Source organism: Cyprinodon tularosa, unplaced genomic scaffold (assembly GCF_016077235.1).
Source record: "Cyprinodon tularosa strain WSP-4 unplaced genomic scaffold, ASM1607723v1 ctg128, whole genome shotgun sequence".
Taxonomy (NCBI): domain Eukaryota; kingdom Metazoa; phylum Chordata; class Actinopteri; order Cyprinodontiformes; family Cyprinodontidae; genus Cyprinodon; species Cyprinodon tularosa.
In genome coordinates, this window is record NW_024038092.1 from 1,334,300 (window position 1) to 1,478,478 (window position 144,179).

The 144,179-nt window shown below is 39.3% G+C and overlaps 4 protein-coding genes across 11 annotated transcripts in view; 2 read left to right on the top strand and 2 right to left on the bottom strand.

Annotated features, from left to right (window-relative positions):
* Window positions 1-34,087, top strand: part of LOC119777832 (teneurin-3-like) — a 488,332-nt gene extending 454,245 nt beyond the window's left edge. For 5 of the 8 annotated variants that reach the window (XM_038276831.1, XM_038276836.1, XM_038276834.1 and 2 more), the window contains 16 exons: window positions 1,462-1,640; window positions 8,394-8,498; window positions 8,576-8,706; window positions 13,207-13,376; window positions 13,464-13,590; window positions 16,083-16,280; window positions 17,654-17,713; window positions 19,672-20,016; window positions 21,881-22,125; window positions 22,202-22,383; window positions 23,125-23,327; window positions 27,182-27,292; window positions 27,371-27,513; window positions 27,650-27,774; window positions 28,000-28,130; window positions 31,721-32,476. In XM_038276831.1, the coding sequence (XP_038132759.1) occupies window positions 1,462-1,640; window positions 8,394-8,498; window positions 8,576-8,706; window positions 13,207-13,376; window positions 13,464-13,590; window positions 16,083-16,280; window positions 17,654-17,713; window positions 19,672-20,016; window positions 21,881-22,125; window positions 22,202-22,383; window positions 23,125-23,327; window positions 27,182-27,292; window positions 27,371-27,513; window positions 27,650-27,774; window positions 28,000-28,130; window positions 31,721-32,476 (3,211 nt within the window). Of the gene's footprint in view, window positions 1-1,461; window positions 1,641-8,393; window positions 8,499-8,575; window positions 8,707-13,206; window positions 13,377-13,463; window positions 13,591-16,082; window positions 16,281-17,653; window positions 17,714-19,671; window positions 20,017-21,880; window positions 22,126-22,201; window positions 22,384-23,124; window positions 23,328-27,181; window positions 27,293-27,370; window positions 27,514-27,649; window positions 27,775-27,999; window positions 28,131-31,720 lie in introns of all 8 variants that reach the window. The other 3 variants (XM_038276833.1, XM_038276835.1, XM_038276832.1) reach the window with 1 other exon arrangement.
* Window positions 34,088-39,529: 5,442 nt separating this feature from the next.
* dctd (dCMP deaminase) lies at window positions 39,530-45,573 on the bottom strand. The gene is made up of 6 exons (XM_038276841.1): window positions 45,417-45,573; window positions 44,170-44,269; window positions 41,916-42,051; window positions 41,638-41,754; window positions 41,463-41,559; window positions 39,530-39,994 (listed from the first exon to the last, which is right to left on the bottom strand). The coding sequence occupies exons 1-6, from the start codon at window positions 45,449-45,451 to the stop codon at window positions 39,880-39,882; spliced, it is 600 nt and encodes a 199-aa protein (XP_038132769.1). The 5' UTR covers window positions 45,452-45,573; the 3' UTR covers window positions 39,530-39,879.
* A 2,427-nt stretch (window positions 45,574-48,000) lies between these two features.
* cep44 (centrosomal protein 44) lies at window positions 48,001-103,739 on the bottom strand. The gene is made up of 13 exons (XM_038276843.1): window positions 103,600-103,739; window positions 103,442-103,500; window positions 93,262-93,413; window positions 57,475-57,572; window positions 55,403-55,550; window positions 55,104-55,241; window positions 53,825-53,900; window positions 52,745-52,896; window positions 52,472-52,600; window positions 51,366-51,470; window positions 51,184-51,231; window positions 48,328-48,365; window positions 48,001-48,099 (listed from the first exon to the last, which is right to left on the bottom strand). Exons 2-13 carry the CDS (start codon window positions 103,482-103,484, stop codon window positions 48,030-48,032), a joined length of 1,197 nt encoding a protein of 398 aa, XP_038132771.1. The 5' UTR covers window positions 103,485-103,500; window positions 103,600-103,739; the 3' UTR covers window positions 48,001-48,029.
* Window positions 63,038-78,150, top strand: fbxo8 (F-box protein 8). The gene is made up of 8 exons (XM_038276839.1): window positions 63,038-63,259; window positions 66,661-66,763; window positions 69,117-69,200; window positions 71,749-71,893; window positions 71,982-72,108; window positions 73,984-74,102; window positions 74,237-74,433; window positions 76,488-78,150. Exons 2-8 carry the CDS (start codon window positions 66,661-66,663, stop codon window positions 76,673-76,675), a joined length of 963 nt encoding a protein of 320 aa, XP_038132767.1. The 5' UTR covers window positions 63,038-63,259; the 3' UTR covers window positions 76,676-78,150.
* Window positions 103,740-144,179: the final 40,440 nt, after the last annotated feature.

A 144,179-nucleotide genomic window follows, 5' to 3' on the forward strand; every position in this document is an offset into this window, starting at 1 on the left:
GGAGGACTGGCCTTGTTAGCGTTTGTGGTCTCATTCACTGCAAAAACTATCTAGAAATAAGTAAAATTGTCTTAAATTAAGTATATTTACCCTTAATTTCAGTAGGTAAATGAGATAGTTTGTCAATGGAATGAGTATTTTTACTCTTAAAATAAGATGATTAAATAAAATGCACTTGAAATAAGACAATGCTATTGTGTTTTCTTATTTTAAATGTAAATTGTCTTGTTCTTTAGGCAAAATGTCTCTTTTACCTCCTCAATCCAAGAACAAATGCTCTTATTTTATCTAGATTTAGATTTTTTTCCAGTGTAGAGCTCCTTTACGGTTCTGTGGACTCTTAACCACTGCAGGTCTCCCATTACACTTCATATTGTTTCTAAGATCCTTTTCCACCCATTTATTCTTTGTTTCAGAGGGATTGTTTGTGGCTAAATCTAATCCCAGCAGGCTGTAACAAACGCTACGCCGTTATGTTTTTGATGGAGGGTTGCTATGGTGACCCCAAGCTGCAGTTCTTTAATGACGAGCTTTGGAGATTTTTCCTGTCTTTATCAGGGGATGGGGTGGAAAGTCCACGCCCAGCCTCATTCCTCACTGATGTTTGAGATTTTACCTCATAGTATATCATGGATTTTCAATAAACATCTTCCTCAGTGGGATGGTAAAGGGGCCTCTGTGCCGTGGCATATTTATTTAATCAGGGGTTCCTAATTAAAGGTTCAAAGACAGACAGACTGAGAAAGGTAAGGTGTCGGTTTAAAGATGATTCTCTTACATCTATTTTCTAGGATCCTTTGGGGCTGCCAAGATGATTTTGTTTCTTAATACATCATCCTCATATAAAAGAATAATCGTTTTTATGGTGTTTTTGGACATCTGTGTGTTCTGGACTGCAAAAACAATCTAGAAATAAGTTTATTTAAGTGTATTTAACCTTCATTTGTGTAGATAAATACAATGATTCCAATAGAATTATTATTTTTACTCTTAAAATAAGACAATTAGATAATATGCACATGAAAGAAGACAATCCAAATGTGTTTTCTTGTTTTAAATGAAAATTACCTCCTCTTACTTACCTCCTCAATTCAAGACTAAATGCACTTATTTTAAGAAAAAAAAATACTTGTTTAGATTTTTCAGTGTGGTCATCTTCTGTCACTGGAAAAATGTTTTGATTAAGTGTCTTTATCATTAATTTGAGTAGGTAAATGAGATAGTTTGCCAATGGAATGAGTACTTTTACTCATAGAATAATATAATTAGATAATATGCACAGGAAAAAAAACAATGCAATTGTGTTTTCTTATTTTAAATGTAAATTGTGTTGTTCTAGTGGCAAGATGTCTCTTTTACCTCCTCAATTCATGAAGAAATTTTAAGAAAAAATGGTTTGTGTTTCTGTTAAAGTCACAGCGACTGATGTCCCGTTTCTCCTGCCTCTTTTTGTCCTTGTAGCTACGACAGCGAGGGTCGCCTGACTAATGTGACCTTCCCCACGGGAGTGGTCACCAATCTCCACGGCGACATGTCTTCAGGAGCCGTGGCGGTGGACATAGAGACATCGGGGAGGGATGAGGATGTTTCCATAACAACCAACCTGTCATCCATAGACTCCTTTTACACATTGGTGCAGGGTAAGGTCCCGGCATGCGTTCAGCTTCCAACAACAAAGAAGAGTGTGACTCATTTCCAAAGATGTAGGAGTAAAGAAAGCTAAACGACCACAGTGGGAAATAGAGATTAGTCAACCCCAAAGAAATCCAGCTGTCTGTCTGAGCTGCTGGCAGGATGCCGCTCATCATCCTGGGTACGACTGTACATTTGCTGTTCCTCTCAGATTGGATCATTTTTCCCTGATGTCTTCATCGCAGCGTATGTTGTCACTCATCACTACAATTATTCACAATTACCATGTAGAAATGAGAAAGAAGCTAAATATGTTATGTTTGCAAACCCATCTGCTAGACTCAGCTTCTCCCGAGTTAAACAATAAACAGAAACACGACGGCCTGCTGATGTACTCACACTGTTTTCCTGATGGGAATGTGACAGCCATCACCAATGACAGGAAGGTTCAGTTTATTTGCAGCCTCTTCTTCTTCCAAGGTTTTAAGAGATTTTAACCGACATGGATGCTTCCTGCTGCCCAGACATGTGGACGATCCACATGCATTTAATGGAAATTTCTTCAGTTATGCTCAGAGAGTAAGGACCCAGAATTCAGCCAGAACAAACAGGTGATGTTTAAAGACAATTTATTAAGGGGTAAACTGCAGCAGGTTTGTTGTTAGCATCTCTGGCAGGAACCTCTTGAAGCAGCCCGGGGTCTGGTGGGAACAGTGAGCGCTGGTTGAAAGGAACCCTAACGATCCCCACTCTCATCAGGACCCTGATATGGGCTCTAGCTGGTACTCGGTGGTCAGGGGACAGACGGGATCAGAACCGTGAAGACGATGACTGGCAAGAGGTCCATGGGGAATTTCCAGATTCCGTTGTCAGAGATGTCCAGGGTCAGAGCCGGATGATCCGATGTCAAGAGAGAAACCAGAGGGAAACCCAAGCCAGAGTAAGGGTATAGATCCGGGTCCAGTAACAGGCAGGCTTACAGATAACAACAGGGGTAAGACTGGTTCAGATAAAGGGGAGACAGAACAGGCAAGCAGGCAGTCAGGAAGAAAGGAAGTCAGGAACAGAACGCTGGAATAAACCTCTCCAATGGCTGTAAATAATCTGGCACTGATGGCTGGTCTGAGGGCTGGTTATATACTGATATGTGCAGGTGAATCAGATGAGGGAACCCCAGTCGGCCTTGGCAGATTTTCCTCTCCACTGTCGCTACAAGCATGCTTGGTGTGAGGGATTGCCTTAGAGTCAATGAGTCGATGCAATCAACTGGTTTTTCCTTAGATAGAAAACTTGACTTGAGAAATAAACTGAATAGAACTTGAGTGTTAATGAAAACAGGGCGGAGCTGAGCAGGTGTGTTGTTTGAAATCAGACCAGCATCATGACACCTGTAGGTTCTTTAGTGTTTAGACTGGACCCCCCATTAAAAGGCCCAGTCTCCTCCTCTCAGGGGTTTTGGAGAAAGCCAGAGCAACTGATGGAAACCAGCTAAAGTGATGGAGCAGATCCTGGAGGAAAGCCTGGATATTAATGCCACACTTTTCACATCTTTTTCCTATGAAAGCTTTTAGCAAGTATTTCTTTTCTCTTAGCTTTCACACTCAGATGCTTTGTGTTTTGGTACAGCGTGTGTTTATCACCTGACAGAGGCAGGAAAGGCTGAGAGGGTTTGCTTCTGTGTTTTTTTTTTATTATTATTGTTTGATTTATTTTCTTTTTATTCAGAGCTGCTGTAACCCAAATGAAAAAAACTGAATGAAATCTGTTTTTCATAAATCTCTATCTGGGAGCAGCAAATGAAAAATGAACAGTGGTGTATTTCAGCAGTGCTTGTATCAAAGATTCCCTGTAAATGATGTTATAGCTGCTGATATCATTACAGCAGGGATGTTTCTGTAGAAACTGAACCACATTTCCTTTAATCATCTCAGTAGAACAGAAGCCAGCTTTAGCTACATCCCAGCAGCCCCAGCAAAGGTTTATGTTTTTTCTTCAATCCGTCTTTTTTCCATCGTTCTTGTGACTTTTAATCCTGGTTTAAAGATGAGCTTGAGTCCAGACACACGGCCAGCCATAAAAAGCCATTCCTCTGCTCGGCCGTTCAGAGTCGCAGAGAGCTGAAACGTTGCTTTCATCCGTCCGCGTTCCTCCCATCATCTCATCTGCATGCGTAGGTAGGAGACACCCCATTAGGTGCAGGTGCAGGCCAGAGATGGTAAACAAGCTAATTTAGCCGCTGTACTTAGTCATATTAATGATGCTATTAACTGCTTGAGGAAGCAGAATGTGTGGAAAGGAGAGGTCAAAAGGTCATTGACAGACATTTACAGTACGCTGCCGTTTCCTCTGAATCACCATGTATGATAATGTGCTGGGAGGTTAATGAAAACATAACCCTCCCCCCAAACACCCACCGTAATGTTCTGTAAGATCTCTAACAGAAATGATCCATTTTAATCATCGCTCATAAAAAATATTTATTTAAATTTTTATTTATTTTTTGATGGGGGAGGGTATAAAGCATGAAGGTTCAGGAGGCTCCGCCTACATCAGGTTACTCAGCCGTTACAACAGGCATAAAACAGAGAAATATCAGAGCAGAAGTCATTTTTAATGCTACATTATTTAAATAATCTGTTTTCCATAGAAAAAGAACAAATAGCCTTGTTGATCTATTAGTCAGTTTTAGTTTAGAGCTAACCGACCTTCTATTTATGTTGTTTGGAAATAAAGGAAAATATAAAAAATATGGTAAGATTTTTGTCTATATAATGTTATCAGGTGTCAAAAGTATTAATGTTTTTTAATCAAGTAGAAGTAGAAATCTTATAAAGAACACTTTTATAGAAGTTAGAGGATCACCTTAAGCTTTTTACTCCACTAAAAGTGTAAAAGTACTATTTTTAAAACTATTTAAAGTATAAAAGTAATGCGGGGAAAATGTGAAGGACAGAAGCTTTACTGCACTACCTTATTAAAGTAACATTTTTCTATAATTCTGGATGGTGAATTCCTTAGACTTCATTTTCTTGGTTTTATAACTAATGGTAACAGTTTCATATTTAACTTTGCATCATTTTGAAAAGCTATTTATTGTGGTATGTAGTGAACAACAAGTTGGGGCAGCACCGAGTCCAACCACAAAGAAATTGCTTGTCTAGATGAAACTAATTATTTTGATGGATTTTATCTTTTTTTAAATACAAACAGGCCATAATGTAAATTAGCTTAAATGAAACAAAACTAACGAGTTAATTTTCTAATGTAAGGAGTACAAAATGGAGATAATCCCAAAAAACTGTAAGGAGTAGAAGTAAAAAGTTCTTAAATCAAGAAAATAATTACTTCAGTAAAGTGTCTCCTTGAACCCCAGTCAGCCTCAGCAGATGGCCGCTCACTCTGAGGCCCCGTCCACACGAAGTCAAAACGAACACGAAACGCTAATATTTTCCAGAACGTTTGTCGTAAAGACGGAGACGTAAAATAAATGTGATCGTCCACACGAATGCATGAAAACGCTGCAAAATGTATGCCAGGCCTGTAAGTGGCGCTGTGGTGCCAAAGCAAAAATAGGCAACGAAATGTTGGGCATGCGCACTAATATTTATACATGGTTGCCCTGCGGGTCCATTTTCGTGGTTCAGTCAGATTCAGGTGCTGAACTATGTCGTAGATATTGCTCTGTTCTTCCTGGAGATATTCCAGAAGAAGAAGATTCTGTTGTAAGCCCGACAGCAGGGTGAGTAGCATGAGCAGCAACCATTCAACACAGTACGGCGCCATTGTTGTTGTGATTCTGTGTCGCGCATGCGTGTTTAGAGGCGACGCTATGACGCATGCGTGTAAAAAAAAAAATGCGGTTTGAGCTTAAAGATGGAAACGCGAAAACGGCGTTTCAAAATCTTGCCACTCTGAAGGCTGAATAAAAAAAAGATCGTTTACAGACCCCCGAAACGCCGGCTTCGTATGGATGAGAGGCTGCTTTGGTGAAAAATTTGTGCGTTTAGGCCAGGGTTTGACTTCGTGTGGACGGGGCCTTAGACTGGTACTGCTGGAGGTTTCTTCCTGTTAAAATAGAATTTTTCCTCTCTACTGTCACTACAAGCATGCTTAGTGTGAGGGATTGCTGAAGAGTCAATGAGTCCATGCAATCAGCTGGTTTTCCTTAGATAGAAAACTTTGAATCAATCTGACTGGATGATCTGGTGAACTGGAAAGTGCCTTGAGATGACGTGTGTTGTGAATTGGTGCTATAGAAATAAACTGAATTAAATTGAATACATAGCTGAAATTTCTACTTCAGTAACGTAACAAAGTATTTGTACGTCGTTACTGACTCCTCTGAATGTAACCTAATAAACTGCTGCTAGAAAGAGAAGCTTATAGAAGCTGCTCTAACCTGAATGCATAAATCTGATGAAGCTGCCTTTGATCAGTTTCAGTTTTGGTGGGAATCAGTCAGCATCTTGTCTTGGTAATATTCGACCTCTCAACATATGTCCTGGCTTCTGTCTCAGTTATTTCATAACTCTAATTTTCTTCTCACATTTAATGCCATTGCCTCCATCTGGTTGCATAAACAAGCCGTCTGATTGGATCGTAGCGCCTGTTGGTTTTACACATTAGTAGTAATATATTTTATTTTTCTGTGTTTACCATAACATCAGAATGAGTGAACGAGGATGTTGTGGAGTCAAGCATGTCAGGAGGTCTGGTTGTGAAAAGATAGAGGAAATGTCCAAGATCAGGTGTGAAAAGCTCAAAAATATCAGATACCAACATCCATAATGCAGCACAAACATTGGAGTTCCCCTTTAATGTTGATAGATGTGTGAGTACCGCCGTCTGCAGGACCCACCTGCTGTCTAATCCAGACCCAACCTGATTTAGAACATTTATAAAATGCCGCATGTTGTCTGACGACAGTGTCCAACTTCATTTGCGCCGCTTCTCCTGTAAATACGGTAAAGCCCTCTGGCACCAGGCTGCACGTGATGCATATTAGCCAGTCAGCTGCTGTCAGTCTGGGTTGCTGCAGCTGGTAGCTACACAGATGGGAAAGAAGGAGAAGACGAGGAGAAAAAGAGAGCAGAGAAAGTGTGGACTGCTGGAAGAACTTTGGTGAACTGGTGAAAGAAAAGTGAAATGGCGTACTCAAAGATGACGCTACACATTTAGAGGATGTTTGGCTCAACCTTTTCTTTATTCAGACCTTTTTTTATCGGTGACCCCTGCTCTATAAGGACGAAGTAAACAGCAGAAGGACAGATGTGTACTGGATAATGTTTACTATAACATCAACATCTGGTTATGAATGTTTGTCTTATGGGTGGGGAACCATTTATCCCCTCAACCAAGAATCCCACATCATAATGCTACCAACATCGTGTTTGGGGTTTTTCCCTTGGATTCTCCTTCATCCGGGCTGCTCAGTGGTGCAGTGGGTAGTTTGATTCTTTCTGCATGGAGTCTGCATGTTCTCCCTGAGCATACGTGGGTTCTCTCCGGGTACTCTGGCTTCCCACAGTCCAAAAACCTGACTGTTAGGTTAATTGGCTTCTCTAAATTCTCTTTAGATTTGAGTGGTTGTTTGTCTCTGTGTTGCCCTGGCGATCTGTCCAGGGTGTACCCCGCCTCTCACCTGTGACAGCTGAAGATGGGAACCAGCACCCCTGAACCCACTTGGGATAAGCGTGATGGAAAATGGATGGTTGGATGTTCCTTCATCCCTCATCTTTTAATCCATTTTTCCTCCTGTAACTGTTAATAAGGTGCAGTAAGGAAGAAATAAAACCTTTAAGGCAATTAGATGTTAAAAAAGGCAAACCAAGAGAATTTAAGGCAGCATTTCCAGGTTATTCTCTGCTTCCACTTCAGGAATGAAATCAGAAATAATCCAGTCAACGTTAATGGCTGTGAGCTGAGTTAATTTACGGGACAGAGATTATTAAACACGCTCTACACTGACTAATTTCATCCTTATATCAAATTGTCTTATCGTCATCATTGTAAAACCATAGATCAGATCCACTGTAGACGATTTTCAGAAATCGCCTTAAAGCGACATGTTAACATTTATCGTTCAGCTTTTCCACTTTAGTTCAGTTATTATAAAGAGAAAACTAAGGAACAAAAACCTTCCATATTCATTGTGGAAGGAAGGAAGGAAGGAAGGAAGGAAGGAAGGAAGGAAGGAAGGAAGGAAGGAAGGAAGGAAGGAAGGAAGGAAGGAAGGAAGGAAGGAAGGAAGGAAGGAAGGAAGGAAGGAAGGAAGGGAGGGAGGGAGGGAGGGAGGGAGGGAGGGAGGGAGGGAGGGAGGGAGGGAGGGAGGGAGGGAGGGAGGGAGGGAGGGAGGGAGGGAGGGAGGGAGGGAGGGAGGGAAAAGCCAACATTTGCTTTCCTGCATTGTGGCGTGGATCCAGCAGAGAGTATATTCAGTGAAAGATGAAGCGTGCGCTCGGCCACCATGTTGCACAGACAGCCATTAGTCCTGTGGGAGGCTGAGAGGAACGTAATTGAAAAAGACTGAAGGATGTTAAACCTGCTCTCTGCTCCATTAGCAGGTTCAAACACGGCGCTCAGAGATGAACGCTTTCTAACCTCACTTTGTCTCCTCGCTGTCTCTTCTCCACTCTAACACGTCTTTTCCCTCCTCTATCCTCATTTCTGCTCACAATCGATCATACGTTCCTCACTAAACGCTCTGAATGCTGTAAAGCCATGAGGTAACCATAACGGCTCCTCTGCTCTGTTTCATGCAGACCAGCTTCGTAACAGCTACCAGGTGGGTAACGACCATTCCCTCAGGGTCATCTATGCCAATGGGATGGACACGCATTACCAGACAGAGCCACATATACTGGCAGGTATGCAGTGAGAACTTCATCCTCATAGCCCTCACCGTGTTTCTGTAAACCTCAGACTTCCTCTGTTATCCTCCTAGGAGCTGCCAATCCCACGATCGCCCGGCGTAACATGACGCTGCCGGGAGAGAATGGACAGAATCTGGTTGAATGGAGGTTCAGGAAGGAGCAGAACCGAGGGAAGGTCATCGTGTTCGGGAGGAAGCTGAGGGTGAGTGCTCTGCTCCTATAGGTGGGATCTTAGAGTAGATCTCATCGATGAGAGGTCTGGAAAGTTAAAGAAACATATCTCTGCAAAAAATTAAACAAGTGTTTGTTTGTTTGTTAAGATCATTTACATTTCAAATAAGAAAAAAAAACAATTATCTCATCTTATTTCCAGTGTATAATATCTTATTGTCTTATTTTAAGGGAAAATTTGTCTCTATAAGGGTAACCCCATGATGGCAGCTGACCTCAACAAAATGTATATATCAACCATCTCTGGTTATTTTCTCCAATTAGTTTTGGAGAATTACATCATTTTCGCAAAAAAATGAAATCTCATAAAGTCAATTTTTCTAAAGATAAATAAATGTTTTCTTAAATTAGGGAGGAAAGTGAGACACTTTGCCAATGAAACAAGACACTTAACATTTATAATAATAAAAAACAATTGTATTGTCTTATTTCAAGTGCATAATAGTAAAAATCCTCATTCCATTGGCAGGTCATATTATTTACATTTTCAAATTAAGGATAAACACACTTAATTTAAGAGATTTTTACTCATTACTAGATTGTTTTTGCAGTGTGTGCTGCTGCCTCGTGCACAGAGATCGGAAGGTGGTTTAATGGATGGTTGAAGGAAGGAGATGAATGTTACTGTATGGTAAAATCTTCTCTTCTTCATTTTATTACAGATGTCTTGATTTATTCTCACATAGAGACATCATTAGCACATGCTTCTATAAATATGGGCAATAGATTAGACCATGCATCTATTATTTATCCTAAATACCTGCAGGCTCTACAAGGGGCTCCCAAGAGCTGCAGCCCACAGGATTGGAGGATGGGTTGACAGGGTCATTTCTATGCCCACAGGCAATTTACTGGTTCACACTTTCATGTTTTTACACTGTTGGAGGGAGAGAGAGCGTACCACGGCTCTGCTCACAGGAGGACCCCTGCTGTCTGTGAGGAGAAACATCTAGAGCCAGCTTAGCTCTTCTTCTCGTTTAGTCATCATCTGTGGGCAGAGTTCACCGATCTGAAGCATTCAGCACCCCCGGTAATGGGACACTCCCCCGCATCAGCTTAGCTCTGGGAGGTGTTGGGCTGCGTTTGGCCTCCATGGCTCCAACCCTCAGTTAAAGGAACAGGAAACTGATTGCAGGTCATTTGGATCCCCTGGTGGGTCTGTCTGGAAAAGAAACGGAAAGATGTCCTAACGTCAGCATTGACAAACTAGACGATCACTGGGAGAAAAATGATGGCCAGAGAGAAATAACGAGACAAGCAGAGAGAAATAACGAAAAGGCATCGAGGAGTAAAGGAAACCGTTGAGAGCTGCTGGTCGGCGGAGAAAACATGTCCACAGGTGTCTCTCGAAAATGAAATAATAAAATCGAAAGTTTCATGATAATAATAGAACTCTATTGATCTCACATTGGAGAAATTGACTTTCTGCATTTAACCCATCCTCTTGGGGAGCAGAGGGCTGCCACTGTGTGGCGCCCAGGGAGCAGTGTGAGGTTAAGGGTCTTTGCTCAGTAAACCAGAGTGCAGGCTGTGGGGATCGAACCGGGTACTGGCAACCTTCTCAGAGCAAAAGCAAAGCAGTGGTCAGGGCGCACTTCTCTAACCACTAGGCCAACACTACAATGGAAAAACGATCTAGAAATAGTAAATATTTCTTAAATTAAGTGTATTTGCGCTTAATTTGAGAAGGTAAATGAGATAGTTTGCCAATGGAATGAGTATTTTTACTCTTAAAATAATATAATTAGATAATATGCACTTGAAATAAGACAATGCAATGTAGTTATTTTAAGAAAAAATGACTTATCTAGATTTAAATTTTTTCAATGTATGAAGTGCAACCGGTCCTTTTAAAGAAGTCATGATGCTAAGTTGTCTGAGTTAAAGGAATAAGAGGATCAGACATGGAGACAGTTCAGTCTGAAGACAGAAGCAGCATCTGCCTCACACTGGAAAAACTACCTAGAAATAAGTCGAATTTCTTGAATTAAGTGTATTCACCCTTAATTCAGGTAGGTAAATGAGATGACTTGCCAAGGCAATGAGGATTTTTACTCTTAAAATAAAGAAATTAGATAATATACTCTTGTTCCATTGGCAAAGTGTCTCTTTTACCTCGTTAATCCAAGAACAAATGCACTTATTTTAAGAAAAATTACTTATCTAGATTTCAATTTTTTCCAGTGTGTATTTGTATTTTTGCATTTTCATTTTTATTTTTTGAAAAGTGACCTTGAGTGTCTGGAAAGGCGCTGTTAAATAAAATGTATTATTATAAATATTATTGCGCCGCTGCTGGGTTCTCGCCTCTTTGCGCCGCTGGATTCTTGTCTCTTTGCGGTGCCGCTGGAGTCTCATGCCTTTGCGGCGCTGGATTCTCGTCCCTTTGTGGCGCTGGATTCTTGTCCCTTTGCGCCACTGGAGTCTCATGCCTTTGCGGTGCCGCTGGAGTCTCATGCCTTTGCGGCGCCGCTGGAGTCTCATGCCTTTGCGGCGCTGGATTCTCGTCCCTTTGTGGCGCTGGATTCTTGTCCCTTTGCGCCACTGGAGTCTCATGCCTTTGCGGCGCCGCTGGAGTCTCATGCCTTTGCGGCGCTGGATTCTCGTCCCTTTGCGGCGCTGGATTCTCGTCCCTTTGCGGCACTGGATTCTCGTCCCTTTGCGGCGCTGGATTCTCGTCCCTTTGCGGCACTGGATTCTCGTCCCCTTGCGCCACTGGATTCTCGTCCCTTTGCGGCGCCGCTGGATTCTTGTCTCGTTGCGGCGCCGCTGCTGGATTCTCCTCTCTTTGCGGCGCTGCTGGCTCAGTCTTTATGGATCTGCTCTTTGCTTCATCCAACTGGCTGCTGACCAGAGTCTCCCTCATCTCCCTTTAATGCACCTCTCTGAATTTAACTGGTGCTAATTCACCAATGAAAGAGTGGCTCGAATGAAGAGGTGAGAGAATGGACCCTTGGACATGTCCCAGCCAGACTCTCTGTTTAATGAAAGACGTCTGTACTGCGGTGATTTGCTGCTTCGTAATGTTTGTCATTGCTTCAAGGATCTATAAGGTGAGGCCAGCAGCAGCTCTGTCTTCATAAATCGGATTTTAACAGCACATCGTTTGGACGCTGGTTCAGCCTGGCTTGGTGGTTCAGAGGATGTTTCTGTGTTTTATGGCTCCTGGATCAGAGGTTTATTTTATTTCACAGACATTCAGATGTTTTAAGGGCATTATTAGTTAAATTCATTAGCTTCCTCACACATATATCTTTCTAAAATCTAAACAGGGATTTGGTTTGTTTTTCTTTTAACTATTGATCCATTTGGTCTGCAGAACAAAAAGAAAATATGACTTCATAACAGCTGCCTTAATTAAAATCTGACCTCTCGCCTTGTGTGTTAATTATCTTCACCAAGAAGGTTAGCTGCTTTTCTGCTAGCAGGATTACATTAAAATGTGTTGGTACCTGTCACACAAGGCCAGGTTGATTTTATACTGTTTTTCCTCCTTTAATGGGAAATTACACTCAGTAAATTTCAATATTTAATGTTATATTTAGTAATGTATTAATGATATATTTCAGGGGTGTAAATCACACCCATCATGGCGATTCGATTCAGTATCGATTTCCTGACCCAACTATATATATGCACATAATATATATGCACGTAATATATATATATATATATATATATATATATATATATATATATATATATATATATATATATATTCGATACTTTCGATACTCAAGAATGCATCATCTTGCCTACCTCTTTTTTCACCTCCTCTATCTCCGCCATGTCTGTCTTGCTTACTGTGTGTGTGCATGTGGAAAGAGGGTAGTGGCTAAAGGAAGCGTGGTAGGAAAAAAAAACACAGAGGAAGTAAAACAACACATTAATCGATACTCTTGCACTGTTGATATATTGGATCATCGACAGAGATCGATGCATTGAACAAAACGATTATTATTTACACCCCTGGTATATTTGGTGCTCTATAGGGATATTTAATGTTACATTTATTATTTCTGATCAGGAACCTGTAGCCACTGCTGATTGGTTGAGTAGAAGGTCACATGACACAGGTTTAGCTACATGCTGCATCAGTATGAAAAGCATTTTTAAAAGGATTGATTGCCTTTTCTCTGCTTCTTTTTCTTTGTCTGCTTCTGTCTCCTTGAACCCCAGTCAGTCTCAGCAGATGGCCGCTCACACTGAGCCTGGTTCTCCTGGAGGTTTCTTCCTGTTCAAAGGGAGTTTTTCCTCTCCACTGTCGCTACAAGCATGCTTAGTGTGAGGGATTGCTGAAGAGTCAATGAGTCGATTCAATCAACTAGTTTTCCTTAGATAGAAAACTTTGAATCAATTTTACTGTTTGATCTGGTGAACTGTAAAGTGCCTTGAGATGACATGTGTTGTGAATTGGCGCTATAGAAATAAACTGAATTGAATTTGTTCTTTCATCTCCTCTGACTTTCAGGTAAATGGAAGGAACTTGCTGTCTGTGGACTACGATCGCACTCTGCGGACGGAGAAGGTTTATGACGACCACAGAAAGTTCCTGTTAAAGATCATCTATGACACCCAGGGTCATCCCACGCTGTGGGTTCCCAGCAGCAAGCTGCTCTCTGTTAACCTGACATACTCCAGGTAAGAGCTGCTGGAGGGGTTACAGGGCGAGTTCCACCGTCCATCAAATGATAACCTGGATTCATGCTATGCGTGCGTGTTTTTCAGCATGGGGAAGGTGACAGGGCTCCAGAGGGGTCCAACCACAGAGAGGTGGGAGTACGACAATCAAGGAAGAATCATTTCTCGAGTCTTTGCTGATGGGAAGATATGGAGCTACACTTACCTGGATAAGGTAACCCTTTCTAGGCCACTCAGTGAAATACTTTGAAAATCAAAACTTCAAGCCTTTAGTGTTATTGGAATCCAGGACAAAACCTTATTACCTTTGGAACATTAAAAAATATGGATATTATGATGCCAAAAATTTAAGTCATTGTAATAACAAGAAATGCCAACTTGCCCTAAATATGACTAAATATAACTAAAGTGCTTCTATAAGAAATATATAAAAAACTCACAGAGTGAAAGACTCACATTTTATTTGTTACAGCATAACCTTAGAAACAATAATTATGATACAGGCACATTTTTTTTGTGTGCATATTTTCAACCTAACTTATTAACTTTTTAACTTTTCAATTAGATTTTTACATTTTTGTTTAATTTGTTAACTTTTTTCAACTTAATTTACAGTAGGTAATAAATCAAGGGCTCATCTAATTGGTCAAATGTCAAAATAACACAGCCTTGTAGCAGCATCTTTGCTGAATGGCTGGATATAGATGTTCTGCTTCTAGACGTCACTGAGGGATGGAGGAAGCTCTATTTGTAAGGGGTATGCAAGTGATCAAAACGGTAACTTGCCCTATAAAGACAAGTTCTCCTCCATACAGTAGTAGCCATTCAAAGTTTCCCCACTGTCGATGGTCCTTAGCTGGTCCTTGGCTGGTCCTTAGTTGGTCCTTTACTTGTCCTTAGCTGGTCCTTGGCTGGTCCTTAGTTGGTCCTTGACTTGTCCTTAGCTGGTCCTTAGCTGGTCCTTGGCTGGTCCTTAGTTGGTCCTTTACTTGTCCTTAGCTGGTCCTTGGCTGGTCCTTAGTTGGTCCTTGACTTGTCCTTAGCTGGTCCTTGGCTGGTCATTGGCTGGTCCCCTACAATTCCTTTTTAAACGTCAATCTTTGTACTAAAATTTTCTTTATGTCATGATTTGTGGAGATTAAGATCTAAAGAGAAGCGTCATCTCCTGGTCAGACCCTGTAATTCAGTGAAAGGTTGGAGTCAGAGTAAAAAAATATGCACGCCCAGGAGAAGGCCAGTGGCTGGAAGTTGGAAGGGATTCTGCTGCCATTCGGCCGTCTTTCACTTGGTAGGGCTGTTTTGAATGGCTGCTACTGTACCACCCAGTATCGTTCAACACAGAAATAAGACCAGTTGGATCACCTGCAGGAAACCGGGCTGGTTTCCTGCCACAGATCTGCCTTTTAACCACAAAGGCAGATCTCAACTCCATTTAAAACCAAATGTAATGTTCAAGTTTCTTCCTAATCTTTTTAAAAATTCCCAGCTGGGTCCAAAATTCCAATTTAATATAAACTTAAAGTACTTTGAGGGAGTCATCCTTTCCAGAGAAGCTCTGAATCAGCCCCTCAGCATGATTCTCACCCTTCCATGTTTAATAGTTGATCTAATGGTGATAGGTTTGAAGGCATTGACATTTCTAAATATCTTTATGTCTTAGTTGGTAAATGATTGAGCATCTCTTCATCTGACCATGAAGATTTTTACCAGAAGATGTTAAACTGGTTCCATCAGACAGCTGTGGCTGAGTGGTTCCAGTGCTTAGAACAACCTCTATTAGAACTGCTGCTATATATATATATATGTGTGTGTGTGTGTGTTGTGTATATATTCTCCTAGAGACTAGTTGATTTTTTAATGTCATAATTATTCAACCATCTATCTGAGTTCATTTTAATGCAAATAAATAAATAAAAAAAGCTGAATGATGACAGAGACGTAGGATGGTTTACCGTGGACCGTTTAAGAAGGTGCTGTATAATTCTGGGTCTGCTAACGTGTTCCAGGCAATCTGTGGACTTCCAAAAGATGGCAAAAGGCATTAAAAAGGCAGTTTTTGGAAAGGCAGAGGGTGAAGTAAAGGAAACGAGCGCCAAGAAAGTATGCTGTCCTCAAATGAAAGCAGCTATTGATGTCAGGAAGGCAGGGCTGACAGAGAGGAGAGAGTAAAAGAAGAGACCATTAAAAGTGAGTGGCTTTGAAAAACATCTCTAAGGTGGCTTAGGATGGAGCTGAAAAAAAACAAAATCAAAAAACAAACAGTGTGAGGAGGAAGGGGGGGGGTTGAATCCAACAGTTCTGCTGTGTGAGCCTAGGAAGGGCCGGACACTGAACGGCACCTGGCCTTGTTTGTGAGGACATACAGAGGGGAATGATTGAGAGCCATGGAGGGACAGGCAGGCAGACAGAGGTACGCCTATGAGACAAGACTCAGGGGAAACGAGGAGCTTAGTTAGGATGTCAGACAGAGGGAGAGATGAGTGGAGAAAGAACAACAGAGCAGAAATTAGAATCACAGATGGGCAAAAAAGGCAGCAGTGCATGAAATCGGTCGTCTGCAGGGAGATAGTCTGGATAAGAAAACAGCTCCCAGTGTTTATTCTACACTGGATGATTGGCCATCACTTTCTTTTTTATTAAAGTAACAAATTTGTCCACTGTCCCTTTGTCTGTCCTGTCTTTGATCGGCTGTCCTGTCTCTGACAGTCCATGGTGCTGCTGCTGCACAGCCAGCATCAGTACATCTTCGACTACGACTCTGGGAGCCGCCTGTCTGCAGTCACCATGCCCAGCGTGGCCCGCCACACCATGCAGACCATCAGATCCGTGGGATACTACCGAAACATCTACACCCCCCCAGAGAGCAACGCCTCTGTTACTGTGGACTACTCTGAGGAAGGCCAGGTGGGTAGCTCTCTGTCCCTCTGCTGCAATTAGGAAATACGTCCTGTTTTTTTATAAAGGGTTTGACTCTACCTACTGGCTTTGGTAAAGTATTCATACACCTTATACTTTTCCACATTTTACGTGACAGTCATAAAGTGTAGGATATTTTTCAGGTATTTTCAGGATTGGATGTCATCTAAACAAAGTGGTGCATATATGGAAAGTTTTGAACATTTTCAGAGTTGTCAAAAGTATTAATGTTTATTATTGTTTCAGTAGAAGTATCAATCCTGCTGTTTAAAAACACTTTTGTAGAAATTAGGGAATCATCTTAAGCTTTTTACTTAAGTAAAAGTGTAAAATACCATTTTTAAAGCTACTTAAAGTATAAAAGTGAAATTAATGCAGGAAAAAACGTTAAGGACGGAAGCTTTACTGCTCTACCCTATTAAAGGACCATGTTTTTACAATTCTGGATAAACACTTCCTTAGACTTAATTTTCTTAGTTTCATAACTAATGGTAACTTTGCATCATCTTGAAAAACTATTTATTTTGGTTTGTGGAGAACAACAAGTTGGGGCAGCACTGAGTCCAACCACAAAGAAGAATTGTCTGGATTTCTGGGGGGGGGGGGTTAAATACTAACAGGACATAATGAAAATGAGCTTTAATGAAAAAAACTAACAAGTCTACTTTTAAAATGTTAGGAGTAGAAAGTCAAAGGCTGATCTCCAACATCTAGAAACAAAGGTGTTGATGGCAGCAGCACAGCTGATATTTCTCTCCAGGATGGAGTCACAGCCAAACAGGAACAGACCAGATGAAGCTACTATGAGAAAAAGCAGAGAGAGCAGAACGTTAGAGATTGAACTAACAGATTCTGGAGAGTGGGAGAATAGAGATAGAATGAAGCAGAATGATGAAAAAGGGGTCCCTATGTCCTCCAGCAGTCTAAGCCTATAGCAGCATAACTATAGAGATAGCTCAGGATAACCTGAGCCACTCTAACTATAAGCTTTATCAAAAAGGAAAGTTTTAAGCCAAGCCTTAAAATTAGACAGGGTGTCTGCCTCACGGACTAAAACTGGTAGTTGGTTCCACAGGAGAGGAGCCTGATAACTAAAAGATCTGCCTCCCATTCTACTTTTAGAAATTCTAGGAACCACTAGTAAACCTGCAACAACAACAAAAAAATACACAGAAAGGACTTTTTTTAGAGTCTTCTTGTTCCAAATGTGTCCAGACATTTCTCGTCCGCCTCTTAGCTCTGCACCACTTAGTGTTGGTCTATCTCAGGAAATACCACATTAAACACATTAAAGCCAGCAGATCTTTCAAGTAGAAGACATGTCTGATCAGATCTCTGTCCACGTCTTTCTGTGTCTCCAGCTCCTTAGAGTCGCTCATCTTGGAACCGGCCGACGGATTCTTTACAAGTATCGCAGACAGGTAAGTGGTTCCATAACACTAGGACTCCCAGAATTCTGCTACTATCGGAAAACCCACTGGCTGTCAATTTGACGGGTGACATTTTTCCCAATGGAAAAAAAAAACAGAATACTATCTAATCATTTGATCTGAGAACATCCACACCAACCTGTGTGTGATTATAGTAGACTACGGGCTCTGGTTTGGCTTTGGGCTGCTGAGCGTGCCGGATGAGCTGTGGCTAGTGCTATCCAAAACTTGGAGAAGTTTCACTATCGTCTGATGGGTTACTGCGATTAGCCGGGGGTGGACGATCATCATCGGACTCGCTGTCAGAATCTGAGCTGCTTCCTCCTCATTGGTCTCTCCCCCTCCACCCGAATCCCAAATCAATATTTTGAAGAATTTGTATAGCCTGTTTCTCTGTTAGATTTCTTCTGAAAGCCATTTTTCCATTTTAGCCAAACAGTTCTAGGTAGAATGTTGTTTGTTAAGCAACAGCAACGACCATCAATCATCCACAGGAAAAACTTGCAACTTAACTAATAGAGCTGTCAAAATGCTGGCTGTGGGAGATCAAGGTAAAATTAATCATATTTATGTTTTTGTTTTAATTAAAAAAACTATGTGAAAATGAAGGAAATATAGAAAGGGTAAAAGTCACTAACTACTCAATTCACAAGAGCGCTAGTACGGAATTGTGTTCTCGCCAAGTAAACTCTGGGAGAACGGGAGCACGCAGCATGGATATGGGCCAATCGGAACTGAAGCGTACTGATGACATCACCACACACTGGGCTCGTCTGGAGCTGCATTTCACCTCCTGTTATTAATAGTCTCTAGATCAGGGGTGTCAAAGTCATTCCAGAAAGGGCCGTGTGGCTGCTGGTTTTCTTTCCACCCAAGCAGTAGCACACCAGACTCCATTCATCCCATCAAGTCATCAGGTTAAGACTAGACTCACCTTGATGAGATGAGTGGAGTCTGGTGTGCTACTGCTTGGGTGGAAAGAAAACCAGCAGCCACACGGCCCTTTTTGGAACGACTCTGACACCTGTGCTCTAGATAATAATAAATTCTGACTTTTTTCATTTATTGGGGGAATAATGTTAATATAGTCAGATAAACACAAATCAACGGGGTAACATTAGCCCTGGCTGCTGAAGACGGGCTAACGTTAGCGCTGGCCGCTACAGACGGGCTAACGTTAGCGCTGGCTGCTGAAGACGGGCTAACGTTAGCCCTGGCTGCCGTTACCCTTGGAGGTCCGCTGGTTGCCGCGGTCCTCTCAACTTCGGAAATCTTTTTATAAATTACACATTAAATCAGTAGATGGGCCATATAGTGACTCTTAAATGTATAATATTCTCGCCTCAAATTATCTTAAAACGTACTGTTATCGAATAACAACAGAAAAGAGAACTTTTAACTTAATACTCTGAGCTGTGTGAGCGCTCCATTGGAAGCTGCTGCTGCCGCAGTGCATGCTGGGATAGCTTTCAATCTGGAGAATGGAAAAGTCTGCTCTGATGCATGCTGGGTAAAGAAGGAGGGGCGAGAACAACATCCGGGGAGTTTGTCTGTTCTCTCTCTTCTTGTTCTTGTGACCTGGAACAGTACTAGGGCCGAGGCAGACATTTCACTACTACACACGGACATGAGAACGCACCAGTACACATATTGAGAAACGGCCAACATGACCACCCTTTCTTTCCCTTTAAAATCCCAGAACCGTCAAAATGACAGCCTTGGGAGTTCTAGTGTTAATTATAAGACATTTAAATATTTTACAGTGTTCGTTTTAGTGTTTATTATGTAGAAACCATTCATTTCTGTCACCTAACCAATGTTATGGTAATGTCATGGTAATGTCTCCTATATATCTGTCTGCATAATGACCAGAGATAATGAGCACAGACTTCATGCAGCATTAGTCCTCTGACTCTGGCTGAACATCATGGCTGTATTTGTCTCCTCAGAATAAGTTGGCAGAGATCCTCTATGACTCTGCACGGGTCAGCTTCACCTACGACGAGACCGCCGGCGTGTTGAAAACCGTCAACCTGCAAAGCGAAGGCTTCATCTGCTCCATCCGCTACCGCCAAATCGGCCCGCTGGTCGATCGGCAGATATTCCGCTTCAGCGAGGACGGGATGGTGAACGCGCGCTTCGATTACACCTACGACAACAGCTTCAGGGTCACCAGCATGCAGGCTGTGATCAATGAGACGCCGCTCCCTATAGATCTCTACCAGTTCGACGACATCTCTGGGAAGGTGGAGCAGTTTGGGAAGTTTGGAGTGATTTACTACGACATCAATCAGGTGAGGGAGGAGGGCTGCTTCTTATTTAGACAGACCTGACCTATAGATCAGTGATGTTCTGCAGGGGTAACTGCAGGTTGAAGTGAGGGATCCAAACATGTGAAGCGTTTTATTCTAGGCTGAACCCGTTGAATCATCGAAAAGCGCTTCCATGGCCACAGGCTCAGGCATCAGAGGAACGGAGCAGGAGGGGCAGTTGCTCTCCCACTTTAAGAGCTCCTTTATTATCCAGTCAAACCAGATATGACAGACGACAGTAGAGTAGATTTTACGACGTGGAGTTTTTAATGATATAGTCGATTTTTATAGTTACCATGAAATCACTTTGTTCCCCTGTGATCTCTTCAGTCAGAGATTTTACAACAGAAGAGAGAAAGAAAATACTCAGAATGCCAATCAGCTTTTTATGCTGAATTACTCTTTTCACAAAGCGGATGAAATACAGATGTAATAGCGAACCACATGCAAACTGATCGTTATATTCAGAGAGTGTGGGGGTGGTGCATGGTTTACGTGTGTGATCCACGTACAGAGGCCCTGGTCCGTTACAGGTCTGATGCCAACTTTTGTTGTCCAACTTCATCTCTGCCTACTTTCAAACAATGAAAATAATCTAAAAAAGCAACTTTGTTCCATACTGTTGGAGACTTAAGCAACCAACACATGGAAGCACCGATGCTCTGGAGTCTCTGTCTTCATTGCACGCAGCATGCTTTAAGCCCCTCCCACTCCCAAAGCACAGACAGCTGGTTAGTCTGACAGCAGCCTGCTGGAGCAGCAAACCATGCCTGCAGTCAGAACTTCCCTCTACTTCCCATTAGGAATGAGTCACGACTGCAGAAAGCTGGATGAAGAACAATAAGATGTTTATATAGTATCATCTAAATAAATACAATAACATTATTGTATGTTATATTGCGTCCTCTTCCACAACATCTTCGTCCCGCTTTCCTCCTCTAAATAAAAAATGGATGACGGAGGAGACTCATCCACGACCTCCGACACTAAACTCTCCTCCTCTTGCATGTTTCCTCTGTCCATAGCGTTCCTTGACAGTGTCGTTTCTAAGTCACCAATTTAGTGCTACTTGGTCCCAATGGAATTTCCCATTGGGAACCTACTAGCGCTAAGTTGCTAACTGGTTACAAAGATGCTTCGAACCAGATTTGCTTGCGAACCTTCCACCACAACAATCCAAAGACCCTCCCCTCCAGAGCACCGAGGCAAGCACCAAGCGACCTAAAACCCTAAATGAAAAGTTCAATTCACTGAACTCCAGGGTCGGATGCCCTAACGCCAGAACGCGCGGCTGGACCATTTGACACCGTCCCCATAAACATTGCATGTAAATCAGACACTTTGACGCAGAAAAACGCGCCCTGCGTGAACGCAGCATTAGACTTAGAAAGCATGTGTTATTAACTAAAAATAGACTTTCAATGGGGAGACGTTTTCGTGGACTTCTGGACTGATCAAAGTCCTATAAACACGCTCCAGAACTTTGTTCTTCACAATATCTGGAAGGTTTTTAGGAGTTTCAGCTGCAGAGAATAAGACAGCATCATAAACTATGCTATGCCAGTCTTTCACTCATTCAGAGTACCGATGATGATTTGAACGGCAGAGCAACATCGATTTCTTAATGACTGATGGTCTTATTCAAAGAGTCTTCAAAGAAAGATGTTTATTTATTGCAGTGTAAGGTTTCAGCTGATGGGTTTTCAGATGATACCAATTGAGCTATTTAACTAAAAATACAACTTGTAATAAATCTGTAAACGATGTAGCGTGATGCTCCTTTAAATATTGGGTAAAGTTTGAGTCTGAAGGCTTCTGGTCACTGAAGGTCTCATTCCTGTTTCAGATCATCTCCACAGCGGTCATGACCTACACCAAGCATTTTGACCAACATGGCCGCATCAAGGAGATCCAGTATGAGATCTTCAGGTCCCTCATGTACTGGATCACCATTCAGTATGACAACATGGGCCGGGTCACAAAGCGGGAGATCAAGATTGGACCATTTGCCAACACAACCAAATATGGTTACGAGTATGATGTGGATGGGCAGCTGCAGACGGTTTCCCTCAATGAGAAGTTAATGTGGAGGTGAGCTTTATTTCATGACGGGAATAATCCGCTGACTTGATGTGACTTCTTAACACTTTTGTTGCTGGTTCTGCAGGTATAACTATGACCTGAATGGAAACCTGCACTTACTGAACCCAGGGAACAGCGGGCGACTGACTCCGCTACGCTACGATCTGAGGGACAGGATCACTCGTCTGGGAGACGTTCAGTACAGAATGGATGAAGATGGATTCCTGAGACAGAGAGGAACTGAAATATTTGAGTATAACTCCAAAGGTGAGAATTATAATCCATCCATCTATTCATTTTCTTCCGCTTTATCCGGGGCCAGGTACTGGAGACAGCAGTCTAAGCAGAGATGCCCAGACTTCCCAATCGACACTCACCTCCTTCAATACAGACACTAGGCCAGCTCAGAGGCATAGTCCCTCCAGTGTGTCCTGGGCCTCCCACGAGACCTTCCCCCAATGGATCATGCCTGGAACACCTCCTGAGGGAGGCGACTAGGCGGCATCCAAAAACAGATGCCCGAGCCACATCAGCTGGCTCTTTTCGACGTGTAGGAGCAACGACCCTACTCCGAGCTCCTCCCGGGTAACTGAGCTCCTCAGTAACTGAGCTGATGTGGAGAGTCCTTGTCTCAAATGGAGGAGTCCCTCACTTGTGAACAAGACAAGTGTCTTGTTCACAAGTGAGGGACAGATGGAGCGTGAGATTGACAGACAGATCGGTACGGCATCGGCAGTGATGCGGTTGCTGTATCGGACTGTCGTGGTGAAGAGGGAGCTGAGTCGTTGGGCAAAGCTCTCGATTTACCGATTCTACGTTTCCACCCTCACCTATGGTCATGAGACCTCGGTAGTGACTGAAAGAACAAGATCAGCAATATTCTTATCCATTTTTACTGAATATGACGGACCAGAGTACAGTACAGCACATTGTTAGCAATGTCGGGGGATGATTTTCTCTTACAACTTAGCATTAGTTTTCAACATTTGTGCTTCTGTGTATTTGCAGGTCTTTTACTTCGTGTGTACAGTAAAGCAGCCAGCTGGACTATTCAGTACCGGTATGATGGTTTGGGTCGGCGTGTGGCATCTCGGAACAGTCTGGGCCAGCATCTGCAGTTTTTCTACGCAGACTTAAACTACCCAACAAGAATCACCCATGTCTACAACCACTCCAGCTCCGAGATCACATCTTTCTACTACGATCTGCAGGTAGCTGACACTCGCTGTGTTGTGTTTGGTGAAACACAAGAGGAGTTCAATATCGTCACACTTTTTTTTGCTTTTGATGATTTGCGCTGAAGTTTTGAATGTTTTTCTCTCATGAATGAAACCTATTTGCAGATCTCTTGTTCCATTGAGGAGCTACTACCTCCTTACTGTTAACTACAGCCATAAATGAGAAGGGTATTATAATAATTATAATAATTTAACTTTATTGATGAACCCCAGGCAGCCTCAGTAGATGGCCGCTCACACTGAGCCTGGTTCTGCTGGAGGTTTCTTCCTGTTAAAAGGGAGTTTTTCCTCTCCACTGTCGCTACAAGCATGCTTAGTGTGAGGGGTTTCTGAAGAGACAATGAGTCGATGCAATCAACTGGTTTTCCTTAGATAGAAAACTTTGAATCAATCTGACTGGATGATCTGGTGAACTGTAAAGTGCCTTGAGATGACATGTTGTGAATTGGAGCTATAGAAATGAACTGAGTTGAATGGATCTCACATTGTAGAAATTAACCTCTGCATTTAGCCCATCACCTTAGGGAGCATGGGGCTGCCATTGTACGGCCCCCGGGGAGCAATCAGGGATTAAGAGTCTTGCTCAGAGACAAAGAGTGTGAATCTGTGTGAGAACTTCTAGATTACAAGCTCTATGCCCTAACTACTAGGCCAACAATCCCCACGTTTAATTAGAAGTTTATTACTCCTAAAATTGTCTGATTTTTGTAAGAAGTATAACTTTAGGCTGCTATTCTCTGCTCTCTTTGCTGGAGTCATGCTGGAAGCTGAGAAGAAGCGCACACATCCCAAAATTGCGCCTGTTTCAGAATAAAGGAAGTTGGGAGGCAAAGTGAGGAGCAAGCAATGATACTATAATCAGTTGAAATAATTTTAAATCCATTTATTTCTATTGCGCCAATTCACAATCCGTCATCTCAAGGCTTTTTACGGAAACAATTCATGCAGATTATCAGACATATTGGTTTAACATCTTCTACCTAAGCTGATTGCTGTATTTTTCAGAGTTCACTCCTGCTCCTTTGAGCATGTGGTGACAGGAGGCATTAACTGCCATGGTGTTGTTTTAACTGCTTCTGCTGTACATCTGAAACTGCTGTGGTCGTTTCCAAAAAAAGTGAAAAAACAATCCACTGGACTTTGTTTCCAAGTCTGAAGACGTTTCCCTTCCCATCCTGGAACATTCAAAATGTCAGAAACAGCAATGACTTTGAGGTTTTATAGATTGGACCAAAAACAAAGCCTTGTTTTTGTTTAGAAAACATGCAACTTTTCACCCCTTAGGAATGGGGGTCAGTTAAGTTCTTCGTTAGCCTGTAATACCAGATACCTGTCTATGTCTCTGAATTGGGGTCGTTAGATGGAATTGTTGGCCTGGCTGAAACAGGCGAGGTGTTTTGGTCCCCTCTATGGTCCCCCTCTGATGCCTGTCCATCCAAGCATCAATTGAGATATAAGTCTCCAGCTTATCCTGCAGGATGGCAGGTCAGAAGGCAAATACAGCTCCTCCGGCAGGTCCTGGTCCCTCAGCCTCCTCTCAGAGGGTTTGAATGTGGGAAGTATTAGCATCCACTGACTCCTTACAATGCAGAGGAGCAAACCTGGATCCTGGTGGTCAGGCTGGTTCTCCTGGGGTTTGGTAGGGTGTAAATGGACGAGGCAACTGTGGATGGAAGGAGAGGTCAGAGGTGGAGGGAGGGGGTGGTCGTGCTGATCTCCTGGGTCATAATCTGGCAAGTGGGATGCAGGATTTACCAGCGGCATGCAAATCAGGTAATCCTGCATCTATCTAGCTGCTCCAAATAAACTTCCTATGAGATGCTGACTTTTCCTGGTTTTTAGATTTTTATTTATGAAACAAGGATAAAATCTGAAGTTAGAAATCTGATTAGAGCGTGATTCAATTCAATTCAATTCAGTTTATTTATATAGCGCCAAATTCACAACACATGTCATCTCAAGGCACTTTACAGTTCAACCAGATCATACAGTCAAATTGATACAAAGTTTTCTATCTAAGGAAAACCAGTTGATTGCATTGACTCATTGACTCAAATACAATCCCCCACACTAAGCATGCTTGTAGCGACAGTGGAGAGGAAAAACTCCCTTTTAACAGGAAGAAACCTCCAGCAGAACCAGGCTCAGTGTGAGCGGCCATCTGCCGAGGCCGACTGGATGTTGTGAGGTAGTTTGGTCAAGGATCAGCAAGGTGAACAAAAAACAGCATCAGCCACCGGTTCCAGATTCCTCCGATGTTTTTTTATTTATCCCTTTTCACTCAACAAAAATTTCATTGAGCTTCTCAGAACTCACCGTTTGTGTCTCCAATTGGCAGCACACCTGCACCTGAGTGGACCGAGCCCCAATTAAACAGATAGAAAAAATATAAAAAAAGGCTTAAAATAGAAACAGGAATCAAATTATTAATCTAATTTACAAATGACAATTTACACAATGAAAGAGACTGCAAAATAAACAATGTGATACAAGATCACTCAAAAGTTCCTTAAAGGAAAAACAAACAAAGCATTTTTCCAAAGAATTCCCTATTGAAATCATGCATGAATATCCTTACATTGTTTCTTTATTTTATTTTTTTATTTTTTTATTTATTCATTCATTAATTTCATTGAATACCCAAAAAAACAGCCTATCAAATTTTTGATATACTAAAAAATAAAAATACACCTCCATCCATACATACCTACATATCCATCTGTATACATTACATACATATATACACACACAGACATACTACATAAGTATTTCAAAATTTTAAAACGAAATGAAAGGCAGCAGAAAGAAGAAAAAAATCTTATAATATCTAAAAAATCTTATATCTGTTATTTATTCGTACAATTTGCAAATAAATAGAAAATTGTACAATTTATTTGCAAATAAATACATTTTTATTTATTTGCAAATAAATAGTACAGTTTGCAATTGTACAAATTGTACAACCAATAATATGTATTTATTATTGGTTGAACTATTTTGTTTCAAAATAAACAAGTTCAACCAATAATCCAGAAGTAGCAGCTTTAACCTAAACATATAAATAGATTGAAACTGCAACATAATGCAGACACAAACAAACCTGGATAGTAGATGTACTGGAAAAAATCTAAATCTAGATAAATCATTTTTTTCTTAAAATAAGTGCATTTGTTCCTGAATCGAGGAGGTAAATAGAGACATTTTGCCAATGAAACAAGACAATTTACATTTAAAATAAGAAAACACAATTGAATTGTCTTATTTCAAGCACATATATTCTCATTTACCTACTCAAATTAATTAATTTAAGACTTATTTCTAGATGTTTTTTTTTGCAGTGTGAAGCAAAGTTGCAAACTAATGTTTAAATGTAAGCATTATAATTTAAAAATAAAAATAAGGGACAAGTGGTGAACACAAACTGAACCACCTTGTCACATCGTTTTAGACTCTGTGGTGGTTCACTAGCGGCTCCTAGAGGAAAAGCTTGTGAACGACATGCTGGTCAGAATGGGGAAAAAATAAACAACATTATTTCTGTTTCTCCTCATTTCCAGCTGCCTCCATCCATCATGTTTGTAATCTAATCCCAGGTTTTCTGCTTCCCAAACACTCTGCTTTCCCACTCATTTTTTTTTACAGGTGAATGATCTTTGAAGAGCGCAGCTCCAGTGAGGATTAGGTACATTTGGGAGGTTTCAGCAGAACAAACTAATGATGATGGTTGTGTTAAGCTCCTCTTGTACGTTATGAGGAGCAGCTCCGCTGTGGGGATAGAAATGCTCCTGATAAATCCCCTCACAGCCTTAATGAATGTGTGTTTGCAGGGTCATGTGTTTGCCATGGAAATCAGCAGCGGGGATGAGTTTTATATCGCGTGCGATAACACCGGGACTCCGCTGGCTGTCTTCAGTAACAATGGACTGCTCCTTAAACAGGTACCAGTGTTTCCTCCCAAACAGAAAGAGAGCAGCCAAGCGTGCAATCTGTCCAGCTGATTATATGTGTGTGTCTAGGTTCAGTACACGGCATACGGCGAGGTTTACTTTGACTCCAACCCTGACTTTGTCCTGGTGATTGGTTTCCACGGCGGCCTGTATGATCCTCTGACACGACTGCTGCATTTTGGAGACAGAGATTACGACATCCCTGCTGGGAGGTAAACCGTCCGTCTCTTATTTGCTCATGTCTAGTCCAAGCATGGCGCGTGATTGCATGGAAGTGCCTGCTGTGTGCTTTGTTAGCGTCACACCTGATCACAGTGTCTGGCTTTTCCTCCTCTCCTCCTTCTGCAGATGGACCACTCCTGACATCAGCACGTGGACGCGTGTGGGGAAAGATCCGCAGCCCTTTAACTTGTATATGTTCCGTGGCAACAACCCTGTCAGCAAGATCCATCAGGTCAAAGAGTATGTCACAGGTAATGAGTTCAGGAAATTCAGGATTCAGCTGCATGGATCAGAGAAACACAGGATTGGAAATAAACTGGATGTTTGATACTAAAGAACGCAGAGGGAGACACTCCATCTGCTTCGGTTTACCGTTAAATGAAATCCTTACAGAAGTCCTGAGCTAAAGCTTTCATTTTGGGATGCTTTAACTCTGCCTGTCCTTCAACTATTTATTTTTTTCTATTTTACTGCAGATGTCAACATCTGGTTGGTCACGTTTGGCTTTCACCTCCATAACGCCATCCCAGGATTCCCCATTCCCAAATTTGACCTAACAGAGCCTTCCCTGGAGATGAAGAAGAGTCAGCTCTGGGATGACCTGCCTGTGTGTATTCTCTTTCATTACAACCACAGCTCCCTAAACCTCAGGGTTTAAAAGGTCACAGCTCACAATCTGTTCTCACACTGTGCAACCAGATGCTCTGATGCGATCTACCTGCTCACACTGTACGTCTAAAAACCAGGTGGGACTCAGCTTTGCAGTGAGGTGGTGCTACTCGGACTCGTCTATCAGGAAGCCAAACGAGTAGAAGAGGAATATGAAGCTCATTAGAGTGAAATGCGCTGCCTTGGCATTTTGTGCAATTTTGTTTTAAAAGCCCTAAAAAGAAAAGGCGATGACGTATTTAGACAAAGACATGGCTGAGCAAACGTGGCTACTACAGTCTGTCAGTTTGACAGAAAGAACTCCATTGCACCCATTTTACCCCCGCCATGCTTCTGTTTTTACATCAGAGAGGAAGAAGAAGAATCCTTGTTTGCGCACTGAGCGACCACCTTACAACGGCCGACTGAATTTCAAACATGTTTGATTTTCTCCCAAACTCGAAAAAATTTAAATCTAGATAAGTAATTTTTTCTTAAAATAAGTGCATGTGTTCTTGGATTGAGGAGATAAAAGAAACACTTTGCCAATGGAACAAAACAATTTACTTTTAAAATAAGAAAACACAATTGCATTGTCTTATTTTAAGTGCATATTGTCTAATTATCTAATTTTAAGAGTAAAAATACTCATTCCATTAGCAAACTATCTCATTAACCTACTCAGATTATTACACTTAATTTAAGACATTCTTACTTATTTCTAGACCGTTTTTCCAGTGTGGGGAGCTGGTCCTGTTAGTCTTATCTCCCCTCGTTAGCCCCTGTTCACTACACGACGCAGGATCAGGCTGAAAGTCGATCCGATTGAAAAATTCTCGCACGACTTGAGAATCGGCCCGAAAAGGACAAAAACTCATACAGTGTTATGCGTATTTTTCAATGAGCTGGTGTTACATCCTCTGATTACTGCAGTGTGTTTTGTGTTTCATTAAGGCTCAGGGTTCAGTTACTTCTGTTCAGGTCAGAAAAAATTCAGATCTGTTGGAACAAATGCAGAAATATTGACTTTTTTTTTTTGGACCTTGATGATGGCGAGCAGCAATAGTTTTAGTTAATTCTTACCTCAGGTGGTGGACTCATCATGTTTAGTGATTACTTTTTTCTCACTCTGAGACGTGTTTTGCTTTAAACTGTCCTGTTTAAATTTATGGATCTGAGCTCACAGCTTTATTAACAGGCCAAAAAAACAGGCGAGAAGAAAACCCTTCACTGAATATAAATATATGTCTTTATTTATTGAATATTGAATCTAATAACTCTCAGGCTGTCAGACGTTGTTCTGTGTGTCATGACAACAGGTTCATTGAAGTGTGAATCAAGCTCAAATCAAGGTCAAACCGTTAACTCTGCACACAAATGGAATATATCCACATATCTATTCAAAATATAAGAATTTATTAACAAAAATCATTCAGCTCCAAGTCAAACATATTCAGGTTCAGAACTCTTAACTAAACTAGTAAAACTATACGATCCTGGTATCAGTATAGATGCAACACTAATTTTAATTCACCCCATTTTGCAACATATTGACTTAATATGAAATAATTTCCTGCTCTGTAATGTTTTGACACCAAACTACTATAAAATTACGACTACAGTTCTTGTTGAATAGTGGGTCGTTTGGCATGTTTGCTTTAATCGCTAATGTTTTCTAATGACACTGTAGTCTGACAGTTCTCTCGTGTCATAACTTTGATTCAATATTATTGTCTGCATAAAGATTCATTTAAAATCTGCTGATTTTAGTGAATTAATTCAGAACCACATTGTCAACACCAACAGCTAGCCTTTATTCCTCTCTGATGCCTGGCCACAGTTAGGATACGCATCTGATTCCTTATAAACCTAAAACAGGATCTACTGAGAAATGTTGCATGGTGATAAGATTATGGGATAGAGGAAAATTACCAAGACGAAGCTGTGGGAACAATGACAGTCACCTTTCTCTCTTCTCCTTCACTTACTCTGTTACTGGGGTAATTATATTGGACAGACTATCAAAGGGTCACACTTCAGCTCAAACAGCCAAAGAAGTCTTTGAATCAAGCCAGTCACAAATAATAAGGGAAGGGCAGGGAGAAGATCAGAGAAGGTGATGAAGGGAGTCAGAAAGGCTCAGAGCAATTTAAAGTGTTATCTGAAGTGAGGAATCATTTTTGTTTCTCCGAGGCATCCAGTATCTGCAATAGTGTTATACCACTGACACAGAGAGTGGAGGCCATCTGTTCTGTTTATTAGCTCGGAGTAGTCCTTTAATCCAGTCCTGACCAGGAGGAACCTTTAGAGGTAGATACAAATGAAAGTTACATTTTAAGAAATGCACCAGAAAAACAGTTAAGTTAATAATAAAACAGCTGTTTATATGAAACCTACTAAACCATGATCACTCATCAATCTGTTGTTTGGTGGCTACAGTGAGTTTTGACCACTCGGTGTGAGCGGCATTCTGTAGAGGCCGACTGGGGGTTTAAGGAAAGGGAGACAGGCACACCAAAGGAACATAGAAACACTGATCAGTAGATACCTTCTATTTAAGAGAAGGAAGCTAGTTCCATTGGTACCTCTGACTGGGAAAGAAACAGTTTTGAGTCAGCTTTCATGTCAAAAGGGAGGAAAGAGAGCGTGTACAGCTTAGTCACAGTAAAAGGTGAGCCGATAGCTAATGTCCAGGAGAGAAACAGGGCAAAACCCTGAAAAACCAGCCTGATTCTATCATGGAGATTGTTAACGCCAGAAGCTCCATTGATGCTTAGATCCAGGATGGTCTTACATCCAAACAGAACCAGATTAGATGAAACTACTATGATGAGAAAGAAACACGGAGAACATAAAGTTAGTGGTTAAACTAACAAATACTGCAGAACTGTTGAAAAGAGATAGAATGATGAAAAGGAATCTGCATGTCTTCCAGCAGCTGAAGGATATAGTCGCATAACTATAGAGATAGCTCAGGATAATTTGGACCTCTCTAATTCTAACCTTTTTTTAAAGGGTCAACATGTTGCCACACTCTCATCCAGTAGCAAAGGCTTGAAAACCAAAAGATCTGCCTCCCATTCTACTTCTAGAAATTCTTGGAGCCACTAGTGGCTTAGATCCAGGATGGCGTCACAGCCACACAAAACCAGATTAGATAAAGCTGCTATGAAAAAAAAACAGAGACAAATAAAGTTAATGGTTAAACTAAATAAATACTGCTGAATTGCTGAATAGCGATAGAATGAAGCAGAACTATGAAAACTGATCCCCATGTCCTCCAACAGCTGAAGCCTATAGCAGCATAACCAAAGAGATAGATCAGGATAACCTGAACCACTTTAACATTTTTAAAAAGGGTCAAAAAGAGTCGACATGTTGACACTTTCTATTCCAAGAGGAAATGCTTGAAAACAAAGAGTTCTGCCTCACATTCTACTTCTTGAAAATCTTGGAGCCACTAGTATACGATACTAGGACACTGCATGAGCTGTGGTGTTTTAATGCAGCGAACATGTTGTGATGTCTCATGGTTTCTTCTCTCCACAGTCTATCTCAGGTGTGCAGCAGGAAGTGACTCGTCAGTCATCAGCCTTCCTGTCCTTCGAGCGTATGCCAGAAATTGAGCCCAGCAGACGACATTCTGACCACACCAAGCCTTGGTTATGGTTCGCCACTGTCAAGTCCCTCATTGGAAAGGGTGTCATGTTTGCTGTGGTGCAGGGGCGAGTGGTGACAAATGCTCTAAACATCGCCAGCGAGGACTGCATCAAAGTGTCCGGAGTCCTGAACAATGCCTTCTACTTGGAGAACTTACATTTCACAGTGGAGGGGAAAGACACTCACTACTTCATCAAGACCAGCCTCCCTGAGAACGACCTGAGTGCGCTGCGGCTCACCTCGGGCAAGAAGTCCCTGGAAAATGGGGTGAATGTCACAGTGTCTCAGTCTACGACTGTGATGAACGGGAGAACCCGGCGATTTGCTGACGTAGAACTACAGTACGGCGCTCTGGTGCTCCATGTGCGCTACGGAACAACGCTGGACGAAGAGAAAACGCGAATCTTGGAGCAGGCACGGCAGAGGGCGCTGTCCAGTGCCTGGGCCCGTGAACAACAGCGAGTGAGAGATGGGGAGGAAGGTGTGAGGCTTTGGACAGAGGGAGAGAAAAGGCAGCTGCTGAGCAGCGGCAAGGTTCAGGGCTACGATGGCTACTACGTCCTTTCCATTGAGCAGTACCCTGAACTGGCCGACAGCGCCAACAACATCCAGTTCCTCCGGCAAAGCGAGATAGGGAGGAGGTAACACGGCATGAACATGCCTAGATGGTACCACCTCTGACTGTCAAAACTAACACTAAAAGTTCTCTTTTAACACTAAATGGACGTCACAGCTTGAACTGTCTAAGACTCCAAAACCTGCCCACCGACCCTCCTTAGATTTTGTCTCTTCAGGTGGTTAAAGTTGACTGCGAAGACTTTTTGATGAACACCGTTTCAATCTAACCGACCGGAAACTACAGCTGGGACTGTCGTGGTGAACCGGGGGAAGGTTCTTCAATGCCCGACTTTTTCTGTTCCCTCTTGTGCTTTTAGACAGGCTGCACGCATGCCCCTCCATTCCCCTCCGATAGGCCCGGCTAATCTGACTGCCATGTTTGTGAGCTATGTACCTGTTAAACAGAGACTTTGGATTAATAGAGGGAACGATAGAGACTGGTTCCGATAGTCAGCCTGGCATGCAAGCAGCTGTCAGGCGCATATCAGCAGCTCCAGACTGTGCATCCCTAACAGATGTTGCAGGTATCGTGTGTCTGAGGGTCCAGATGGGACCCATCACTTAGGTTTGAGCCTCGTCTATAGGATTTATTATTCCATGGCTGAAGCCATTGACTGGAACTGTTGTGGACTCTCTCTAAGAGAGACAGGCACAAAAAAAGGACTGAAATTTGTACAAGTCAAAAAAAGAGAAAGACAAAATAAGAATTTTTGTTGTTTGTTTGTAATTTTTTGGTTTTGATTTTCTATATAAACTTGCATTTGCTTCGACAAAAAAAGGGATATTAAAATCAACTGAAAAGCGTTTACATACTATTACCTACATGTATCGCACTATTACTACTTTACCCCACACCCCCACCACCACAACAGACCATGAGACGAACTTAACAAAAGCCAAATGTTGCATTGTAATTTTAGTTTTTTCTCCTACTGATGAGGCGTGATCTGTTTGGTCATTTCTACAAGCACTCCTCCTCCTCCTCCTCATCCCTTGTGCTAGGAGACAGAGCTCTGTGAAGGGCTGGCGTGTGCAGAGGGAGGGGATCACAGTTCACAGTCTGCGTAGACCAGGAAGACCCAGGAGAGTCCTTTTCTTCTACAAATTGTGACTCTGCATCATAATGCATAGACCTTGTGATTTTGTCAGTCAAAGGTAGTAGTGCTGCTCGCGGTAGAAACTTGTCGTCATGGCTTGGTTGGGCGGGGGGGCAGTTGGGTTGCTGTAATTAGCAACAGGCTGTTGCTTCTCTCGTTAATGTTGCTCGTTTTTTCTTAAAGGGACAGCGCATCTTCATGAATGACACATAAGTAACAGTAATAGATCAGAAATCGATGTGGATGTTTCTCATTGATTGTAGGTCTCTGCTCTCTTAGAGATTTTTTCTGTGTACATGTCTGTACAAATGGTTGGAAGGCAACTTTAAACATGTCCGAAGGGAAACAGAAGTAACATCGTATGCTAGGAAGCATTCTGTTTTTATTTTGTTTTTCCAGAGACAAGTCGACAGTGTTTTGTTGATTTAACTTTATGTTGAAGGTTGAGGAAATCCATTTATCCGTACATCGATATTAGTCTCAGAGAAAGTAATTTATGTACAGTGTTTCTACGGTAAAGAATAAAAATTATTAAAACTCCTGTTGTTTGGGTGTGTCCTTCTCTTTTCACCGGCTGCAAATTCTGCCTGTAATTACACATGTAAATTAAAGCAAGTAAAGCTCCAAAACTATAAATTGGAAATACAACTGTTTGTATTTATATAACAGAAAGACATTGAGGAATAGTTTTCAGGTGGAACCATTATTTTAAATGTCACTACGTCTGATTTATAGGTGATTGAACAAATAAAAAATGAAAAATATTTAGCCTCACCAATTTTATTCCCAATATAAACGCCGCAAAACACCATGAAAGCCCATTTCAAACTGGATGAACCCTCAGACTTTATAGATCCACATCATGACTATAACTCAAGATAATTTGCACTGAATAAGTTGAAGCATGTTTGTTCTACAAAGGTTGCTATGAAATGTGATTTAAACACAATGCCAAAAATGTGTTTTTCCACTCATTAAAAGGGAATCAGGTCAGACAAATATGCTGACTTACATTATTGGAGACCTTTGCTCCTCAGATTTAGCTGCTGTTTCATTGAAATTTACCAATAATATCACAAAACTGGATAGAAAATAAGAATAACAGAGGAAGCTAATGTAACGCATCACCTGAAATAGTAACACAATGACCTCTGACCCCTCCTTGGAAAGGTCTGAGCCTCCAGTTTCGAATGATGGTGGCCATTAGGGGGCGGGGCTAAAAATAAATACCTGCTGTTGCATTTCTCCCGCAGAGTCACACGTCTGGTGGAATTTTAAATCTCATTTTATTTGTTTACAAGCTGTAAAACAAAAAGCACTTGTGAAAAAATGTTTTAGAAATCTATAAGCTCCATTTGTAAGGCGTGTGGATAAAACATCATGTGACTGTTTTAGCCATTTCCAGTAATAAATAAACATGAGCAGGTGTCAGTTGGGTCCTGTTGGGCCCGCCGGACTCAAGGGGTTGAACAGTTGTTCCTTAGTTTAAATGTAGGGCAAACACGCTATATGGATGTTAGAAATATTAACAGTCAAGGTAACAGAAATATGTTCTATAGAAGTTTTTGAACGGAAGATGAAGATACATGGTATCACTACCAAGCGTTCATCCAGGTAAACATCCTGCCTCTGGCGCATCAAGGTGGAAGTCTTAATGGTTTCTCTGGTCTGGAAATGACTGCTGTTTACCTGAGCGGTCACTGACGGAGGGAACATCAGCCCTGATGATCCTCCCTGCAGATGATCGTTGCAGTTTGGACCCTTCCTGTCCGAAGTCTGACTGAATACTGGAGGCATTGGACCTTCTTCTGAACACTTGCCCTTCAGAAGGACCATGGCTTGATCCGAATACCTCAAATCAGTAAGGACACTTGAGTCACAGAGGGATTTTGTCTGCAGTAGCCATAATAAGTGGCATCCTAATAGTGCTGGTAGTTAGACAGGATGCTATCTGGTGCCAATGCAGTTAGCATAGAGACATCCTGACATCACTAGCTGCTGCTAGGAGTAATACCAGTAGTGTCACTACTTTACCTTTTCTTTACTCAAGTAAAAGTGGAAAATAGTAATTCAAGGAGTTACTGAAGAGTTAGAAACTAATCAGTCAAATGTTTGTTGAAGCACTGAGTGGGTCATAATATCTGATTTAATGTTTGGTTAGCTGCAATTCAAGGTAGAAAATAAAGTAAAAAAATACATTTGTTCATAAGAAATTTTTTTTTTACCACAACTTCCCAATCTTTACCGTATGTTAGCAATGAATTAAGATCTTATTTTGACTCTATTTTTACCTGATCTGTGAACTGCTCATGTTTCTCATGGCCAGTGGTAGAAAGTAACAAAGTGTATTTACTTGATTACTGTATGAAGCTGGTAAAGATTCTCAGTTTGTCTGGTTCAGTTTGCATGTTTTCTAAGCAAAAAGAAGGTTCACCAGATCATCCAGTCAGAGTGATACAAAGTTTTCTATCTAAGGAAAACCAGCTGATTGCATCGACTCATTGACTCTTCAGCAATCCCTCACACTAAGCATGCTTGTAGCGACAGTGGAGAGGAAAAACTCCCTTTTAACAGGAAGAAACCTCCAGCAGAACCAGGCTCAGTGAGAGCGGCCATCTGCTGAGGCCCACTGGGGTTCTGTCTCCTTGAACCCCAGTCGGCCTCAGCAGATGGCCGCTCACACTGAGCCTTTGAGGCAATGCAATCAACTGGTTTTTCTTAGATAGAAAACATTGAATCAATCTGACTGGAGGATGTAGTAAACTTTAAAGTGCCTTAAGATGGCTTTTGTTGTGAATTAGCGCTATAGAAATAAACTGAATTGAATTTAGTTGCCCATAATCCTTTTGGGGACAGAGCATATAGGTGCAGCCCACCTCACACAGTTTAACCAAAACATACCTTATGACATATACATTGTGCAACACATGCTAATCTATACATGTTTATATGTTAGAGTTTTGTATTGGAAAGCTTCAGCTGTTCTCTACATTTGTGTAACTTTTGAAGTTAAAGTATAGTTCTATTCTTTGTGCTGCTTTTTATCCAGGAAACATCCTAAAATCCATAAAGAATCTCTTTCTTCCTTTAAGGTGCTTTAAAGGTCAGTTGGAAATGTGATAATCATGATGGCTGATGGGATGGATCCATCCATGTTGCATCCCTAAAGAGAATGTTTTTAAGTAAAGCAATGATTGTTTTGTTATAGGCTCAGCTTCCTGAGTCTCCAGCTGATCATCATCATCAGCAGCAGCAGCAGCAGCAGAGCCCTATTTGAGGCCCCCTGACAACTGATCTCTATTCATTCACTGGATCGCTGATACTACAGGTGCAGTGAAGCCACCAGCCGCCATGTTGGTACTCCCTAGTTAGACCGGTCAGAATGTACACATGTATGCTACAGCAATGAACAATGATGATGTTCTCGTTTTCAGGGAGGCTTGAGACTTTTAAAATAAAGAGAAATTGATCACTTTGACAAACTGGCTGTTTCATAGCATCAGAAGATTACTGTAATTTATGATAAACAGGCAGATCTCATCGCAAAGTCATTATGAAGTCAATGAAGTCTATAAATCATGTTATATGACATTTTATACAAATCCATCACAAGATAATTAATGTTTTATTGGAGCATAACAGCGTTCGTCAACTCAACATGCGATATATTTCAGCACATGACTTTTTCAAAAGAGAAATACAACAAACAGTACAGGAATGACAGCATCATCCACTTAATAATGAATAACTACATTGACATTTCACAGTGAATTACTTTTTATTTACTCGTTTCTATTTTCTTATGTTAGACAGAATGTCAGTGGCTAACTCAGTGATAGAGTTAGCCAGACTAATGTTACGCTGCAGACTATTGTTAATAATAGGCTCTGTGTCCGCACCTTCAAGCTCTATCTAGCCAGTTCTTTTTCCTGAAAAGAGATCAATCGGGAAAAACTCTTTAAATAACAGTTCATAACTTATAATCATGATTCCTGGTTATGTCAAATGTTTGTTGAAGCACTGTTGAAGCACTGGGTAACAGATTCTGACAGAAATTGTAATCTTACTCAGATCAGAGAAGTTTCTCAGAAGTTACAGAAAGCAGCTGCTCACCTCTGGGCTCACCTCTCAAGAAGTGGCCCTGATTAACAGTTAAAAAGGCATTTTATACATCTCCAGTCTGCCACATCATCATATCATACATGTCAGCAGATGAGGTAGCATCCATGGCTCCAGCCTTATCAAAATATTACACTGTGTTCTCAGCTGAAGGACGCCGCTCTCGTTCCATTCCCAAATCTTTGCCCCATGCAGAATGAAGATTATAACTGTATATCCAAACTGGCTTAATTAGATAAACTATTGTGGAAAACATCAGTTCTGACACCAACAGGCAGCTAATATTAGGGTGTAACAAACTCACACATCATCAATGATAAGCATCTTAACACTATACTATGAGATACATCGTATGTGTGGATATTCTGGGTTAGTTCATCCACTGACTGTGAAATTACCTGTGGATCGTCTTCCTACAGCCATTAAACTGCTTGTTTTTGCAGCCAAATGCTGCACATGCAGGCATTTTTACGGCTTGTCTCCATAGGAGTGGGGAGTACCAAAATGGCAGCAGGTGGCTTTATTTTTTTTCGGGATATCAGCAATCCAGTGAATAAGGATCAGTGCTTCTGACTGGCACAGACCCTTCACTTGGGGAGGCTTTAATGCCCTCTGTTTACTACTTTGGACAGACTGTTTGCAGAGCTGCCTTTCATTTCAGATCAATAATGATTTATGTCATCGTTAGGGAGGTTGGTTATTTGGAGGTTTATGTATTTGCTTAAGTGTAACTTTTCTTTCAGTTTGTTTTTGTCGTTGACCTTAAATCTCCTAGAGGGTAAATACTAGTACTTACAACAGGAAGTTTAAAATATGGCTTAAACAAACATCTTTAATGGAAGTCCATTCACCATGGGGTGGCGCTGTGGTTCCTGATTAATAGTGATGGGTCCATTAACCCCAATGCTTGGGTGCATGCATGGAGCCCATAGAGCTAAACACTGCTCTAGAAAGTCCGACCCAGGACTTATTCTGACTGACTGACTCAATAAACTGTGTTTAAAAACGTTTCTGCCAATATGATGCATCTGCTAAAAAAGAAATCTCATCTTTTGTGGTTTACCTTTAAAATGATCCAGAATTCTGCAGAAGCCTAAAAGGAATAGGAACGTTTCAGCCATTGAGTTTTATTTAAATTTTCTTGTTCTGTCATCCTTTTCTTCTCAGTTATCCCTCAGCTTATCTGAATTAAAGTTAATTTTAAATTGGCTCTTAGTTTATTTACTGTTTTTACCGTACTTATTGTTTTAAAAATTATGATTTAAATCCTAGTCCATAAGCATCCTCATCCTCATTTTCCCCTAAATTTCATGTTATACGTTTACATAATTTATTGGCTGCATCTAAAAATATCAAAGATGTTTTCAATTTAAACATAGATATGAATTAATACAATATAACCTACAATAACTTATTATAATCATACTTAATGATATCATTGTAATTGGTCATCAAATCAATTCAGTTTAGTTCGTTAAATAAGCTGCCTGTAGTGCCTTCAAATGTCCAGCAGGTGTCAGTATTCTGTCAGACAGTATCAACGCAGAATCAATAGTTTGGGTCCCAGATGCCTCGTTAACCATCACTACTGATTAAAGCATATTAAGGGTCAGAATGGCCCAGTCAAAGTCATGGTCTAACCCCTCTGAGGCTCTATTAGGAGTATTACGGTAGTGTAAGCTGTGAGAAACGAGGAGAGGATGAAAGAAGCAGAGTGAGTATAGATGTAGAGATATAGAATTGGCACCAAATGGATGATAGAAGAACTGTGCTGTGTTGATGCAGAGGAGAGTCGCTGGTTCCTGCTTCCAGGTCAGTGGTTGGAGCAGGAACAGGTGAACAATAAAACCAGCAGTCATTCAGCTTCTTTCATCCCACTTTTATTACAGAGGCAGTAATGGCTGACATCCAGCACATCTGCTTTAAGCATCATTCATAAAAGCACAGATTCAGCAGAGTGGAGCCGTTTGACCAAAGTAACATTGCCCCCCCACAGTAACAAGAATACTCAGCTTATTTACAACCGATAAAAACACTGACTGTGGACCAAGAATAAAAGTTTGATAAAGTTTCTGCCTCTGCAGAGCGGGAGCCTCATTCACAGAGACATCCAGGGAAAAAGTCCCAGAGTGAAAAGTTTGAAAGGACCCGACCTAGCAGCGACCCCAGAGCTCAGACCCAGATGAAACGGTGCCACAGCCAGCGGTGACGTGTTCAGGCGTCCAGCGTGGACGCGCCGTCCTGCTGGGTCCTCGCCGCTCCGGCGCTCCCTCTGTGGTTAATGGAGTTAAAATCTATCACGATCTCAGACCTCTTGGGTTTGAACTGCCTGCAGAAAAACGGAGGAAAAAGCGAAGGTCAACACATGGCGAGGAGTTGATGACAGCAACAGCAGAGAACCAGGGGTTAAAGGTCAACCCTTCCAGTTAGATTCCCCGTCATACGATGGGAAGCGGCTTTAGAGAGAGTCAGACATTTTGGATTTCTGGTCTATTGATGGGCAGATATTTTAAATCAGGTTCAAAGGAAAATAAATAAATAAATAACCATTTTCAGTTTTATTAGTAAATCCAAGATGTACACCACAGGTATTGTGCTCAAGACTAGCACTACTTTATGTGTTACTCAAGTAAAAGTAAAAAAGTATTTGGTAAAAAGGCTACCTGAGCGCTGGGTAATTAATGGTTAATAAATTTAAAGGTATAGAGGTCGATCTTTTATTTCCGGGTGGATCATCTCAATCAATGGTCCTCCTAACTGTCAATCATTCTGGTGATATGTTTACGTAAGGCCGTCCTACGTGCTCATCCCGTTAGCTATCTTTTTCTGCGCACCTTCAGGCGTATATCTGTGGTGAGCTACGATTTCAGACAGTCACTGAAGCTCACCTTTCTCAGTAATGTATATTACCCAGTTTACACAGTAGAACTGGGTAATATACACAGGCGGCTACCCCCTACCCCTTCTATTCATTCTAGCTAATCTGAATCACTTAATTCCATTTCTAGAGCGAGATCATCTGTGGTAGCAGCACTAGACATCTTCCAGGCATGTGAGGAAAACTAGCAGCAGTTCAGCGGACAGGATGAATGAACGGTAGCCGGCGCACGCTGATGATGTCATACACGCGCCGCTTTGTTTTTAAAAGATATAAATATAAAAAATATAACCGTGGATGTCTGGGGGACAGTGATTCACCTACATGTTCTGAATGCTGGCGTACCATAAATGATCAATGATGAACAGTTTAGTTTGTGCCTTCAAGTCGTTGCCCATAGGAAGACTTTACTGGATATAACCTAACGGAATATATTCAGAGCAGCTCCTAATGACACAAAACTTGTATAGGTGAGTAGAACATGATGGAATAACGTAAAATCAAGGGACCAATGAAAAAAAAAAAAACGGCGTTGCCTTTTAAATTAAGAAGTAAGGAAGAGTAAAAATGTATTTATTTCAAATTGTTACTCCAGCAACTGTAACTAGTTACGACCCACCTCTGATGTACACATATTAAAAGTTGCCAGTGGTTTTACAACCATGTACCCTGACAGACAGGCAGGGAAAAAGAGCTTCTTCTCTGCTTTTAGCCTTCCTGTTATCTGCTCAATATCTTACCCTCTCTGAGTCTGAATGCAAAGCAAACAGTTTCCTTTCAAACCGTCTCCAAAGTTGTTCTGCCGATGCTGAAACTCTTTCATTCCAACATCTTGTTGGTTTGTACCCCTCCCTGATCGGATTGTCTTGTCCAGGACAGCCACACAATAAAGTAGAGATGCTTAAAGCAGGAAGGGTACCTGTACTGAACTCCCGCCATGTCGAGCAGCCGCCTGGAAGCCACCATCTCCGGCGTGTCGTGGTACTTGTCAGAGAGATACACCACCTCCTTCAGACCTGGGCGGGAAAGGAAGGACAGCCGTGAAATAGAGATGCACTCTGAATCTGGGGGAGTTGTTGGCTCAGGTCACCCACCTGCCTGGATGATCAGCTTGGCGCACTCATTGCAGGGGAACAGAGCCACATACATGGTGCATCCTTTGACATCGGCGCTGTTCTTGTTCATGATGGCGTTCAGCTCTGCATGACACACTGTGGGAACCAACAGAGAGAGACCACACACTGTTTCTACGACAACGCAAAGCAGGTTGCTTTAGCCATGCTGCATCACACCTAGCAATGGAGCAGTTGGCTGAGGGACAGGAGCTTAACGCCAGCTAATGCGTGAGGTGCTGCTGCACAGGTGTCCCTACCGTACGGGTATTTGGTGTTGAGCCGATCATCAGCGGAGCGCGACCATGGCAACAGGTCGTCGTTGCAGCCATTAGGCATGCCGTTGTAGCCGATGCCGACAATCTTGTTCTCCTGGTTCACTATGCATGCACCCACCTGCAGGGAGGGAGGAGCACAAAGCATCTGATCACCACACGCTCTGTACCGGAATAAGCAGCGGTGGCTGGCCAATAGAGGGCGCCGCCCCACACCCAATGACGCTGATTAACACATAAAAAATATATAATTTTTTAATAATTTAACTTTAATCTATATATATCTTTTTTAGATGTGCAAGATAAATATTTTATCTTTAATGACTAGTAAAGCGGAATTTTTTGAAGGATTGGTGACGTATTTCCTATAACAATACATTTGATTGGTTTTTTGGTATATGTTTATTTTTAATTTATAGCGCCCCCTGGAGGAAACTCCAGCCGCCTCTGTTTATAAGGTGACTAAATCTCTACGGCTCTCCTAAACCTACAGCGCTGCCCCAAACCTTCACCATAACATTTTTTGCAGCTGAATTTTCACCAGATAAAAATTCAGACTAAGGAATTTAATGTATGCAGGGTTCCTACAGCATAAGGCAAGTTACATTCAAGACTTTTTAATGCCACTTGAAATAAAAATTTAAGACCAAATTCACAAGAAACACAAGAAAAACCTGCTTGCGACAACTTAACCCAAAGGTTTATTTTAACATAAACCACTGCACTAATGTTTCAAATGTTGAAAAGCTTCCCATACAGGAAGAAAGCTAAAAACACACAAATGACAGATAAATTTGAACAATTATTTAACTGAATTCACAAACTTTGTTTTAGCAGGGAACAAAACAAATCAGTTTTAAAGCCACAACATAACCAGTGCTAAGTCTTTTTTGCAGCTATTTTTCTTTGTAAGGTTTTCTTAGTATGTTTGATTTGGTGATAAGTGGAGGCGTTGCAGAGACAAGGGTGGAACAAAACTGAGAAATACCGGCTGTTTCTCTGTAACTCCATTTTGACGCTTTGTGTTTCGCGCTTCGCATGTGCGACTCCACTGCCTTAATTCCCATCGTTCTGAGCTTGAATGACTTCTTGCATAAAATCCACTGAGCCTCATGTATGTTCCCTGGTTTTAGCCATGGAGGAAACTCTTGGCTGGAGACAATTATCGTTACATTTACACTTGCTCATATTTTCCAGACAAAAAGTTAATGGTGCATCTCCCAAATGTCCCGGCCGCAACAACACTTTGGTTCCGCTATCGGGACGGAACCTATGATGGCAAGCCGTTATCTTTTTTAAATAAAAAAAAGAAATTGTCAATTTTAATGTTTTATTTAGATTAAAAAATAAATCGTAATAAAAATTATCCTATTTATGATGTTTTAAAAATTGGGACCTTTGAAAACTGATTTAAGACATTTTAATACCAATTAAGGCCTTAGTTTTATTTTGAAGAATTTAATGCCTTTTAAGGCCCCGTCCACACGAAGTCAAACCTTGGCCTAAACGCACAACTTTTTCACCAAACCAGCCTCTCATCCACACGAAGCCGGCGTTTCGGGGGTCTGTAAATGATCTTTTTTTTATTCAGCCTTCAGAATATTCACGTTCATAGTTTTTTTTTTTTTTTTTTTTTTTTTTTTTTTTTACACGCATGCGTCATAGCGTCGCCTCTAAACACGCATGCGCGACCAGTATCACAACAACAATGGCGCCGTTGCTGCTAATGCTACTCACCCTGCTGTCGGGCTGGTCGGGCTTACAACAGAATCTTCTTCTTCTGGAATATCTCCAGGAAGAACAGAGCAATATCGACCACATAGTTCAGCACCTGAATTTGACTGAACCACGAAAATGGGCCCGCAGGGCAAACATGTATAAATATTAGTGCGCATGCCCAACATTTCGTCGCTTATTTTTGCTTTGGCACCACAGCGCCACTTACAGGCCTGGCATACATTTTGCAGCGTTTTCATGCATTCGTGTGGTCGATCACATTTATTTTACGTCTCCGTCTTTACGGCAAACCTTTTGGAAAATATCAGCGTTTCGTGTTCGTTTTGACTTTGTGTGGACGGGGCCTAAGACTTTTTAAGAACCCACCGGAACCCTGGTATAAAAAAAAATCTGGTGTTTAAAATTCGGTGTACAAAAAAGGCAGATTTCAATGAGACTACATTTCCAGCTAAAACATATAAAAAACAGCTTGATTAGGATGGATGTTTAAGCGGGGGCCCACCTGAGAGCTGGGGTCTTTGCTCCTCTGTGCTGACAGAAAGGCCACAGCCATGAAGTACTCCGGCCACTCCAGGTAGTCCTCCCTTTTGCGCGTGGTGCCTCTGCAGAAACACAAAGACAGATTCAGTTCAGTTTATTTCTATAGTGCCAATTCACAACACGTCAGCTCACTTCACACTTTACAGATTAAATTCAACTAGATTATAGTCAGATTATCATGTGATCAAACATGGAGGACAAATGCTGCTTTTTGATTGAATGAATGATAGAAGAATAAATTTGACTTTTGAAAATCCAATACCAAAAACAGCCAGCTGATGGAAGAAGTGCATCTATATCTACCACCTGCATGAACATTTCTAATTTTCACATAGGTCTACATTATTTATTCGAGATCGGCCTGTTTTTCAGTGTAGTCCTGTTTCTCTGACTGTGACTAACTGGATGTGCTCTCTTCATCCTCTGACATGGGAGCTGGCTCAGAGCTCGTCTGCCTGGCTGTGTGTTTCCTGGAGCTGGTTGACAGTTTCCTTTTGTATCTCTGCTTCTTTTTCTATGTCTGCTTCTGTCTCCTTGAACCCCAGTCGGCCTCAACAGATGGCCGCTCACACTGAGCCTGGTTCTGCTGGAGGTTTCTTCCTGTTCAAAGGGAGTTTTTCCTCTCCACTGTCGCTACAAGCATGCTTAGTGTGAGGGATTGCTGAAGAGTCAATGAGTCGATGCAATCAACTGGTTTTCCTTAGATAGCAAACTGAACCAATCTGACTGGATGATCTGGTGAACTGGAAAGGGCCTTGAGATGACGTGTTGTGAATTGGAGCTATAGAAATAAACTGAATTGGCTGCATCAAAAAATATCAAAAATATTTTCAATTTAAACATACATATGAAATATTAAAATATAACCTGAAATAACTTAAATCATATTATTTTACTAGGTCTTCAAATCCATTCAGTTTAGTCCAATCAGCTGCCTGTAGTACCTTTAAATGTCTAGCAAGTGTCAGTATTCTGCCGGACAGTATCAACGCAGAATCAATACAGTTTGGCAATAAATGCTTTAAGAAGCTTCATTAACCATCACTAGCTCTAACTTTGAAGACAAATAAAGTGCATGCAGCGTGCAGGTGACCCCTTCAAACAGGAAGCATGAACTTTTCTTTCTAACATGTTTCATTTTTCCTCCATCTTCTCTGGAAGTGAATCAAAGCAAGCTGCTCAGTCTGTTGAATAGAAACCAGGTTTTACCCATTTAACAGGTCCGGCATCGCCTTTCCTTCCATGATGAGGTGTACAGGAAGACTTCCGTGGATTGCAGCACGCAGAACCCACGGAGCGAGGCAGAAATCTCCCGCGTTACTGCGGGTGAACCAAGCCCGGAGCGTTGTCTGACAGGCTGAGCAGTAACTTCAGTTCTTCCATCAGAACTGTCCTGAATGATGATGGAAGGAGAAGACAGATCAGGATGCACTCACTAATGGATGCTTCTAGTAAACCGGTTCCTCACTTCTAGGAACTGTTTGGACCAGCCTGGAAGACCTGCTCAGGGGATGCAAAAACACCAACACCAACCGTTTCCCTCTACCGCCCCCTGCTGGACACAATCCACAAACACTCCACAGTTTCCCTAAAACAGTCAGCGCTGCAGGGTTTGGAGGTTTCCTGCTTGAGCAGTGGCGCCACCGGGGGGTGACCAGGGGTGTCCCCAGTCACCCTGTGCAATGCCCTGCCCACCCCACTGCCCAACCCACCCACCAGGGTAAAGTGTAGTAGCATCAGTTTAGCATTTCATCCCTTTATGCACAGCCACCAGTGGTGTCAAAAGTTCACACATTTGTTACTTAAGTAGAAGTATAGATGCTGCAGTATAAAAACACTCTGGTAAAATTTGAAGTATCAACTTGACCTCTTTACTCAAGTAAAAGTGAAAAAGTATGTTCTCCAAATACTACTTAAAGTATAAAAGTATAAAGTAACCTTTAAAAAAACAGCCAGATGCCACTATATGAACTGAAAGCTCAATTTTTGACTATTTCTATAAATTCTCTGAGATAGTTCCAAGGATGAGGGAGGTCTTGTTGGTCTCCGTCTCCCGATACGCTCTCGCCTGTGTCCGACCTTTCAGACATTTCAACATCTTTTTCTGAATCCCACATTGTAGCATGGCATAGACAATTCACGTTAGCAGTTTGAAGAACACCTGCTTGCTTCTGATGGTTTCCTTTAGCTAACCAATGAGTGTTTGCGTTCTATGACTCATCCAATCACACTAGTTTTCACTAGATATGGATGGAGCCAATGATCTGCATTGGATGGAGCACATGACAGGAAATAAATATTTATAAACATTAAACCGAAGCCAAGAGTAACGAGTAACGTTTGTTTTAAAAATGTAAGGAATAGAAAGTACAGATACTTGTGTGGAAATGTGATGAGTAGAAGTCAGAAGTAGGAGGAAAAATAAATAATAGAGTAAAGTATAGATACCTAAAAATGGTACATAAGTACAGTAACGAAGTATCTGTACTTTGCTACTTGACACCTCTGACAGCCAGCGATGAAACATTAAAAATCACATAATAAACCAAGATCTGAGCAGCTGTTTACTTCTTGGTTCTACCGGCAGGTTTACCACAATAGTAGATTCAAACCCTGAAATTATGGCTTTTAGTTTCAGCGTGCCACCCATTGGCGGTTCTAGATAGGGGCCAACGGGGGCCAGTGCCCCTGTAGATTCTGTTATGGTCCCTATACTGAAGACATAATACTCAAAGCAGTTCTAATGATGATCTGCGCCGGAACAGACATGGTTACTGATATGTACTTTGGATCTATTTCCATTTTTTTTTCTTTTCAAATTCTGTTTTATTTTATTTTTTTTTAAACAATAAGGTGATAGCTTCAGTGGTGTTGAGATAGGATCCCAGTTTTCATCTGCTAAATGTTCTTTTTCAACACAAATAAAAAAAAAAATGCTCCAATTTTTACAGATAAATTCATGTTTTTCTTGAGTTATAATTCAGATTTTATAAAATAACACAGTAATTTTGACTAACAGTAAGTCAAAAATATGTAAAATTTCGAAATGATGAATGTATATTGACCTGTATAGGAAATATGATTTTAATTAAACCTAATTGAATTGAAATTTCACTTTATGCGGCTCTCTTAATATATTTGAAACCCTCACCCTGTTTTTTAATTCATGCTTTTCTGTGCCTCCATGAAAACACGCTGGCCCCCTCCTGGCTCTCTGGTACATTAGGTCTAGATCCGCCACTGGCCCCCCATGAAACATTTCTGGAGGCGCTGCAGTACAGCTGATTTCCATTGATAGCTGATTAAGAGGCTTTTGTTGAACTGCAATCATCAGAATTCTGATAAACCTCTAAAACCTGCAGGACAGCGGCCCTCGAGGCAGTGGAACCTCCAGAAATGTTCCATGGGGGGGGGCCAGATGGGGCCACTAAAAGTCTTGGGGTGGCCACTGAAACTAAAAGCCATAATTTCAGGATCTACTATTGTTGTGACCCCTGCACTACATCATCACAGGTTCCTTTCTGTGTATCATATCTATAAACACTGGTGACTAGGAGACACCAGCACTGAGGATTAGGCAGGTGTGGAAAATGAATTTATTTAGTCTGACAGAATAATCCAACAAAGACTCAAATCTACATGATGTGTGGAACAGAAATATAATCACACAATAATACAGACTTCAAACCAAATGACTGAATCTGATTCTCTGTTCATTCCAAGGAACGCTGAGACTCTTCTCCAGTTTCAGTCTAAATAAAGACGATCATAAACACACCAATATCATCTGAATAAGACAGAAAGTTGTTCTGGAATCATTTATTACGACAAAAGGCTACAATCTGGATCCACTGCAGGTTTGTTCTTCAGCAGACTGGAAGTATTCTTCATCCTAGAAAGAAAGACACAGAACAAAAAACACCAACAGCAAAGTTAACAGATAGAGATAAAATCATTTTACTAATAAAACTACAAAGAAATGAAAGGTGTGAGGGTTTAAACATGGCTGATTTTCTGCTGGTGATCCAAACAGAGACTGAACTTGTGCAGAACTAATGCAGAACGGAAAACTAAAATGTGGATTAGAAGAGAACCTTCCTGCTGTTGAAGGGAAACGTACTTGTCAGCGATCCTCTGCAGGCTTTCCTTCAGATCGTCCTGAACAGAAGAGAAACCATCAGGTTGAACTGATCACTAACTGAAGGTACAGAGAGACAGACATCTCTATGTTTGCTCTGACAGCTATCCTCCCCAAGAACACCAAATCATGATGATGTCTCCCTCTGGTGGCCAGCTGAAGTAATACATTGATACAATCTGAACTAAATCTGTACAATGGATGTCATGATGACCATGATCAATAACTAAACAAAGATGTCTGCTTTCCTATAACCACTAATTATCAAACATCATTAGCTGGATCTAAAGTAACTCTACTCCTGGCAGATTAAGGTTTAAAGCAGCTTTTTCATTTTGCTGGCATATTTCTACACAGCAGCAGCAGCATGTGAGCGACTTGGAGAGGCTTAGTCAGATCTTCAACCTAAATCTGGTAGCAGGGGTGGATTTAGGGAATTTGGGGCCCTAGGCAAATACAGGCAAGGGGCCCTCTGAATTGAGTTGACAACACATAAAACAGACCCATTATACAGATATGGATACAGGTATTTATTCTAGGTTGTGTCCCTCTCTTCTTGTCCCTTTTCTTCTTGTTTTCCTCTCTATGTTTTGTACTCAGCTGACTTTTCATGCTGTCTCTAAAGGAATGAAAGATTTTTTCCAAGCACTAAGCTCACTTAGCTGATTGCTCCTTCCTGTGTTTCCAAAAAGGCCAAAGTAAATAACCCAGTCCTTCTTTTCACTGTAGACAAGCCATGATCTGCTTCTCTGTTCTCCATTTTTCATTTGGATGAAATAATAGCTGCATGAATCATGACAGCAGACAAGATAGAGGAGAGCAGGAGGCGGGGTTACCAATCTACTTGCTCTGGAGAGCAGAGTTCGCTGTTTTTAGATGTTGTCTCCAAAGTCTCCAGTAGCAGAAAAAAGTCTCTAGATTTGGCGCTAGGAGCTTTATTGAAATCAAAGTGCTAAAAGGGTCTGAAAAGTCACTAACTATAGCGACTAAAGCGCCAAGTTAGCAACACTGCTCTTTGCATCGTTTGTTTTCAAATGGTTTGCTGCTGTCTGTTTGGACCTTTCTGAACATGTGCAGCAAATGGACTGATCCAATATGGTGGACACTGAAGGGGGGGGGGGGGGGGGGGGGGCTGAGACACACTTAATATTATCAGCGTTCTGATGGCATTTTAGTGAAAGGAATCAATCAAAAACATAATTAATGTGCAGAAATAAGGAATAGTTGTATTAACCATACATGGAAACAGTTTTAATGGGGCCCCCAGGAACTTGTGGCCCTATAATGAATGGGGTAACCCCCCCTGTCGGGTAGAGAGGCTGTGGAAGGCGTTAGACATGAGGGAGATGGCACAGAGGCCCTCCAACCAGCAGCCAGTTGGTCTAGATTCCTGCACTGATTGTTCAGACATTCATTCATATTTTCAGTTTAATGTAAGTCTGTATTTTTCAAACTAATTCAGTATTTGATCTTTTAGAGATTCCCCTTTAACATCATAAACACATTTCTTAGTTAAAGAAAGGCAGCGTTTTAAATCCCCATTATGAAAGCGGTTTGAATTATTGTTTATATATATATTATTTACTATTATATTATTTATAGTCAACTGCATGAATGTTATTAAACGTAAGAAATCATCTAGTAGTTAGGAGGATGAATGCATCCATAATTAAGAATATATAAGTAACTAAATAATTTAAAGCATTACTGGGCCATAAAAAATAGCTCAATATTCACTTCAGTTAGAGTGTCATATACAATAAAAATAATAAAAGCAGAAAATTCTTTCCTAATTAAATAGAAATTTAAATTGCCATTTTATTTTGTAGCTGCTGAAATTTATTTATGTACTTTTGCACTCATTTTTATTTTAAAAAAATCAACTAATCTGTTATTTCATTTGAATGCTGTATTTATCCTTTATTATTATATTACAAATACATTTTACCTATTTCTATTAAAGCTACAGTGTGTAATTTTCAGCGACATCTAGCGGCCAGACTGCAGACCGCAGCAACATGAACATCTGCCCCCCACCGCTTCTCCCCCCCAACAGTACGGCGAGCGTTACGGGACAAAATGTCTTCCACGACGTCCACATCACCTACCTTCTCAAGTGATGAGGTTTGTTTACATAGATAATTTTACAGATAGTATTTCATTAGTCTGTGTAGGGTATAGATTTCATGTAGACTTTAGATAATGAATATACCCGTTATTTTTTCTACACCGTTGTGACATTTTGGCGATCTCGCAATCGCTAGTTTGTTGGCTCTGCGCTGCCGTAGCGCAAAGATGTCTGCCTCCATGGCTGCGAGACCCGCTCCTATGTAATTATAAATAACGAATTCTAAGGCAACGCAAATGTTAAGGTTAAGAGGCTGAGCTCCTAGATGATGATAAATAACACAGTTATGCATAATATATTACATTTCTGACTGTATATCCCTGTAATTATTACACACTGTAGCTTTAACTTATTACCACCTACTGAAAACATGTTTTATGCCTAAAAAAAATAAAATACTTTTTATTTCCTAAATAGCCTATTTATTGTCATTTAATGCATCCTGTCTAAACACATTTCCTTTAAATGGATATAAATATAGAAATAAATAGAAATGTATTTAGATCTAGTTAAATGATCAACTGAATAAACATTACATTTTTATTTGTTTTATTTAATCTTACACAACTTTAAATGTTGTGCTTTTTCGCTCATTGATTACTTTAAAGAGTCCTAATTATATGTTTATAATCAGTTATCCAGTTATCCAGAGGTACTTGCTGTGTCCATCAGCTAACGTGACTGATGGACACAGAAGACATTGTCCTCACCTGTGAGACATCCATCGCTGGAAGGGAGGACTGGAGGGGGACGAGAGGCTGAAATGAAGGAAAAAATAAAGTGAGAACATTATTCCTATCATTTAAAAAGACTATTTTTGTTCACATCTTGACACCGAAATGAGAAGAGAAAAAACGAAGATAAGTGAATCCAGTTTGCTGTCTGGTCCAACCTGTGCATTCCTTAGTTCCAGTTTAGCTTCCAGTAACACCACCCTACTGGTCAGGTCTTCCCAGCTTTCTCTGGACACCAGAAGGACGTCTCCTTCATTCTGAAACTGATCAGACAGAGCGGCTCACTGTCGTTTTGTTTGAAGCTTTTGGAAAGGAAGCAGTGACTTCATGGAAGGATGGAACAATATAAATCCATTAAAATGTGACTTTGATAAGGCAGATAGAATCAATATTTGGTCTTTTAAGGCTTAAAACTTTCCTTTTTGATAAAGCTTCTAGTTAGAGTGGCTCAGGTTATCCTGAGCTATCGCTATAGTTATGCTGCTATAGGCTTAGATTGCTGGAGGACATAGGGACCCCTTTTTCATCATTCTGCTTCATTCTATCTCTATTCTCCCACTCTGCAGAATCTGTTAGTTCAATCTCTAACGTTCTGCTCTCTCTGCTTTTTCTCATAGTAGCTTCATCTGGTCTGTTCCTGTTTGGCTGTGACTCCATCCTGGAGAGAAATATCAGCTGTGCTGCTGCCATCAACACCTTTGTTTCTAGATACTGGAGATCGGCCTGTTTTTCAGAGTAGTCCTGTTTCTCTGACTGTGACTAACTGGATGTTTTCTCTTCATCCTCACACTGAGCCTGGTTCTGCTGGAGGTTTCTTCCTGTTCAAAGGGAGTTTTTCCTCTCCACTGTCGCTACAAGCATGCTTAGTGTGAGGGATTGTTGAAGAGTCAATGAGTCGATGCAATCAACTGGTTTTCCTTAGATAGAAAACTTTGAATTAATCTGACTGGATGATCTGGTGAACTGGAAAGTGCCTTGAGATGACATGTGTTGTGAATTGGTGCTATAGAAATAAACTGAATTGTTAAATTTAAGGATAATAGAGAACTGAAATGTAGCTAGCACTCAGAGGAGATTTTCCACTCCGCAGTAAAGTCCTGCGATCAGAGAGCATCAAGGCCGGGAATGAAACCCAAACAGGAACATGGTTAGCAGAGAGGAAAACAGCAATATGGTCAAAAATCTGGTTCATTTTTACTAAAACTGCTTAACCGCATTAAAAGAGAGTGAGGGATCTTTAAAAGAGTTGGAAGATGTTTTGAACCTTATCTGTGTTTTTACACTTCTCCAGTTCCTCCAGCCGTTTCTCCAGAACATCCAGCTTGTTGATTGCAGACATGAGAGTGTCTACGTTAGCCTCCAGTGCTGAGAGCCGTTCTTCTACCTCTGCTACCTGAAGACAGAAGGAAACCGTTTAAACCAAATGCTGTGTCCAGCAGGGAAAGATCTGGTTCTTACTGTTCTCCAAAGGGGGAAGCAGCAGCAGGGATTAGAGTTGGGAATGAAGGTGGGCAGACTCTGTTTTGATCAGACTCACAGTGAAAAGGCCCTCCTTTGACTCGTCCTCTTCTGGTGATGTTGGGGTTTCAGATGAATCAGAGGAGCCGACAGCTCCGGAGTGGAAAGCTCCCCCGGGGGAGGGCTCCCCCACAAACTGCTCTTTGGACATCTTAAAACACAACAGAGCAGCTAACAGAGGTGGGACAAATCTAGTTACATTTACTTCAGAGGAGATGTACTTTACCAAACATTTTACTTTTCTTCAGTAACATTTTTATGTCATTTAAATCCCATATCAAAGAGGTTTCTAGAATTTCCTTCTTTCATCTGAGGAATATTGCAAAAATTAGAATGATGCTGAGAAACTAGTCCATGCATTTGTTACTTCAAGGCTGGACTATTGTAATTCTTTACTATCAGGAAGTCCACAAACTGTAGTTAAAAGCCTTCAGCTGATCCAAAATGCTGCAGCCAGAGTTCTGATTAAAATGAAAAAGAGAGATCATATCTCTCCTATCCTGGCTTCTCTAGAATGGGAGGCAGATCTTTTAGTTATCAGGCTCCTCTCCTGTGGAACCAACTACCAGTTTTAGTCCGTGAGGCAGACACCCTGTCTACTTTTAAGGCTAGGCTTAAAACTTTCCTTTTTGATAAAGCTTCTAGTTAGAGTGGTTCAGGTTATCCTGAGCTATCTCTGTAGTTATGCTGCTATAGGCTTAGACTGCTGGAGGACATAGGGACCCCTTTTTCATCATTCTGCTTCATTCTATCTCTATTCTCCTACTCTGCAGAATCTGTTAGTTCAATCTCTAACGTTCTGCTCTCTCTGCTTTTTCTCATAGTAGCTTCATCTGGTCTGTTCCTGTTTGGCTGTGATGCCATCCTGGAAAGATCAGTTCTATTCTGTTTGGATCAGTTCTATTCTGTTTAGATCAGTTCTATTCTGTTTAGATCAGTTCTATTGTGTTTAGATCAGTTCTATTCTGTTTAGATCAGTTCTATTCTGTTTAGATCAGTTCTATTCTGTTTAGATCAGTTCTATTGTGTTTAGATCAGTTCCATTCTGTTTAGATCACTTCTATTCTATTTAGATGTGGAACCAGTCTCTGTATCAGACTTACAGCATCAGCATCAGTGGCAGTCAGATGAGCTTCCTTTCTGGTCCTGTGTGGAGCAGGACACCTCAGTCTGGGCTACAAAACACACACAGACACATTTCTTTAGCTTTGTGGGGACTTTCCATTGACTTCCATTCATTTCTACAGCCTAACAGTGAGCCTTACCCTAAACCTAACCTAAACTCAATTCACACTTTAGTCCTAAGCCCAACATGTAACCTTAAAACAGCATTGGTGTCCATAGAGACCAGACAATGGTCCCTACTACAGCAGCCAGACCCAATGACCCAATGTGCTAATATTTATGGAAAACAGACCCCATGAAGTAAGAAACACCCTCCCCCACACACGCTGATGATCTGCTCCTCAGCGCTTCATGGTTCATTCTGTATTCTGTCACAGAGTATTAGGGCTTGGCTGGAGATTTTATTAAATACCAGAATAAAGTCAAAAGATTATGAGAACAAAGTCATAATATTATCAGAATAAAGTCATAATACAATTAGAATAAAGTTGCAACATTATCAGAATAAAGTCATAATATCATGAGAATAAAGTCTTAACATTACGAGAATAAAGTTGAAAAATGATGAGATGAAGTCATCATACAACACATTTCAGAGAGAAAGCTTCGCGCTCCGTCCAGCAGATGGCGGCCATCCAGCTCCACCAATCAGCAACCTGAGTCTACTTTGACTCAGACAAAACTGATAATAACTTGATGCTAAAAGACTTCATATTTCCTTATTTATCAAACCGATGCCAAAGTATAACTTTAGAAGATGCTCAACATTCCTCATTTTAGGGAAGACAGTACTTCTGGTAACAGTTGTCATAAATTACAACTTTATTCTCATAATGTTACAATAATATTATAACTTTATTCTCACGTTACAACTTTACTCTCATAATACTATGAGGTTATTCTAATAGAAATCTCTAGCCTGGCCCTAATTCTCTGCCATATTATTCTTACTGTGAGCTGAGCTGAATTCACTGCATCAGGAGTTAGTTCTCTCTCTGCACTGATCTCAGGTCTGCGTCTGTTTCTCTGGTTCTGGTTCACTTTCTATTCTCCTTGTTCGCCTGAGTCCAGCTTTCACTACACTCTACCCCACAGATGATCTTCAAGTGATCCAAATTGTCACCTCTGTCCTTATTCAGCTTCAGCTGAGTTCCCATCAAAGATTTATGTCCATTTTACATGAAAGCATGAAGGTCTGTCCCTCTGAGAGACCAGCTCTTCCTCCTCCTCCTCTTCCTCTCAGTGTGGGTTACCTTGTTGAGCTGCTTGTGTCTCTGCAGGACCAGATTAATGACGTCGCAGACGAAGGAGATCTTCCTCTGAGAGAAGCCCCACTGGAGGAACTGCTGTTTGCTCAGGACAGGTTTATAGTGGAAGATGTCTCTTAGAACCTGGAGACAACAAATCTCTGTGAATCTGTATGCTGATAAAAACAAACAGCATCTTTCTAAAGCAGTGAGAGGTTGATGCTTTTCATTGGTCAGCAGATGTAAATGTGACGGTGCTGGGACTCAGCTTGTCTCTTCCTGCTCCCTGCAGGACACCATGTTACCTTATAGAGCGCGTCGGTGAACCTGAGGTCCGTTTTTCCCGTCATTTCCAGGCCAGCTGCCACCAGCTGCTCCGCAAACACTGGAGAGAAGGAGGTGAGGGTGAAGCTGAGTATGGGCAGAAAGGTGGAGGGGTCTCCTTTGGAAAGCCTGATGCAGAAACAAAAAACATCTTCAATAACCCCGCCCCATCTGAATCAATTCAATACAATTTCTATAGCGCCAATTTACAATATTTATAATTCAACCAGATCATCCAGTCAAACTAAATATTAATATTATTAATATTAAGGACATGAAGCAGAAAGAAGTCGTTTTCAAATTATTCCCGATAATAATTTACCATTTGATGTATTTTTCTTCCTCAGTGGGAACTAGTTCCAGATAATCAGCCTTAGGTCAGCTATGGCATGCAATTTGAATTTAACCTGCTCTTCTACGGAAACAACTAAACAGATAATATGGATGAATTCCAATATCCTGAAAGATGGAACGTCTTTCTTTTTGAAAAGCATGTTTTAAAGAGGAGTTATCTTTGTTAATGACATTATTAATGAGAACGGTAAAATGATGGAGTATGAGGAATTTAGAATTATATATGGTGATGCTTGTTCAAACTGTTCCTTTAACCAACTCACTGGAGGAACTGGAAATAAATGGGAACAATGGAAATACTACACTATATGTTTGTAAACCTCCAATAAGAAACTCTAATTGGCAAAAGGGAATAAAAAAAAATTGAAAAAAATATATACATTTTATTTAAAAAAAAAAAAAAAAATCACTGAAGGTTGCCCCATTTAACACATATGGAAAATGGGATGACTACTTTGACTGCCTGCTGCCGTGGGATAAAATATTGAAATTAATCTATAAAACTACTTTTGATGTGCAAAATCTTTATTTTCAAATTAAAATCATAATAAAATGTTAAAGCTATGGAATATGACAGAGTTGGATGGAAGTTAAAATTGTGTTTTAAGGATCGGTCTGTGAAGCTTGATGTGGTTTCTGTTTTACTGGGAGAGTTTATCCACAGTCCCCACTTAGTTAATTTAATTATTGCACTCGGTAAAAGGTTTATCTTTAAAACCAAAAACATATTTTCACTTAGTATTAATTTCTTTCAAACATTTATTCAGCATTTTTTAACTTTAGAAAGTTATATGGTTAAAACCGATGATGAAGCCAGAAAATATAAAAACCGATGGAAAGTTTATTCTGTTTATTCTGAAAATGTAATTTGTGGACAAATGAATGGGTGAATGGATGTGAATGAGTGTGAGGAGGAGAGGGGAGGGGGGCTTATGTGTTGGTATATTATTTCTGTAAATGTATTCAGTGTTGTCATTTATATTGATTTCATAAAAAGAAAAAAAAAACTGTTCAATATATTCAGGATTTTCCTTAAATTCATGTTTATATTAAGGCTGCAGCTCTGCTTCCATTTAGAAACTATTCATTTGGCTATTTTATTAGTTATAATCATCAATACAGACTTTTTGGGGACATTTGAATATATTTTTAAAAAGACAAACATAAAAGAAACTACCGTATTTATTTTCATTAGTGTCCCGTGGATGAGATCTAGATAGAGAATATTTACAGAATAATATGGTTTTTATCAATAGTAAACTCTATGACCTGAATTCCTTCTCATTTTTACCTTGAAGCCCATTTCTACATTTTTTATTAATACATTGATGGCAGATTGTTCCACAGTTTTAGGCTCAGCAAGAAATATAAACAGAAACTTTGGAAGAAAGGAAGGAAATGGAAGAAGGGAGTAACAAAATAAGAGAATAAATTAGAGAAACGGGGAAGGAAATGAGAAAAGGGAGAGGAAAACAAAAAAGGAAGCAGAGAAGGTTGGAAAGATGCAAATAAAAAGACCAGCAGGGACAACAGGAAGTAGATAATATGATAATGAATAAAGTCTGAAAAACAAAGAATATATATTTCCATATTCTATGGAGCTTTTTTAAACCTATGCTCCTGTACCTATAGTCCATTCTATAGTCCCTTCAGGTCTCTATGAAAAATATTCCACAGATAACGATCCTAACAGGCTTACCCGCTGTAGTCAACATCTCCTGGGTACTTAATCGCTCGCAGCAGAGTTTCCAGCTTCCTGAGGCAGCTCTGAACATCTCCTGCAGAAAGCATTGTATCCTACAGGAAACAGGATGGAAACAAGGTTAACCAGATAAAATACGTCACCTACAGTACTCAGAAAAGCAGGATACATTAGAAAACATGCATGACTGAGACACAACAGACGGCTCCATTTGTCTGAGATCCTGGCTTCTCTTCATTGGCTTCCTGTTAAATCCAGAATAGAATAAAATCCTCCTTCTCACATATAAAACCTTAAATGGCCAAGCTCCATCTGATATCAGAGATCTGATTGTTCCTTATGTTCCTAACAGAGCACTTTGCTCCCTGTCTACTTTTAAGGCTAGGCTTAAAACTTTCCTTTTTGATAAAGCTTCTAGTTAGAGTGGCTCAGGTTATCCTGAGCTATCTCTATAGTTATGCTGCTATAGGTTCAGACTGCTGGAGGACATAGGGACCCCTTTTCAACATTCTGCTTCATTCTATCTCTATTCTCCCACTCTGAAGAATCTGTTCTCTAACGTTCTGCTCTCTCTGCTTTTTCTCATAGTAGCTTCATCTGGTCTGTTCCTGTTTGGCTGTGACTCCATCCTGGAGAGAAATATCAGCTGTGCTGCTGCCATCAACACCTTTGTTTATAGATGTTGGAGATTGGCCTGTTTTTTCAGTGTATAGTCCTGTTTCTCTGACTTTTCTTCCTTTGGCACATTCATCTTCTTCTTTAACAATTTGAGCCAATGTAACTAGTAAATTTCTCCGCTGTGAGATCAATAAAGTCAATCAATCGATTTTCATTTTAATCAAGGATTTGTTTGAGTCTGTCTAAAAGTGTCAGATCTAATTGAATCTGAAACACAAACTTGAATAAAACAGATTTACTTTGCACCAACTATTATTGTTATAGCTGTTTCTATTTCTTTTTATATTTTTCAATGTAAAATTCTTACTGTTGTTTTTTTAGGTAGACAATTTTAAGATCTGTCAAGAAACAACAGATGAAAATTAGCCTGTCGGCTAATTCTGGTGCAGGAATGCTTATTAATGCACACTGTCACTGTCAAATAAATTAATAATGTTTATCCTTCTTCATTAATGAACCACTTCTTTTATCAAAGGAAGTGTTTAATGAAACTTTACTATAAAATACAAAGAAAAGTCATGAATTGTTTTAACAAACTAAACTAAGGTTTCATCACTCACTGTTTTCTAATACTGAGTTTAGATTTGAGTTGTTAGATGTTTTGGGACAGCCTTTAGTCTGCTCCTTAATCCAGCATCCTAATCAAAGTTTGTTTATTAACAGTCATAAAAAGTCCACCTTGTTTCCCCCCAATAGTATAAAGTGATGTAACAACTTACCCTAGAAGGCGGATGTTAAAGGAAAAAACTAACAACTTAACTTGTTAGGAAGTTGTTTTTTTCTGTCGCTTGTTCTTCTTCTTCTTATGGGATTTTATGGCGGTTGGCAGACTTGTGAATTGTGCATTACCGCCACCAACTGATATGGAGTAAAGCAAGAAAACAGGAAACGATTCACCCCCCCAAAAAAAAAAAAAAAAAAAAAAAAAACAAAAAAAAAAAAAAAAAAAAACCTGTGTAACTTAAACCAACATAATACTAAATCACATTTGCCCATATAATTTTAATTTACTCTAGGTCATCTTAACTCTGCCAGTTTCTGATGGTCCCATCGGTCCTCCCATCATACTTCCAACCATCTCCCAGTTCAAATCTTTAATGTCCAGATATTTTTCTGCAGCCTTCACTATTATTTTGATTTTTTCCGTTTTTTTTGTTGTCTGTGCAGTACAATTAATAACTTCTACCATGAAAAGAACAAAATTTGTCTTTTTAACAATAAGTGAGTCTTCATCAATTTTTAGAGATTTCTCTAGAGGTTTGGAATTTGCTGTGTGTTGAACTGTAGGTTTGGGTTTTTCTGACTGAGATGGGATCCTTTTTGCAGCTTCAGCGTAGGTTATTCCGAGCTCAAATTTCATTTTTTTAATTTCCTCAGACCTTTTGCTTGCTTCACAGCCGCGATAGGCAGCAGTATGTTCTCCACCACAATTACAGCATTTTATTTTAGCTTCTTTTCCACATTTTCCGTACTCATGTTCTCCTGCACACCTTCCACACCTCTGTTTCCCTTTACAAACTGCTGCAATGTGACCGAATTTTTGGCATTTGAAACATCTCAATGGTGGAGGATTGTAGATTTTGACATTATAGCTTATGTAACCGATGAATACTTTGCTTGGTAATTGCTCTTCTTCGAATTTAATTAGCACAGATAAACTGTCAGATCTTTCTCCGTTTCTTGTTGTTTTTAACCGTTTTACTTCTTTTACTTTTGCACCTCTTATGTTTTCCAGAATCTCTTTTTCAGAAATTTTTAGAGGAACTCCTCCAATGACTCCCCTGCTGAACTTTTTGTTCTCCATTAAGCTGCACTGAACTCTTATCCCGTCAATTTTGTTGATCCGTATTGCTTTGCCTTGCTGGGCGCTGTCTCTGCAAATAATTAGCAGGTCTCCACTGTACAGAATTCTGGCACCTCTGACTTCTCCGACAAGTTTATTGATGGTTTTTGTTAAGTGAACCGGATTCCAATTTGTAAAAGAGTCTGCCTGATTAACGACTTTGAATATGACTTTGAATTCATTTTGTTGTGCTGTGGAATGTATGGAATGATCATCACTGGATTGTTCTGAACTAGATTCCCCTTGAACTGATCTCTGTTTTTTCCGCTTTTTCTCATTTTTTGATGTTGCTATCTTCCAACCTTCATTGTCACTATTTCCCTCTTCCATCCCACAAGAATCGCTTCCTGTTTCCTCACTACTCACGGCCCAAGACATTTCTCCATAAGCAGCTTCAAAACACGCGCCATGCACCTTCTGTCGCTTGTATTTTCGTTTCCGCCTTTTGCTAGCTTTGTTTTTACCGCGTGCTCAACGGCGCGACGCGGGATTGGCTGCTCCACGCTTACGTCACTTCCACGTCCATTCAGGCGTTTATTTCTACGGCAGACAATTTTAACATTTATTTGCTTGACTGAATGCGTAGTTTTCAGACGTCTCAAATATATTCATTTGTAGTCAGAATAAATCTATTAATTAAACCAGTAAATAAACACATATTTTTATACATCTGTTGTAAATTATCTTTTAGCTTTGAGTTATTTTCCTGAAAAGAATGTCCACTGTACTTTTAGCAACATTTGTTCTGCGTAGTAGTAATATTTACATATACTGATACTGAGTTCCAGGCTTTATAGAGTGGACCAAAAAATAAAGCCTTCAGCTTTCAAAAACCTACAATGCAGCAAGAGAGTTGATTTCTTCCCGCTATCATTGAAACCCCCACCCCCATACAGGGGACCAGGATATCTCACCTCTTCAGCTAGGCCAACAATTCCCTTTCAGAGACATAGACCAGTATCAGATATTGCGGGCTAACAAAGAACTATAAGTATATAAGTATACTTATACCATTAGTACAAGTGAGAAGAGTGGTAAGAACAGCAGAGAGGATCATGGGGGCTCCTCTTCCCTCCATTAAATACATTTCATCCCAGAGCTGCGTGTCCCGAGCCCATGACATCATCTGTGAACCCTCACCCCCCACCATGGACTGTTCTCCCTGCTGCCCTCTGGGAAGAGGCTTCACAGCATTCAATGCAGGACCAGAAGATTCTGCAACATAGAATAAGTTATAAAGAAAAAAAAACCTGAATGTTGAAACTATAACTATACAGTCATATGTTTACATAACTTTTTCTTCACCACCGTGTTTTTTTTCATCACAATGTTTTTATCACTGCTGCTTACCTTTATCAAGGTTGTACTTTAAAAGATGAACAAGTCTAGAGAGCTGTACTTAACAAAATGTCTATTTGTACACACATTGTGTGTCTGCGTCAACTGCGACACACACACAGACGACCTGGTTTCTGAGCCTAAACCAGCCTTAAGTACGCACCAATGGCAACAATCTGCATGGCCTCAAGAAGTCGTTTCCCCAGCCAGTCACAGTCAGAGAAACAGGACTACACTGAAAAACAGGCTGATCTCCAACACCTATAACCAAAGGTGTTGATGGCAGCAGCACAGCTGATATTTCTCTCCAGGATGGAGTCACAGCCAAACAGGAACAGACCAGATGAAGCTACTATGAGAAAAAGCAGAGAGAGCAGAACGTTAGAGATTGAACTAACAGATTCTGCAGAGTGGGAGAATAGAGATAGAATGAAGCAGAATGATGAAATGGGGGTCCCTATGTCCTCCAGCAGTCTAAGCCTATAGCAGCATAACTATAGAGATAGCTCAGGATAACCTGAGCCACTCTAACTATAAGCTTTATCAAAAAGGAAAGTTTTAAGCCTAGCCTTAAAAGTAGACAGGGTGTCTGCCTCACGGACTAAAACTGGTAGTTGGTTCCACAGGAGAGGAGCCTGATAACTAAAAGATCTGCCTCCCATTCTACTTTTAGAAATTCTAGGAACCACTAGTAAACCTGCAGATTGAGAGCGAAGTGCTCTGTTAGGAACATAAGGAACAATCAGATCTCTGATATCAGATGGAGCTTGGCCATTTAAGGCTTTATATGTGAGAAGGAGGATTTTAAATTCTATTCTGGATTTAACAGGAAGCCAATGAAGAGAAGCCAGGATAGGAGAGATATGATCTCTCTTTTTCATTTTCATCAGAACTCTGGCTGCAGCATTTTGGATTATACAGTAGGGCTACCTCTCTGGACAAGACTCTGCGGTACATCTACACCTTATGGACAAAGGACCAGAATGTTCACATTTTGGATAAAGAAAATAGGTGGTTTGAGAGGGGCGTGAAGGAAGCCATCTGTGTTAAGAAAGAAAAAACAACCTTAAACAGAGGAGGTGGACTCAGATTTCAGCTTTCAAAAACTTACAATGCAGTAATTGCGTTTATTCCTTCCTGTTATCATCGCAGCAGCAAGTCCTGTACAGGATAGTCTATTCAGCTAGTCCAAGAATCCCCTTTAATGACCACCCTTTCAGAGACATAGACAGGTTTGGAGCACTGCAGTGTAACAAAAGAAGCCAAATGACCCCCATTCCAAAGGGGTGGACCCGTTTGCCTGTTCCAAATTTGCACGTTTTCAAAACAAAAGCAAGGCTTTGTTGGGCTACTGTATAAAACCTGGAACTCAACGCTATTTCTGACATTTTTAATTGAAAAAGCTTCCTGGATGGAAGAGAAACATCTTCAAACTTGGAAACAAAGTCCAGTGGATTTTTTTTGGGGGGGAATTATTGATTAATTGAATTTTATTTTTTACATCCATAAATTTTGTTTCTGCTGTCAAAAATGTAATTTAGAAAATCTATAAATCACAGTTGTGATTAGTAGGAATCTAATTTTGACCAATAAGAGCCCTACTTTAGTGAAGGAAAAACAGAGAGGAGAGCGCTTTAATAAATGACACAATGGCCTGCCATAGTTAAGCTGCTGGGGAAAATACCAAGGATGATGAAGAAGATGATGACGTTGTCAGAGCTGACAGCGGAGGAAGAGGAGGGGCAGCGGTGATAGGTGTGAGATAATAGCAAAGCGGTATGGAAGCAGCTGCGTGAATCAGAGCAGCTGATGTGGATGTTCAGGTGACTGCGGGCTGCTCCTCACTGCCTGTCCGGCTGGACCCCAGCTGCTCCACTTGCCCCAGAGAGCAGGTCAGGCTGTCACAGGGATCCATAAACTCAGGTAGGCTGCGATAGTTTTTACACTGCTGTCTCCAAATAATCGTGTAACATTATCAATCAAGACGCGAATCCTTTAACAAGCTACTGCTAAAAAGCGTAGACATTTTATATTCTCAAGTTGAGCTAGCCTGATAAGCTAGCAGGGGGATTTTGGTCAGCTTTTGAGCGAAAGTAAAACCAACCAATCAGAGTTCTTCCTCACAGCTGCTGTCAGATATTCGACCAATGAGGGCGATGGGAAGGCGGGGCTTCGGGTCACACTAACGTGCTTACTGAAAGTTCCATCGGTGCTGTTTACAACAGTGCAGCGGATTTGTTTATGCAACTCAGCTGATAGAAGGAAAGCAGGACAGCCAGCTGCCATGTTAGCCTCATTCAGGACGGCTTCTCACCGCTATTTAGACAATAATAACAATAACTGCACTCCAAAAGTCTTTATTGTTGACACATTAACCGATTTAATGTTAGCTGGGACCAGCCTCCAGACGAAGGATTAGCGAACGAAACAAAAAACCGAACTAAATTCTCCTTATAAAGCAGATAAAGCAAGTGGTCCTGTAGTAAAAACATGGCGGAATGTTCTGGGCTGGTTTTTCTGCTCTTTCCTCCAGTGACCCAAATACTGTTGACCCAAAGACGCCCACACTGACCATGTTTTATGGCTTCAGCATTTTTTTATCGTTACGTCATGTTTTACAGTTCAGCCCCAGTGCTTTCCACCTTTCAATCAACGACTTCGATCTACACAGAATCAGTGGAGAGAGCAGGTGATAAGGCTGATGGGAAGGAGCCCCTTTAGATGAACAGGGAAACATGCTTGTTTACATCTGTTTGTCTGAAAAATGCAAAGTATCTGACAGCTGCAAGCCTAACAAAGGCTTTTTTCGTTAGTATTGAGAAGAAGCTAAATATAACTTGTATAATTTATGATTTGTTGGAATTTTTCTGCTTGAGGTTTCTTCCTGTTCAAAGCGAGTTTTTCCTCTCCACTGTCGCTACAAGCATGCTTAGTGTGAGGGATTGCTGAAGAGTCAATGAGTCGATGCAATCAACTGGTTTTCCTTAGATAGAAATCTGACTGGATGATCTGGTGAACCTTGAGATGACGTGTTGTGATGAATTGGCACTATATAAATAAACTGAACTGAATTGAATTATAAATGAATAATTTGTTTTAACTGGTTTATCAGCAGTAATAAAGAACAGATAGTTCAGAAGGTGCAAAGACATCAGATGTGCTTCATGCACAGTTGATTCACTTTCAAAATGCATTTAGTGTCCATTTTTTTTTTTTTATTAAATGTATTTATTTTCTTTAATCCCCTTTTCTACAAAGTAAATTTGTTATGTGACTGATAAGATTTCAGCAGCTCAATAAATGTTTGGCTTACATCAATAGAGCTGCAACTAATGATTAATTAGCAAATCGATTAATCTGTTGATATTTTTTTTGGATAATTCGATTAATAATCAGCAAAAGGTTCCTTAAAGAGGATTTTTTACTAAATTAAACCAGGTGAAACTAAAACTTTTCCCATTGAGGAGTTCTGGATAGAGCAGATTGACAGATGAAAAATGTTTATGTATTTTTAGTACAATCCTGGTATAATTCCTGCTCTAAGTGGGTCCCTCTGTCAGCTAAAGGCCTGTTTTACTGTCTCTCTACTCCAGTTATTGATTAATTAATTATTAAATTAGTTAATTATTTCAATAAATGATTAATCTGATTAATTGTTTCAGCCCTAATAAGAAGTTATCATATTTTTATTAGACAGTGCCTTCTGCTTTGCATCAGAACATAAACTGATCAAAGACTCTTATTTGGGTTAAGTTCCTATCATGGGTCTAAGTCTTAACAATCGCTGCCTGTGAGTGGCTTTGATTTTACTCTTGCCTCGTGGCATCATCTCCATCTTACGGAAAAATACACAGATCATCACCAGGTATTGAATACACTACAGAAATAAGTTGGTTTGACTCAAAGACAGACAGGACTCTGAGTCACCTTCAGATAAAGGATTTTCCAGATGTTTCTTTAGAGAAATGAGCCCAATAGAACTGCTCTGGCATAGAACTTTCATCTTTTGCAGGATGTTTTTTTTTTGGGCAGGCTGGTTTCTTTGCTGCTTATTTTGTCACATTGGCTGCTCTCCAAACTCTCCTTCTTCATGCAGGCCTGCTCACTCTTGCCTGCTGCCTTCACCGATCAAGCTCTGCACTGGTGGCTCTCACTTCTGTAGTGGATCCTTCAGGCCAAGACATTCCTAAAGCCAGCTTGATATTCTTGAAAACTCCTAAATGCTGAAGTTCTTGAGCTTTCAGGGTTGCATCAGCTTTCTTCCCAGTAGATGGAAATAAAACGACGGCTGCTTATTTTCTCTGTGTTAAACGATGCTGCATCATTTCAGCTCTTCTGTCTCCAAGTTCAACTCTTTAATTAGACCTAGACTGACATAGACTTGGGCTATGTTCACACAGCAGCCTGAAGTGACCCAAATCCAATTTTTTTTTTTTTTTTTTTTGCACACATGCGACCTCGATCTAATCTTTTCATGACAGTCTGAACAACACAGATCCGATACGAATCTGATCTTTTCAAATCCGACCTGTGTCTGTATGGCCAGATCGCATTCATCCGAACTGAACACCATTAATACCCGACAAAGGGCACTATTCTGTGTCTTGCTACGCAGAAGCTGCAAGCAAAACAACAACCATTGCAGATGATGATGCAGAGAGCAGTATTTATGTTTAATCCTCTTGAAAAGATTGAGTTTTTACGGTTGGGAAAGATCGCTAGATGTTCTCCAGCACTACCATCCATGTTTACTTCCCTAAACACAGAGCATGCTCGCTATATGTGACGTCATTGCGTCCTCTACTGCGCATGCGGGACACTTGGATTGTTTGACTTCACACAGAAGATCACATACAAGTCGCATATATTTGGAAATGTGAACGGCAACGCAAAGAAAAAAAATCAGATTTCACAACAAAATCAGAATTGAGCATCAAGGCCTGCTGTGTGGACGTAGCCTTTGTCTAAGTCTAAGTAAGTCTAGACTTAATTAGGTTGATAAAGTGGTTTTAGCTGGACCCCAATTACCCAGAGTGCTGAATGAATGGAACAAAATTATTTGTTTTTATTGAAGCTTTCAGAACAATTTTGCATATAAAGAAAAAAACAAAACAAAACCATCATGATGATCATGTCAAGAACTGAGGGAAGATTAATAAAGTCATCTAAATACTCTTCTAAACTCCCTGATTATGTCCAGTGATTGTGGTGCTCAGTTAACTGTGGCTGAGTGACAAAGAAAAGTTAATTTCCTGTCCTTATTAACTACGTCCCCCAGGTTGTTTGTGTGCTGATCCCTTTAATAGTATGTGTCCTGCCTGCAGATGGGTCAGGCACTGTGGAGGCTTCCTCCCAAACAACAGCAGCAGCTTCAGGAAGAGCTGGCCGACCGCCTGACGGAGAGCGGAGGAGGAAAACAAGACCAAGGTATTTCTAGCGCCTTCCTTCTACAACCTACAGTTATCCTGAATCCTTTGAGGGGGAAAAAGAAGCTAAATCTGAGATTTTAAACATGAAAGAAGAGATGGAAGATATAGATACCTCTATATGATTTATTACCTGATGTTTTCACTGCTGACCGGAGAAATGTCTGACCTGTTTTACTGATAATAGACTTAAAAAATCATCACTGCAGGCAGAAAGTTGCAGATATTTATAATGGAAACATTGACTGCATCCTTACAGATGGAAATGGAAACCTTTCACCTGAGATAGAAAATGGATAAAGAATATATCGGTCTATAAAATAAAGAAACTAGACATATGATTCTTTTTTTTTACATTTAACTTGATGAATTGTTGTTTTAACACATAAATAAGGAAGAAAAGTAAAAAGTAGGAAGGAAACATACATGATGGAGAATGTTCTATTTCCGGGTGGATCATCTCAATAAACGATCCTCCTGATTATCAATCGTTCTGGAGAAATGTTTACATAAGACTGTCCAACGTGCTTGTCCCCATTTTCAACTAATCCTATGCTTAGAATTACCTCCCTTCTCCACACATATGAGAAAACTGATTGAAATATGAACGAAAAGGGAACTTTAAAACATATTCTTGATGTTTTCATATTTCTTAAAGTCGTAGGGAAGCAGCTGTTTGAAACCATTGCATTTCTGAATTCTGTTGCCTGACTTTACACGAGTGAATAAAGTGAATGTGATTGGTTGATTATCAAGGGGATTGTTGTGGTGGAAGATTCGTAAGCAAGTTTAATTGTGGCCGGTTTGTCTGAAGCATCTTGCTAACCAGTTAGCAACTTAGTGCTAGCAGGTTCCCAATGGGAAATTCCATTTGGACCAAGTAGCACTAAATTGGTGACTTAGAAACGACGCTGTCAAGGAACGCTATGGACAGAGGAAACATGCAAGAGGAGGAGAGTTTAGTGTCAGAGGTCGTGGATGAGTCTCCTCCGTTATCCATTTTTTATTTAGAGGAGGAAAGCGGTGACGAAGATGTTGTGGAAGAGGACGCCAGGGCGGCAGAAGCTTGGTTTGGTGTAGAAGGCTTCCAGCCGTACATGTTTGAGCCCTTGCCTCGCAACGCTGCCAGTTCTGTTAGCTCTACGCCTGCTGAAGACACAGACGTCCATCCCCGTGAACACTGGAACGCAACTCAATGGGAAAGGAAAGGATTCTGATTTCAACCGTTACATATATTAGCTGCGACATGTATATAAAGATGCTATGACTGAAAAAATTTGATTGACAGATGACCATTGATATATGGTTGGCCGAATTAAGGTGTTCAGGCTGACGTAGAACTAACTGGCCTGCATAAGATAACAAAAAAAAACAGATTTTAAGACAGGATTTTTTTTTTCTTTTTTATAGAAATATTATACATTTTGGGACAATATGGTCTGATAAAGAGTAGATTTATATACATGTTTAAGCCAGAATGAGTTGACATTTAAATATGACTTCCCTACGACTTAAAGCATGGATGCCCTAAATTGAGAGCTTTGGTGGACAGATTTTTATTTTTTATATAGAAACGTTTTAGTCGATGCTCTGCAGTCAGTGTCCGATTAATATATTCTCTGCTCAGTGGATGGCATTTCCCGCTTTTTCTATCAACATCATTCTATATCATTTCTGACAAAACATTAAGAATATATTTAAAGTTTCCTTTTCATTCATATTTCAATCTGTTTTCTCATCAGTTTGCGAGAGGAGAGGTAATTCTCAGCATCACACGTGTTCAGTCTGACATAGTGGAAAAATTGCAAATCTTCTTTTGCAGTTTAAGTAAACTGCGTGCAAAAGGAGAAATGGGCGTTTAACAGGTGTTCTCTCTCAGGAGTGGGTGCAAATGCACCCACTCCTGCACTATACCTTTAAAGGGATGTTTATATAAACCTTCATCTTGTTTTGACCAGTTGTACCTCAGCTGGAGGCGCGCCTCCTAGTGGTTGTGCAGTATAATTGCATGTGCATGTTAGAAATTATTAATCAATGACCCATTTTGAGATGTTTTATTTAATGATAGCAGTGTTGGATTCTGTTAAGTAAAATAAAAGGCTAAATGTGAAATAATAGATTGAAGTGGCCTGAAAACTATGAAGAGGAGCTTAACGAAGAAAGTTTGGAAACCACTGCTCTAAACTATTTCATCATTTTATCATGATTTGTATCAAGACACTTTGTTTTGTTGAAAAGGTTAAAGTTGATGAAAAAGGATCAAATCTTTGCCTTCATTTTCTAAAGCTATTGAAGCCGTCCGTCTGCAGCCATTTAAACTATTTCTTCAATGTTTTCCTTTTTTTTTCCATTAGGGAGAAATGGGGGCGGCGGCCAGAGAAGAAATCCACAGCACTGTTACAGCCCAGACATCTATCATCTGCTAAAGACGCGCAGAGGTAAAAAAAAAAAAATCAAGCACACAACTGCCTCTAAACTCTTGATTCACACGGCGAGATGGAGAACTTTTTAAAACCTAAGGGAGAGACCATGAACCTGATGATGAGAGAGAAATCTGAGATCAGACGGATTTAGGCCTGCAGCGTGTGACCATAACACATCACCTATGAACAGAGTATATGCAGGGGTCAGACCAGAAATCTCACCACATATCTGGAGATCAAACATCTGAGTAAATAAACATGGCCCACGATGAAGAAGCAAAGGCGATTTCTTTTTTTTTTAGGTTTTATTTTGATGGAGAAAAAGATTATATTAAAGGGAAAGTCTGGTCAGCAAGGAATAATAAATGGATCATTATTTGTACCTAAAACTAATACGTCCACGGAGATCTAATGAATTTAGAGTTGATGAGTAAAAAAATAAAAACTATTTTCATCGCGATCACTGAGTCCGGGAGCGGCCATTTTTGCCTAAATATAGTAACCCCTCCCTCCTGCCATCTTCCAGCAGTGACGTCACGGTGCGGTAAGCCTAGCGCCATTCTCCCCGCTTTACAAGCTAAATCAATGGGAACTACTAGACACATCTGCAATCAACAACAATTATTGAAGATTTCCAGAGGACTTCACCATTGAAATTCACCAGAGCTATAGTGAAACTGACAATGCCCACGTGCATGGCAGCTGGATGCTGGAATACATCGGGTAAAAGTGAAAAAAAGAGTTATTCCACCTTTCTGATTCCTGATCCTCCACGGACGGGTTGGTCGTTGAATCGCCAACTTGAAGAGGGAGGATTTGCCATCGAACTTCTGGCCAGAGAAAAAACCCGTAATATGTAGCCAACATTTGGAAGAAGAATGTTTTCAAGATGACTTGGATAACAGCGCGTTGAGACAAACACCAGATACAGCACTGGGACTTGATCAACAGCCGATACCGCACCGTGACGTCACAAACCAGTAGGTGGCAGTAGTGTTCTTTGACAAACATGGATGCCTCCAGTAAAGCACATTCACATGAAAATTAGTCTGAATTAAAAACACAGATCATTTATTGAACAGGATGTTATAATTTTTTATTTAAAGTGCTCTCAGAAGTTTGAATTCTGAATATGAGCGACTTTTCCTTTGAGAAAAGAGGAGGGGAGTCGGAGCGAACAGGCGAGTTGTTTATTTCTGATTGGCTAAACGTCACATTCAACAGGCTGCACCCTTATCTACGCCAGAGCAGACCTGATCGCTCTGTCACAGCAGGATGTTTCATTAAATGTATCTTCAGAGCCGTCCAGTTGTCCTGCTGTGTCAGACAGAGATTTCACACAGTGAGAAACGAGGCGATTATTGATGGTCATGAAAAAGCCAGAATAAGAACAAAGGTCATCTTCAACTATTTAAACCCAACACGGACCTCAGGTCTCCTTGTCCGTAGCAGACGTCACACCTGCAGAAGGAATCCCAGCATTAGCAGCAGGGCAGAGGGGCAGAGAGCACGCTGAATCCAGCAACAGGCAGGGAGGGGCAGTATTTCTAATACAAGTATTTGAAATGCGTATTTCAAATTCGTCAGGGTTTCCACAGGTCATTAAAAATCATTAAAAGTCATTAGATTATTATTTTTTTTAATTAAGGCCTCAATTGGCATTAAATTTCATTAAATATGATTATTGTGGCATAAAAAAAAAAACGTTTGTACAAACAATTTCCTCAGATATGTCAGATATAACTTTTTCCGCGTGTTTGTGCAGAACTGCTTCCTGTTGATCGTAAAGCCATATGTTCGGAAAATAAGCTCGGGGCAGAGAAGAAGCTAGAGAATAAGAAAATGCAAATTTAAACAAAAGGGGCACGAAAACCTGGTTGGCTGCTCCCCTTCACTGCAAAAAATTATCTAGAAATAAGTAAAAACAAATCTTATATTAAGTGTATTTACCTTTAATTTGAGCAGGTAAATAAGATGATTTTCCAATGGAATGAGTATTTTTTATTCTTAAAGTAAGATAATTAGAGAATAGACATTTGAAATATGTACCCTTTTTTTATTTCTTATTTTAAATGTAAATTGTCTTGTTTCATTGGCAAAGCGTCTCACTCTCCTACTTAATTCAAGAAAAAAAAAATCACTTTTTTTTAAGTAAAATTTACTTATTTAGATTACCTTTTTTGCAGTGTGTTTTAATTTTTTTCAGTGTTCCCAGTTTTGACCAGCACCCTGGACACTGACTGGGTCAAATATCTAAATTGCTATAAAGAAAAACCCTAAAATAATCCTGAATTCCTTTACAGCAGTAGTCGCTTGACTGCCTGCACACCTGCCTGGCTGCCACTAGGGGGAGTGCCAACATTGTTCCCTGCTGACCCAGAGGAATCATTTCATTGGATGTTTTTAATAAAGTTCTGTTATTTTTCCCTCTACTATGCATCTGTTTAACAGGATCAATACAAAAATGAAGCAGTCTCCCCCTAAAACTCACAGCAATCCCTCCTGGTTGATGATATGAAGGCATATTTTTTTAATGTCTCCATACGTGTTTTATTGTCTGTAGGTAAAGAGCAGCGCGGGTTCATAGACCTGGAAATGCTCCCTCCTGAGCTGGGCATCACCATCCTCTCCTACCTGAATGCTACTGATCTGTGTCTGGCTGGTTGTGTGTGGCAGGACCTGGGACATGATGAATATCTGTGGCAGGGGTACGCAGCCTGTTCCTAATCAGGTTACGCTTTTTATCCTGAACTTATGTCGTGTTTTTCATGTCTTTTTGTTTTATAATCCCGTCAGGCTGTGTAAGTCCACATGGGGACACTGCTCTATCTACAACAAGAGGCTACCTGCTGGCTTCTCATATCGAAGACTCTACCTGCAGCTGGACGAGGGCAGCCTGACATTCAACGCTAACCCACAGGAGGTCAGCCTGCCCTTACACTCACTGTCACCAACTCCACAGCAAGGAAAGTCGCTATTGGCTGTCCTATCAGGCGCTAGATGACGTCATCACCTAATTTGCATAACTCATGTAATCCGGCTAAAGATTCTGAATCCCTACAATAGTTGGGCAGCACAGAGAGATAGGATAGCTGGGAGGAAGAAACACAGAGTTTCATAGAGAGTTTTACAAAAACAAGGAAAGAAAAATGCATATAATTCAGCCATTTAGTTCACACTATATGACAATTGGTGATATAAACGAACCCTTAGTTGTTGCATCCATCAAAAAAAAAAAAAAAAACACAAAGAAGAAAAAAGTAGCAGCAGTGCAATGGAGACGGAGGAGCAGAAGAGGACAGAATAAAGGCTGATTTATGCTCAGAAACCAGGTGCGTGTGTCGCACTTAACGCAGATATGACCCCGCCCCTTCTGCAGACACTCTGCTGCACCTCTCCCAAATAGTAGGTGACCGCAGACAGGAGGCCTCTGATTGGTCAGTTCTACATCCACTCTACACTATGCGTATTTCCTGTTTGTCATGTCATTGGAGCCATTCTGTTTATCTGAACAAAACATCAGGATGGGTTTGATGCATTTACAATCTATTTCAATGATACACAAATTTTAAAAGGCCTTCTTTATCCTTTAACCTCTTTAGAGTATTGTGATATTAAAAGCCTGTGTTAAAGTGGCTGCAATGCACCTCTTATGCTACGTTCACGCCTAAAGCTGCAGAGGCAGCAGGAGCAGCTAGTTTACATGCAAAGTTGACGCGCATCACGGCGTCTAGAGCAGCTGAAGCAGCATGTCATGAGCTTCATCATCAGCAGCTGCTGGAGTTGGAAAAATTTAACTTAAGCTGCTGGATGTGCCGCATCAACCAATCAGAGAAGCTGATCTGGGAGCTGGCAGGGAGTCAGACACAGCACTGCTGATGCAGAGCGCTATGATCACTCCTCTGAAACAGTTTATTAATGCCTAAATTAACTTAAAATGTGGAAACCTGCTGGAAAAACATGTTCACTTTTATTATCCTGGTTTCTGCAGTTTGGGTTAAATATGGGAAAAAGGCATAAATAAAAAATATCTGCGTCATACATTCAACAAGCTAACTATGACACACTGCTACGGGAGGATAACCGGCCCTTTAGGTTGTGGGTCCAAACTGCAGTTATTCTATGTGAGAAAACACTGTCAGTTAAAAATATTTTCACCATTCAATGTTGCAATCTAGAACGGGATTAGGTGCAGCTTTGCACATTTCATTTGCAATCTGGATTCAAAGAGGAAAGATTTACTCTCTCTGCTGCAGCGCAGGCAGCCTGCTCTATATGATGACAGCAGAGAGGAAGGCAGGCTTATGATCGGCTCGCACAGGAGGACAGAGTTCAGTGCTTTTATGTTGCCAAAGTCCCCATTAACACAGAAAAAAGTCTCTAGATTTGGAGACTTTTTTTGGAAAATAAAATTTTAGGTAAGCCTTTCTTAAAATAAGTGCATGTTTTCTTGAATTGAGAAGGTAAAAGAGACATTTTGGCAATGGAACGAGCTAATTTACATTTAAAATAAGAAAACACAATTGCATTGTCTTATTTCAAGTTTATTTTATCTAAATAACTTTTTTAAGAGTAAAAATACTCATTACACTTGCAAATAATCTCATTTAGCTACTCAAATTAAGGGTAAATGCACTTAATTTAGATATTTTTACTTATTTCTATATAATTTTTCCAGCGTAGATGCTTTCTTGAAGTAAACGTGCTACATTAGCAGCAGAAGCGCTAGGTTGGCAACACTGCCTACACCCTGTGAGGCTCCAGCCTCATGCTCCCTCCTCCCTGTGTCTCCTTCTAGGGCATCAGCTACTTCATGTCTAAAGGAATCCTGGTGGATCACCCTACAGAGTTGGCCAAGTTCATCTTCTACACCAGAAGGCTCAACTGGAAGATGCTGCGGATTTACCTGGATGAGAGGTGAACACATAATAAGACTGGAAACATTCCCTTCCTCTGTGCTTCTGAAGAGAGGAAACCATGGAACCTGCAGGACATCCATGAGAAACCTGAACCTGTTTAGATCAATCTCATGAGAGCTGCTTTGTCTGCAGGCGGGACGTCTTGGACGAGTTGGTGACGCTCCATAACTTCAGCAACCAGTTCCTCCCGAATGCTCTGAGGGAGTTTTTCCGCCACATCCACGCCCCCGAGGAGAGGGGGGAGTATCTGGAAACGCTCATCACCAAGTTCAGCCACAGGTTTTGTGCCTGTAACCCTGGCCTGGTCCGTGACCTCGGCCTTAGCCCTGGTAGGAACCTAAGCCGCATACTGAACATATTTAGGGAATTCCTTTTTCGTGATCCATCAATAATTGATCAGATTTTGCTTCCAGGAATCTAAAAACTTCTGTAATTGTTAATAAACTACAAGCTTAGTTTAGGTTGTAGTTGATACAGACTGCAGGACCAGCCGTAGGAGGGTTTACCTGACATGTAAGACTGTCAGAGACTTTCTCTCTAACCATAGATGGCAGCTGTTAAAAACATCTCAGATGCAGAAACAGACCAGCCACACTTACTGCCTAAGCTGTCAGAGCTGGAAGTACAGAAACTAGACCATGGATTTTAGTCCTCAGCCCCATCCTCCACCTCTTTGCTCTGTTCTTTCCAACTAATAGCATCTCTGCATGCATTACACCTGGGACCGCTCTGCTGGATTCTTCAGCTTCAGGCTGCTGGTCTAGTTCTGGTGCAGAAATCAGAGCCACGCTGAGAAAATTCAGCCCTTTAGTTGAAGCAGCTCCTACTGGTTAACAGGATGTACTGCAGCCAGAGGGACCTTTGGTTTGCTTGTCTGGTCACTTTGAGATAATTCAAACAGAATAAACAGTCAGATTGATTCAAAGTTTTCTGTCTAAGGAAAACCATTTGATCGCATCGACTCATTGACTCATCAGCAATCTCTCACACCAAGCATGCTTGTAGCGACAGTGGAGAGGAAAAACTCCCTTTAAACAGGAAGAAACCTCCAGCAGAACCAGGCTCAGTGTGAGCGGCCATCTGCTGAGGCTGACTGGGGTTCAAGGAGACAGAAGCAGACATAGAAAAAGAAGCATAGATGGTAAAAGCAACTGTAAAAGGCGGCCCCGTCCACGAAACAAACAGCCAGACAGACGAGCTCCGAGCCAGCTCCCATGTCAGAGGATGAAGAGAGCACATCCAGTTAGTCACAGTCAGAGAAACAGGACTACACTAAAAAACAAGCCAAGCTCCAACATCTAGAAACAAAGGTGTTGATGGCAGCAGCACAGCTGATGTTTCTCTCCAGGATGACGTCACAGCCAAACAGGAACAGACCAGATGAAGCTACTATGAGAAAAAGCAGAGAGAGCAGAACGTTAGAGATTGAACTAACAGATTCTGCAGAGTAGGAGAATAGAGATAGAATGAAGCAGAATGATGAAATGGGGGTCCCTATGTCCTCCAGCAGTCTAAGCCTATAGCAGCATAACTATAGAGATAGTTCAGGATAACCTGAGCCACTCTAACTATAAGCTTTATCAAAAAGGAAAGTTTTAAGCCAAGCCTTAAAAGTAGACAGGGTGTCTGCCTCATGGACTAAAACTGGTAGTTGGTTCCACAGGAGAGGAGCCTGATAACTAAAAGATCTGCCTCCCATTCTATTTTTAGAAATTCTAGGAACCACTAGTAAACTAGATTGTTGCTCTGAATTTTATATAGAGGTATCAGATCAGGAGAGAAGAATAGAAACTTCTAACATCATTTATTTAAAGAAAAGGTCCTCTGAAGTACTTTTCTTCAACTCCAGCTTCTTGCTCTGCTTTCTATTCTCTGACATTAAACCTGATTAAACATAATTTCCCTGATTATTTTATGCAGCAATTACTTTCTCTCTTCCTTTGCAAAGCCTCAGACTTCATGCCCAAAACTCTCAGGGGGATTTAGACACTAAAACATAAGACAGGATAAAGATTAAAGAATCAGCAGGACAGAAGGATTAAACTTTGGGACAAACTAACGATAGTCTACTGCTTTTTATGTTCAGCTCAGATTGGCCAGTCTGGAAAGGAGGGTTTGCCTCCATAATCCCAGGCTTCAGTCCTGTCAGCCAGGCGTGACGTTTCCCACTTGAGAGAAGCTGATCCCTCATTTGGTTCTCCTTAAGTCTTTGGGCCTGCTTCTAGTAGCAGGATTAGTATAAAGGCCTTACTCATAGGATTGGAACAGATGAGATTATTTACATTTTCCTGCAGACAAAAAGAGACACTGAACCATTAAAGATGTCTGAAGTAAAGTCATTCCTGCTGGGTTATGACCGTAGCTGTGTGCTTCCTCCCTGCAGACGCCGTCTACGTGCTGTGCTACAGTCTGATCCTACTGTCCATCGACCTCACCAGCCCACACGTGAAAAACAAAATGTCAAAGAGGGAGTTCATCAGGAACACTCGGCGAGCCGCTCACAACGTCTCTGAGGACTTCGTAGGCCACCTGTACGATAACATCTACCTGATCGGCCATGTGGCCGCGTAGCAACGGGTCGTCTTCCTGATCCAGGAGGGACTCCCACACCGTATCGCTGCTACAGCTTTAACAGAAAGGTTGTCATACCGGTAACATTTGGAAGAGAAGAGACTTTTTGCTACCAAATATCAGTAGTTTGTAGTTTTTAATCAAAGGTGAAGGTGAAGGTTGTGGAGTTTGCCTCAAACCACAAACTCTAAAAACTGGGTTTTTACAGAAGTTCTGATTTTTGCACTGAAACACGAGGCGGAGGAAGAATGAAGATGAGAGAGAAGGCACTGCCCCCAGTCTGCTCCAGCTGCCAGGACACAGCTGCTGGCGTCCCACTATGACCCGATCTAAAGACCGATCTATACCGGCTCTACGGCCCGATCTGTGACCGGATCTAAAGCCTGATCTACCGTTCGCTCTATGAACAGCTCCCAGCCTCATCATAACCCTGATCACCCAGAAAGCTGAAACCTTTCTCTACCACTGCTCACATGGTGACCTAGAAACACCGTATAAGGTCTGTTTGGGCTCGACAGATTGTGAAGATGTTAATGAAACCTGTTTGGTTCCAAAATGAAGACGACCTGCTGGGTTTCATGTATCACCGTCTTCCTAAATATCTGACTGTTTGGACGGGAGGTGCTAAGCTAAGCTAACATAAAGCTCTGTGAACATGGAGGCTAACGCATCATTAGCTGTTGATGCAGAAGGAGCAGCTTCCTCCAGAAGGGAAAGCACAGAGATGAAACCTGGTGGTTGTTGGATGGAATTGGATCAAAATGTAAATGATCTGTTCTGATATTTATTGAATGGACTGATGCAGCAGGATTACTCACAGTTTTCATCAACAGGTGCTATCAAAATAAGCTGATCTGGGGGTTAAAAACACTACGGTTAGCGAACGTCAGCATTCATGATAACAGCAGGCAGACCGAAGGTTTTCTTTTCCTGTTTAACTTCCTCCAACAGCCCTGAAAGAGTCCAGATCCGCTCTGAGCACCATAAGCAGGAGGAAGACCGCTGTGCTTCTAGAAGGAACCTTTGTTCTGCTGGTTGTTTCCATAAGCTCTGCTGTCTGTAGTGATAAATTATAAATCCCATCATTTTAATCCCAAAATCTACAAACCATCTTTTTGCTCCGTTCTCTGTCCTCCTGGATCTTACAGTTGGAGAGACACACATCGACTCTTTTTCTCTATTATGTTGATTTACAGCTAATTCCTGCCGTAATCCCATAATAACCCACACTACTGCTTCAGCTGAATCCAGAGAGAGGATGACAGAGGACGCCTTTATGCTGATTTTATTTATTTATATAGACGTGTTTATCCTGATATGTGGATGATCTGAAGTGATGGATTACATGGTCCGTGTTTTTGGCTTCTTTTTAATGGAGGATGGAAAGTATGGAAGCCTGTTAGCCTGAAGCCGAGCAGCTGGCGGAGGCTGGAGAAATGTATCTAAACCAATAAAATGACAAGTGGCTTGGTAGAGTTGGTCTTCATTCCTTTAAGTCTGTGAAATCCCAGCAGCTGATTGGAGCAGATGGGTCACTAATATGGTGGCCCTCAGGAACCACCTGTCCTGCTTCTGAAACTTTATTTAATCCCAGTTGTTCTTTATTCCTCACATTTGACTTTAGATTGATGGAAAATAAAATAAAAAGACATAAAACAGTAAAAAATAAGTTAATTAATTAAAGTGACCTCAGGCCCAAAGGTCAGTACAGGTTCCACAAGGTTGGTAAAACCCTGGATCTGAGAGACTTGAAGCCCAGTGAGTGTAACCATAGCAACAAATACGATGGCACTATAGGATGTATTCAGATTCAGAAAACTTTATTGGTCCCAAAAGGCTATTAATTGGTAGCAAACCACGTAACAGAAGATTACAGTCAGTGGCTGTGTTTCAGTCCCAAAACTTTAGACAGGAGTAGATGATCAAAGAGCAATGGTCCATAACCATGAAAATAGGTCACATTTCAAAAAGGTCTAACTTACTATTTAACACACTCCCATCAGAATTCAAGTGTTCAGTGACAGAGAATATGAAAGAGTTGAATAAACCATTAGTTTTCCTAAAAGATACGTAAAAGTGACGTGCTAATGGCATGAGCGAAACCTTTAGCCTTCTTTAGCTCCGCCCACAGAGACAGCAACTCTGTTTGTTTAAAGGAAAAGTTTGCTCATATTCAGAGTTTAAACTTCTGAAAGTACTTTAGATATGAAATTTATTCCATACTGTTCAAAAAATGATCAGTGTTACTGGTTTGTGACGTCACGGTGCGGTATCGGCTGTTGATCAAGTCCCAGTGCTGTATCTGGTGTTTGTCACAACGCGCTATTATCCAAGTCATCTTGAAAACATTCTTCTTCCAAATGTTGGCTACATATTACGTGTTTTTTCTCTGGCCAGAAGTTCGATGGCAAATCCTCCCTCTTCAAGTTGGCGATCCAACGACCAACCCGTCCGTGGAGGATCAGGAATCAGAAAGGCTGAATAACTCTTTTATTTTCACTTTTACCCGATGTATTCCAGCATCCAGCTGCCATGCACTTGGGCATTGTTAGTTTCACTATAGCTCTGGTGAATTTCAATGGTGAAGTCCTCTGGAAATCTTCAATAATTGTTGTTGATTGCAGATGTGTCTAGTAGTTCCCATTGATTTAGCTTGTAAAGCGGGGAGAATGGCGCTAGGCTTACCGCACCGTGACGTCACTGCTGGAAGATGGCAGGAGGGAGGGGTTACTATATTTGGCCTTAGAAAATGGCCGCTTCCAGACTTGGTGACTGCGATGAAAGTTATTGTTTTTATTTTCTTTTTGATTAACACTAAATTAATTAAAGCACCACAAACGTATTTGTTTTAGGTATAAATAATTATCCATTGATTGTTCCTCGCTGACTGGACTTTTCCTTTAACGCGAATGATTTTAGTGCAGATTTTGACAATTTTTTTTCAGTTAATTTTTATCTTTCACAGACAAACCCTCAAACCAGCAAACAAAATGAAAGAGGCTCTCTATAAGACGACAATAAAAGTTGCAGAGAATCCTTTTATTTAGATTAGTGAGTCCAGTTTTCTTAAAGGCACATCGCAGACTTTGTGACCTAAAGAGTTATACTGTATTTGTGTAGAACTGGAATTTGTCGTCAAACCATGAACTGAGATATTTGCACTCCTCTGCCACTTCAACCACTTTGCCATGAATGACACTACTTTGTATGAATATAGTCGATCCAATTATTCTAATGGATTGATTAAATGGTAGATCAGCCTAGCCAGCTCCAGGTTTTTGGGGCACAGATTCCTGAGTTTCTGTCCCAATTAGCAGGACGGTGTCAGAGCAGCAACAGATTATCACTGAATCCCACCCCTCAAAATCCCTAAGTTTGGAGATCTGGGGAGGCTGGGATACTTTGTTGAACTCTAAGGTCATGGTTATGTAATGCTGTGGGCCGCAGAGATCTTCTGAAACATCTGGTAACACAAATTCTTTAAATTATCGGGAGATTCGATATAAAAATCAACTAACTTGGAGAAATGGTTGAGCAGTCTCAACCCAGCCTTTACCAAACTGGGCCAACCTGCAGAAGTTTTAAAGAGATGTTGATGTTCTGAAAGGCAGAACTCTGGATGGTATATGATCAGATGTTGGACCAACAAACCAATTAAACTCCAGGGATCTTTATGAGGCAGAAGTTTAACATTTTTCAGCCTAAAGGAATAATATACAAACATTCTAGATCTTATCCATCCATCCATCCATCCATCCATCCATCCATCCATCCATCCATCCATCCATCCATGCCGCTTGTATCCACGATCTCCTTCTTTCAGTCATGACCCAAAGCTCATGACCATAGATGAGGGTAGGAACATAGATCAACCAGTAGAGCTTTGCTTTTTGGCTCAGCTCTCTTTTCACCACAACAGACTGGTACAATGCACGCTTTACAGCAGACGCCGCACCAATCCGCCTATCGATCTCCCACTCAATCTTCCCCTTATTCGTGAACAAGACCCCAAGATACTTCAATTCCTCCACTAGGGGCAGTACATCCTCCCCAACCTGGAGAAGGCACTCTACCCTTTTCAAATTTAGGTACCAGATCTGCTCGGGACCCTGACTTATGATGTCATCATATGGCAACTCCACTCATACAAACTGTATTGGACCCGTTGCTTAGGAATCAAAACTCTTTTGGACTCACAACTGATTATTACCTATATTTGCTATTATTTTACATTTCATGCAATCTAAAATAACTGAAAGTAGAAAACAATCATTCTCTTTAAGGAAAGTACTGCGTTCTAAGACCGACTGAGCTCTGCTATTTAAAGTTGTAGGGAAGTCATATGTGAATTTCAAATAATTCTGGCTTAAACATGTATATAAATGTGCTCTTTATCATATTGTCCCAAAATTTAGAAAATCCCTATTTAAAAAAACCCTCAAAATCCTGTCTTAAAAATCTTTGTTTTTTTTCTCGTTATCTTCTGCAGGCCAGTTAGTTCTACGTCACCCTGAACACCTAAATTCGGCCAACCATATATCAACGGTCATCTGTCAATCAAATTTTGTCGGTCATAGCATCTTGATTCATATGTCGCAGCTAATATATGCAACGGTTGAAATCAGAATCCTTTCCCATTGAGTTGCGTCCCAGTGTTCACGTCTGTGTCTTCAGCAGGCGTAGAGCTAACAGAACTGGCAGCGTTGCGAGGCAAGGGCTCAAACATGTACGGCTGGAAGCCTTCTACACCAAACCAAGCTTCTGCCGCCCTGGCGTCCTCTTCCACAACATCTTCGTCCCCGCTTTCCTCCTCTAAATAAAAAATGGATGACGGAGGAGACTCATCCACGACCTCCGACACTAAACTCTCCTCCTCTTGCATGTTTCCGCTGTCCATAGCGTTCCTTGACAGCGTCGTTTCTAAGTCACCAATTTAGTGCTACTTGGTCCCAATGGAATTTCCCATTGGGAACCTACTAGTTGCTAAGTTGCTAACTGGTTAGCAAGATACTTCAGACAAACCGGACAAAGTTCCCTTTGAAAAATGGCCGCTTACACAGACCAATACATCTGAAGTACAATATCTAATCAGTTCAAAATTACCTTTTTTTGTTGAGCTGTTATGCACAGTTCCCCTAAATCTCCTTCCCTGATGACAGGGGTCTTCAACATTTTCCAGGCCAAGGACCCCCAAACTGATGGCGAGATGGACCCCCTAATTATATATATAATGAATGAAATTGTGTTATCTCAAACTGGTCCTATAGTCACTCTATTACAGATGCAATAATTTAACAAAAGTAATTTCACCCTGGGATTATTAAAGTATTTCTGATTCTGATCATAAATGACTGAAAGACATTTTCTGCCTCCATTTATCTGTTTACCACAGTGTGTTGAATTCATACCTATGTGGATTTAAAGACATTTCACTTAGTGGAAAAAACTGAAGGGGGGGATATAAAAAGAAAGTCTAACCAACTACCATTTCGAGACCCCCCTTGCAGTACCTCAGTGGCCCCCCTAGGGGTCGTGGACCCCCTGTTGAAGACCTCCGCCTCATGAGGTTCAATGGAGAGGACTGGGGTTTCCTGTCTCACTCAGAAACGTGGACTGGACAATTTGGCACACAAGACTCACGGTTGTGGGTAAATGTACTTTATTTTTCTAAGGAATGGTTGTTTATATTAATAAATGGGTAGCATATCTATAATTTACCCATACTTTAATAATTTCCTGACTAAATGCAACAATTGAGGACATTTCAGATGCTTTGCATAGATTATATTTACCGCTGCATAGAATCGCTTCTTTCAGTGTGAGATTTCACCATCAAAGTGAGGACCACACTGCAAAAACCTGAAAAAAACGGTATACTTGAAAAAGGGAAATAATTTAATGCAAAGTTATGCAGTCATAAGGTTTGAACTGAGTTTAGGTTGGGTTCAAGGTTAGCTATATCTTTGCATTGTTAGACTGAGGGTCTGGGTTAGACCATACGTAGAAATCAATAGAAGTCCCTTTAAGGATAGCAGGATAAAGGGTGTGTGTGAGTGAGTGAGAGCTTGGAAGCGGTTTGGACGGCGGCTTTCAAGGTTAAAAGGGGACAAGAGTCTGAAGAAAGTGAGTGAGCAACTTCACAAAGATGTGTTCATGTTTGAGATCAAACAGGCAAAGACTAAATCCTCTCCAGACACAATATGACCTTTGACACCTGACCTTTTGTTGGTCTCTGTGTGTTTCTGTGTGTGCGCAAAGCGTCTTTCTCTGGGCGGTTTTTGTTTTGTTTGTTTTACTCTGCAGTAGAAATGAGAGCGGTCGCTAAAATACCACATTTTTACTTTTATAAATACAGACGAGCTCTTCATGCGGCTTGGAGCCAAGCAGCGGGGGGGGGGGCGAGACAAAAGCACAGCTCCGTAATCTTTCTCCAATCTTTATTTGCATTACATTAGAAAATTATTTCATAACATGGAAAATGATTTATTCACCATTAACCGGAGGACTGGGATTCATGTGTAAATAACCTTTGGTGTGAGATAAGTACGGCAAAACGGAGAAGTTCAATTGGCCAGAGAGACTGTAAAATAAATATACTGCAGCATGTTTCCTCCAACTTTCTTGGTTTCATTCAGGAAACACAGCTCTCTGTAACTATTACTGCATAAAACCAGTTTGCTAAGTCCTAAACACCTCCTAATAGATGTAGAACACCTAGATTAGGTTTTTATTTTTGCTGTTTTTCAGCTTTCAGTTAGCATCGCTGTCTAGCTTTGAATCCTGAGCCTGAACCGGAAAAACTATCTAGAAATAAGTACACATTTCTTACATTTAGTGTATTTGCCCTTAATTTGAGTAGGTAAATGAGGTCGTTTGCCGATGGAATGATGGAGTATTTTTTCTCTTAAAATAAAATAATTAGATAATATGCACTTGAAATAAGACAATGTGTTTTCTTATTTTAAATTTAAATTGTCTTGTTCCATTGGCAAAGTTTCTCTTTTACCTCCTTAATCCAAGAACAAATACATTTATTTTAAGAAAAAAATGACTTATCTAGATTTCCTTTTTTTTCAGTGTAGTTAGAGAGATAAAGAAATAACAAAGATCTGCTATATATAGATATACAGTAACATTTAAAGTAAAATCCTTTTAACAGGTGTTTTGATCTGGGTTTTGGTATCCGTGGAGGCTCACAAAACTGAAAAATAGGGCTTAGTAGTAATTTAGTAGTAATTTAGATAGTGGAGTATAAAGGCTGCACTGGAAAAAAATCTAAATCTAGATAAGTCATTTTTTCTTAAAATAAGTGAATTTGTTCTTGGATTGATGGGGAAAAAGAGACATTTTGCCAATGGAACAAGACAATTTACACTTAAAATAAGAAAACACAATTGCATTGTCTTATTTCAAGTGCATATTATCCAATTATCTTATTTTAAGAGTAAAATTTCTCATTTAGTTGGCAAATTATCTTATTTACCTGCTCAAATTAAGGGTAAATACTCCTAAGATATTTAGCTTTAGCTGACAGAGTGACCCAAATAGAGCAGGAATTGCATCAAAATTGTAAAAAAAAAAAAATATGCTAGCATTTTGCATTTAAGATAAAACGAACAAAACAATTTTATTTGTTAATCTGCTCTATCCAGAAGACATCAAGTGGAAAAGTTGAAAATCTCCTTTATGGATCCTTTGGCTACCTGATTATTAATCGAAAAAACTATTGACAGATTAATCGATTTGGAAAATAATTGTTAGTTGCAGCCCTACTGCTAAATGAATGCTAGGTTTAGTGTGTTTTGAATGTGACCACAGATGGGCATTCTATAACCAAAATCTATTTATTCCTAAAGGAGGAGCAAAGAAAGATTTTATTTTCTGGATGTTTCATTCCCAGAGTTAACATTGAGCCAAAATGTTCACCAAGGTGGTTCTAACCATCTGCATGTATGACAGAAAATGGTTCTGTTGTTCAATTGACCTCCTATGAAAGGTTCCAGGTATTTAGCAACATTAAAACTCAATCTAAAATGTGATGCGATGAAGAAATGTGGTAATCTAAACATCTAGAGGTGTAACGCTGCTCCTGCAGCCATGCCGCTCGGCAGAGCTCTGTCCCTCCTGCTGCTGATGATGTTGACCCTAAATTAGTCTCAAGAGGAAGATGATAATGATGATGATGAAGGGGCTGTTTATTTAGTCCGAGTCAGACCGGTGGGCCCACGCCGCCGTAGCCTGGTGCCGTTCCGTTCCAGAGAGCCTCACTTAAGCTTGATGGAGATGATGGATGGCCCCCTGGGCCACAGAGCCCCTGCACTGCATCAGCAGGAGCGGCTCTTTCAGCTGACACTGCAACACACACACACACACAGAGAGAGAGGGATGTTGGTTTCTACCAGAACACGCAGGTAGACCCCAAATCACTGCTGGATTTAGAATGATTGTCCTTCAGCCCAGACGTTAGTTTCGGATAAATGAAACAAAGGGACAAAGACGTCACCGAAAACGGGACGAATTCTAAAAAATTAAGTTAGACTTTTTTTCTTCCTGCTGAAGATTTATCTTTGATGAAGAGGCTGGAATTCCTCCTCTCCATCACCCTCATTTTTTCCTCTCTTTATTGATTCCCTATCAGATTCCATTCAGGACTTTTGCTTCGGTTCATAATCTAAATCCAAATCTTGGGGTATAACATAGAAGTGGGCATTTAGCTTATTATTATCGTTACTATGATAAAGTGCTCTTCTTGATTAGAACTTTGATTTTTTTTCACCTAAATAATAAATCAAAATGAGTGTTGTTTAAAACCTCCGAAGGAGGAGTGAAGAGTCAAAATGTATTTATTTTTTTATTTTTTCCTTTGGGGGATTAACACCTTAAATTTTTTTTTACTAAAATAAATTATAGCATATTTAGTGATATAAATTACACTTCCTTATATAACTGGTGTCATGAAGAAGCTTATTTTAAATCTGTATATTTTTCAAGATCACGATTTGTAATTGTGGAAGTATGATTGCACTGGAAAAACAGTCTAGAAATCAGTAAACATGTCTTAAATTAAGTGTATTCACCCTTAATTTGAGTAGGTAAAAAAGTTTGCCAATGGAATGAGTATTTTTATTCTTAAAATAAGATATTTAAATAAAATGCACTTGGAATAAGACAATGCAATTTTGTTTTATTTTAAATGTAAATTGTATTTTTCCATTGGCAGAATATCTCTTTTATCTCCTCAATTCAAGAACAAAATGCTAAGAAAAAATAACTTATCTAGATTTTAATTATCTCCAGAGAGCTATTGCATGCAGTCACTGCTGTTTACTGCATAAACTATCTAAAATAAGTCAAGATTTCTTAGATTAGGTGCATTTTCCCCTAATTTGAGTAGATAAATGAGATGATTTGCCAATGGAATGAGTATTTCTACTCTGAAAATAAGACAATTAGATAATATAAACTTGAAATAAGACAATGTAGTTGTACTTATTTTAAACATAAATTGTGTTGTTCCATTGGCAAAGTTTCACACTAACCTCCTCAATTGAAGAAAAAAATGCACTTAGTTTAAGAAGAAAATAACTTATTGAGAAAAAAATTGTTTTTAATGTTCAGTTCACTCAGAAAGACTTGGGAAAAAGTATTGAAGAGTTTTTTATCTTCACTTTAATGATTTATTATTATAAAATCATAAATAAATTATTGTGACATTTTATCACCAAACCCACAGTATAAATCATTCTAGGATTAAAAAGACTTTCAGCAGGTTTTGCTGCTACACTGGAAAAAAAAATCTAAATCTGGATAAGTCATTTTTCTTAAAATAAGTGCTTTTTTTCTTGAATTAAAGAGGTAAAAGAGACATATTGTCAATGGAACAAGACGATTTAGATTTAAAATAAGAAAACACAACTGCATTGTTGTATTTCAAGTGCATTATCTAATTATCTTATTTCAAGAATAAAAATACATATTCCATTGGCAAACTATCTTATTTACCTACTGAAATTAAGGGTAAATAAGAAATTTGTACTTATTTCTAGATTGTTTTTCCAGTGTACTGACTATTTTTCTTTATGCTGCTTTTAGAAAAGCTGTTTTTTATTATTATAATTTCAGACTTAAAACGATGGACCAAATCATAGAGCAGGATTTGAAGTTAATTACCGTCATACTTTAACATCCTTCATGTGATGGTGAAATGATGATGATGCTCATATAAATAATCCTTTTTTTTCTGCAAAATCTTATTATTCAGTTCACCTGAACATTTTTATTGATACCAATGAAAAGTTTTCCACCAGTTTGTGTAGGTGTTGATGCTGAAGGCAGGAAGGATCTTCTGTCTTGCTCCAGATCTTTGACTGAAGACACTCTGCTGTTCTTTTACTTCTTCTGATGATGATGTTAATGGTTGTGCATAATGTTCTTGATTTAATGAATAATTCCTCTTTGAGAAATCTTCTAAGGTCCATTTCCCTTAATGATTAATGGAAGGAATGGCTTGAATTTCCTCCTCATCTTTCTTTCCTGCTCTGCATCCATGAAACGGATACTTGATCTGATTTCACTTACTTCTCAGACTGACTCTGGAATAAATGGGATTGTTTTTTCCAGCTGCATAAATTGAAATCTTTGAAAACAGATGCTTTATTATATTAGATTTTTATACAGTATCAGCATGTAAATGATCATCTGAAGATGAGCTCTCTTAATGATATATCAGATTACTTTGGTTTGATAAAAAGTCTTCTCTAGTCTGTGAACAACCACTCTCTGGAAAAGGTTTTAGAAATAAAATGCAGCTTTAAGATGCAGAGATGGGGAATCATTTAAAGTTGTAGTAAAAAACACAGAATCAGGCAACAAAATGCTGTAATTATCATTAGAACAGCACTGGGGCAGAGAATAATTGCAGACAAAATAAAATTAAAATTCACCTCAAAACCAGGACATTCATTTGCTTAACATTTAGAGTCGTCATAAATAAGTAAATAAAAGAATACTGGCACTAGGAGAGCATTCCCAGACTTGAAGCACAAGCCAGAGATAAATGCTAATGCAGCTGTTGACAGGCGGAGGGGTTAAGAAGCACAATTTCAGAAGGGGATCTGTTCATGCATTCATGTAAACAAAATGAACACAACTTTCCCTTTCTGAAAAAAAACAAAAATATTAACCCTGCGAAACATCCTTAATGAATAAACATGTCTGTATATTTTAATATGACAAAGAAAAGCATTTAGTGAGTCTTTATTAACCATGTATTACACATTAAGTTCAGTTTATTTCTATAGCACCAATTCACACCATGTCATCTCAAGGCACGTTATAGAGACAAACCAACCAGATCATACAGTCAGATTGGCTCAACATTTTCTATCTGAGGAAAACCAGCTGAATCCCTCACACATTCTTACTCCTTTGAGTTTATTACTAAATCATTACATATTACCAAATCATTTCCACATGTTACACACTTGTATGAAAAAATAAAAGATGATTTAAGCAGAATAGTTACAATTAAACACCAACAAAATAAAAAAATCATAAAATATACAACAGTAAAGGAAAAATAAATCTTTAAAAAGTTGTACAACAGTTTTAGTTTAATGCACTGCAGGTAAACTTTCAAGTATAAGTAAAAAAAAAAGAAATATACCTGAACTTTGAAAGGAAGAAACAATCAACCTGCATTAAAAAGGCAACAGAATACAGTGTTTATGAAGCTGAGGAGTAAAACTGAATCCCTCTCTGCTCCGTGCATCACTTTTTAAACCCCTTCTACGCTCCATGGACGGTGCAGACACAGCTGTATTCAGGGGAAACCAGCCCTTTCTTTGCATTTACATGCTAAGCTTGAGATAAAATATCATAAGTTCCAGCAGGTGGGAACAGAGGGGGGGACGCTGTATTTCTCTCAAGCTCTAAACACACCTTGGGCCTCCTGACGGCTGCTTCTGTCACTGGAAGCTAAAGCAAAGCTAAAGCCCCAGAATCAGGGCAATTACAACCACAGAAACCACCCCCCCTTCAAACACACCACGATTTATACCGTCCCTGCTTTGCGTCTCTCAGCGAGCAGCTAAGCCCTTCACACACGCTCTGATTCTTTATTCCTTCTGACTGGGACATGTCTTCACCATGGATGTCCGCTTGCATCGCCATTTTCTCAGGTTTAGAAAGTATTTTTAAGAAATTATTACTGAAAAAATCAGACTAGAAAAAATCAGAATATAGATGAGTCATTTTTTCTTAAAATAAGTGCATTTGTTCTTGAATTGAGGATGTAAAAGAGACATTTTGCCAATGGAACAAGAGGATTTACATTTAAAACAAGAAAACAATTGCATTGTCTTATTTCAACTGCATTTTATCTAATTATCTTATTTTAAAAGTGAAATAAATCTTATTTCTTGGCCGTATTCTTGTGTCTGTGTGTTTTATTTCCTTTCTAAATTATGGGGGCATTTATATCACTGTTTAAAACCACTTTTATGTTAAAAAATTGCTCTAGATATTAAGTTCTAGTGCTGAAATGATGGGCATCACCTGAACGAACCTTTTTCTTCCATGTCAGAGGTGTGATCATGCAGTCTGTCTCCCTTTTTCTTTAATTTGTCTCTAGAAACGGTGCAGTAGCATATTTTTGTCTTTTTCCTCCAGTTCTGCTAAACGTGAGCAGATATGCTTCCTCCTCGGCTCTGCGTTGTGTTTCTGTTGACCAGCAGTCAGACTCCCTCCTCTTCCTCACTAAGACTCCTTACAGTCTATATCTACATACACATCAGCTTATGGAAATAACTAATGTTTATTTCTTTAGGATCAAAATAAAACATTCCAATGTTAAAACTATAAAGTTTTTTTTTAACAAAATCAGGTTTCTTCATTACAATAAAAAAAAAAATTAAGGCTTAAAAAACATTTGATAATAACCTGGTATGAAAGTTTTCTTTTTAAAGGATCACACAGAACGTTTCAGCAAATAATCCTAACAGTCTGATTTATGATTTATTTATCCAGACAGTTCAGCCCTGAATGATTCCTCTGCTGATCCAGAGTTCAAACTGTTCCCATTCAGACCAGAAGTTTGTTTCTAACAGGAAATCAAACTGAAATCCATCCACAGATACAACTGTAAGATTTTTAAAGTTTTCTCAATTTCTTCTGTTTTTTTCCCCTCCTCTTTTCACATTTTTGTTTACGAGGATTTGAACATAAAAATCTCCCTTTACTTGCTGAGAATTTGTCAGACCTCTGTCTGGGCTGTTCCTGCTATCTATTAAAGAGTAAAATCAAACAAATAATTTAGCCTTATATTTTCCTGGGGTATGAATACATCTGGACTTACTAATGAGGAAAACGGCAGTGAATGAAAATCTGAAAGAGAGAGAGGTCAGATTATTATCTGAGGCTCTTTATGCCTCCTGTTATAGTCATGAAGCTCGTTCCTTCACCTCTGCTGTATGACCTGTGGCGTTTCTCTGCTCTCAGAGGACATCAGAGTTTGCTGCTAACCTTTGGAAACCCAGAGTTCTGAGAGGTTCCTCAGAACCCTGTCTGCAGACTGTCTGAGAGCTTCCAGTGCGCAGAACTCCCTCAGCATCAGGGTTTCAGGATTTTAACGCTTCTGGGGATGAATGTAAGGTCATCGTTTCTTTGTGTGCCGAGGGAATCTAAGCTTTTTTATACAGTTAGTGAAGACTCACTCCGTGGTCACTGACCAGAAAGATTAGAGCATTAAAATGCATTTAAGGATATATATTTTTAATTTATTTCAGAAATGTTTACCTTCCACCCAAAGCAGACCTCTGTGGAAAGCTGCTCTGATCAGATGTTGGAGATCGGCCTGTTTTTCAGTGTAGTCCTGTTTCTCTGACTGTGACTGACTGGATGTGCTCTCTTCATCCTCTGACATGGGAGCTGGCTCGGAGCTCGTCTACCTCGCTGTGTGTTTCCTGGACGGGGCCGCCTGTGGAGCTGGTTGACTGTTCCTTTTTGTATCTCTGCTTTTTTTCTATGTCTGCTTCTGTCTCCTTGAACCCCAGTGGGCCTCAGCAGATGGCCGCTCACACTGAGCCTGGTTCTGCTGGAGGTTTCTTCCTGTTAAAAGGGAGTTTTTCCTCTCCACTGTCTCTACAAGCATGCTTAGTGTGAGGGATTGGTGAGGTCCAAACCGTTTTTAGAATAACTTGTAATTAATACAGTCTATTTTATGGGGCTCTGAATAAAAACAAAATCAGTTCTTTATCTTTGAGCCACAGAGCCGAAGGCTTCTAGCGGCCCCGGAGCTGCAGGTTGCAGACCCCTGATCTAGCAGAGGAAAACTCTGATCCTGTCTTAATACAAGTGTAGCCTCTAAGAGCAACGCCCTGATTTTAAAATTATTATTACAAAAAATTATAAAGTTAGACAATTACTTGCGTTTTGCATGTCATCACATAAAAACAGAGGAATGTGATTTAGGGGCCTTTAATAGGGGCCAAGAGCAGTTCTACACGGTCACTGGCCCCTGTTGGCCCCTGTTGGCCCCTGTCTAACGTAGTGACATTGTTCACTTTTAAATTCTCCCATAAGAACCTGGTAGGCAGACCAGGGGTATCTTGTAGGGTCCATGGAGGAACCAGGCTTAGTTCCTACCTAACAGGACCTCAGGTTCCATCAGGGCTGTTAGGAAACTTAACTGGTCCTCTGACTTATACCTGGAACATGCTGAGAATAGAATAGAAAAGAATATAATAGAATAGGATAGGACAGGATAGAATAGAAAAAAATAGAAAAGGATAGAATAGAATAGAATAGAATAGAATAGAATATGATAAAATAGGATAGAGTATGATGAAATAGGATATAATAGGATAGAATAGAATAGAACAGAATAAAATAGAGTATGTGAAAGGGGAAAATCAAATCTAGTCGACCCTAGATTTTCAAAGTTCTAGAATGACCAGAAATATTTTATAACTTTTATTTCAGCTGCTCTAAATAACATGATCATGCACATTTTGTCAAATTTTCTTTAGGGAAAGGGAAAATGTAAATTATTGTAGAGCCAAAACTTAAAAAGGAGTTTGCACATTTGCCTCTTTACAATGTTTTCATCCAGTTTCTAATTGTTTGGGGGCTCCCCTGAAAAAAAAAAGTTCAGAAGTTTATTCTTTTTCAGGTATAAAAGCAGGATTTAAATCAATATCTATTAGAAAACACTTGCTGTATTCATGTAACTTTAATAATTAAAGGTAGCAGATTTTTTCTTGTTTTTATAGAAATAAAAAAGTAATAAAAAGTTTTGGATACTAAAAGACAAATACTTATTTAAATACAAAAATGTAGATAGAAAATGTGAACTTTTCTGTAATAATTCAACCTTAAAACTAAAGTCTTTATCTCTATTAGCCTGCTGCACTGCAAAAAGTATAAAAGTCTCAAATTAACTGTATTTACCCTTAATTTGAGTAGGTAAATGAGATAGTTTTCCAATGGAATTAGTATTTTTTCACTTAAAATAAGATAATTAGATAATATGCACTTGAAATAAGACAATGCAATTGTTTTTTTTCTTATTTGAATGTAAATTGTCATGTTGCATTGGCAGTGTCTCACTTACCTCCTCAATTCAAGACAAATTGCATTTCTTTTAAGAAAAAATGACTTAGATTTCAAGTTTTTGCAGTGAGTATTGGGGTGGGGGGGCAATCCTTCTTCAAATGCATTGGTCAACTACATTAAATTATTTCAGAGGCTGCAAACGCTCTCATGCTCTGCACCTTAGACGCTGGAGCAAAGCTAACAGGTGCACACACAAAACTGTATTAAATGAAAATTAAAAGAATTTCAAGTTTAGCTAGACAGCAAACAAGAGATAAATATATTAAAAAAATAAACACTGTGCCGTTATTGATCAAATTTAAACTACAGCTTCCCTCAAAACAAATTAAAGAAGAATGTGGAAGTGCTCACACAAAAAAACTGAATGTTCAAAAATATGTAAAGACAAAAGCTCTCTGACAGGATCATCAGTTTTTATTTGGAGCTTTGCTTCAGACTCCTCTAAGCAGCTGCTGGCCAGCGTCCCGTTCCCAACTGAAGACTATGCTCTCTATGTTTCAGCTCTTGTCAGATTTGTGCAACACTCTGCAGCAGCTGGCAGAGCCGAGCAGCATGAACAGAGATCCTCTCAACAAGGATTTATTAGTGCAGAACAAACAGGGGAACAGCTCGCTGTTAGATCACATTTTCTCTGTCTGCAGGATTCAGTCTCCTGCAAGATTTACTGCTGCAAGCGCAGCTCCAAGACATCAGAGAGCTGTTTCTTATGTTTCCATCACAGGCGGGAAGGAAGGAGGAAATTGAACAAGGTGAATCCTGAGTTTTTTGTGAATGGAAAAATGTGTTTTTTGAAGTAAGGAGGTGGAAACGAAAATGTTAATGAAGAAAGAGACAGTAGCAGGCTAGGAATGTCTATTTTAGGAGCCAAATCCATATGAGGGTCGTTTGAAAAGCAAAAAATATTCTAAATCCAAGTAAAATGCAGAACTTAAGTCAGAGCATGTGTTAAAAAGGACTAGATGTATAAGTCTTACTTTCTGCAGAGGAGAGAGACAGCATCCATCCCTCCAGATGAGTTGTGATTGGTGGACTGGTGCTGATGATTCAAAGAGATGGTGCAACTGACTGACTGGGCTAAGTTCAGTCAATCCAACCTGCTGTTTGCTCATGTGTGACCCTGCAGCGCCTGAAAGATGCACAGCAAATGATTCAGCTGGCCTGCTTTCTGCCGTATGCTGAATATGGTTCAGTTTTATAACTGGATTATGAATAAAACTCTGAACAAAACCAAAAGAAAAAAACCCTAAAAGATTGAGGAAGCATGAATAAGAAGCAAAGTCCAGGGAGGCAACGCTATGTCTGAGTCTCAGAAAAACATTCATATATCCAAACAAATGCTGAATGAATGTTAAAAGACTAACAAAAACAGATGAAGTTGATGTGGTTGCATAAAAAGACTGCCTACCTGGTCCATACTATTATGACCGACACACTCGACAAACAATCTAGAAATAAGTAAACATTTCTTAAATTAAGAGTATTTACCCTTAATCTGAGTAGGTAAATGAGAGTTTGCCAATGGAATGAGTATTTTACTCTTAAAGTAAGATAATTCGATAATATGCTCTTGAAATAAGACAATGCAATAGTGTTTTCTTATTTAAAGTGTAAATTGTCTTGTTCCATTTGCAAAATGTATCTTTTACCTTCTTAATCCAAGAACAAATTCACTTGATTTAAGAAAAATGGACTCCAGTGCACATAGATGTTTGTAGGCAGTCCGGTATGAGCAAACCTGCTTCCAAAGGTTAACAGTGTGAATCCACAGATGAGGAATAGTCCTGGATGCTTGTGAGAGTGAACGCTCTTAGCATCTGTTACGCAGCTGTGGAATGATGTGTCCCAGTGAGTCTCAGACCGAGTCTTAGACCGAGTCCCAACCTGCGGCCGGGGCGCAGTTGTTGGTTAAGAGGTGCAGAGATGCTTTATGACTGAAGCCTCACATTGATTCACTCCACTCAGCATCTTTACTGTTATCACCTCATTCTACTGTATGCAATATCATACAGGTATAAAAGCTTAAAATGTACAAGTAGTTTTCATTTTTCACACCACAATTCATCAGAGAGAGGCTCAAGGAATTTAGACACACCAAGCGTTACTCTAAATCTAATCTTGTTTCCTTGCAAAGCTCCATAATTACTGCTCAGCCCTGCTGGACTCATCTTTAGGCGAATTAGAGCATGGTGTTTTAAGAGCAAACAGAGGTTTTATTTATTCATTTATTTAAAGTGTCCTGTCTAGCAATGTGGCAATAAAAATAATCGTCTTGACGCCGAAAAAGAGCCCAACAGATTTTGCTTTCACAAGTTGATCAGTACGGCTATCACCATAGTGTTCCGCTTGATTTATACAAGAAATAGCATTATTATAATTCATGCAGGGAGTATTACAGGTTATATGCACACTGCAATGGAAGTAGAACAGGAAAGGAAAAACAGGGAAAAGGAGAAAAGATGAAAGAAAGAGGAGATAAAAGGGAGATAACAAAAAAACATCTTTAGTCTGCTTATCATTAGTAAAAGTTACCATATCTGTCAATGTAACCAGCTCTAAACCATCTTTATCCCTTAAACATTGTTAATAATATAAATAAAAACATTTAACTTAATTACTTTCATGAAAATCAAAAGGTTACATTCTGGCCTCTTTATACTAACTGTGCTGCCTTTAAAACAACGTAAAACATTTTTAAGTCAAATGCTGCATTTCAATTAAATTGAAAATACTTTGTTGATCCTAAAGGGAATTAAATGCTGTTGTAACATAGTTAGTCGGTTAGTGTATTTATTGATGGCTGTAGGCAGGAGGGATCTGCAGCGGTCTGTCTTGCACCAGATCTGTAGAAGCCTTTGACTGAAGACACTCTGCAGTAGCTCAAAAGATTTCTGGAGTGGATGTTCACAGTTTTCCACAATGTTCCTCATTTTATGAGGAATTCTTCCTGTGTATGAAATCATCTCCAGAGGTTTAGAAGAGTTAATTGTCATGCTTGAAGTTGGAGATGGCTTTAATTTCCTCCTCTCTCTTCTCCTCGATCCTGCTCTGTATCCTTTGCACCTTCTTTTAAAGGGGTCATAGAATGCAAAACCGAGTTTTCATATTCATAGATGAATAACGAGAGTTCAGTGGGTGAAATGTACGTACAGAAAAGTTCAAACCCCATCAAAACCTTGCCAATGGAATGAGTATTTTTACTCTTAAAATAAGATTATTAGATATTATGCACTTGAAATAAGACAATGCAATTGCTTTTTCTAATTGGTAAAATGTTAAATGATTTGATCCATTGGCAAAGTGTCTCACTTAACTCCTCAATTCAAGAACAAATGCACTTAGTTTTAGATTTCCATTTTTTGCAGTGTATTTTTATACATTATGAAATGCGTCCAAAAACGAAAAGATATCAGCAAAGATCCCTTTAGCTGCACAGCATCAAATAGCAGAGATAAAAACAGCAGAAATAAATCAACTTTTTTTTATTAAATGGAAGAACTTCAGATAATAATAAAAAAAAACATCAGAAAAAGCTAGAATTTAATGGTGATAGAGAGCTATGTTCCCAGATATGAAGGTATGTCATGTTAATAGCTTTAATATTTTTAGATTTTCCACTTTAAAAATGATCCAATGACATTAACCGATGAGTGAGGCTCAAAAATGTCTGACAGAATACATTTCAGATTAAATAATAACACTTATACTTCAGCGATAGTATCAAGGTGCTACCTTAGTGTATCTCTTATACTATATCCGTTGGTTGTTCTGTTCTTTTTACATCTCTTTGCAGATGAAGCAGACTGAAGATGTTTTATCATTATCTCCCTTTTATCTCCTGTTTCTTTCATCTTTTTTCCCTTTTCCTGTTTTTCATCTTCTGTTCTTCTTCCATTGCAGTGTCCATATTATCTGTAAAACTCCCTGCATAATTATAATAAAGCTATTTAAATGCAGAAATCAAGGGGAACACTATGGTGACAGCCGTACTGCTCCGTTGGGGTCTTTTTTGGCATCAAGACAGTTATTCTTATAGCCACATTGGCATGTCTGATTAGCATGTTAGATGTCATCTCTTCATTAATGTTTTACTGTTCAAAAAGCTCAGTCATACGAAACCTGTTTCTTATGGGTAACGAAGCTGTTAATGATGGCAAATTCATACAACCTGAACTCAAATATCTATAAATGATTATTCCTTTGAATATGTTTTGAAAAGAGGAAATATTTAGTTTGGTTTAAATGTATGGAATAATCTGAAAATGTAAAATTATGATCAGGGATGGATTTAGGAAATGTGGGGCCCTAGGCAAAGACTGGCAGGGGGCCCTCTGAACTGAGAAGACAATACATAAAACAGACCCATTTTACAGATGTAGAAATGTTAATAGAATAGACATCCATTATCTGTTCTAGGTTGTGTCCCTCTCTTCTTGTCCCTTTTCTTCTTGTTTTCCTCTCTATGTTTTGTACTCAGCTGACTTTTCATGCTGTCTCTAAAGGAATGAAAGATTTTTTCCAAGCACTAAGCTCACTTAGCTGATTGCTCCTTCCTGTGTTTCCAAAAAGGCCAAAGTAAATAACCCAGTCCTTCTTTTCACTGTAGACAAGCCATGATCTGCTTCTCTGTTCTCCATTTTTCATTTGGATGAAATAATAGCTGCATGAATCATGACAGCAGACAAGACAGAGGAGAGCAGGAGGCGGGGTTACCAATCTACTTGCTCTGGAGAGCAGAGTTCGCTGCTTTTAGATGTTGTCTCCAAAGTCTCCAGTAGCAGAAAAAAGTCTAGATTTGGTGCTAGGCGCTTTCTATAAATCAAATTTCTAGAGGGGTCTGAAAAGTGGCTAAATATAGTGACTAAAGCGCTAAGTTAGCAGCACTGCTCTTTGCATGGTTTGTTTTCAAATGGTTTGCTGCTGTCTGTTTGGACCTTTCTGAACATGTGCAGCAAATGGACTGATCCAATATGGTGGACATTGAAGGGCGGGGGGGGATGGGGGGGGGGGGGGGGGGGGGGGGGGGCGTTCTGATGGCGTTATAGCCAAAGGATTTTTATCAAAAAATGTAATTAATGTGCACAAATAAGGAATAGTGGTATTAACAATACATGTAAACAGAGTTAGGCAATAGCCTAGTATTGTCTAATAGCAAATCCCCCTCTCCCGATTATGATAGTTCAATAAGAACTGTTATAATATCATAATTTGCTTTAATGTGTGCAGAAAGTGTGACGAACTGGATGACGCACAATGGAAAGCCTTTCAAATGATGCTTAAGCTCTTCTGTTTAAAGCTCAGATTGTTGTATATTTCCCTAAAGGCTCATACTGTAAAGGTTTAACCTCTTAAAGGAATAGTACACCCAAAACATGATTAGCCTTCATTTTCTACTCACCCCCATGCTGAACAAAACTCTGGAGTACTTTTTTGATATCTCAAATGCATCTGGAGATCTGGGAGGCTTCTTGCTGTCTGCTGACATTCAAATAATGGAGGTCTATGGCGCCCGAGACAGAAAGGTCCACAAAAGTCCACAAAAACGTGTCAATATTCCTCCATACTGCTCGTCCAATGTAATCCAAGTGTCCTGAGTGGGTAGCATCCAGAATTTACTCGAAACGAAGTCATTTAGAACGTTTTAGAGCCTAAACAGTAGTGTATAGGATTTCCTAATAGCGCCCCCATGCGCGCTCACGATTCTACGGAAGCCGGCAGACCAAACCAGATGAAAGTGCGCATTCAGCGTCTGCTCTGCCGATAATGCAAGCGTAGAAGAAGAAATGTGCTGTTTACCTGTGCAAAGAAAGAAACAACGAAAGAAAAATGTCTGAGGACTTCAGTGTTGAAGAAGAGCATGAGTTCTTTGCCGAGCTGAATGCGCTGGTTTGGTGTGCCGGCTTCCGTAGCGTCGTGATCGCGCATCTGCGCGCTTTCAGGAAATCCTATACACTACTGTTTATGCTCTAAAAACATTCTAAATGACTTCGTTTCGAGTAAATTCTGGATGCTACCCACTCAGGAAACTTGGAATACATTGGACGAGCAGTATGGAGGAATATTGACACGTTTTTGTGGACTTTTATGGACCTTTCTGTCTCGGGCGCCATAGACCTCCATTATTTGAATGTCAGCAGACAGCAAGAAGCCTCCCAGATCTCCAGATGCATTTGAGATATCAAAAAAGTACTCCAGAGTGTTGTTCAGCATGGGGGTGAGTAGAAAATGAAGGCTAATCATGTTTTGGGTGTACTATTCCTTTAAGGTCCATCTGTCTATCTGTTCCTTAAGTGGGGGTAATAAAAATTCCACCGGTAAAATTTCACCAGCAGGTGGAGCCATTGCGCGCAGCTCCAAGCTGAAACCAAAAGGTCAAAGCCCCACAGCTCTGGAACTGTTACAGCTAGAGGTCTGAAACTTTCTGCATTAGTGGTTGACATGATGTAGAACAAATATAATACAATAAAACCTAATTTTTCTCAAGAATGTCTTTACTGCTGCTGTTCAAAAAAGACTTATCATTTCTGAGAATAAAAAAAAACACAACTTTGAGTCATGTTTGAACTGATGCAGCTTGGTCTGTGTTCTAGTATACACTCACTGCTTTGTTTAAAAAAAAATATGAATATAAAAATATAACCGCGGATGTCTGGGGGACAGTGATTGGCCTACATGTCATGAATGCTGGCGTACCATAAAGAATAAATTGTGAACGGTTAAGTTTGTGCCTTCAAGTCGTTGCCCATAAGAAGACGTTACTTGGATATAACAAAACCGAATATCTATAGGAACGGCTCCAAATGACACAAAACTAATATGGGTGAGTAGAACATGATGTAATAATGTAAACTCAAGGGCCTAATGTAAAAAAAAACAGTGTTCCCCTTTAATCTTGTGTCCAAAGTCTGTTCATAGTGATTTAAGAGCTAATTTACAAACAGAAAATTATAGAAAATAGTTACAGAGCACAGTGAATGCCACATCCAGTGTGTGTAACACCAAATGCAACAAAACACCAGGCAGGCCGTAGTGACAGGAAATGAGATGCGATGGTGAGCATAAAAGCAGCAGGTTACAGAATGTACTGTGCCTAACCTGAATATGCACCATTACTCACAGAAGTGTGTCTCTGTGTGCACATGATTAAAGCTTCAGTCTGACTGTTTAAAGATACGATCAGCTATCTTACAGAGAGCCATCTAATAAAACAGGAACAGAACAAGATGGTTAGAGACACTTAGTGCTAGTTTTCAGTGGCAACTTCCATCCAGATGTTTTACAAGGTTGTACAGCTTGGAGAAAATGAGCAGGTTTCACGATTCAATAAAGCTACAAGTGTAGTTTTACCAAAGCTGTGTGATAAATGTTCAGGTCCAGTCCTCCTGGGCTGCTTGTGTTCTATGTCTCTGCTCCTCCTCCTACTAAGATCATCAGGTTCCACCGAGGCTGCCTATGTATTGGTATAAATGCGGTGAATACGGAAAAACAAAATATCCAGGAAAAAGCACCACTTCCTACACAACCCAACCCCCTGTCCCTTTGACTTACTCTGTTGCTCACAAATAAAGTTGGATTTCACATCTTTATTTGTTCCCAACAACCTCAATAAGTTGTTCCATTCAAGTTGATTTTTGCACAGTTTCTATCTTAGTCAGTTAAATAACCTGCTGCTGTCATTTTGCACATCTCCGATGTTGCTGCTATTTTCAAATATCCATTACTAGAAAAATGTCCATAGCTGCATATTGGTTATTTATTCTCCAGTTTTATAGTGTTAAAATGCTTTACAGTATTTTATTGTTTATCTTTTAACTCTTCACTATTATGTTATTCTTATACATATTTCTAAGGTCCATATTTATGTGACTAATCTTTTTGCTGCTGTAAATACCAGGATTTCCCCATTGTGGGACGATAAAGGGATTTTCTATTCTATTCTATTCTATTCTATTCTATTCTATTCTATTCTATTCTATTCTATTCTATTCTATTCTATTCTATTCTATTTCTCAATTAAATCACAGAAAAGGAGGCAGGGATCAAATAGTAACACATTTTCAGCAGATTCACTTTTAAAACCTGTAAATCTTTTTCATTCTTACTTCTTTGCACTGAATAAACACAGATTTAGTTTTACATTTTGTTTTGCTAAAATGCCACATAAACATTAACCCCTTTTTAGGGCAAGTTAGCGTTTTTGATCCCTTGCATACCCCTTACAAATGGAGTCCCCTCCATCCCTCAGTGAGGTCTAGAAGCACAAGATCTATATCCAGCCATTCAGCAAAGATGCTGCTACATCGCTGTACATCTTATTTTGGCGTTTGACCAGTTAGATGAGCCCTTGAATGACATATTACCTACTGGAAATTAAGTTGGGAAAAAAAAGTGCCTCTAAGGTTATGTTGGAACAAATAAAATGTGTTTCTTTTTCTATTTTTCTGAACTTATTCGGCCAAGTTGGCGTTTCTTGTTATTACCTTGTCATTCTTTTTTCCATCAAAATCTCCACATGTTATGACTGTTACAAAGGTAATAAGCCTTTGTCCTGGATTCCAATAAGACTATTGGCTGGAAATTTTGAATTTAAAGTATTTCACTGAGTGCTCTATTAAGGGTTAATCTATTAGAGATGATTAGGATTGAATGTGAAACAATATTCCATCCTTTTCTGCTGCTCTATTTGCAGTTTTAACTCTATAAATTGTCAGAAGGATTTTGTTTTTGCTGCCCATAGAGGGATTGGTCCTCTTGGGGTCAGATGTGAATCTGTTGCTGAAACCTTCCTCTTGTAAACTTTGCTGAACAGTAACATTAATTCCACAATCAGTCCGTTACTCAGAATCTCCCTCCAAAGGGTCAGGGAATGAGTCCGACCACAGCCCAGCGAGCAGAACCTGTAGGAGGAGAAGCATGACTGATGGATCGTGTGTTTCCGCCTGGCTGCTGATGTGTTCAGTACCAGGCATACAGAAAGCGGTTTCAGTTGGTGAGGGCTTCAAGTATCAGGAACCACTCGTCATCTTAAAGATCATAGCAGGTCAAACCCCCTCCCAGACACACACAGGCATACACAGAGTCAAGGTCAAGCACTTAACCTGCTCTAATCACAGGCGCCATTAACATCATCACGGTATTATGTGAAAATCAACACAGTGACACAAACTTTCCATCACCATAATATTTCTAAGGAGAAGGTCATAATTATCCTGCAGCCAGACAAAAGCTTTCTAAAGCCTGCAGAGTAGCTGGAGCCTAAAGCTGTGGTAAAACGGCTTAGTTCAGAAACCTAATAGGTTTTTATCCGCTTACAGTGTTTTCCTTCATTTAGTTGGCCTGCCTTTATCTCAAAGGTTTTAAAAACAAAGAACTACATTAAAATAATTATGATCAATTGCACTTACACACACTGCTGCATATATATCTATATCTATATACATATATTGCAAATTGATTAATCTGTCGATTATTTTTTCGATTGATCGGATAGCTAAAGGTTCCTTAAAGAAGACTTTTTATGAAATGAAAACAAGGTGAAATTAAAATTTTCCACTTGAGATGATCTGGATAGAGCAGATTGATAGACAAAAGATTTTGATCTTAAATGCAAAATATTTAAATTATTCTTTACAATCTTGGTATAATTCCTGCTCTAAGTTGGGGGGTTAAAGGCATGTTTTAGAGTCTCTATTCTCTAGTTAATGATTCATTGATAACTAAATTAGTTTATTATTTCAACAATCAATTAATCAAGATTAATCTGTTAATTTTTTTATCCCTATTATATATAAAAAACAACAAAAAACCGTTCTTTTTTATATATAATAGGGATGAAAAAACTAAACAGATTAATCTTGCTTAATAGAAAAGTAATACTCTTGTCATTTAAAGTTAAAACGTCCACATCTTAAATAGAATAGAATTACAATGTGCTTAAATTAATTCTGTAGATAAGTAATAAGAATAAAATTACCTACCAAATTACCAGAGAACGAATGAAATAAGAAAATCATAGAAAACATCTATCTATCTATCTATCTATCTATCTATCTATCTATCTATCTATCTATCTATCTATCTATCTATCTATCTATCTATCTATCCATCCATCCATCTATCTATCTATCTATCTATCTATCTATCTATCTATCTATCTATCTATCTATCTATCTATCTATCTATCTATCTATCTATCTATCTATCTATCTATCTATCTATCTATCTATCTATCTATCTATCTATCTATCTATCTATCTATCTATCTATCTATCTATCTATCTATCTATCTATCTATCTATCTATCTATCTATCTATCTATCTATCTATCTATCTATCTATGCCTCTAAAGAAGACATCAAATTATGAAGAAAAAAAAATTATAATGAAAAATTGTACTTTATAATAACTAAAAATAAAGTCAAATGAGGTAATTTAGTTTTTTTTAAAGAATTCCTGCTAATTAGATGGTTAATATTTTATTGTTAATAACGTTCCAGATTCTCTCTCTATAGCACTACTACTGTTACAACTTGAGTATTTATTTCGCCAAATAGAAAGAATGGTTTCTTTTAATTCTTCCCGGTAATGATTCATTTGAGGTTTGGGATTAATAAAGTATTTTTGAACCAAATTAAATAATCCCAGTTTGCCCTGTGAGCGACATGCAGCGTCTCTCTGCGACACTGAGCGAGATAATAAATGGGAACGGGAGAAATAAATCATTAAATATGGAGATATGACATCTGTAAAAGCTTCGTATTAAAATACTGATCGAAAAATCATCTGATTATAAATAAAAAATAATTAAATAAACCAATTTTAAAGACACAGCTGCTAAATTGGCCTAATCAGAGATTATTTAAAAAGCGGCTTCCCTGCTTCAGTAACTCAGTCTGAGGCGCGCATCTTTCCACGTCGCGCGTGTTTCTAACAGAGAGCAGAAACGCGTCCCGCTCTCCTCATGGCATCAGCTGCTGATGCTCTCTGTCCCTGCATGGCAGCTCTGCAGCCAGCAAGCTGCCGAGACTAAACCCTTAATATGAGCTATTTAGTTATTAGGAGCTTTTAAGCTGTTATTCATCACCCCCCCTCAGCCAGTCCGTCAAATAATGACGCTGAAATGCCATTAGAGAATATGAGCGGAACAGTTTGACTCACCCAAACAGTCCGGGGCCTCCGCTTCATCTGGACCCCTGAACATTCAGGCCTCTTCTATGCTTTTATTTATTTCATCCGTATTAAAAAAATAGATCGACAGAGAAATAAAGCAGGAAGCACGTCGAAATGTAAACGTAGAAGGATTTTCTGTTTCCCACCTTCCTCCGGTCCGCTTCCGGTTCGGTCCGGTCCAGTCAGAGCAGACCCAGCAGGCTGAGAGTTTGGCCCCTGACTGAGGAACCAGCGTCTGGTCTGTGCGAGCAGAGAGGCTCGATGAAGCAGCCGCTCCTGGGCGTTAAACGCGCGTGTCTGCTTTTTGGCTGCTTTCGGATTAAATGACAGCTTCCAAACCGAACCTGGTTCTGCTTTCAGACTGGATCCGAATCAGCCATCCTGATCCGAATCAGCTATCCTGATCCGGGGAATTAAACTGCAAGTGTCTGGATAAAAAAAAAAAAAAAAAAAAAACAACGAATAAATATATAAAATAAAATATAAACAACACAAATAAAAGAAAATGAAATAATAATAATAATAATAATAATAATAATAATAATATATATATATATATATATATATATATATATATATATATATATATATTGATATATATATATATATATATATATATATATATATATATATATATATATATATATATATATATATATATATATTGATATATATATATAAATTTATATATATTTGCGCTGAATGGCCTGTAAATAAAGTGAAGGAGCAGAATCAAATTCTTGCAGAGTAAAGATTCGGTTGAACCGGGAAAAAATAAATAAAAAGTTTATTAATTTGAGAATTTATATATAAAAAAAGAATGTTTCTCATTTAATCGGTGATGTCGAGACAGAGCACAGAAAGTTGAGGATTTATTATCTGCTAAATTAGTAATCAGTCAAATTACAAAATCTCAGCTTTAAATTTTCTATTGTAAATTATTGTCCAAAGCATACACTGGTATGCCATAAATAATCACCACGGTCAAATCACACCCACTGAATCAATAAAAACCGGCAAATATTTATTTAATGTGGTTGGTAAACAAGTCTTAAAATGGTTCTGAAAATGTTTTTTTTTTTTTATCAGTCCTAAAAATTTTGCATACAAAACTTTGTGGTTTTTTCTTTTAAAGGAAAGGTGCTTCGTTACCTTGACAACGGCAGGCTGAATAAACTCAGTTTGCAGCATGATGGACTTTATGCTGCTGCTAATCTGATTACAGCTGGGTACAATAATAGCAACACAGAAACGCTCTCTGTTTCATTATATATATATATATATATATATATATATATATATATATATATATATATATATATATATATATATATATATATATATATATATATATATATATATATATATATATATATATATATATATATATATATATATATATATATATATATATATATATATAATGAAACAGAGAGCGTTTCTGTGTTGCTATTATTGTACCCAGCTGTAATCAGATTAGCAGCAGCATATATATCCCCCACAAATAATTAGAATTGAAATCAATATTCTCCTAAAGAGAAAAAAAAAAATCGAAAAAAAAACAAGCACAAAAATAAAATAAAAACAATAAGACGGATAACATCAAACCCTGAGAAATGTAATTCCTTTTATATTGTTAATTTCCTGGGTTCATACAGCGGCTCTGGTCAAAGTAACCACTTGAAGCGCTCTCCACCCGGGGCCACAGTCACACACCGAGCCGGTGGAGGACTTCCAGAGCCTTGCCCAGCGGCACATCGGTTCATCGGGTCTGTTCTTCCCACGCGGTGGCCTCAGCCTGTTTCACAGCAGAGCTGACCATCAAAGCCTCAGTGAGAAAGCACGCATTATGTGACAACATGAGGATGATCAGACTGAGCAGTTATTGGATGATTTATGCGGCCTCTAATCCAGGGATTCACTTTATAGCTGCAAGCCTCTCACGGCCTCTTTTCTCTTCAGCCCCCACATGTGTGACTTCTACACATCCAACATTAAATCTCAACTCAATTGAATAAAGAAATTAGAACTCCGTTTCAGCTGCAAATATATTTTTTGTATTATTTAGTGATTTCAAAGTCTTCTTATCACTTTCTGTTGTTTCTCCTTTTCCATGTCGCTGCATCAGTGGGTGGGTGGGTGCGCGCGCACAGGATATCCTTCTGGCCTTGGAAAAAAAAAAAGAAAAGAAAAAAATGGGAGTGGGACAGAGTGAGAAAAAGCAGACTGCGACAGAGAGCTTCCTCTCAACTAATGAATTCCTGATCACACACTCTCTCGCACTTTTCAGACGCCAGCATGGACCGAGATGGTTCTGGAGGAAAGAAGGTTTTTCCCCTCTTTACCTCATGAAGCATCTTTGTACTTCGTGCTTCTAACCTGAGGCCTCCTCGGCACCTGATTATTATATATAAAAAAATAGTGAGCTTTTTTTTTTTTTTTTTTTTTTATCCCCTCCTTTTTTACTACATTTGATGTGAAAGGATAATTTAGTACTATTTCATGAGCTCAAGCCACATTCCAGAGGATAAGAGGAAGTGAAGGAAAAATCTGTCCCTCCATGTTGGAGGAGACCAGACTGCAGACAGCGGTGTTAATTTTGAACAGCAGGGGGCAGAATATTATAGTATTATTATTAGGCTTAAAACTTTCCTTTTTGATAAAGCTTATAGTTAGAGTGGCTCAGGTTATCCTGAGCTATCTCTATAGTTAGCTGCTATAGGCTTAGACTGCTGGAGGACATAGGGACCCCATTTCATCATTCTGCTTCATTCTCTCTCTATTCTCCCACTCTGCAGAATCTGTTAGTCCAATCTCTAACGTTCTGCTCTCTCTGCTTTTTCTCATAGTAGCTTCATCTGGTCTGTTCCTGTTTGGCTGTGATTCCATCCTGGAGAGAAATATCAGCTGTGCTGCTGCCATCAACACCCTTGTCTATAGATGTTGGAGCCTGCCCTGTTTACCAGTGTAGTCCTGTTTCTCTGACTCTGACTAACTGCATGCGCTCTTTTCATCCTCTTACATGGGAGCTGGCTCGGAGCTTGTCTGCCTGGCTGTGTGTTTCCTGGACGGGGCCGCCTTTTACAGTTGCTTTTTGTATCTCTGCTTCTGTCTCCTTGAACCCCAGTCGGCCTCAGCAGATGGCCGCTCACACTGAGCCTGGTTCTGCTGGAGGTTTCTTCCTTGTTATAAGGGAGTTTTTTCTCTCCACTGTCGCTGCAAGCATGCTTAGTGTGAGGAATTGCTGAGAGTCAATAATTCGAAGCAATCAACTGGTTTTCCTTAGATAGAAAACATTGAATCAATCTGACTGGATGATGTGGTGAACTGGAAAGTACCTTGAGATGACGTGTGTTGTGAATTGGTGCTATAGAAATAAACTGAATTGAATTGAATTGAATATTCAGACCTCGAGCAGAAATTATGCTGATAAAATCTCCTGGACTTCCTATGATATTTGCATCAGGTCCAGTAACATGAACAAGAAAAAAAAAATCTCATAATATTTATCCACTCAGACTTTGATGCTTGATTTGAAATTCAGTTTTAAATCAGAAATGACTATTTCAAAATAATGTTAAACAAATTAAAGAGCATCAGATATGGAACCTTAAAAATAAAGCTGCAGATTATTTGGTTCAATAAATAAACATGCCTGAATTTTATCCTGGGCTTCCAGGGATTTTAGACTTCTCATAGACGCTCGTTTTTATTTACATGAAGATAAAGTGCATTTCTTTCTATTACATAAACTGTAATCTTTGTTTTTGTGCAATTTCATGACTGCAGAAGAAAGACATTATACTGTAATATTCTTCCATTTATTTTTATCGTTAAAAGTTAAAGTTTAAACTCACCGTTTGTCACAAACATTTGGAATAAAATAGATTCATCTTGACATTTAGTGTTCATGTAAAATGATCTGTATAGATATAAATTAGAGGGAAAACTTCAAAAAACTATTTTTTTTTATTTTAGTTTTAGTGCATATTTGTCCTACGTTTATGAAAATGAATGGCTTTAAGTGCCTTTAAACACAGTCAGGTTGCCATAGAGACATGTTGAACAATTATTTTCCACTTATTGAAGCAAAATGTGCTGCAAAGAGTCCCAGCGGCATTAAAAAAAATATATTTAACAATGACGCAAATATTGTTGCGCTGAACCAGATAAAAAACATTTTGTAAAACACTGTTTTTTCAATTGAAGATTTTTTTTTTTACTCAGATTGCTGAAAGTGTTTAAGAGATAATCTTTTTCTAATTATTTTAACTGATAATTGACCACTAGGGAGCACTCAAAAGCATTTAATGGAGCATATGTGTTTCAGCCCTAAATGGACAATGGTAAACCAAAAAGAAAACAAAAAAACAACAGTTATAAGGTGGTTGTTTTTTTTTATTTTATTTACCATCCCTTGGCAGAAGCACAATGTTAATTCCATATATTTTATCCTAACAAGTTCAGCACATGCATCAAACATGCTCATAAATTATATGCATAAATGATAGAGGAACATTTTAGTTCCTTCTTAGTCCAAAGTGGAAAATAGTCAATTATTAAAAAGTTTCATCATTTTCAAACAAAACACCAGGTTTCTACAAACAGCAGGTGCAAAAAAAAAAAAAACAGCTTTTATTTTTTCAAGATTTAACATAGTTAAAATCCAAAGAATTTCTGCTGAAAAGTCTTTATATTTAAATTTGAAGGCTGTGTCCTCAGCTGTCTCCATCTTCATCTGGTCACTACGGCGTGCTGGCAGGAAAAACCTGGAAACTTTAGACAATTCCCCAAATCAAATCCAACATATTGTGGGTCTGTGCAGCTTAAACTAATGAATGATATCCAGAATCATTTACTGGGAGCTCTACTCTCCCATCCGATCAAAGGCAGCTTCTTATTCTGGGGCCTCGTTCTCTTTTTCAAAGGGTCCTGTTCATGAAAGTGCTTACAACAAACGTAACTTCAAGTACATCCTAAAAAAACCCAGAGGGATATGAAAGTACAGGATCACATTTCTGTTTGAAGTTACCTCACACAGACAACATATACAAGCAAAAACGCTTGACTGAGGCCACTGCTGTGAGGCCTCTGCATTGGCTTTACTATGTGACTTATTACACCCAGCCACACACACACACACACACACTGCCAGCATTTATGAGAAAGGTTAGTAGCTGGCTTAAACGACTACTTAGCTGACCCTGCTTCAATAAATCCTGCTCTACAGAAGGTCTCTGGTTATTACAAACAGAAAGAAGCACCACCTGCATTAAACTACACTGTTTTTACATTTTAATATGAGCAATTTTGAGCTGGTTTGCATTAAAAATTAAACTTTAGTTGCATATAAAGCTTAATTTTTAACTTTTATCTATATGCCCTGCAAAAATTAGTTCACTGCAAATTGTGAACATTTCTAAAATTTCCCAGCAGAGCTGATATAAAATATAGAACTAGATTAAGCAGAATAAAAATGTGTACACTGGAAAAAATTTAAATCTAGATTAGTAATTTTTTCTTAAAATAAGTGCATTTTTTCTTGGTTTGAGGAGGAAAAAGAGACACTTTGCGAATAGAACAAGACAATTTACATTTAAAATAAGAAAACACAATTTGATTGTCATATTTCATGTGCATGTTATCTAATTATCATATTCTAAGAGAAAAAATACTAATTCAGTTCACAGACTATCTAATTTACCCACTCAAATTAAGGCTGAATACACTTAATTTAAGAAAAATTTACTTACCTAGATTTCGATTTTTTTCCCAGTGTGATCACCTGGGCCGGGGCCATAAATTAAGTTACACTGCAAAAAACTGAAATCTAAAAACGTCTTTTTTTCTTGCAATAAGTGCATTTGATAAGTGAGACACTTTGTCAATGGAACAGGACAATTTACATTTAAAATAAGAAAAAACAATTGCACTGTTTTATTTCAAGTGCATATTATCTAATTATCTTATTTTAAAAGTAAAAATACTCATTCTATTGGCAAATCATCTTATTTACCTGCTGAAATTAAGGGTAAATACACTTAATTTAAGAAATGTTGACTTATTTTTTCTAGATTGTTAAGATATTTGATATATGTATAAAAAAATGGATTGTCTTATTCTAAAATTCATATTGTCTAATTATATAATTTTAAGGGTAAAATTATTTACCTTCTCAACTTAAGGGGAAATAGAATTATTTTCAGTAATTTGTGCTTAGTTCTTGCTGGTTTTTATCCATTGATAAACTGGGCGGAGCTTCTCAGCCTGGGTCTTTGTTTGCATTCCAACTAAGGCTATGTAAATGGCAGAGCAGCTGACATCAGGCTCGCTCTAAAGAAAAGATAAGATAATGAGCAATAAAGCATCCAATGAACATAAACATGCATCAAAGTCCTTTTGATAAACAAAAGGGAATAAAACTATAAATAAAAGTAAATAGTGTAGAACACAAACATTGGATTAAAGGAGTGACACGCATCACAAAAACAAACCTAACCTCTGCCAGTACCTGTTGGTTCACAGAATCACACATCCAGACGCACATAGAAATAATCATATTTTTGCTCATATTCAGTCTGATAACAAAGAATAAATGAATGAAAAATAGCAAGAAAAAGGTCTAACCTGCAGGTAAACCTAACAGTGTTTTTTAGGTATAAGGTTATAACAAGAGAAAAGTTACACAGTTTACCTGTGCAAAAAAACTAACATAAATAAATGAATAAATAAACATTAATAACTTATGTGATAAATGAGACACAGAGTATAACAAACATGAAACCCGAGCATTAACACACTGCAAAAACTCACTGAAAATGAGTAAAAATGTCTTAAAATTAATGCATTTGCCCTTAATATGAGTAGGAAAATAAGATGATCTGCATATGAATGAGCATTTTTACCCTTAAAATAAGAACAGGTATTATGCACTTGAAATGAGAGACTGAAGTTGTTTTTTTCTTATTTTAAATGTACACACTGGAAAAATGATTTAGAAATAAGTAAACAATTCTAAAATTAAGTGTATTTACCCTGAATTTGAGCAGGTAAACAAGATATTTTGCCAATGTAATTGATATTTTTACTTTTAAAATAAGATAATTAGATAACGTGAAATAAGACAATGTAATTGTGTTTTCTTATTTTAATGTGGGACCATGGTCCAAATGGAGGAATTAACCTCCTCAATATGCAGGACATTTCTGTGATTCCCTTTTAATCATCTAATTACTTGATTTATGTGTGTTGGACCAAAGACACATCTAAAGGCCCGGCATGATGGCCAAGAGTGCCAATCCCCATTTACACCAATCACAAGCCCACTTCAGACTTACAGCTGATTAACCTGGTTAGTTTATATGCAATTAAAACTAGAAACAATTCACTAGAACCACTTTACATTACTAGATGAGGCACACATTTGCATATTCACATGAAACAATGTGAATTATGTGTTGCCTAGCATAAGTCAGGTCTCAATTCATTCAAGTTAAAGGGGAATCCCCTTTAAGTTTATTTATCTAACTCCAATTCACATGTCATCTCAAGGCGCTTTACAGAGACAATTTAACCAGATCATCCAGTCACATTGGTCCAAAGTTTTCTATCTAAGGAAAACCAGTTGATGGCATCGACTCATTGACTCTTCATCAATCCCTCACACTAAGCATGCTTGTAGCTACAGTGGAGAGGAAAAACTCCCTTTGAACAGGAAGAAACCTCCAGCGAGAATAGAGATAGAATGAAGCAGAATGCTGAAAAAGGGGTCCCTATGTCCTCCAGCAGTCTAAGCCTATAGCAGCACAACTACGGATTAAAACTGGAAGTTGGTTCCACAGGAGAGGAGAGTGATAACTAAAAGAGCTTGGCCATTTAAGGCTTTATATGTGAGAAGGAGGATTTTAAATTCTATTCTGGATTTAACAGGAAGCCAATGAAGAGAAGCCAGGATAGGAGAGACATGATCTCTCTTTTTCATTTTCATCAGAACTCTGGCTGCAGCATTTTGGATCAGCTGAAGGCTTTTAACTACAGTTTGTGGACTTCCTGATAGTAAAGAATTACAATAGTCCAGCCTTGAAGTAACACGGACTAGTCTCATATTACATGACATTAACCTTTGCAACAGCAGCATGACTGAGAAACACGCCTTTAGAAACAAGACAAGCCTTTCACCAAAAAAGCACACTGGAAAAACGATCTAGAAATAACTGAAAATGTCTTAAATTATGTGTATTTATCCTTAATTTGAGTTGGTAAATTACATAGTTTGCCAATGGAATGAGTAGTTTTGCTCTTGAAATAAGATAATTGGCTAAGATGCACTTAAAACAAGACAATGCACTTGTGTTTTCTTATTTTAAGTGTAAATTGTTCCTTTGGCAAAATGTGAAAAAATGACTTATCTAGATTTCGATTGTTTCCAGTGCAGCTGTACCTCAGCTGTAGATAATAATAATAATCCTATTTTAGGGGCTAAAATGCTAATTTTGTGGGCTTATGATCGATCTGCCTCAATAAAGATAAATTCTTGCAGTGTAGACTTCTGCACTTTTTATTTCTTATGTTTGCCAAACAGTTTAAGCCATTTTTTAACTGCTGTTCCAACATTTATCTTTATTTGTACATTTTAAGAAAAACTGTAAAAGCACCACGTTTGTTCAGGACATCTTGTGATTTTTATGTTTCCACTGCCTAAACATAAATGTGCAGACACACATAGAGAGAGTTACCTTCAGCCGGGGGGCATGGATGACACGGTTTTTCTTTGCAACCCACCGCATACACACTCATGCACACAAACATAAAGAGAAAGGATCCATCAATTTTATTCTAACCAAATCCAGTTAACCTTTTGTCTGTTGGGCCAGAGACACAGAACCAGTGCCAGTGGCCGACCGCAGCACAACAAACACACACATATATTATGAGAGAAACCTACACACACAACTGCCTGTGGTGAGCCGTAAACGGATTAACCGCCATGCAGAACCTAGTCTGGACATCATCACTGCAGCATCTGGTCAGCAGGGCTTCTCTCTTGTTACTCCATCCTTATTTGTCTGTGGGTTACTCAGGCCTGCAATTTACAGATCCGGCTGCTCAGATAAAGCTATGCTACACGTGTTAACATAAGCACAAATACAAGGGTATGTTTTTAAAGCTTTTAGAGGATTTCTCACTGGTTTATAACACTGTGGTTTTAATTTGGTGAAAATACAAATGGAACATATAATCAGACAACACTGCAAAAAATTAAATAAGGGTAACTCAGTTTTTCTCGACTTTAAGTGTAGAGACAGTTTGCAAAAACTCCATCTAATTTCCTTATTTTAGGTGCTTCCATTGGCGGAGCATCTGATTTACCAGCTAGAATAAAGCATAAATATCCAACAAATCAATATTTACATTTAAATGCATAATGAAAACTGCTACACTGCAAAAACGATTTAAAAATAAATAAAGATTTCCCTAAATTGACTGTATTTACTCTTAATTTGAGCAGGTAAATGAGATAGTTTGCCAATGGAATGAGTATTTTTACTCTTAAAATAAGATAATTAGATGAAATACATTGAAATAAGACAAAGCGACAGATTTTTCTTATTTTAAATGTAAATTGTCTTGTTGCATCGGCAAAGTATCTCACCTCCTCAAATCAAGACAAAATTCACTTATTTTAAGAAAAAAATACTTATTTAGATTTCTATTTTTTGCAGTGTATACTGACTGAACAAAGTGAATAATCGGGTCAAATTTTATGTTTTGTTTTAGTATGCAGAAAGTGAACCTAAAGTAACTTCATTATTCTGTCAGTTTTGAAAGACAACTATTTCTTTTTGTTATCTTCCTTTTTGTTCTCTGTATTTTTTTGTATTTTTAAATTCTTTGTAAACATATTGCTTCGAGTAAAAGGGGGCAGATTATGCTCTCTCCTTCCTTTTATTCAGGAGTTTAGAACATTTGTTTTTATGTTTAACTATTTTCATTGAACACAATGAATGAAAGAAATGTAAGAAAATCAAATCCAATGAAAATATTAAGACATTTTTACATGTTTTAGATCACGTTTTGTATCTAAGTCCATGTTTTGCTGAAGTGATGGTAACAAAACTAAAGAGTGTTATTTATCATGTATGGCAACCTGCTTAAAGCATGAAGGGTTTCAGGAGTTATGAGTTGCTCTGTAAAAAGAAATTCATGTTTTTCCAGGTTTACATGCACACATCGGTGCCTTGAATCTCATAATCACACCACAAAAAAACAAAATAACAAAAGTCAGTTGTTCTTTAAATAAGAAGGTAAGATAATTTACCAATTGAATATTATGTTTAAAACAAGAACAAAACCTTTGTTGTACTATCTTAAGTTATTTATATCGAATTATCTTACACTGCAAAAACAATCTAGAAATAAGTAAAAATGTGTTAAAGTAGGTAAAAAAATTTGTTTTGTCAATGGAATGAGTATATTTCCTCCTGAAATAAGATATTTAGATAAAATGCTCCTGAAATATGACAATGCTATTTGTTTTTTTTTCTTATTTGAAATATAAATTGACTTGTTCTATTGGCAAAGTGTCTCACTTACCTCCTCAATTCAAGAAAACATACACTTATTTTAGGAAATTTTTTTTTATTTAGATTTAAGTTTTTTTGCAGTGTATGCTAGGGGCAAAAATACTAATTAAATTGTCTGATCAACAAATTTATTTGCACAACTTAAGGGCGAACACACTCAATCTGTGACATTTTTGCTTGTTTTCAAATAGTTTTTGTCTGTGTACTGTTGGACCCATCCCTGGGAGGAAACAAAAACTTAACTGAACACAAATAACAAAAACAGGGAAATAAAACTCTGAGTCCCTGAAGAGGCAGCATTTAACCATTTTTATGGGTGGAGTAAAAGACTGAATTTTAAAGATCCAAAGTAAAGCTGTCTGCTGTCTGTGTATCTGCACTGGAAAAAAAATCTAAAAATAAGTACAAATTTCTTAAATTATGTGTATCTACCCTTATGTGTATTTACACTTAGTTTAAGTAGGAAAATGAGATAGTTTGCCAATGGAATGAGTATTTTTTATCTTAAAATCAGATAAGTTGATAATATGCACTTGATGTAAATTGTCTTGTTCCGTTGGAAAAATGTCTCCTTTACCTCCTCAATCTAAGAACAAATGCACTTATTTTAAGAAAAAATTACTTATCTAGATTTAGATTTTTTTCGAAGGATTTCTGCTTTGAATGTTTGTTTATTTGTTCCTTATTCATTATTATTTATCAGTAGTGATTATTTTTTGGGTTGCCTTTGCTTTGCTTGAACTAGCTCAGACATCTATGCTTATTTTTCTATGTCTGCTTCTGTCTCCTTGAACCCCAGTCGGCCTCAGCAGATGGCCGCTCACACTGAGCCTGGTTCTGCTGGAGGTTTCTTCCTGTTAAAAGGGAGTTTTTCCTCTCCACTGTCGCTACAAGCATGCTTAGTGTGAGGGATTGCTGAAGAGTCAATGAGTCGATGCGCTAAACTGGTTCTCCATAGATAGAAAACTTTGAATCAATCTGAATGGATGATCTGGTTGAATTCTCTCTGTAATGCACCTTGAGATGACATGTTGTGAACTGGAACTGAATTGAATTGAGGACAGGAGACAAAACAGGTTTTCTATAGGATGCAGGCTCTCAAGCTAAGGTGGAGAGTAGATAAAAGCAAAATAAAAAAAAGACAATCTTTATTTTCTCAGAGTAGGGAAATTGAGGCATCAAGCAAAGACACAGATGGATGGCAAACAGGTTTACGTATCGTCAAAATCAATTCAATACCAGCTCAATGTTTTTAAAAACTAAAAACAAAGGATCAACAACAATAAAGGAAACAAAAATAGACTTTACAGTAGAGTATGAGAAATACAAATTACAAAAAACTTTGCAACATGAGAAATTGAGACATTTTAGGTTTACAAATATGAAGAGCAAATAGAAATGTAGATATGAACACTTAGATAAAGAAAGCTGTGAAAACAACAGCATAGAGACATGTGGAAGGATACTAGTTTCTAGTTCTAGTTTCTGCCAAATCTTTTAGTGTTTGTTTATCCAGATGTTTTTGATCGGTATCGTGTTAAAAGACCCACTAGTTGCACAATTTAGGCACAGTGTTGGGATAAAGCCCACACAAGTCTGGTATTTCAAATGATGCGTTTCTCCACATATCCATTGCCACGGCCTTTGTTGGTTCCAAGAACAAACATACTTGAAAAAAAGGCCTCTTTTGGCAACAGGTGGTTTGTTTATGAACACACTTACAACTTCCTTCTTTGAGAAATAAAAACCACATTTATCTCTTATTTATTCTAAGAATGTCGGCAAAAAAACTGAATTCTTACTTAGACATAAACAATTTGTCAGAAATGACACTCTCCAAAAAGTGGTGAAAAATAATGTTTAAACATTTATCTTTATGCGGCTTTTTCAAGTACAAACAAATAAATACATATTTAGATAATAAAATAAAAAAAGGAAAGTATTATCTTAGTGTTTAGGACAAAACCAATACAATGTTAAACTCTAATTCCCCAAATTAATCAAAAATTGGCCACCAAATTAATTTCTGGTTTAACAAACGTGCATTGGTCATTGACTGATTGACTTTATTGGAGAAATGTACTTTTTATATCAGCTCAATTAGTCAAAAAGAGAAGAATAAAGTGCCAAAGGAAGTAAAAGATGCATGGGATATATACAGTATATACAGTGCCACCACATATGACAGCTTTTTTATTTTTATTGCAGGATTGTTATACAGTTTCTACATGGGTGTATATATATATATATATATATATATATATATATATATATATATATATATATATATATATATATATATATATATATATATATATATATATATATATATATATATATATATATATATATGTATAGTTATTGCACTGATTGTCAAATATAAAGAATATAAAGATTATAGTAATTATAAAGAATATAGTAATGTTTCTGTTTAGACTTGATGCCAAGAATGCACACATCCATTCATTTCTCTTAGGGTGACCTATATTTGGCCTTAGTGGCTGTTACTACTGGACAAATCTGTGCCAGTTCATTAAAAACAATGAGCTCAAAGTTCAGTTCACAAAGAGGAAAATGAACTAGCTCAAGTTCATTTGGTAAATGAAGCCACAATCCTCCCCAATGGAAGCTGATATTTCACCCTTTAAATGTGTGATCACAATATATAGAAGAAAATGGAAAATACTGGATGCAGTGAAGCCTTCATTTAGCCAAACTACACAGAACTTCACAACAAACGGGAACATTCAGGTGCGGCTGAAAAGATCTGGATCTAAAATGATTTCTTAGTCCTAGTGAGCACAGTTTGCTCTAAAACGTGAGTTTTTTTCTGTCCCCTTTGTTGATCAAACTCTGCCAGGCGCTCTGCTAAACTGGCATCAGAAATCCCAGCAGATGAGTTTGAATGGAGCAGACTAGTACTGGCAGTAGACAAGCTGCTCTGTCAGGCTATTTGCCGTAATAAATGCCATAAAACCTGATGTGATCCAATGAAAAATGTCGTTATCAAATGAGCTGTTTGTGTCGCTTGTCACTACCCGATGCATCCCGGCAGCACTATCCGTGCCATCAGCTCATCTTTAATTTGAGTAGATAAATGAGATAGTTTGCCAATGGATTTAGTATTTTTACCCTTAAAATAAGATAAGTAGATAATATGCACTTAAAATGAGAAAATGCAAGGGTATTTTCTTATTTTAAATGTGAATTGTCTTGTTCCATTGGCAAAGTATCTTACTTTCCTTCTCAATTCAAGAAAAAATGCACTTATTTTAAGACGAAATGACTTATTTAGATTTACATTTTGCAGTGAATAACAGCTCCAAGTGAATATTGTCTCTACACTGGAAAAACAATCTAGAAATAAGTTTCCTAAATTATGAATTAATAATTAGATAGTACGCAGTTGAAATAAGAATGAAATTGTGTTTTCTTATTTTAAGTGTAAATTGTCTTGTTCCATTGGCAAGATCTCTTTTTTATCTCCCCAATCCAAGAACAAAAGCACTTATTTTATGAAAAAAAAAATAACTTATCTAGATTTTGATTTTTCCAGTGTAGAAAACTCCCGTTGATGTTACTTTGGGAGGTTTAAATCTCATAAGCATTACAAGATAATTAAGTATTTCTTTTTTATATTAAAATCCAGTCCAAACTGTGTTTTCTGTAGGGCTAGTTTCTAACCTTTTGAGTTGGTGTTTATTTCTATACATGTGTGTGTTTTTTTGTGAATGCAGAGGCATGTCTGCGTGGTCACGCTGATGATAAGAGGTTCTGCCTGGACTAAGTTTTTCCACGATGAGGTCACTGAAACCCAGGATCTGTATGTTTGGGTGTGGTAGTGTGGACACGGGGTAAAACCCACAGTCTGGTTCCCATGGTAAGAAGTGTTGCTGTACAGTGATATGAGTGTAAGTGTATGTGTGGGGGGGCTGGAACGCGTGTTTGTGTGTGACAGAGAGGTGCCAGTGTTATCAGGAGAGCAGTAGGAAAGTTGTGCTACACTAACAAGAAAGTCTCTCAACGGAGCTGACAAAGTCCAGCTGTCTCTCCTGAGAGCGACTTGCTTTCTTTGTCTTTCTCAAACACACATTCAGAGCTATCCTTCCTGTGACATTTTATTGGCGGTGTCAGTTCTTTCTGGACAGCCGGATCTGAATGATAACCTGGTTCTTATTGTGCCCAACTCCTTCCTGAACCCTGAATAATTTGGAGCCTGCACTGCTCAGCTCTGACATCAGGACTTAGCTTTGAGGCTCAGAAGAACTGCTGATCCCAGTTAGGTCTGGCTAAATTAAACAAAGGTTTTGGTAACAGTTAACCTTTGTCCAATGTCCTGCTTCTCCCTCAGAGTTGTTCATCTCCTGACTCAGCCAATCTGCTGCCTGCTGTCCAGCATTTATTCCAATCCTTGAAACAAGATAAAGGAGAAATCACATTTCACACTAACACCTTCCTTCCTTATAGATTCTGATTTTTCATCCTCAATAATTTTATTATCCAGCATTTCCAAGACAGAGATTGTATTATTTTACTTTTTTCTCCTTGGGGTCTGTTCAAAACTTTGATCACTTTGATAAAATTAATGTGTCCATAACTGGAACTAAACTTAAAAATGTTTTAACTTAATGTATAAAATGAGCTGGCACAACTGTAAAATAGTTTTACCACAAAACCGATAATCAGTTAGATTTCTTTAAGTCTGAAACTGAGAGAGCTTTGGGGAAGCAGACAGACTGGCCTTAGCTGATTAGATGTTTTCTTAGAGTTAGAAGAAAAATCAGGGTTAAGTTGTTTTTGTGTGGAATATGATTTCAGATTTGATCCTGAAGCATATCTCAAATCACTATTGGCAATCGGAAAGGTCAAAGTCCCACCTGGGTGTCTCATCCAGAGGTTGTCTATTAGAGTAGACAAATAAGTGCTGCAAACATGGCTTCAGATGTTGAAGGTGTGGGGGGAGTTAGACTAGGAGTCCTTTAATGCTGAGATCCTAGAAGAAAGGCTTTGTGACACCGTTTTGATCACTTTGTGATCCCTTTTTGATCTCTGTGACCACTATTGGATCACTTTTTGATCCCTTTGTGATCACTTTTTGGTCAGTTTGTGATGACTTTTTAATCACCTCGTGATCATTTTGGGATTTCTTTTTGATCCCTTTGTGATCACTTCTTGCTCAGTTTGTGATGACTTTTTAATCACCTCGTGATAATTTTGTGATCTCTTTTTGATCCCTTTGTGATCACTTTTTGGTCAGTTTGTGATGACTTTTTAATCACGTTGTCATCATTTTGTGATCACTTTTTGATCCCTTTGTGATCACTTTTTGGTCAGTTTGTGATGACTTTTCAATCACCTTGTGATCATTTTTTGATCACTTTTGGATCCCTTTGTGACCTCCTTTGTGATAAATTTTTGGTCAGTTTGTAAGACTGCAACAACCTCCTGTTGTCTGATGAATTAAGATAAACTTAAATGGTTCGGGTTTCCCATCCCTACTCAAACTGGGCCGTTGGATCTGTTTTATTTTATTGTGTTTATTTATTTTTTTGCAGTGAAGCACTTTGAATCAGTACACGCATAAATGAATGTACAAATGAAGCTGTTCAAATAAGTTCTAGTGTGACAATGTCCGTGTTTTTGGAGGAGTTTTCCATGTTAGCTTCAAGGTATCTAATAAAAAAGACACAATATAAGTACAGGTGAAGTCATATATGCATAAAAATCAAAACATGGACCAAGAGAAAACCTTGAAAAGTAGAATAGTTTTCATTTTTAAAACCAGTTGTCCTCTTGGCCTTTGGATGTTTTTCAATCCATCATGTGAGGACTTCAGTTTTTTCCAGCTCTTAAATGATTCACCAAGTTTACCAAAAAACTTATTTACAAAAGTCTTTACGAAGAAAATCTTTGATCTTTTGCTCAATTATTCCACATAACTCCATACGGTTCAGGGCTCATTCTGTTTAACAAGACCAACTTCATTCGGTTGTTCTAATTCCAGATACACTGGCATGGGAGGTTGCCTTGGCAGTAAAAAGCTACCAAGAGTACTTTGTGATCCCATCAAGAAAGGGACTTTAAAGTAGCTTTTATTTAGATCTGGAATTTTAAAGTATTCTTTAAGATATTGGGACAAATAAAACACTGTTTGAAGTGATGTATTGCCAGATCTGCATTTAACCCAAACTAAATGCTAGAGGATGCAGTCAGAACATTTTGTAATCAATGAAAAAGGTTTGAACTCTTGAATGTTAGTGAGGGATGCTGAAGGAGTGAATGACTTGCTTTGTGTAATTGACCATTTGTAACTACGTCACCTAATGATGTGGCGGACATCTGGAAAGGGGAGACAGAAGTAATGATTGGAGCTGCTTTTTTGACTTAAGCTAACTTTGGTGTAAAATTAGCCCATCTAGGGCTCATAGACAGCAGAATGTGTAGTGGTTCCCCAATGGCAGAGTTTCTCTGTCCTATTGTATAATAGGGTCTCCATAGAGTAATTCAATCCAATTCAGTTTATTTCTATAGTGCCAATTCACAACACAAGTCATCTCAAAGCACATTAGAGTTCACCACATCAAACAGTCAAATGGATTCAAAGTTTTCTATCTAAGGAAAACCAGTTGATTGCATCGACTCATTGACTCTTCAGCAATCCCTCACACTAAGCATGCTTGTAGAGACAGTCGAGAGGAAAAACTCCCTTTTAACAGGAAGAAACCTCCAGCAGAACCAGGCTCAGTGTGAGCGGCCATCTGCTGAGGCCGACTGAGGTTCAAGGAGTCAGAGCGAGAGATACAAAAAGCAACTGTAAAAGGCGGCCCCATGCAGGAAACACACAGCCAGGCATAGGAGCTTGTCATGTTGGGATTAAGATGTCTAACCCACATGCGAAACACTCGGAGGCAGAGAAAAAGTTCAAAGGTTTATTTACAGAAATGTACAATAAATGAACTGGTCCGAGGGGAGTGGGTTCACCGCTGAGGAGGACAGAGGGGTTAGTGTTGGTCCAGGTATATTGCAGGTTGTTTGATGTTCAGGGTTATACCTGTTCTGGAGTGGAGTGAAGCTGCAGAGGGGCAGAACCTTGAGGGTCCAGAGGCTGTCGGCAGGCAGAGGGCTGTGGGCGGAGGCAGAGCTTACTGAGTGGAGGCAGGCAGATCTCTGACTGAGTCTTTTCTCTCCAAGTTATCTCTGAGGGCGGGCAGGCAGATTACAGACAGATGCAGCCCTCCAGAGTTCAACTGAGAGCGGGCAGGCAGGTAACCAGCAGAGTCAACTCTCCAGGATTTCAGTTTGTCAGGCAGGATCGATCTGTGAGACAGAAAGGTAAACAGGATCAGGCTTAGTTCACAAAAAGTCAGAAGACTCAGACAGGCAGGTTGGCTCAGGCTTTGCTAACCATTACTGGCAAACACTGGCACTGGAGTGTAGGTCTCTGCCTCCTTAAGTAGGGAGCCTCCTGATGAGCAGATAGAGGACAGGTGTTGTAGACAGCTCATGCTCCAGGAGATCTTGTGTGCCCTCTGGTGGAGTAAGTGGACAAACCTCCAGATCCCAACAGAGCTCCGAGCCAGCTCCCATGTCAGAGGATGAAGAGAGCACATCCAGCCAGTCACAGTCAGAGAAACAGGACTACAATGAATAACAGGCCGATCTCATACATCTATAAACAAAGGTGTTGATGGCAGCGGCACAGCTGATATTTCTCTCCAGGATGGAGTCACAGCCAAACAGGAACAGACCAGATGAAGCTACTATGAAAAAAAGCAGAGAGAGCAGAACGTTAGAGATTGAACTAACAGATTCTGCAGAGTGGGAGAATAGAGATAGAATGAAGCAGAATGATGAAAAAGGGGTCCCTATGTCCTCCAGCAGTCTAAGCCTATAGCAGCATAACTATAGAGATAGCTCAGGATAACCTGAGCCACTCTAACTAGAAGCTTTATCAAAAAGGAAAGTTTTAAGCCTAGCCTTAAAAGTAGACAGGGTGTCTGCCTCACGGACCGAAACTGGTAGTTGGTTCCACAGGAGAGGAGCCTGATAACTAAAAGATCTGCCTCCCATTCTACTTTTAGAAATTCTAGGAACCACTAGTAAACCTGGAGATTAGAATAAAATCAGAATAAAATAAATTTGTCATCAGATCCTTAAAAAAGACAGAGGGTCATAAAGTGGACCAAAAAATAGATGCTCATATAAGGCCTTTCTTAACTTGAGCAGTGTTAAGTGCTAATCTTGGTATCAACAAACAGAAAGATCCTGGAGGATGATGTGGATATGAAAAGAAGAATAGAAGATTATTCTGAGCCTGTTTAAACAAGGTTTAAATGAGCAAAAACTGAAAATAGCCTAAAATAAATCAGATGTTTATAACCAAAACCCTTTTATTGTTGCTGAAAAGAAGAAAAAAATCACAATAAATTGTAAGTGCAACATTTGAGTGATATTTGCAGACAGTGTGGTGTCCACACTAAAATCTGAATGGTTTCGTTGATGTTTGTGGGGGAATTTTCTAAGTTGTTCGTTAAAAAGTTTTATAGTTAGGCAAATAAGTTAGCCTTTGATGGATTTGGTCTGTTGTTGGCGTTCTTTAGTGCTGCATCTTTCTGTGCTGCTCTGGAGACCAAGTCTAGGGAAGCAGCCATCTGCATCATTTTCCCATAGTGTTAGTGGATGTAAGAAGAAAGTAAATACTTTTTTTTGAAGAAGTCTCAGGTGAAGATATAAAGGATTTAAAGCCACACAGCTCCAGGTGTGATATAAACTTAAACTTGATTGTTTACATTTTTATGATTGTTTTCCCAAATGATAAAATCTGATCTAAAACACAGTTACTTCTTAAAGTAGTAGGGAAATCATATTTAAATGTCAAATCATTCTGACTTAACCATGTCTATAAATGCACTCTTTATCAACGACGATACTGTCCCAAAATTTTGAAAATTGTATTTTTTGTCTTAAAATCTGTTCCCCCCCCCCTAATCTTCTGCAGGCTAGTTATTTCTACGTCAGCCTGAACACGAAAATTCGGCCAATCATATATCAAATGTCATCTGTCAATCAATTTTTTTCAGTCATAGCATCTTGATTCATATGTCGCAGCTAATATACGCAACGGTTGAAATCAGAATAATTTCCTTTCCCATTGAGTTCCGTCCAGTGTTCACGGGGATGGACGTCTGTGTCTTCAGCAGGCGTAGATCTAACAGAACTGGCAGCGTTGCGAGGCAAGGGCTCAAACATGTACAGCTGGAAGCCTTCTACACCAAACCAAGCTTCTGCCGCCCTGGCGTCCTCTTCCACAACATCTTCGTCCCCGCTTTCCTCCTCTAAATAAAAAATGGATGACGGAGGAGACTCATCCACGACCTCCGACACTAAACTCTCCTCCTCTTGCATGTTTCCTCTGTCCATAGCGTTCCTTGACAGTGTCGTTTCTAAGTCACCAATTTAGTGCTACTTGGTCCCAATTGAATTTCCCATTAGGAACCTGCTAGCACTAAGATGCTAACTGGTTAGCAAGATGATTCTGACAAACCAGCCACAACCAAACTTGCTTGCTAACCTTGCACCACAACAATCCCGCCCCCTTGATAAATGACCAATCACATTCACTTTATTCACTGGTGTAAAGTCGTGCACCACTCGAGAGAATTCAGAAATGCGGTTGGAACAGCCATTTCGCTATGACTTTAAGAAATTGATGTAATTTTCTAAACCCAAACATTTTCTAGTGAAAAAGGAAAGTATAAAAATGTTTTTGACTCTTTGAGGAGTCTAGACATCTTATAAGCTTATTAATAAAATGTTTTTATCTGATTGCATTAATCAGGAGTTAAGTGGTTGACTAAAGCCAGTAGAAGCAGTTTTTAATTATTACACAGGAAGAGGTTGGTTGGATTAACGTTTTCCCAATGGTAAAAATAACCATTCTTTATAAACTGCTCTTTAAAATGTTCATGTTGTCCTTGCTTTCATGAATAAAAATCTATATATATGATTTATTTTTCAGATAATCAGTTAGATATCCATTCAAAGATCAGGCTGTCTTAAACTTGATCTCTGGGTGTTGCTGTCCATGGTACTAGTCAGCCAGTTTAACATTATTATCTATTAAAATTAAAAAAAAAGTCACCTGTATGAAAGTAAGTGGACCCTTTTTGGACTCCATGTTACCGTGTGTAAGAACTGCTGATTAAAACTATGAAATTAACTCATGGTTTTGAAAAAATGAATTCTATTAATGTATATCTATTTCAATATAGGTAATAAAATGCACCTTGATGTTTTCCCTGCGGTTTCCTAATACAGTAAGTGAACGGTTAAAGGTGATAGTTCCCCCATCACTCCTGCTTGTTTAGAGCATAAAGATAGTGGAAGTTCTTCTCTTCTCCTCTATCGCTGCATACGTGCTCACTGTGAAGGATTGTTACAGAGAGACTAGATGCAAGTTAAAATCTACTTTCTTTACCTGCTCATTCAGGAGGAGCAAATCCTGCAAAGTCAATGATTTGATACAATATATAGAAAACTTTTAACCAATCTTACTGGATGACCTAATTGATTGTCTCTGCAAAGTTTGAGATGATATGTGTAAATGGACTAAACTAGATACCACAGACCGAATAACTGGCTGATCAAAACACACATCAAATGCACCCTTCCTGCTGTAGCCCCAAAGGAACACTTTTATCCAACTCGTTCAAGCAGATGGATTACTTTATTGATTCTCCATTCCTAAGAGCACAAACTGACTTTACCATAATGCAGATGCAGCATCCTATACTGTAAACAGATCGAACTGCAGGTTGATCTGCAAAGATGGATTAGCAAAGGAGAAATCTGAGTCATTCTTATTGTTGTTGAGAAGCTATTTTTTGAATAAGTTAAGATTGTTAGAATTACAAATTTCTGATTGGCTGTTTGTGTCTATTTAGTACCTAAAATCCAATATTATTATCATTAGCAGATCAGTAGCACATTGGATGATGAAATAAACTGCTCCCTTTAAAGGAGCAGCGGTGGTAAACTTTGACCATCACAGAAGATTTTAAGGCTGGCAGAAATATGTTGATCAAATATGATCTACATAAGGGTACAGTTTACATTTCTCTGACAATAGAAAACAAGAGCATGCAACCAGGAGGCTGTCTCACAAGGCAGGATTAAAAAGGTTCAGTCATTTTTTCCACTGGTGCTCCCCCTACAGGACCTTTTGAAAATGGCACAATGGCACAGGCACTGACTGCCCTCCATGTACCCCAGAGCTACAGAGCTGCCACTCTAAAAGCAACAGGAAGATGCATATCATGACTTAATGTCCAAAGATGGGGTGGTATTGTTCTATATTTCAAATCTCATTTAAACAAACAGCAGGCTTTTCCCTGCAAGTTGAAATGTCATTGATGAGTCAGTAATTAATAGAAATTAATTATCAAAAGTATAATTATAGAAAATAAAGGATAATGTCAAAGTGCCATTTTATGACACAATATGGAGGTGGTATGGAAGAATCTTATTTTTTTAATAGCCAGTTTCAGGATACAAGCTGATGTAATCCTTTCTTGCGATACTTCTCATGCTTGCTGTGTCCAGTTTGTGCATTAAGTGTATTTAGTGTTTTACCTGAACATTATAGCTGCTTTGTTTACAGTAAAAGGGCTGTTTTTTTATCTCATGGAGCCTAGGCGGAAGTTCAACTGAATAAACTGATTACTCGTCTTCATCTGCCTCCAACACAGCCAATCCGCTTTGAACCACACCTCCACGAAAGCCAATCAGCATCCAAAGTTCATCTTAAAAGGCCTCCGATCTGCAAGACATCTGCTACAGGCGGTGGTTGCGCTGTGTGACTTCATTCAGATGATCCCGTTTCAACCCCCCTCCATCCCCTCCTCCACCATCGTAGCTAAAACTTCATCAGAGCGTCATTCCTCCCGGACTCTTACTGTATACCGCATCTAATTCAACCGGTCTGGCAGAAGACCGCCATGTTGAGCCTGGTTCTGCCAGAGGTTTCTTACCAATCGGAAGTTTTTCCTCTCCACTGTCGCTTCATGCTTGCTCATCATGGACAGGTTCTCTCAACCTGTGTTATCCAACAGGACTTCCATCTTCCAGGTCCCTGAGTGAAGCCCTAGTATCAGCTCACACAGTCCACTAGATCTCCCCATAAATATCTGCAGACCGTCTCTCTAACCAGCAGTCTACAGACTGACCATCTCTATCTATCTCCCTGCACTACCAGTTTAAGGCCTGGAGGGGAAACAGCCATATTGTTTGCTCCTGTTCATGCATATCTATCAAAATTAGGCGCTATGTTTCCTGCCGAGATCTGAGCGCCAAAGACAAAGTAATTGCATCAAATTTCTTCTAATTGTCTTTTCTCTCAGTGTGAGTTTTTCAGATTGAACTTCAGTTTATCAGCTCTCTAAGGCCCAACAGCAGAATTGTAAAATCAGGATGTCATAGACTAGATTAGATGTAAAGTGTGTGGGCATTTAACTCCAAGGCTGACAACACCAAGTGTATTCTGGTCTAAAAGATCTAGGACGCTGATGTGACATGCTGACCGGACAGAAAAAAACAGTCAATCACAAAAGTGACCACAGATGGTCCTGGAATAGAAACAAAATGGACTTTTTACACTTCTGTTTAAAATAATTTAGTTTTAAATTACAATTTTAAATTTAGTCCTATTTCTTAAATAAAAAATGAAACTCAAATTATTTTCAAAATGTTGCTGATCCATTTTTCACTCTGCAAATCACACTCTTTGTTTATAAATAAAAAAAAAATTACATTTTTTTTATTTCTTTTTTTAAATACCTGTTTCTAAAATAAAAAATCAAATAACTTAAAGGTACACTTACTTTGTCCCCAGTCTGATCTGTATCTCTCCCCTCCGTAAAAGCGCTGCATAAATTGATCTCTTCTTGCTTCATCTTTATATCTATAAACAAATTACTTCCTGTTTGTGTATTTCTAGAAGGTGAATCAGCCTTATTTTCTCTGTTTTAATGAATTCAAATAATAAGTCATCATCAAACAACTTTAATAATATTTTCTGAAAAAGAAGAAAAAGCAATAGGATAAAATGAAAAATGGACAAACCCGATAAAGTGACCACCAGATAGTAAAGTAACAGTAAGCAGACAGTGAGAACAGCAGGGAAATAACTTGAATCATCCTTGTTTATACCTGGGAGGAAAAATCTCCCCTGAGGAGCTAAAACTGAAACGGTCAACAGGAAACACACATAAACTGACCAGCAAACCTTATAGGAAAGTTGGAACTCATTTATTTTAGATCCTAGAAGAATGTTGGCTCCTGCAGAAACCATTTTAAAAAGCATTTAGGTCACCAATGTCTCCCAACTTTTACAAGATGATGGTGGGTGGTGTTAACAGCCCGCTCCTTGCTATACGACCTCTATGATGAAGAGCCAGACTCCATTTAAAGGAATAAAATGTGTTAAAGTCAATCTGCAGGATGGACGCATAAAGAAACAAACTCTGTCACATTGTCTCTGATAGATAAGCACATAGAAATGTTCCCAGGTCGCTGTGCGTGTCTGCATGGATCGCTGGGGCCCTGCTAGTGGCACCGTTATTCGTTTCAGATCCCTGAAGATGATGGCATCCATCAAACCAAACACAGGAAACTGATTTAGCTTAACAGCATAATCAGTGGCGCCAGACCTGGCACCAAGGGCATGTGTGTCTGTCTGTGGCGGGGGGGGGTGGGGGGGGGGGGGGGGGGGGTCTGTGAATAACCTCCACAGGAAAAAACAGACCCAAGACTTTCAATTTAAATCTTATTCAGTTTCATCGAACAACGTTGGTTTATCTTTTTCGTTACATCATTGATCAGTGCTCAAAGCTATTCTTAATCTCTTCTATTTTAAACCAACAGAATTATTTAATAGAAATATATAATTTCTTTTAGTGTAGAAATTCCCTGTGATATGGTGTTACTTTGCTGAGTCTTTACGGTGCTGCTAACATGTAGGCAGTAGGTGGGTCATGTGACCTGTTGTCATCCATTACCTAATAATTGGTGAGATAACATGCTTGTTTAGACTGCAGGGACAAAGAGACGGAGCAGGAGAGAGAGAGGCTATGTCTCTCTCTCTCTCTCTCTCTCTGAGTGCCTTTGATAATTTGCTGTGGCTCCAGTCTGACACCTTTAAATGGCTGTCATCAGAAACCATGTGTTGCACACACACACACACACACACACACACACACACACACACACACACACACACACACACACACACACACACACACACACACACACACACACACACACACACACCCTGCTCGTGGTAGTGTGGCCTCTTATAGGTAATCTGCCTCCAGCTAAATCCTCTCTAGATAAAATCGACCGGCCCTGAGACAAACACCAATCACCATCGCCCTCCTCAGGAAAAACAAGCGGTTTGCTGGAATCAGACATTATTTATGGATAATATATATATGACTTCAGAAAGCTTGCACCCTTAGTTTTCATCTGCAGGAGATGTTTCTGAAAAATACATGTGAACCTCTTCCAGCATGTTTCATTGATATCACATGAAAAGTAAAGTAATGACCTTTCAGTTTATAGTAGGCTCAGCTTGTGTTTTTACTGGAGAGTGCAGGTACGTTTAGTTTTCCTGTGATATCTAAAGACAGCTAAATATTCCAGATGAGTGGAAATCTGTCTTAACATAACAATTAAGCCCCTTTGAAAGTTTAAAATCACGAAGCAGGAGGATAGAGACACACAAGAATATACTGAAACAGTAACACAGTTAATTAACTCTCAGTCAAACTGTAATAAATTTGTATGGAGCTACTTTGTGATCATTAAACAATATACCATGTCTCTTATACCTTCTAATATTTCTGAGATTCTGTGAAACCTCAGAAGCACACAAAAAAAGACACCACACAATGTTTGGAAGTAGAAAACACAGCCGTTTATGATATTTCCATGGCCTCTTTGGTTCATCCAAGAGTTTTACACAATCCACTGATCGTTAATGAGCCAAATAGTGAGATGTTTCTAGATGTGTTTATTTGGAAACCCTCCCCAGTAGGAGCGTTAACATCGTTCACCCTGTTTTTCTGCATGGAGGTGTCCGTGTAGTTACAAACATACCTAGTGCTGTGGTGCAGAAATTCAGGCCTGACGGATGCCACATGGAATGGAGTTTGTGAGACCTTGAGAACTCCATCCATCCATCCATCCATCCATCCATCCATCCATCCATCCATCCATCCATCCATCCATCCATCCATCCATCCATCCATCCATCCATCCATCCATCCATCCATCCATCCATCCATCCATCCATCCATCTGTTTTTAGCTACTCAGTCTTGAAAACAAGAGACACAGTTTAGTAAGTCAGCCACCTTTGGATTCTGAATCATTAAAGGAGTAAATCCTCACATCCAGTAAATGTGAGAGTCTGTTAAACTCTAACTATACCTGTCTGATGAGTATGGAGTCAGAAAGGGATCAAAATGTTTGTAAACTTATAAATTTAAGTTGAAACTGAAAAAATTAAAGTTGAAACTATAAGAAAGTATAAGATGATATTGAATGTGAAATGCTCACCTTGTAATCTGAGAAACTAGAAAATGCAAACATAAAATAAAAAGAATTGAATCTAAATTCTTCTCTTCAGTTTGAAAAAAACTCAATTCAGTTCAGTATTTTAATTACACCTTTCCTCATTTATTTATTTTCTTTTTTGCAGTTTTAGATTTTATATTTTCAGATTAAAATCCCTTTCTTTCATTTTCAATTTTTTTATTTTGTTTCAAATTCACTGTTTAGTTTCAGGATTTTATTTTACTCTTTCAAATCTTTTTTTTTTTTTCACTTTCAGATTTTGACCCCAATCTGACAGGAGAGGGCGGAGAAACGTGATTGACAGCTTGCAGCAGCACTGGAGAGATGTCCCATTCCATGTTGCATTCATGTTCTGTGGGAACTCCAACTACTTAATGAACACATACAAACATTTTGACCCCTTTCTGACTCCATTGTTTTGTGTCACAACCAATGTTTTCCCAAGCAGTTTGTCTAATTAGGCCAGTTCCTCTGTGCAGATATACAGTTATTAACTTCATTAAGTACATAGCAGAGATTTGGAAAAGAATTTGGGGCACAGAGTGGATCTTTCGATCCAGGTGTAAACACAGAGCTTTCCATAACAGCATACAAAGAGTAAGAAACATTTTAGATGTACTGGTAGCCTTGCCATGAGGGCTAAAGTCCTGAAGAGATAAAAGTTGGAAGAGGACTGAACGCTGAGGAACACAGTGCAACAAAAGTGACTTTGGACAATAGGCTACCATGTCTGCAAAGGAAGAAAAGGTTTTGTTGTTCAGATAAGAAGAAAACCAGAACAATTTCAACATTTTGACCTCAGAATTTCATGGTCGACTGTTAAAATGTGATGTCAGATCCAGGTAAATGTTACACTAAATAATCTAGAATAATATTTCCTAGAAAATAGTCAGCTGCTGCCCAGCCTCTAAATTCTCCACAACTTTGCCATTTTGACACTGACCTTGGACTGACCTCCCCTAATTTAAATAGGGAGCTCCAGCTCTGCATGACATAGGAAATCCTCACCTGTGTCTCACATCATGGTCTACCTCTCCAATAGTCCAACCTTGACAGATAACTGTCCAGGATTATGGATTTGTTGTGTCTGTGTGGTTTCCTCTCTCTGAGCCAAAGGTTCTCCTGGTGGGTAGAGTTGAGCAGCGCTGAACTACATACCTGCACTCTTTCAAAACTCATCAGCTGCAGAATAAGAGGAGAGCTGGCTGCAGATGATTTGAACTTCACTGTCATCCCAGGCGGTATCTCAATCCCCCTTAACACCAGACGTTATTTAGACTTTGGTTTTTAGACTAAATCTGGTTCAGTCCATCATAGTCTGGATTTAGACTTAGACTTAGACAACTTTTATTGTCATTTTGTACAAACAAACATTTGTATACAAAATGAAATTTTGATTTGTAAAGCTATCAGACAGTAAATGAGCAGCAGCTTAGCAGTGAAATGAACATTTCCATTTCATAAAGTGCAGCAGAGTGCAGTCCAGAAATAGTTGATGAAAATTGGGCTGTTTGGTTGGTCTGATTTTCTCCCACTTTAGTCAAATAATAAATGTTTAAAACGTGTATTATTGGAAAATGACGGCTTTTCAGCTTTCTCTATTCAACCAAATGTAGACGTTATTTGGTAGTTGTTTGTTTCCTTGTTTTCCTAAGCTCCTGCTAACTCCCTGTATCGATCCTCTGCCTTCTTTTAAGGTTGCTAATGCCCAGATTCTCTGCCTTCTTTAACACATCTGACTGCTCTCCAATAACATCTTACCTGCCTGTAAAAACTATCCTTATACCTTTCCCACTGAACGAAAAACCTGTTTAAACCTAGGGACAATTTATCTTTTAGTGGCAGTGGGATCAGCTCACAGATGCGTGGCTACCCGGGTCAAACCACTCCGCAAGAGACCTACGTTAAAATCTTCTCAGCATGCAGTGGAAACACCAGCGCCTGATTGACCCACTAAATTACGTGATACCATTGAACGCAACGTACGGAAGTCAACGCACCATGCCAGTCGCTTCTGATCTGACAAGCTGATACAACTCTGCAAACTGACAAACAAGTATACTGACTATGCCCTGGCTTCCTTACATGTTGCTCTCATTGTTTACTTTCCTGATTTCTGTCGTACTGGGGACATCATCAACGCTAACCCAGCGTGATAGTGTCACCAGCCACATAGCTGCCAGCGAGGGGTTAGACCAGCTTTTTTTTATGCCAGTGGGAAGGGAGCCAAATGCTGAATCTCTAATCCAAGAACTTAATAAAGCTTGTAATGGTCTCCTGGTGATTAAACTGTATGCGGGCCAGAAAAAAAAACAAAAAAAAACAAAAATGAAAACTGTCAATAGATCTCAAAAGAAACATGTTTTGAGAATAATAAGATATAATAAGATTATTATTAACTTCGTACAGCTTTCAGACAGTAAGTGAACATTTCCATTCCATAAAGTACAGCTGATCACATGTAAATAGTGCAGGAGAAAAAAACATGGTGCAAAAAACCCCCATGATCTAAAACAAATGTATCTGAGGAAACATCTATAGTTTGATCTTATATGGTTTTCTTTAGCACATTGGTTTAATAATGTAGAGCTGACATGACTTTAAGACTCGTATTTTAAAAACCAAACCCTACCCTAACTTTTTCTGTAGTTACTATCATTTTCTAAACTTTAGTTAGTTCAGCTCATACATGCATGTTGGTAACACATGGCAGAATATGGGAAATGATTAATTCCCTATTTTTTGTGAAGTATGTTTGTATAAGACATCTAAATGGAAGCTGCTGAGGAGGTTAGTGTGCATATGGGAGTGTGTGTGCCTTGGAGGTCACAGAAGACATTTAAGGTCTGAGTGGTAGAATAGGCAGACACAGAGTTTGTGACCTCTGACCCTGGCTTGTGCCTAGGTCACAAAGTGCAGATCCTTCCTGCTCAACAAACATACACACACCTCAACCACACACAATACACTCCAGTCCACACACACACACCTCCTCTCTAAATGACTGTGTGGTGTGGTCTATTTCTGGGTTACGTCTCTGGTATAAATAGATTCACCTTTGCCCCATGGCACCAAATCAAAGGCGCTATTCACAATAACACACACAGACACACACACACACTAAGATGCCCCAACCTTCTTTAACTCACACACACGAACATAGCTGTTTTATTTTTGCCTATTTTAAAGGGTACTGAATCAGTTCCCATTCTAACTGGAACCAAAGCATTACTGCACACATGCTGAGATGAACCTTTTTCAGTACAGTTTAGTTAATTTCTATAGCACCAATTCCCACTACATGTCATCTCAAGGCACTTTACAGATCACCAGATCATCCAGTCAAATAGCATTTTCATACAAAGCTGCGGCAAAGAGGTTGTAATTTATTTGGTTTGATAATATTTCAATTTGCATCATGTTTACACTGCAAAAATGCAAATCTTAATAAGTAATTTTTCCCTAAAATAAGTGCATTTTTTCTTGGATTGAGTAGGTAAGTGAGACACTTTGCCAATGGAACAATACAATTTACATTTATAATGAGAAAAAACAATTGCATTGTCTTATTTTAAGTGCATTTAATCTAATTATCTTATTTTAAGTGTAAAAATACTCGTTCCATTGGCAAATCCTCTTACTTGCCTACTCAAATTAAGGGTAAATACACTTAATTTAAGATACCTTTACTCATTTCTAGACTGTTTTTACAGTGTATCTTTTAAGCTCCGCAAAAATAATGAATAATTGATTGATTGATTGACCTTATTGTGATTATATCATCTCAAATAGTCGAAGACGAACGTGCACAATCCTAAATCGCCTTTTCTTCTTCCAGTTACCCTGTGGATTTAGGACAAGTTGAACCAGTTTGCAAAGCTGGTAGTGAAACTACACTGGACAAAATATCTAGACATAAGTTCAAATTTCCTGAATTAAGTGTATTTACCCTTAATTTCAGTAGGTAGATTAGATAGTTTGTCAATGGAATTATTATTTTTACTCCTAAAATAAGATAATTAGATAAAACGCACTTGAAATAAGACAATGTGTATACTTATTTTAAATGTAAATTGTTTTGTTCCATTGGCAAAATGTCTCCTTTTCCTCCTCAATCCAAGAACAAATTCACTTATTTTAAGTAAAAATGATTTAACTAGATTTCGATTTTTTTCTAGTGTCAGAAGTAGCATTCAGATTGTACTTTTGCCACTTGGTTAGTCTTTTTGCAGCTGCTGTGTGCTGAGTTTGTTTTGGTACATAATGTAAAGTGTAAAAATAAGCATGCTATTGTAGCGTGCAATACTCAACAATAAATCACAGGTTGCGTTTCATTTATTAGGGATTTTATGAGTCAGTAGAGTTGAATAAAATGCCTTAAATTAATTAAATATAATTACATATAATTACATTTTCAGTATACATTTTTTTTCCAATCTATCGGTGTTCACGTTTGTCAGGATGTAACACCACCTCCCAAAAATACATTAAGGTTCTTGTTGTAAAAGGGTGTTTGTACCATTAAACCATTGCAACTTACCAATAGAATCCTAACTTTGTTTAATCTTAGTATAATCACCTAGAAATTGAATATCTGTGGGGTAATTGAATACAAATGAAAGGGAAGAAAAGAAAGAGAAGAGGAGCGTGAGAAGAGAAAGATAGGGAGGGCAAACAGAAGGAGAAAACAGGAGGAGATAAGCAGACGACAGGCTGCCTGTCTGTATCCAGACAGCTGCTGCTGCTCAGATTGTATCAGCAGCATCTTCATCAGTTCAGCCTGAGGTGTGTACACACACTATATACATTTACTGATCACTATCTCTCACCGCTCATGGCTAAAGCACTTTCAATTGCTCTGCTTAAAAAAAAAAATGTTTTTTTGTTTTTTTTTAACATTAGTTATGATTAAACATCATCTGCACTGTAGATTCAATGTTATGCTAAGATTAAAGGCTCAACCGGATAAAGAAGCCATGATACTAGAATTGCTTTTTGACATAAATCGCTTTGAAATCCTCCCTCCTCCTTTGACCTGAAAAGGTCTACAGGTAGAAAGCTATCATGCAAAATTATAACACATATTAAATATTATTTTTTGATATCAAGACGATTTAATTGAAAATAACACATCCTAAACTAAGACTGATTTAACTAGTGTTTTACCCAGAGGGAGAAATAATGTCACACTTCCATTGAATCATTGGTTCACATCTCCACTCTTTCTTACTCAGATGTTTACTGAATGCTGTCCCCTTTGCTCTCATGTGGTTTGACAGCTATAGGAGCTCAGAGATGAGACCAAGTGATCCTTTTTACTTGTTTTTGCCCAAAAGTTTTGTTCAAATCCTAACTTTAAAACATCTACTTTTAAATTTACTCTCATAAATTCCATAATCATTCAAGTCTAAAATACTGAGGACAATCTATTCCTATTGAATGCTGCCATTCAATCCTATTTTTGTGTTTGTGTTTCTGTGTTTGTCTCCCTTCATCCACCAGGAGGCGCCTGGTTCTGGTCCGCCTCCTCACACACCTGCTGATGGTTTCTTCGTTAACAGAGTGTTCTTAAGCTGCTGACTGACACTACCTCGACCCCAGAGTGTCTGCCAGTTTTGGGTACTCTAGCCAAGCTGAGTTTTGCTGAGTCAAGCTGAGTTTTTTGTCAACCTGAGTTTAAAATTGTTTTTGTCTTTGCCTCTCGGAAGGAAGTCATCATGCAAACTGGATTTCTCGGACCTTCACTCCCTGGAAGGATAAACTGAGCTTCAAACTGAGCTGGGGTTGAAACAGGAGGTTTGGATCCACTTTTCCCAAGAGATCGTTTGAGCTTCTCACTGAGAAAGGGTTTTTTCTCCACAACGACACGTTCAAGTACCGCTGGAAATCTGAGCGGCTTTCAGTATCTCCGTTCACCAACTAACAACCGCATTCTGCGTAACCCTGTTCCGCCCTCCACCGAATCAGACAAACACTGGAACCACGGCACAAAGACAGGAGTCAAGGATTCAACAACTTCTCTGGAAACGTGAGTCAGCAACCAGATCCTCTACCTCAAGTTCACGAGTCAAATTCCCCACTGAGCCTGAACTAACCGCTGTGTCTTCCCCTCACTTTTCAGTTCCGGTTGAGCAGTGTTTAGAGCAACACTTCTCCCTCAGTTTAACTTCTTCAATAAAACCCGTTAAACCTTTTCCCTGGTCTCTCTGTTCGGTTTCCTGCATTTGGGTCTGAGCTTTGTAACATCATGACACTTAGCACTCACAGCTGTAAGAACTCTTTCCTTCTCACTAATCAGATTTCTCTATTATACATTACACATAAAATGTAATACACTGTTTGATCTAAGAACAATAAGCTGGTTCAACACGTCCACCTGTAATACAAACACATAATAACTTCACTGAAAACACAACAAACAGGTAGAAAAACTGTTAAAATGGAAGCAGGTGGATTCAGCTGTTTTGTCTGACAGAGTAGAGTCTGAGGAGGAAGGAGAGTTTAAATTAGAGCAACAGTTCACAGGTTCTAACTCAACCAACCTGAGCCCCGTTGGACTCGGTTATTTCCTTCTTCAAGGAATTATCATCAAAAATATACTGCAGTGCTCCTAGAAGTGATGTTGCTATCTGTATATTGTCATAAATACAACAACACTCATGTTTTAGATAGTGATCAAAATGTGTGACTTTTTATTGTAACATTTTTAAACATGGTAAATTATACTTGAAGGCAAAGAGGACAATCTTTTATTTCCTGGTGAATGATCTTAATAAGTGGTCCAGCGTTTATCATTGTTTCCCTTTATCTCCTCTTTCTTTAATCTTTTCTCCTTTATCCCGTTTTTCCTTTAATATAATCTGTAATACTCCCTATATAAATAAACTGAATTGAAATCCTATCATATTTACTGTGTTAACAGTTTTTTTTTTATGAGACCTTCTACATGTAAATAGTTGCAGGCAGGTTGATCTTCTTTAGCAGTCTTTCATGCAGCAGATCTGAAGATTCCTTTGACTGAAGACACTCATGTTTTCTTTTGAAAATGATGTTTAGGGTTTTCCATAGAGCTCTTCGTTCCATGTAGAATTCCTCTTTGTAAAATATGGTTCCAGAGGAGTGACCCTGAAGAAAGCCACAAGCCAAAACACGTTGGTCTGATAATAGAGTTTGTTACAAATACTTCAAGTGTGGCTGAAGTTTTCACCTTACCAGTTCCAGAGGAGTTTTAAAAAAACAGAACCAACCTTCTTATTAGTTTTTTTAAATATTGCTCTGATACTGATACCCAAACAAATGCCTGCAGCAGTGATCACACACTCCACAACAGACACATAGAAGATACCAAGCATTATGCTGCATACATTGAAGGACCAGAGCATCTTTAAAAACTACATTCTAATAATACTGTATGTCCATTCTTGTATATGGCTTCAGTGTTGCATCTACATCATGAAGCGTGATGTCAGGGCAAAAGGTACATTGTCATCGGGGGTTTATGGCTTTTTTTGTACTGATACAAGGCAGGAGGTCTTTCAGATCTCTGGAACCATCCTGGTGCTGTGTAATCCCAAAAGACTTGCTTTGCACAGCCCTTCAGGACTCTGGGTCTGACACCATCTGGAAATGCTGCCCTATTCTGATTCAGTTTCTCCCCTTTCCTCTCCCCTTGACCCCTGTGGAGAGAGACAGGTGGAAGGAGAAGAAAAGGGGAGCAGCACCATCTTTGGATGAGCATGATAAAAAGAAACACATCAAAGCAAAAGTGTCCATCACAGAGGTGTAAGATGGCACATTTTAGGTGCAGCAAGATGGGTAAGATGTTTGTTTGACAATGGGCAGGAGAGATTGCTGATCTGTACTTAAAAAGGACTGTGTTTACTTCACTGTTTCTGCCCACATTTCTGTTTGTCTGATCATCCTTCTGCTCCAACCATGTTATCTTCTTCATTTCTGCCCACACATCTCTGATATTGTTCTTATCAATGTGTGAATGGGTGTGTGGATGGCTGATTGACTTTATTTAGTGCAAAGTGCTTTGGTCAAGTCTCCAGACTTGAAAAAGTGCCATAAAAGTACATTACTGCTTCTTATAAAATGCCTCCTTGATTTTGCTTGTATTCACCCTAAATTGCTTCTGTATACTCCGTAATATTTCCCTGTGTCCCTTCTTAAAGGCTTTTTTTTTTTCTTGTTAAGCGGTTTCTTTAGTCCAATGACAATCCTGGATTTATTACTAGAGTCTTCTCAGTGTTATACTGGAGAAGGTGTAATCTGCAAAGAAGTTTATCATAGTAGGTTTAACATTCAGTAATGACATAGATGTCCTGTCCGTGTGTATGGCACAGTTCATCCCCAATCTGCAGCCTGAAAACAAACTTGTGGGGCTTAATCAGCTACCTGAGGCCATTTTCCCAGAGTTCTCTGGATTGCAGGTTAATAAATAGGTTTATACTCTGATCAGAACATTCTACAATAAGATAAGATAAGATGATATCTTGCTTTGGGGATTTACAATCCCTTTACATTAACATAAAACAAGTCAAAAGTTTTATTTTCTGTGTTAAAGGAGTTGAAACATTGGAAGTGTAGCAGAGAGTGAGCCATGACTATTATCTCCATATACACTATATTGCCAAAAGTATTTGCTCACCTGCCTTGACTCACATATGAGCTTAAGTGACATCCCGTTCCTAATCCATAGGGTTCAATATGACGTCGGTCCACCCTTTGCAGCTAGAACAGCTTCAACTCTTCTGGGAAGGCTGTCCACAAGGTTTAGGAGTGTGTTTATGGGAATTTTTGACCATTCTTCCAGAAGCGCATTTGTGAGGTCGCACACTGATGTTGGACGAGAAGGCCTGGCTCTCAGTCTCCGCTCTAATTCATCCCAAAGGTGTTCTATCGGGTTGAGGTCAGGACTCTGTGCAGGCCAGTCAAGTTCATCCACACCAGACTCTGTCATCCATGTCTTTATGGACCTTGCTTTGTGCACTGGTGCACAGTCATGTTGGAAGAGGAAGGGGCCAGCTCCAAACTGTTCCCACAAAGTTGGGAGCATGGAATTGTCCAAAATGTCTTGGTATGCTGAAGCATTCAGAGTTCCTTTCACTGGAACTAAGGGGCCAAGCCCAGCTCCTGAAAAACAACCCCACACCATAATCCCCCCTCCACCAAACTTTACACTTGGCACAATGCAGTCAGACAAGTACCGTTCTCCTGGCAACCGCCAAACCCAGACCCGTCCATCAGATTGCCAGATGGAGAAGCGCGATTCGTCACTCCAGAGAACGCGTCTCCACTGCTCTAGAGTCCAGTGGCGGCGTGCTTTACACCACCGCATCCGACGCTTTGCATTGCACTTGGTGATGTATGGCTTGGATGCAGCTGCTCGACCATGGAAACCCATTCCATGAAGCTCTCTGCGCACTGTTCTTGAGCTAATCTGAAGGCCACATGAAGTTTGGAGGTCTGTAGTGATTGACTCTGCAGAAAGTTGGCGACCTCTTCGCACTATGCGCGTCAGCATCCGCTGACCCCGCTCCGTCAGTTTACGTGGCCTACCACTTCGTGGCTGAGTTGCTGTCGTTCCCAAACACTTCCATTTTCTTATAATACAGCTGACAGTTGACTGTGGAATATTTAGGAGCGAGGATATTTCACGACTGGATTTGTTGCACAGGTGGCATCCTATCACAGTTCCACGCTGGAATTCACTGAGCTCCTGAGAGCGACCCATTCTTTCACAAATGTTTGTAAAAACAGTCTGCATGCCTAGGTGCTTGAATTTATACACCTGTGGCCATGGAAGTGATTGGAACACCTGATTCCAATAATTTGGATGGGTGAGCAAATACTTTTGGCAATATAGTGTATTGGTCATTGCCACAAATACATTAGGCTGTGGTGTCTATAGCTTAGCAGCAACTTCACTGAGATAGTTTGCAACAGCAAGCACTTTACTGTAAACAATGTAACACTGGTGAACTCTCTGGATAAATATTATGGACTAAGACTTAGTGCTAAAAGTTCAATATCTGGGTTGCAGAGACTAAACTTCACAGTAAAATATCCTGGATGAAAACATCTGTTGCTTGAAAAACACTGCCAATTACCCCTCTTTTTTTTCTCCAGTCTTCTCATCTGGTCAGGAAGCCTTGCAGAGAAACACTGGGGTTGGAGATTTGACCCCACAGCCATGTTTCAGTGAAACACATAATACTGCACTACAGATATTCTTGCTGGGTTCTTACCAGGGCAGGGAGTTCTTCTAACTGGTTCTCCTGAAGGCCTCACATTGTAAATAATAAATTATGTAAGACTCACATGTTCTCCTTCTCATTCTCCTCCTTGCTAAAGCACTATACATCCACTGCACCTCCTTTTTATCTCCTTATCGGGGACTTGAAGAAGTTGTTCTATTCTATTCTATTCTATTCTATTCTATTCTATTCTATTCTATTCTATTCTATTCTATTCTATTCTATTCTATTCTATTCATTTTCATTTAAAATATTTTCCAATATAGTTGCTTTTATACAAACTTTGTCTCTCCTTTGCTTTTTTACATTTATCACATAAAAATGATAGATATGAACAACGGAGAGGGAAAAGAGGGTTTCCAGCTGAAGATTATGGCATGGCAAATGTAATAGAAACAGCAACAGACTTCTAGGTTAGAAGTTAAACACTGAAATGTTTGTATCCCTCATCGTGTCTTTAAAAGCAGCTGGTTTCTGATGTTTCAGCAACCAATAAAAAACTAGAAAATATGCTTCTCACTCCATGAGTGTGTAATAAATCACCACCTTAATCTGTATCTAGAGCTGTCAGACTCCCTTCTGACAAAGACTTCCTGTTCTACTAAACCTATTGCTAGCTTCCCATTCTGTCCGCACACACACATATTCGGAGACATTCACACACGTACCTTAATTCCCATTTAGACCTCCATATGGTGAGAAACATTTCAGTATACACCCCACACACACTCAATCAAGAATGTACCTTTGAGTGCGCACAAACTGCACATGCCTAACACATAGATGACATGGAAACATGTGCACACGCACACACTTATACACATTCAAGTCATAAAGAAACACACATTTAGATGAAAGCAGCATAAAGTAGTGACTCTAACTCCATGCCTCAGTGGGGGGGAAGGAGCATGTAAGTCGCTCACACACACACACAAACCCTCACAAGGAAGTTGATGAGTTGTGTGGCAGATATACGGGTTGGAATGTGACCATAAAAAATAGTGCATGAGCTTTTACACATACAGAGAACAGCTTTACCAAGTAGGGGGAGTGCTGGGCTATAGGCTTAATAAGGTGAGTAGAAATGGAAGGAAAGGTGGTGTTGAAGAGCTGCTCTGGTGGTCTGGGGATACCTGCTAGAACAGAACAAGCATTTTTAGCCAAACATTTAGAATGTGCATGAAGACTGCTGCCATTTTAACCCGCAGAAGTATTTTGCAAGGAAAGAATGATGGCTTCTAAAATATGGATGTAAACAGGCACCTCTTTGAATTGTAAAAATGATAAACAATATACTATACTCGATTGATTGAAACTGGATTTTAAAGGAAAAATTTGCTAAGCGAGGAATGACCAATGGGTCATTATTTATACCTAAAACTTAAATGTTTGATTTAAGGAATTTAGCGTTAACCGGTAAAAGAATAAAAACATAATTTTTGTTGCGATTACAGGGTGTGGGAGCGGTGATTTTTGCCCAAATATAGTCCCTCCTGCCATCTTCCGGCAGTGACGTCACGGTGCGGTAAGCCTAGCGCCATTCTCCCCGCTTTACAAGCTAAATCAATGGGAACTACTAGACACATCTGCAATCAACAACAATTATTGAAGATTTCCAGAGGACTTCACCATTGAAATTCACCAGAGCTATAGTTAAACTGACAATGCCAACGTGCATGGCAGCTGGATGATGGAATACATCGGGGAAAAGTGAAAAGAAAAAGATTCCTGATCCTCCACGGACGGGTTGGTCGTTGGATCGCCAACTTGAAGAGGGAGGATTTGCCATCGAACTTCTGGCCAGAGAAAAAACCCGTAATATGTAGCCAACATTTGGAAGAAGAATGTTTTCAAGATGACTTGGATAATAGCGCATTGTGACAAACACCAGATACAGCACTGGGACTTGATCAACACCCGATACCGCACCGTGACGTCACAAACCAGTAGGTGGCAGTAGATTTCTTTGACAAACATGGATGTGTTGGGAGCTGGAGAAATTCCACCTTTCTCCAGCAGAGTCCGCCGTGGATCCTCTGAGGGAGCCTCCTGCACAGCTGCAGCTCATCAAGATCATCAGAGGATCCACTACTTAAGCTGTCTTCAGACCTTGCCTCAACGCCGCAGTGTTGTTCCAGTTGGTCAGCGCTTAAGCCTAGATCCTCAGTGTTACTCCATGACTTTTGAATCCAGCCTGGATCCTAACTATTGTCTCTGTCTTCCAGGAAACCTGTGCCTCCTCTGTGAAAGCTCAGGAAGAGCTAACCTGCCGAGCCGACCCTCAGAGCCAAACCCGAAGAATCACAGAGAACTTCCAAGCAGCTCTGGACTAGAGCTGGGAAACCCTAAACCAAGGTCTGTTCATATTAGACGTGAGACGCTGAAGCAGCAAACGGACTCTGCTGATGAACTCCTCTCCAGATCCAACAGAGACCCTCCCAAAGCTAACCTCAAGAACCCTCAAGGTACAATCAGTAATCTTCAGGAAATCAAACCTCTGTTAGCAACGCTAACTGAACTGTCTCTCACGCAGACTCCGGTGAACCAGTATCCAGGCCCCGAACCTGAACCAGAATATTCTGTGTGCTTGTGCATCAATAAACTTGTTAAACTTTCATCCCTGTGTCCGTCAGTGGTGTTCTGCATTCTTGGGTCGCTTTTAGTGAACCCATCATGACAGGATGCCTCCAGTAAAGCACATTCACATGAAAATTACTCTTAATTAAAAACACTGATCATTTATTGAACAGGATGTAATAATTTCATATTTAAAGTACTTTTAGATGTTTGAATTTTAAATATGACCACACCTTTCCTATATAGCTCAGTTTTTAAGGTGTAACTACAAACAAAATAAAATCCTAACCCTGCCCTGAGATAAAGTTACTACAAAATAGAGGAATACCAAGAAAAGGCCTTAACCAAGTGGAGGAGATCAACAAAGCTATGGTGAGAACAAGGTAAAGTGACAGGGAATTTGATTTGACGAAATGATCTAAGTATCTAAGGTAAGAGAAAAACAACGAATCAATGCTTGCAGTATTTGTGCTGTCTCACCATGGGTGAAATAGTTTTATGGTGCATTTAATTTGTACTTGGAATAATGGTGTCTGCAAACAGGAAACTGGATTAGCAATCACTATGGAGATTACCTCACTCTAACTTTGCAGTTGCAAATTTTAAGATGAATCAGCATACCGTTATATCCGCATATGGAGTAGCAATGTTATGTAATTTAATAATTTTTTTCTATACCAAAAAAAAATTGTTTGATTTTAGTTCACTTTCAATTCAATTCATATTATTTCTATAGCGCCAATTCACAACACATCATCTCAAGGCACTTTACAGTTCAACCAGATCATCCAGTTAAATGGATTCAAAGTATTCTATTTCAGGAAAACTAGCTGATTGCATCGACTCACTGACTCTTCAGCAATCCCTCACACTAAGCATGCTTGTAGCGACAGTGGAGAGGAAAAACTCCCTTTTAATAGGAAGAAACCTCCAGCAGAACCAGGCTCAATGTGAGCGGCCATCTGCTGAGGCCGACTGGGGTTCGAGGAGACAGAAGCAGACATAGAAAAAGAAGCATAGATACAAAAGGCAACTGTCAACCAGCTCCACATGCGGCCCCGTCCAGGAAACACACAGCCAGGCAGACAAGCTCAGAGCCAGCTCCCATGTCAAAGGATGAAGAGAGCACATCCAGTTAGTCACAGTCAGAGAAACAGGACTACACTGGAAAACAGGCCGATCTCCAACATTTATAAACAAAGGTGTCGATGGCAGCAGCACAGCTGATATTTCTCTCCATGATGGAGTCACAGCCAAACAGGAACAGACCAGATGAAGCTACTATGAGAAAAAGCAGAGAGAGCAGAACGTTAGAGATTGAACTAACAGATTCTGCAGAGTGGGAGAATAGAGATAGAATGAAGCAGAATGATGAAAAAGTCCTCCAGCAGTCTAAGCCTATAGCAGCATGAAACTGAATTGAATTAAAACCTTATGTAGGCCTTTTTCATTAACTGGCTTTTGAACACAGTGAATTATTGTTGTGTTAGTTGTTTTTTTTTAAAAGACATTTTATTCTTGTTTTTCTTTTATCTTATTTTTAGTATTTTAGTCTCATTGCTAAAATACACCAGCAATGAGTTCAGGCTTTACCCTGCCTCTTGTCATGAGATTTGCACCACAGACCATACACCTTAGGACAGATAAATTAATCTTAATTTTATCTGCTCAT

Bases quoted from the DNA above. Each gene is read 5' to 3' on its own strand.
- cep44 (XM_038276843.1), bottom strand. From the start codon at position 103,484: ATGTTCAGGGGTCCAGATGAAGCGGAGGCCCCGGACTGTTTGG. The intron at 93,414-103,441 runs GTGAGTCAAACT...TGCATCTTTCAG, and splicing joins GGAGGCCCCGGACTGTTTGG to GCGCTGCAGGGTCACACATG. The intron at 55,551-57,474 runs GTAAGCCTGTTA...TTTCTGCATCAG, and splicing joins GGAGATGTTGACTACAGCGG to GCTTTCCAAAGGAGACCCCT.
- fbxo8 (XM_038276839.1), top strand. From the start codon at position 66,661: ATGGGTCAGGCACTGTGGAGGCTTCCTCCCAAACAACAGCAGCAGCTT. The intron at 69,201-71,748 runs GTAAAAAAAAAA...TATTGTCTGTAG, and splicing joins TCTGCTAAAGACGCGCAGAG to GTAAAGAGCAGCGCGGGTTC. The intron at 72,109-73,983 runs GTCAGCCTGCCC...GTCTCCTTCTAG, and splicing joins TCAACGCTAACCCACAGGAG to GGCATCAGCTACTTCATGTC.
- dctd (XM_038276841.1), bottom strand. From the start codon at position 45,451: ATGGAAGGAAAGGCGATGCCGGACCTGTTAAATGG. The intron at 44,270-45,416 runs GTAAAACCTGGT...GTGTTTCTGCAG, and splicing joins ATGCCGGACCTGTTAAATGG to AGGCACCACGCGCAAAAGGG. The intron at 42,052-44,169 runs GTGGGCCCCCGC...CCCTCCCTGCAG, and splicing joins GCAAAGACCCCAGCTCTCAG to GTGGGTGCATGCATAGTGAA.